Source organism: Aricia agestis, chromosome 3 (assembly GCF_905147365.1).
Source record: "Aricia agestis chromosome 3, ilAriAges1.1, whole genome shotgun sequence".
Taxonomy (NCBI): Eukaryota; Metazoa; Arthropoda; class Insecta; order Lepidoptera; family Lycaenidae; genus Aricia; species Aricia agestis.
The window spans coordinates 8,381,737-8,496,094 of NC_056408.1; the positions used below are offsets into that span (position 1 = coordinate 8,381,737).

Sequence of the window (114,358 nt, forward strand, 5' to 3'; positions counted from 1 at the left end):
TTCTTCAGCTTTATAATATAAGTACATAGATATGATTTTCCCAACTATTAGCCTGCTATTTATAACGAATGGTAAGTCGTGCGACAAAAAGTGTTAAGATATTTTTTGTAGAGAATTCTATGATCTACACTCCTTGTCCTACCTATTTTTATGATAAAATGTACCGTTTGAAAAATAAACGGGAAAAACCTCATTTTCTTACATTTGACCTTGAATAAAAAAATTTGCACAAGGCGGATCGCCGGGGACTTTTTAGGTTTTATTTATAATGGTGTATTTAATGTCTCTACCAATTTTCAGTTCTATGCGAATTATTCCGAGGTCAAATGTTTAATTTTCCTGGTAGAAACGATAATAGTTATTTAGCGATACAATTGCAAGTGGCAAAAACCGTTATATTACGATAAACACACATGCCTGAAGAAAAATACTTAGCTCGACGAGTATTTTTAACGATCCTATTATAATCAGCTTTAGAAAAGTTTCTTTTTTTAAGCTAGTTATTAGTTATATCCAATTAAAAGGATTGCAAATCCAATCGAATAATATCGTTAATCATAATATTATTCTAGCCCAAAGTTCATATTTTTTGCTTTAATTAAGCTTTTACGATTAAGGTATGATAGCTACTGGCTATTAGGTATTTAATCAGCCAAATCTATACTAATATTATAAAGCAGAAGAGTTTGTTTGTTTGAACGCCCTAATCTCAGGAACTACTGGTCCGATTTGAAAAGTTGTTTTAGTGTTAGATAGCCCATTTATCTATGAAGGCTATATTTTACTACGCTAAGTCTAATAGGAGCGAAGAAATAGGGGAAAATGTGGAAAAAACGGGGGAAATTATTTGAAAGAGCTTATCTCACGAACTACTGGAGCAATTTTTATGTTATTTGGCTTATCTGTACCACGTGAAGGATCATATGCTATTTTTTGTGGACTAATTTGTTTGTGAAATGTATAATTCACGCGGGTGAAGCCGCGTGGAACGTCTAGTAAATTTATAATCTTGTACAATTTCCTGTTGCCTCCTTGCTGATTTGTAGTAAAAAGCTGCCGTATATCATGTTTGCAGAGATGAAACGGTCATATTAACTATGTATGAACCTAAAAGTATTTTTTTTGGATTCGAGCAAAGCCTACTGGCGAACTCTACAACATTATATTTATAATTAAACTTTGTTTTAATAATTAGCTTGATAGAAAATGTATGGAGTTAATGTTAAGTCTAGACAAGGGCAATAAAATAACAAATAAACGCAATAGAATGATAAATGTTCCATTATTGTAAAGGATTGATGCGACATAAATTGGTTCAGTATAGTCATTTATCATTGAGACGTTTTGTGGTCGTGATGGGTAGAGGGTGGGTCTGGACCAGAAATATTGGTTTGGTTTTACGTAACACAAGTCACAACAATGTTCTGTAGAAGCTAAAAAAAATACACTTTAGCCTGTATAATAAGTTGATAAGACGTCTGTCCGTTTTTTTACGATTTAACGCATAAGCCGCCAAAGCATTTTGACAAAATTTAGTACCTATGAAGATATTTTAATCTTTCCTGAGAGAGAGGGAGAAAGAGAAGAGTGTCCCGAGCACGAGTGCACATGATAGTTTAATCTCGAAAAAATGTACATTTGTTAATGGTGAAAACCTGTCATTGGCTTCTTGTTTTACGTAAACCTACTACGTATTCAAGTAAATTATAAGCTGTTGGTTTTCCAATTTATATATATATAAAAATGGATTTCCAATTGTGTTAGTAACGCTAAAACTCGAAAACGGCTGAACGGATTGAGCTAATTTTAGTCTCAATATATTCGTAGAAGTCCAGGAAGGCTTTAAAGTGACACGAAGTTCACCGGGACAGCTAGTTTTAAATAAATAAATAAATTGATTTTGGCGCAACGAAGTTCCGTAGTAACTATGGCAACATCTACTTTGTTTTTAAATTAAGATTCTAACAAGTAACATTCAGACACGTTAAAACGAAAGATTTTTAGAAAATGATGTTAAGCTCTACCTCATTAAAAAGATCTCTATCATTTGAATTAAACATAATAAAGTTAAAGACAAAAACATAATATAATGATAACAAATAAACAAACTTGCATGCTTCTTCTAGTTAAAAATGTTCTGTACATAATATGAGGTTCTCTCATCATAGTATTTTTTTATGAAAATGTTTTTTCTTCATTTCCTTACATTTTTCTTTATTTAAAAAGCAATCACTGTAACTGCGAGCATATTAAGCCTATTGTTTAAAAGTAAGATTATATAATACTAGTGTAATCTAAGTGAGGGTAATAAAAGTATAATGTATAGTATAATAATATTATGATGTTGTTATAATATACTACGCCTATTATTATGGAGTATTCAGTTACTTCTAATGTCAATGCACTAGAAATAGTGCTTAAAATAAATATCTGATTACTATCAAAATATAGATACAGTTTACTTACCTCTAAAATGTTTGCGTACTTTACTAATAAAATATTTACATAGAAAATCATTATCACTAACGGCGGTTCCCAATATTTGATCTATCTCTGGTTTGGCCCTACTAGAGATAGGAATAACTCACATTAGACATTAGAGACATATATTTTATGTCAATTGTGAGCTATTCCTATCTCTAGTAGGGCAAAACCAGAGATAGATCAAATATTGGGAACGGCCGTTAACAAGGTCTGCCGAACCGGTGGTAGGCAACTTGTAGTTCAACATTCTGAAAATATTTGATTCAAATTTATTCAGAAATAAAACAATTTTTATTTTATGCTTGTCCTTGTCTGTCATATCGGAAAAGTCACGTGACAGACAAAGACAGCGCAAATTAAATATATTGAAGTATGCATATATAAATAACTTAAATATAATAATAATATTAATACTTATATAATAAATTAAAAACAATTGAGCAATAATATTTTATTTTTGCTAGTCAGCTTTTTTTTGTTTTTACAACAAATAATTGGTAGTAGTATGTCATAATATTATGGTGCAGGTGTGCCGTGTGATAAAAACAGCTTTTAATTCCTGCCTTATACTTCAAGCAACAACAATGAAACTTTTTCGTTATTGCTAGGAAGTTTGAATAGGAACTGAGTATAAAATAGAACTGGTGTATTATTGGACATAATTATATTATTAGACTAACAATTTTATTAAGTAACGTTATATAGTGAAAAGCGTATTTTGTAATTTTCCTATAATGTTAGTTAATAAATTCATTTTCTCGAATTTTAATTTATCAAAGTCCAAACCAATAGCTGATTCGTCCGATTTAATATATTTATGACAAAAGTGACGTATTACAATTTGATTAGGTACATGTGAAGTTTTGTCGTTTTAACCGACTCCCAAAAAGGAAGGAAGGAGGTAGTATGTTCGGATGTAGATATTTTTTTGCTAATGAGTTCACTTCGACGACTAATTCGTTCATTTAACATTAATTGTTACACAAAATGAAGTGGTATGCATGATGCATCATGACATGTGTGTAGACTGTAGTCGCTCATCGTTCACCTGCGTGGTTTTCATGGCCGCAAGTGTAGCTCGAAATAAACAGTCGGGCGTCTTGGCCGGCCGCGGCGGTTCGCAAATTGTTCTATTACGAGAATTGTGTAACCTTGTGTGTTTGTTTATCAGTGAAAAGTGAAAGTGCGATTGGTTTTACACTTGTGGATTATTAAAATTCGTAAGTTCTAAGTACTCTTTTTTACGCGTTAATTAGAACGATTGTGCGTTAAAAACTGTTAAAAAATTCGATAGTAACTTTTTTAAGAATAAAAAAATGTGTAGCGTAATAATTACAATACCATTGTAGGTGTCGCGTCGTAATTCTTATACTCGTAGTTAGGTATGCTACAAATTTTCAAATAATTTAATTATTTTAAAATCAATAAAACCTCAGATTTAAGCTGCTCTGCATTTTGATATTAATTGTGCGTTAATTACCTACACTAATAATTCATGTACTCTTAAACAATAGCTCACTAACTCAAAATACATTAATTCTTTTACTCCTTTTTAACTGACTTAAAAAAGGAGGTTATCAAATGACCCGTATACATATACATAATATTTTCAGAACTGCCCCTTTTCGCATATTTTTGAAATAGGTTTTTGTTATGTGTATAATATTTTAATTGAGACTCTATTCTGCAACACCAGTTTTGTCAATCAACACAAATGTAAGCAAAAAAGTTTCAGGCTGCTCAGTGACCAAATAATTTTAATTGCATTTACAATTTACATTAGGCACGTTTACAATTTTGCAATGAGAATGCGTATTTTACTTTATCTTATATCTTTAAACGAGCAATTCTTGTATATATATATATATATATATATATAATTGGTATCTCGGAATCGGCTCCAACGATTTTCATGAAATTTAGTATATAGGGGGTTTCGGGGGCAATAAATCGATCTAGCTAGGAATCATTTCTAGAAAATGTCATTTTCATCGGATACCGAGCAAAGCTCGGTCAAACAGCTAGTGATTTATTAAGCTCTATGCGCAATATTGCGTTTTTAAGTGCATATTATTATATTTTTTACTCTACAATACATAATATCTAATCTTGCATTGTCATAAAAGTGGGCGTGAGTGACTCAAACTGATTCAATTATTATAAAATGCATTTATGTATATCAGTGCTTTGCAGTTCTATAATATGCTTGTATTTATTAAAGGTTATTATAATTTGTTCATAATAATGAACCAATTAATGCTCTGATACGTATTATGACCGTGTTTTTAAATTTTAGCGAGTAGGTAGTTATTTAAAACAAAATTGGTTTAATGCATAATGAAACTGAAACAAAAAAAAGTAATAACTATATTTAACTTAGCTTATTAAGTGTATATTGTATATTATGTGAATACCTAAGGAATTTAAAATGATAATAAATAAACATTTTCTTCTATATTTTATGAGTTGGTTATAGTATAGGTACTAGCTGCTTGAAATTTGTTTATAGGTACACTGAAATCAGGTAGGTAGCCCCCATATGAAATCTCCAGACCGTAGCGAATTTTATTACTACTTAATTTATTTTATTTGTATTTACATATATTTTAAGAAAATAATGTATTTTTAAATGTCGTTTTATAAAATTGCATAAACTTTCCAATTATAGGAATCCTTTGTTCGCCCCACGTACATAATATAAAAAAAACATATCAAGCGTAGCTCTCAAAAAGCCTTCTTTTTCAAAAGTCTGATCAACAGTTGCATGGTTACTGATTAGAATTTGTAGGAATTTTAGGTATAATTAAACATTTAATAAATAATTAACAATAAGAATGCGCGACCTACATACAACTCATCCACACGAGACATGAGCGTTAAACTTTATCAATTTGCACAAAACAAGTTCGAATTAATTAGGAATTTAATTCATGTTACATTTCATGGAAAATTGAGTTTTGTACGTTAGCCAATTGAATATAAATTCGCTTGCGTACATACTGTGCGGCTGAAACAGAAGAGTCTTTCAGTGTTTTGTGGTTTACTGCACTTCTATAATATTATTATACTTAGTTGCTAAAATTAAAAACGTATTTTATAGCTTTAAAAAACCTAGAGTTTTTCTAAGCAAATGTATCAACAGAGAAATTGTCATATTATTATTATCTCCTAGGGTTTATATAACCCGACCAAATTGCGTAGGTCCACCAGTATATGAATCAATTTTTTTAATTGTACATATGAGTAAAACTACGGTCTTTTAGGAAAAATATGTAACATATTTTTTCAATTAGTTATCCTGTGCATTAAAAGGTCTTAATTGGGTAACATCCAGATATATTATATCCAATAGGAAGGCGTTTCTAATAACATAATATATGTACGTTTATTACTTGAAGAAGGTTGTTAAGAAAATGAGGATAGTAATTTCACTTTAAAATCTAAAATTTTATTATCCAATTAGAGGATAAATTTATAGCTGATTTTATTTACATCCATCATAAACGCAAGTGCATAGTTTAAAGTTTTCAATTGATTGCGCCATTAAACAGTAGAAAGTTGGAAACGAATGAATTCGCTACTTTGATGATGCCTACTGCAGATCCGATATGACAGAAGCCTTCCCCAAACCTTATTAGACAATTAAGCGGCCTTTCTTGTGTAAATTCACCGACTTCATGTGTCATTCTCTCAGGTGGACTTTTCAGGTGTAAGAAAACGCAATACTTACCTAATATTATGCTCCGGTCATCTTTTTTTTAAAATGAAATAAGGGGGCAAACGAGCAAACGGGTCACCTGATGGAAAGCAACGTCCGTCGCCCATGGACACTCACAGCATCAGAAGAGCTGCAGGGAATAGGGTAATAGGGGAGAGTAGGGATGGGAAGGGAAGGGAAAGAAATAGGGGAGGGGAGGAGGGGGGGGGGAGGGAATAGGGTAGGGGATTGGGCCTCCGGTAAACTCACTCACTCGGCGAAACACAGCGCAAGCGCTGTTTCACGCCGGTTTTCTGTGAGAAAGTGGTATTTCTCCGGTCGAGCCGGCCCATTCGTGCCGAAGCATGGCTCTCCCACGTATGAATTCGTTGTTTCTGACAGATCTATCTTAAAATAGCTTAAATCGCAGCTTTGTCTACCAAAAATAAAGCTGTTTAAATTATTATCTATTGTTAAATAAGTATCTGTAATAAAAACCAAGTAATTTTCATTTTCAGTTCTAAAATCTTTGCCTCTCCGCTTCAATACAAGTGCTAGACCACTGCTGAATGTAGGTTATTCTTTGTAATATTTTCTCTTTCTTTCATAATACCTCAGGGATAGGTAAAAGTGCCTCTTCACCGTTTCAATTCGTTCCTTAGAGACCTGCCTAGTACAGCGGTTCTCAAACTTTTTTGTGCCGGAGCCCTTTTAAGAAGCGACATTTTTGACGGTCCCAAAAATCGCCATGCTTCTGATGACATTTCTAAAAACAATTCATGTATCGCCCGCGGAGTCCCGAAAGTAGAGTAGTTTGTAGAGCCCCCTGTTTTTTAACATTGGGAGTTGATTTACGCATACCCGGCAAATTGGGGATATCGGCCGGGGTATGTGGGACTCCTGTCTACCCACTAAAACCCCATGGTGCTCCCCTCATCGCTATAGGCAGAGTTGAAGGTACGATAGAACCTACCGCAACTCTGCCAGAGTTTGTAGAGCCCCAGGGCCCCCACTTTGAGAAATGCTGGTCTAGAAATACAATGACTTGCGCATCATATCGGTGTAATATATTCTAACCGCTCGTTTTTAAGTATAATGTATTCTTATGTGACGTGATTAATTACAATACAATATAAAGGGCTCCTTTTTGGGCTTGTAGTCAACCTTCGATGTCTATATAGTGTGTTATTTATTAGTGTTTGTACAATCATAATTATAATAACCATATAGTAGGTATGATTATAAGTAAGCATTTATATTTAACCTACGAAATTTGGGCCTAAACCACCACAAATAGCGGCGGTGTTGGGGCCAAAATTTTTTATCTGTACATACCTAAGTAATAAGTAAATGAAAATGTTTTAAGTAGTTTTAGATATAGTATATAGTATATAGTAGCCCTCAACAGCTACTAGAGGTCATTTTTAGTTTTCTGTTGCAACTGCAAGGGCCAAGTAACCCTTATATTTTCGCTTTGTCCATCAGTCCACCCTCGATAACTTTATTAATTATTATGCATGTAAATTGTTGTCAAAACTGTGCAAAGCTATCAATTTGGGTCGAGCCTCATCATAAGCCTAGTCTTAACAGAGTTTTTGTAAGTAATTTATATATTATTTAGCATGGCGACGCGTTTTCTTACTTTTTTGACATGGATGGAGTCCACGGATGGGATCTCCCCACTAAAACCACTTATGCTCCCCGTGCCCAGAACTTTGCCCCGCTTAGACAAAGTTCTGGGCACGATCAACCCACCGCAAAACCTAAAACTAAGTCTAGGTTAGTTTAGCTTCGCCACTAGCATTAGATCGTATCATGTCTAATGCAACATATAATGCATTACATTGCATTGGTCAAGGGAAAGAGTGAAATCATAGAGATTGCGGAAAACGAACGCTCGCTATAATGACTGCACGTTTCCGCGTCAGAAAGGAAGTGTGCACTCTTCCGTTAGGCTCAATGGTGTGACGTCATCGTATCGATCTCTACGTCACTGCGCCGTGTCACTATAATGACACTGCGCAATACTCCCGTTTTATAATATTAAAATAATATAATATTATAATACAATTAATAATTTAATTATCAGCTACTTACTTTCGATGGTTTCGATGTATGCAATAAAAAGGCAGCACTCCTGAACCTATGGAGACATTTTAGTGATTGCCCAGTGTGGGGAGTTTGCGCATGCGCGGAAAATATGGCGAGGAAACGACCTCACTGCAGGGTAATGGAGGCACGGACTTCGAGATGTTTGACGCTGTTTTATAATAAAAATGTAATGCACCAAAAAAACATGTTAATAAGATAAGGTTAAAAGTCCAAATTAATCAGATGTAATGATCACGAGCGAACAAAAGACACAAGTTCTTAAAAAGTGTAAATAAAATTTTCCCTGCTAAATTATTTTAAAATGAAAAAAAAAACTTATTGATCACTATTACAGCCACTTAAATATTTAATTTCATCCTATATGGGATCACTCTGTAAAGGAGTTTCAGACCTCACAGGAATGTTAATGTTTCCTCATCGTACCTACTTTATTATAATGAAGGCGAAAGTTTGTGTGTTTGTTACATTTTCACTTGATTGAATTTGGCATGATAGTAATTTAAGCTATGTAGACCATATTGCTTTTTAACCCAAAAAAGGTTCAATGTTTTAGATACTGTTTTAATAAGGTTTTGCCTGCAGCATACGCGCGGTAAAAGCTTGTGATAATTTTACATAATATTAATATCATCCATAGTTCCAATTTTGTTTATTTCAAAGTGGAACTCCTTCACTGATTTTAGGCCAAATTTCAGTTTTCCTTGATTAAATGGAAAACAGGTCAAGCTGCCTCCGAGTACGGTCCTGTGCGGTCGCCGTGTTCGGTTTCCATCGGGCATCCTCGGTAGTTTTCGCTCCGCGCTTTCCAACCCCAGTAGCGATGCCTCCACAACCCTAAAAATCTTTAAAATGTTTCTCCGCGAAAATTTCACTTAAAAATGTGAATAAATGTATATAAATAACTCCCTGTGTTTATCTGTTGTTAAATTGTGTCTGTTAAGTGTATGTGTACGGTCTCAGTGTTTTGTTTCGTTCGAAATCTTCACTACGGCGTAACAAGGTACGGAGGCTGTTTTTACGAAATCAAAGGCATACGTAGTATATTATTTAACCTTAACAATGTTATACGCAAAAAACAGTGTAACAAGGTTATGAAATAGATGTAATTTGGATATACTTTTTTTTGTTCAGCTAGATAGATAATATTATAGTATGTATTTCTACAGATGTATATTTCCTATTTCAGATACTACGCCATGAAAGACATTGACGACAATGACTGAAAACGAAGTCAATAGGATGCTGGGTAAGTTCTCTCTTTTTCATTCCTCTATACCCAACTTGTTTAGTCAGTATAAATTCTAATTCGTCAAATTCATTTTTAAATTTTAAAAATAAAGCAATCTTAACCCTTAAAAGCTACTACGGTGTTTTTACACCCGGATCACGAAATCTTTTGGCTATAGTTTTTGTATGCGCAAGTCCGTAAAGATTCCGTGTATTCTTCCAACATGTAACTAGCGCAGGAAAAACAGTAATTAGCACACGCAGATTTGGCTTTACGAAGGTAGACCAGGTGTTTTTACATCCGTTGTAGTCATAGTGGGGTATTAAATTTGTGGTCAGTAAAGTGTTTATATTGATGAATGATTTTAACGTAAGTGTTTTATGATTGCTTTAAATTATAATTTATGACTTTACTTATTAAAGCCCGTCACAGACTTAGCTATCCATACTAATATTATAAATGCGAAAGTGTGTCTGTCTGACAGACAGACAGACATACAGACGGACAGTCTGTCTGTCTGTCTGTTACCTCTTCACGCCCAAACCGCTGAACCGATTTTGCTGAAATTTGGCATGGAGATACATTGAGTCCCGAGAAAGGACATAGGATACTTTTTGTCCCGGAAAAATGTACGGTTCCCGCGCGATAAACGAATTTTGGCGCAACGGAGTTGCGGGCGTCATCTAGTAATATATATTTAATTTTTATAGTATGGTGGCATATTAATATATTATATTTTCTATACTAATTTTCGCGTGACCGCACACCCAGCTTTAATATATATTTCTGGTAGCTACTGTAATAATATATATCATAGTAAGGTATATTAATATACAGGTTGTAACAAAAATAAGTGATAATACTTTAGGGTGTGTACGTGTTCCTTGTAGAGAGTTCACTGTGAAAGTGGAAGCGCTGAAAGACCAATTTTTTTTTTCACTTTTGTATGAGGAAACTCGTGACGCTGGGGCCCTTGCCCATACAAAAGTGAAAAAAAAAAATTCGTCTTTCAGCGCTGCTGCTTTCACAGTGAACTCTCTACACAAGGAACACGTACACACCCTAAAGTATTATCACTTATTTTTGTTACACACTGTATATTGAAGCTAAGTTTGTGACGGGCTTTAATCTTCAACTATTTTACTGCTATAGTCAGCGTATTAGGGTAAAATGAAATACGCTAGTTCTTACAAGAGCCCATTTTGAAGTCACGCGATGAATTAGCCCATGTAACTTATAGTCCATACTCCATAGGTGCTCTATCAACGTTATGAATTCGTAATCAGCTGTACAATTACAATTAAGAAGTAAAATTTTAATTCATTCAATAGAATAGACGATTTTTTGTTTTTTATTTTTTATTTTGATACAACAAAAATCTAACAAACGTCAATTTGACCGCAATAACTAACAGGGAATATTACGCGAAGGTAAGCGCAGAGGGCGCTACTAGCACATAGAGTAAATAATTCGACCAAAATCCGACGATATTGACAGAAACGTTGTCAAACGTCGAACACAACTTTTTGTTTGCTGTGAAAACATTGCATTAATATATCTTCTATTCTATTAAAACAGCCGGGCTTAAATGGTCGCTTTGAAGAATCATGATATGAATGATAACATGATTAATTTTTCTGTAATCGCAAAATGCAACTCTGCTTGCAATTCATGTCTAGTAATTGGTACTGATTTGACATTTGTCAGTTTGACAGTTTTGACAATTCATTTGCTGAATTGATTGAGAGGAATTGCTAAATGTGACCATTTTAGCCCCACTGGTCTCTGTATGAACATTTATGTCGATGTACAGAGTTATGAAGAAAATGTCGTAAAGAAAAAACTATGCAAAAGTAAATGAAGGATAAATACACATCCGACATTGTTGTTGGATAGGTTTTCATATTTGTTTTGAATATTTACATATTATTTCTATCGGTATCATGTTGTGTACAAACGAGTGCTTTGTTTTCTTCGTTAAGTATTGCAGAAATATTATGTACTGTAATATTTCTAATGGCTCTTGTGCAACTATCGTTCTTACATACAAAATGCAGATGTATGAATAAAGGCCATTGGCAAAGGAAACTCATTCGCAATGAAAAACCTATAAAATATTGTATATATATGTCGCAGGGAAAAGAAGATATCAGGGATATCCCGAAATCCCTAGGGATATCACGAAATCGCGGTAGATACCGAATATTCTTGTTTCTTACGTCTTCTTACTAAACAAATCTAGTGATATGTCATTTCACTAAACTAAATCTAGTGAAATGTCAGAAAAGCCGATACCGCCGAATAAAAATCGAGCTACGCATTTCTCTCGCTCGCTCGATGTAGTTATACATCTAAATAACTATGTAAAAAGAGAGGTTTGTCTACATAATAAATAATACTATTATGTACATGTCGAGTATGAAGAAATATCTCGTCTTAAGATTAACTAGCTGTTTGACCAAGCTTTGCTCGGTATTCGATATAAGATATAATTTTAATACCTTTCAGATCAAGTGTTTAGAAATCCATTAGTAAATTGCTTTTCAAAGGTAATGAACTCCAAAGTCACTTACAAGGCAGAGTCACATTGACCTTTTGAAAATAATTATCTTTCATCATTTTAATGGAATATGGAACTTTATACAAGGTGTAAAAAAAACTAAGTGATAAAACTTTAGGGTGCGTATTAGTCCCTTAAATAGAGCTCACTGTGAAAGTAGCAGCTCTGAAAGAGTTACCTTCTTTTATCTTTGTATGGAAAAATTCATGACGCGCGGGCGCTTGCCCATACAACTCACAAAAAAAATTTGCTCTTTCAGCGCTGCTACTTTCACAGTGAACTCTCTAAGAGGAACACGTACACACACTAAAGTATTATTACTTAGTTTTGTTACACCCTGTATATGGATTTTTCAATTTGTTTGCCACCAATGTCATAGAAAACCAGTAACAATATAGAAGATCTGTACTTCACAGCATTGTGGAGTGGTTTTCAGCGGAGTTGCAGGGGTCTTAATTGAAGAGTACCTAAATGAGCGTGATTTTCACAAGTAAGTAGATGCTCGGTAGGGTAAAATTTATGACGTTAATGGGAGCCCCCTTAAATATTATTTTTATTTTGTTTTCAGTATTTGTCATTATAGCGGCAACAGATATATACACAATATGTGAAAATTTTAAGAATTTTAGCTTTAGCGGTTCTTGAGTTACAGCCTGGAGTATAGCGGAATAGGGTCCGTTTTTATCCTTTCGGTACGGAACCCTAAAAAAGGATATGGGCTAAAAGCCCTTAAAGAGCTCTTTACAATTATTATAGAAAAAAACAAACAAAATTTGTTTGGTTAACTAAATTCTTTTAAACTGAATATTATACCTACAAGTTTTTATGGTTGCAACAAATCATAAAACGCAGAATTTCTCCTGATTCAGAGATGGCAACATATAAATAAAATTGGAGTGTCTGTTTGTAATATTAAAATAACCGTTTTTTACTACATGCATAAATGAATATTTAGACGGTACTTATACCAAAATAACAATTTTTAGAATTTTTGTCTGTCTGTATGTCTGTCTGTTTGTTCCGGCTAATCTCCGAAATGGCTGGACCGATTTGACGGTACTTTTATTGGCAGATAGCTGATGTAATAAGGAGTAACTTAGGCTACTTTTGAACCGACTTTCAAACAGGAGGAGGACATATTTTTACTTTTTTATTTTTTACCTATGCATTTTACATTTTGTTGACGCGGACGAAGTCGCGGGTAACAGCTAGTGTACAATATAACTCACGGCTCGACCGGAGAAATACCACGTTCTCACAGAAAACCGGCGTGAAACAGCGCTTGCGCTGTGTTTCGCCGAGTGAGTGAGTTTACCGGAGGCCCAATCCCCTACCATATTCCCTTTCCTACCCTCCCCTATTCCCTTCCCTTCCCATCCCTACCCTCCCCTATTACCCTATTCCCTCTTCAAAGGCCGGCAACGCACCTGCAGCTCTTCTGATGCTGCGAGTGTCCATGGGCGACGGAAGTTGCTTTCCATCAGGTGACCCGTTTGCTCGTTTGCCCCCTTATTTCATATAAAAAAAAAAAAAAAACTTTCTAAATATAGCATTCAATTTTCAAATAATGCGATGTAAAATTTATAATCAAAAATTGTCCGCATGTAACTACAAACTCTCATTCGATTATGGAAAATACTCACTATAAAACTTTACTTACCTAAGTGAAGAATAACACTGACGACGAGCAGTGGTCGAGTTTTGCTCATGTTCTTTATAATAGACTAGCTGTTACCCGCGACTTCGTCCGCGTCAACAAAATGTGATAAGGTGATGGACCATAATATCTTATGCAACAACAAAAGAATTTTGAAAATCGGTCCACAAACGGCGGAGTAAAATACAAAGGTAAAACATAAATCTCCTGAAGCTGGAATGTCGTTGCGTCACAGGTGCGGGTGTTATGCCGTGCCGTATCGTAAATAGCAGCTACCGGACTCTTATTTAAGTATTCTAAATGATGTTTTATTATTTTATTGTACGAGTATCTTATATCTTTAAACGAGCAACTCTTGTATATATCTATATATATATTTAGAATCTCGGAATCGGCTCCAACGATTTTCATGAAATTTAGTATATAGGGGGTTTCGGGGGCGATAAATCGATCTAGCTAGGAATCATTTCTAGAAAATGTCATTTTCATCAGATACCGAGCAAAGCTCGGTCAAACAGCTAGTTATTATATTATGTATAGTATTAATAAATATTATTATTATAATTTATGTTGAATCTGTCGTGCGTCAGGCGTAATATGTATAGGAACCACGGAAGATCAGGTACCGCGGTGCAGTGTTCTGCGCCGTGGTAATACACCTGAGTGGGTATCCTTTTCGGCATTATACAATGCACTGCCTAATGATGCCATATTTTTTTTTGTAGTTTGTTGTTTGTTTTATTTTTTCTTTTGGTTTATTGTTTGCTTTTTTTTTTTTGCTTTAGTGTGTGCAGTGTAGTAGTATTGTATTTATGTTTGAATAAAATTATTATTATTATTATTTTAAAAAAGTAAAAAATTTCCTCCTCTTTTTTGGAAGTCGGTTAAAAAGTTGCCTAAGTTACTCCTTATTACATCAGCTATCTGCCAATAAGAGGCCCGTCAAAATTGGTCCAGCCAATTCGGAGATTATCCGGAACAAACAAACAGACATACAGACAGACAAAAATTCTAAAAATTGTTATTTTGGTGTCTGTACCGTCTAAATATTCATATGCATGTAGTAAAAAACGGTTATTTCAATATTACAAACAGACACTCCAATTTTATTTATATGTAAGATTACTAGCCGACTCGGCAAAAGTTGTTTTGCCATATAAATTATTTCTAGTATCAATATAAAAGTAGATAAAAACCTATTCTCAGGCCTAACGAATGTACAATGTACATACAAAATTTCATTAAAATCGCTTGAGCCGTTTTAGAGGAGTTCGCGCACAAACACTGTGACACGGGAACTTTATATTTATTAGATAAATATTACATTATCTGTTATCAAGTACCACATTATCATCCAAGAATAGTTCAGAGTTGAGCATGAAAAGGTCTAGGTCGCAGCTCATTATAGGTAAGATTTTGGCGAACTTTAAAGGTCAGCCATTATTCTTGCAAGGCATTAGGCAACTCTCAAACCTTCCCTTCTTTATCCACTTTCTAATAAAATGTCGTGCTTGGTGCGTAGAGCAAAAAAGCAGAAAATGAGTTTCCCTTATGATGAAGTCATTATAAGTTCGGTTAATTTTGAAATTGACTGTTTTTGTTAATCGAACACTAATAAAGGGGACGTCTAGCACTGCAGTGTTGGGTGTATTGCACTTAACCCATTTTATACCAAGAATTTTGTCGTGCTGCGTCGCTTCTCCCAGCTGCAGGCGCGGTCGTAGCCTGAAATTTTTGTCGTTCACCACACTAATATATTTTTTTTATCTGCGCCCTCGGACGGTTCTGGGTTGACAGCTGCTGTCTAAGGTCGGACGCAGTGGTGGTTAGGGGATAGCTAGAAATTTCCTTTTATTATTTGGCAAGTTTTTGAGATTTTTCAATTTGACCTTAGATTTGGGGGGGGGGGGGGGGCATGTCCCCTTCGGACCGCGCCAGCCCAGCTGCAGCGTACTGCGTAGTGCAGTTTCACCTAAAACTTATAATGTTTCTTATTACTCAAGCATATTGATAAATATTACCTACTTGGAATTCTAGACGCATCGCAAAGTCACATAGGTACATTTTCAAAGCAACAAATGTCATATTATGTCATCGTATCAACGCAAACAAATATTAATCAGCTATCTTAACCTAATAAAGTCACGTATTTGCGCTATAAACTATTCCCATACGTTGGACAATGGACTGCAGCTCATGGCTACAGTGACTGTCATAAACGTAGCCATAACGAAGATTGTAGGACCGACCCCAGTATGACATCCAACCAAATGTGCGCCTTGGTGTGCATTTCGTGGAACCATTTTTTGATTTAGTTACTTTTCGATGGTTGTAACTTGTAAAGTTCAGTTTTAAGGGAGAAGCCAAAGAATTTCTGCCAGCACAAATTCTGCGACTCACAACACACAAATTACGCTCGTTTGGCTTCACCCTAAAGGCTCATCAAAATGCATCGCATCGCGACACTGCAATGTGCACTCATCCTAATGCAGTCAACCTAATTAAAAAAGGTAGTCTAGGAACTACCTTAGTGTAAGTCATTCATAGTATGTCACGGCGAAGGACAATACGTTATGCAACTTCTTGGATTACACCGTGACGACAAGTTAAAATGGCTTATCGTAATATATTTTTAGACGTAGAAGACATAGTAGAGACGAGTGAACTAGACTTATCTCGCACGATAACCCTTTGATATAATATTAAAATAAGTGCAGTTGACTATTTTCTTGTGATAGTGGCGGTTATGTAAAATATTTTAAAAGTGTGCGATATATTATTTGAAAAGATAGTAGTTTAAGATAAAGATGAAAAGGAGACCTTGATCATGATTGTTATCATTCTGTGTTTGTTCGTGAAAATCATTGACTTAGCGAAGAGTTTGTCAGTGGATTTGAATCTGAAGAAGAAATATAATCGTAGGAATAAAGGTATGTTATAAATTATAATATATGAGATTTAAAAACAATATACAAACCCAAACTTCAGTGCGTCTAAAACCGCGTATTTTTCCGGAATAAAACTATCAAATTACCTATGTCCTTTCTCGTGATTTGTAGTATTTTAGATATATTTTGCACCAAATGTAAAGATAATAAACAGACATGCAGACACTCACACACACAAGTTAAGGTTAAAGTTATGGTTATAGTTAAGGCTAAATTTGACTTTAACCTTAACTTTGACCGGAGAAATTCACAGATGACAGCTGGTCCAACAAGGTTATAAATGAACGTGGGCGGGGGCGCTGCTGGTAAAGGAGAACTGTCAAAAATTGCGTTTTTGTATGATGACAGCGTTAGTTCCTTTTTTCGCCACGTGCATTTAAAACCTTGTCGAGCTCTATAGTTATGATTAAATATGGCGTCTTGATGGCGTCCATTTTTTAACTTTAACCAAAGATCTGACATTTTGCACTGTAGTTAAAGTTACAGTTATAGTTAAGAGCTCACCTGACTCTAAAAATCAAACATCGTCCTTATCTCTTCACACTCACGCCCGTCTTTCATATGCCAGGTGAAAAAGGACGGCGCGGAATCATCGCCGAGTTAGTTTTACTTGAATAAAAGACGAACTATAATGATTATGAAAAAAGTGTTTTGAGCAAATTTAGGTTTTATCAATACCTTTTTAGATATTAAAAATATTAAAGAAAAGACAGCAAATTTCGAAGATCCAAGCAAAAATGTGTCTAAAACAAGGTTTTTTGTAAAAAAGAAACTATCGAGCATTTTTTGAGTAATCGTGTTTTCGTCTTGAGCATTTAATCTTTATGAACTGAAGTTACTTGTGTCAAAAAATCAGTTTTCTAGACCTTAGAGATTTTGAGATCTAGGTTAAAGTATATAGTCAAGTTAGGGTCATATGGGCTCTTAAAGTTAGTTGGTGCAACACCAACATAAGTGTTCTAAATTTTTAGTTACTAAAATAATTATAAATAAGTATGTATTTCAATAAATTTTGTAGACACGTTTAAAATAGATAAAGGCGAAACTTACTCCATCTCAGATATTTTCCATCATCTAGATTCAGATCATGGAAAATATTCTTATTTGTTTACAAACATACCTGCGTAATATCATGTAATCGTTATGCGTAATCACCACCTGTTTTAAACATTCAACGTTTAAACGTTTTACTTGCAACATCTTAAATATCTAAGGTTGGGTTGCACCAGAGGCGTGGTTAAAGTTAAAGTTATGGTCAAAGTTATGGTTATAGTAAAGGCTAATTTAACTTTGGCCACAGAATTTGACAGAAGACGTTGCTGGTCCGACAAGGCTTTATAAGAACGTGGGCGGGGGCGCTGCTGGTGGAGAACTGTCAAAAATTGCGTTAGTTCCTTTTTTCGGCACGTGCATTTAAAGCTTTGTCGAGCTCTATGGTTATGGTTAAATATTATGGCGTCTTGATGGCGTCCATTTTTAACTTTAACCAAAGATTCGACATTTTGCATTGCAGTTAAAGTTATAGTTGAAGTTAGTAGGTGCAACCCACCCTAAGATAATGGAAAGTGGAAAAGTGGGGTCCAAAATCGTTAAAAATGATAAGTTTTTTTATTTCTAGATAAATACCAAAATTATTCTTAATTTCTTAAAAAGTATATAAAGAAACTTGTTAAACACAATAAAATAGTAATTTTGATTAATAATATGATGATGATTGATAATACATAATACTGACAACTGAAGTAGGTAGGTACCTGCTTGTGAGGGACCCACAGTATAGCAATATTAGTCATATTGCTATACTGTGGAGGGACCTATCAGGCAGATCACGCGGTCAAGCGTTCAAGCGGTCAATTTTGCGTTCTTTGTGTTCAAGTATTACGTTAAATAGACATAGGGGGCGTTCTGACCGCGTCAGAATTCCTCCTGACTGACCACTCGAATGCAGAATGCGAACGCAGAACGTTTGAACGCGACCGCTCTCTGAGTCTGTCTGATACTTGAATAATGTTAATTAATAATTATCATTATTGATATTATTCACATTAGAGACATCTACCGGTAAACTTAAGCTATTTTATGTATTGATTGCCATGAGTTTAACAATAGATGGCGCTTGATATAATTTAAAATGCAAACCCAGTCAAAACTCAGAATCTCAAAAAAGGTTGATGACCGCTTACCTGTTACACACTAATTATTACGAATTACGATTTGTTACAATACACAATTCAAAATATAGTGATTGTTAAGTTGAAAACTTTTTAAGTACTGTTGTTCTAAATTCTTAAATGCATTAATTTACATTGTGTTGGTAATATTCCACCTAATACCTATTTTACCAAGAGGGCCTTACATATCATTCATTCTTAGGTTATTTCTCATAAAAAATTCTTGCGTCTAAAACTTTCTGCAATAACTTTTTTATTATACCTTTAGCAGTTAGCTGGCTTTAAAATTCAAATTCAGTTTTACTCCGTCGCGTCATCGTTAAAAGTTATATGATGTATTGAATGGGGGAAAATGTAGAGATTCATACATGAGTGTTCGTCATACAAATACATTTGAGATTAACGTAATCTACTTAACTCTAACATTGACGTATTTTTTTGTCTGCATACTTACAAGTTAGTACTAGAATATGACATATCATTTACTACTAGTGTTTATAGGTCTACCAGAATCTGATGGCAAAAAGTGAGAAATTATATTGACTATAGAGCAATACCGGGGTGATTGGAATATAACATTTTGATCCTTTTTAGGGTTGCCAAATGGGAAAAACGGAATCCTTATAGATTCGTCATGTCTGTCTGTCTGTCTGTCCGTCCGTATGTCACAGCCACTTTTCTCCGAAACTATAAGAGCGATACTATTGAAACTTAGTAAGTAGATGTAGTCTGTTAACCGCATTAAGATTTTAATACAAAAATGGAAAAAATATCAAAAATTTTAGGGGTCCCCATAGGTACAACTGAAACAAAAAAAAAATTTTCATCTAACCTATGCCTGTGGGTATTTATGGATAGGTTTTCGAAAATCATATTGAGGTTCCTGATATCATTTTTTTCTAACCTGAATAGTTTGCGAGAGAGACTCTTCCAAAGTGGTAAATATAATATATAATAATATATAAATATAATATAATATAATATCTATGGACGCTTCACACCACGTCAGTCTGGCCCCGTGCTAAGTACCTGAAGGACTTGTGTTACAGGTACCAGACAACGGAAATATATTTAATACTTTTATACTATACGTATATTTAAGATTTTTATTATATGATACACATATTTAATACACATCCGTGACTCAGGAACTTTGAAAACTTTTTGTTCCGTCGGCGGGATTCGAACCCGCGACCCCCGGCTTGAGCTACCAACGCGCTCACCACTGAGCCACAGAGGTCGTCGAAATGTGCCCCCCCCTCTAACTTCTAAAGTAGGGGCATGATAAGTCTAAAAAAATATATGATGTACATTACTATAAAAACTACCAACGAAAATTGGTTTGAACGAGATCTAGCAAGTAGTTTTTTTTATACGTCATAAATGGTAAACCTTAAATTAACTTTCATTAAATCAACTGAAATATAAAAATAAATCAAAAAGTAAAAACCTTTTAATTTCATAAAAATAAACCTTATTGCTGCTGCGGAACTCTTCATGGGCGAGTCGAACTCGCACTTGGCCGGTTTTTTTCCTTATAGCGCCTTATTATGTGTGTGAAACATGCAAAGATAAAAATTTATCCAATGATCAAAGATACTTTTTGAAAATCTGCCACCAAAATTTGCCATCAGATTCTGGTAGACCTATACTATTTCACTTGTTTTCCTTTTTTTAATTTATGTATTAACCACTCAAACGAAATCTTCATTAACTATATTTTTTGCCCTATTAATAGTTTTATTTGAAGTTAAATTTGGAATGTTTAATTCAAGTAAAGTACATATTTAGATTTAAAGATTGTTTAACACTTCTAATCTTTAATTTCCTTCTCATTGTCGTTGCTTGCTATATTTTGGTCCTGCATATTTGTATGCAAATACTGACCAAAATATAGCAAGAAATCTGAAAAGAATAATTATTCGAAACGGTGTCTACTTCAGGTCATTCACATGGCCTTGTAATATTTATTATACCTTACTTGCTAAATGTACCGTTAAGATCTCAATACATAACTGCACATTCAAAAACAAGTTGGCGAAAATGTACCTACTGAGTGCTTTGATACACTCGTACACAGAAATAGACTAATGGCCTTGTTACCAGAGTTAAAAGATGAAAAAAAATAAAATATTGCGTCCAAAAAAACTCATAATATAATACTTACCACGTCAATATGTTTTAAATAATACTTGAGTAATAGGAAAGACTCTAAGCACAAAATGGAACAAAACAAACCTATGAATGAGTAAAATCTATGTAGCAATGCTAATCCACTATTATAAATCGAATTTACATTATAATATGTAGGCTTATATTAGATTAAACTTATTTGATTTCAAATTTTGCCGCAACAACTTACCTTAGATGGTGGTCGAGTGGTGTGAAGTTGGCGCGCAAGCGTACGTCAGTAAGGCGCACTGCGCTTGCGCGTATGACGTTTACACGGCGGTGGTGTAGTCAAGATCCGATTAACAACGTCAGTTTTATTTTATTATACTATCATCGTAAAAATTATCAAAATAATTGTTATAACTGTGTATTCGTCAGCTGCAACCAAAACCTCAGTTTCAGTTTCACACGTTTCTCTTTTGACTTTTCAATATTTAATTCTTTTTCCTTTATTTAGAAATCTGTTATTAGCGATCATTATAAACATTCGACTGTGTGCATTATTTTTTGTGACGGTTTCTAATGTTTTTTATGTTTGTTGTGCAAGTATCAATGTGTTTAATGCGTCGATCGCACTACATTTTATCCAGACCTATTATTTTCGCGCCTATTGGTCGTTCCCGTTGTTCCCTGCCGTGCCTTACTTCATCTCGCTCCGTCCCGCTCTAGCGCGACGTTCATTCAAGCGGGGGCCGAACCCGAATATTATGTGATTAGACGAGGGATTCTCGGGATAGGGGATACGGCTACTCGGTCGTAACTCGTAAGCGAATGCAGCTGTCAAAACGCTCGACGAATACACAGTTTTACCTTCGTAACTATTAACATTTTATTAATTGAGAACGTCTATTTCAGTATCTTTGCTTGTGTTTGTTGAGTGCAAAACAATGTGAAAAGTGGTTGTTAAATTAATTTTCTTAGTAACTTGTATCCTTTCCGACTCAAAATCAATAAAGACGCAAAATGTAAGGTATCCCACCTTTGCTGTGAAGTGGAATGTGATGAGGGAAGATAGTGCGTCCAGTTCGAACAATTAAAGGATACATTGGGAAAAGAAAATGCGGATCAAGACGTATTCAGATTATCGCCCGAATGGTAAATATTGCAAGTGTTTTATTGACTAACACTGTATTTATTGTATTCATTTCGTAAAACTTTACTAACTGTTAGAACATAGTTATTATTGCCTTGATAATAATAATTAATTAAAACACTTTTTAACAAGCGTATTGGACTTGTAAGCAACAATGTCAAATGAATCATTTAATTTATGGAAAATTCAGTCGAAACTCGAAACAATTAATTTCGACACATCGACAATAATTAGTACCGTACTATTAAGTATATTATTCTGTGACATCGACTAGGTGGCCTTGCATCTTTGTTTTACAGAATCAAAGTGATAATATTTTATTTATAATTACTTAGTGACTTCTTATTACTTCTTTAGCGCAATCATTATCCAGCTGAATTCCCTAAAATGTTTGTTTGTTCATCTAATTGTCGCATAAGGAAAATAAGCGTCTCTTGGATTTGCATAGTTAATGAATCTGAAAGTAAAATGAGTGTACCTTTCCTTGGGCAGTCGACCTTCTCACGAATTAAAAAAATAGACAATTTCAACAAAGCTTATTTAGGCAATGATATTACATTATTATTTAGGACAATGTGATTTCAATCACTGCTTGGTCTTTTAATTTCCCAGTAGAATACACGTAATAGTTAGTAGATTATGATCGATGATTACGACACTTTCTCCTTGATTACAATGTTCGTGGTTTGAATATTCATGCAATGTTTTTATTACAAGGTTAGATATCTGTATAGTTTTTCCTATTGGCTTGCCCGCAGATCTATAAGCCATCCCAGCTAGGAAGCCTTATCTTCTTGCATTTCTTCAGACAAAGTTCGTTTGGCCTTTTTGCCTAGATATAAATTAAAATTCAAAAGACGCATACCTACTACAGTTTTTTGCGATTACACAAGATTCGTTCTTCAATAGTCTACAATAGGTGCACAATGAGATATATCATACCATTCATTGTGTTGTGTCAGTGTATGTAGATCTATTGCTAAATCACAAAGTTCAAGGTTTCAAGGCATAAATAGTTTAATAAATGTTAGGATACTTTTATGATAGATACACTTATAAGTTATTATAGAAATAACAGCTGATGAAACCCATAGTCACAACAATTCAATACAGGATGCGTACCATATTTCGTGATAGATAGATTTCTATGTTCTTTTAGAATCAGATACTTATTTAAATATACATACTTGGATAATTGGATACATATTGGATGGATACATACATATGCAATTATCCATGCCAAGTTGGATCATTTGAGTGGTTTGACAGACGCAATTCATAAAGGTACAATTCAACCAGCTGGCCGCCGAACTTCGTTACGAAGAGGGCACTAAATGATGATGATGATGATAGACATAAGCTTTATCCACACTGTGCCTTTATCTGTTCGTCAAGGGCATGCGTTATGGCGCAGTCAACAGCGAACGTGAGGCATGCCCGCTACGCATGCCCTCTGACTGTATCCAAAACTTTCGCTTTGTTAATAAAAATGACAGTTGGCGTTGCGTTCGTTGACGCATTCAATTATTGAATGCGCCAAAATGAAAGTTGAATGAAAGAAGATGACGAAAATTGAAGACGAAAGCGCATAGTGTGGACATAGCTATTCACATGTACACACTTTCGCATTCACGATATTGCTTTAGAATTATTTGATATGGTTTCAATCAAAGTCCTAAAATACGTGTGACATCCGCCCACTTGAGTCGTAGTTTCATCAGCTCCAACGATTCAGTACAGTGTTTTAAATTGCGATGACTTGTCGGTTCGCTTATTGAGTCTAATTGAGGCTGGCGAGGTCGCGGTTTTATCATCCTCATGCAATACAACACTGGCCGAGAATATACTGAAAGATACAGCAGATTCATCCAAAATATAGCTACTCTATGGTACGGGAGCCCTAAAACATTTTTTTATTACTATCATGCTAATTTTTTGTAAGTAGCTTTATTTTGATAAGACGAACAACATTTTTATTTGCGAAAAATCTCGATAGTAGCTAACTGAGATAGAAAGGATTTCATACTTTGAAATGATGTTGCTAAAATATGGACTGTTTTGTTTGTAGGACAATGTAACTCTTAAATTATATGACTATTAATCTATCAATACACAAAAAGTCAGCTCGTTAGGGTTCCGTTATAGGGTTCTGTAATCAACAAAACTTGGTTGACTACTGAACCCTATAACGGAACCCTAACGAGCAGTTTTTTTGTATATTGATAGGTTAATAGTTATATAATTTAAGAGTAACATTGTCCTACAAATAGAATAATCCTTATTTTAGGACCATCAAGTCAAAGTATGAAATCCTTTCTATCTCTGTTAGCTACCACTTTCAAGATTTTTCGCAGATAAAAATGTTGTTCGACTTATCAAAATGAAGCTACTGACAAAAAATTAGCTTGATAGTAATAAAAAAAATTGTTATAGTATCCTCCTAAAAAATTGTCATAGTAATCCTGTACTATCATCTGTAGTAAATTATCTAGGAAACGTTACGCACTTCTTGCGTGAAGAAGTAGCAAACACACACGCAAAATGTCGCCTGTATAATACACCAGAATCTAGATGCTAAAACTCGTTAATCGTGTGTGATCCGTACATTTTTCCGGGATAAAAAGTATCCTATGTCCTTTCCCGGGACACAAAGCATCTCTATACCAAACAGCAAAATCAGTTCAGCGGTTTGGGCGTGAAGAGGTAACAGACAGATAGACACACTTTCGCATTTATAATATTAGTATTAGGGAGTGTTTCACCACTTTCTGATAAGTGCCGGATAGGCTATCCACAGCACAGCCGAGCGAGCGCAGCGAGCGTGCTGCGGCAGCAGCCGGCGACCGTCGTCAAATCAAAGGGGGGCTTGGGGGGCGCAGCCCCCCGCCAAAACAAAAAAAAAACACAATCCAGAAAGTCCAAAAGTAGGTTAGGTTAGAACTGTGACTGTGCTGCGGCAGCAGCCGGCGACCGTCACAAAACACGCCTCAGAATTTTGAATAATCTTTCAATAAAATACAAAAAGTTTTCCTATTCTCCCATATTACATATTAAGCTAATGATCGCCCTAGTTAATTTGTCATTAAACCAGTTGGCTAAGCGTCGTCTAGCTGTAGTGTTGAACGTTGTAGTCAACATGTCGGCTAAACGACGTATAGCCGTGTGATTGAATGGCGTTGTTCAGTTTGATTGTACGGCTATTTAGACCAGTCGGCTGCGACATATACAGGGTGTAACAAAAATAAGTGATAATACTTTAGGGTGTGTACGTGTTCCTTGTAGAGAGCTCACTGTGAAAGTAGCAGCGCTAAAAGACGAATTTTTTTTTTCACTTTTGTATGCGGAAACTCGTGACGCTCGGGCCCTTGCCCATACAAAAGTGAAAAAAAAAATTCGTCTTTCAGCGCTGCTACTTTCACAGTGTACTCTCTACAATGAATACGTACACACCCTAAAGTATTATCAATTATTTTTGTTACACACTGTATATTATATTCTACAATCTTCTCTATTAGGAAGGAAGTCAGTATGAGAAACTATCTTGGGCTAGTGATTTTAGTAGACGAACCAGAGCCTCCCAGTACCAAATCACGACTCCACGCCACAGGACTGCAGCATTCCGTGGATCGTTTAAGTATGCTGCCTCCCGCTGCTGGAACAACCTTCCACCTCCTTTTAGGACGCTGAAATCAAAAAATTCGTTCAGTCGTCACTATAAGATGTACCTGCTTAAGACTCAAAAAGAAGTTATACATACCTGAGGTTTATGCACCACGTTCTGCAAGTAAGGTTATCCAGCGGCGGGACGATCTTCCCTGTTCCTTGTGCGTGATATGTGATTATGTTTGTCCAGTACCCACCTATTACTATCTCAACTCTTTCATTTTTATTTTTGTATTGTAAATAATTAATACATAAGACTGATTAGCATCTAAACAATAATTGTAAGCCACGTCACAAACGCTAAAACAATCCATGTGTTTTTATTTTATTTTATTTTTTTTTTTTATTATATCCATAGATTATAGAGTATAGACCCCTGCAGCTGTCAAACATTTTTCTTTTTTTTTGTTTAAAGGTACATAGGCAACAACCTTTACTATAAATTATAATATTACACCTATTCGTTTTAGAGATATATAGTATTAGTTTTTTTTTTTTTTTTTTTTCTCTTTTTTTTTGCATATTGTTATATTATTGGTATACTTAGTCATAAGTGTTGTTTACCCTGTCTATTATGTGGTGGAGTCACTCTTTGGCCCTTGCAGAATACCAGTGCAGCGGGCTTGCTTGCTGCGTATAGCTGAGCTGGGGCCAATTTTGACATCACATAATATATACAAATGTAGCTTAGGGCTTTTCTCTTTATTATTATTTTTTCTTCTGTTTTGTGTATGTTGTGTGTTGACAAAATAAATGTATTCTTATTCTTATTCTTATTCTTATTCCCAATTGAGCGTAGCAAACTACATTGAAAACAATAACTTTTTCGGTAATTTCTATTTCTTTATGATCTTTTTTTGGGTATTTGGTGGATATTGCATTATATTTTTGGACAAGAATTAGTAAAATCGTGTAGTCTTTCGTAAAAAGTTATTATTTTAAGTTACTCAATACATTTAATTGATCGTGTTGCATACGGCTTCACGCAAATAGTGTTACAATAATTATATTTTCCTGTTCTTGATTGTAGCCTCGGTTTTGTCCATTATGTGAACCACAAAGCAGGTCCATTACGCTGGTTTGTGGTTCAATTCAGTTTTTTTTGGGTATTTTTCTATCAGAAACATTTTGGAAAAACTGCCCATGAGTGAGTTTTTTGTGATTTGTGTGTCGTTAAAAGAAGTTAATGGATAAATGGGTAGAACAACCACGTTTTGTGGAACTAGAATGTTTTAATAATAATAAATAATTTAAGACTAACAATACTAGTTTTCTCATTAGACTAATGGTTACATTGTAAGTGGAAAATTATGTAAATGCAAATTGTTTCAATTGGTTTGTGACAAGCTGCCCAGACTGTATGATTCACCACAGCCATACAACGGAGTTTATATTCCAAATTATAAACTTCCTGGGCTTGACCTAAATCTGCACAGTACTCCTGCAACTTACAACGGACTCCTAGTTTTTTAACCGACTTCCAAAAAAGAGGACGTTTCTCAATTCGACTTCAAATTCCATATTCAATCTTTAGATTTTTAACCCTCTTGTCCTTAGGTTTTTGAGGTTAGAAATGAGGTGTAGAAATTGCCTTAACGCAAAACAACAGTCTGCTTGGTACAATAATTACTGCACGTTCATAATAACAGTAAAACAGGTACATAATAATTTGTAATACGTACTATTATTATGTTATTATACTATTTACTTAAGTATTCAGCTATTAACTGCTAAATTTGAAACAAAACAAGAACACCTATAATAAATAGAAATAATATTATTATAATGTAACATACTCTGTGGCCTGTTTCCTACAAAATGAATGGACATTCTACATCTGAACATTGATAGTACGTTCGGTCAGTTGTTCTGTTCTATTGTTGCAAACTAGGTAGCCGGTTCGAACTTATGGAGTTTCATTGTTGAACAATACAATAGTGTAAAACAATTGTAACAAAAGTTTGCAGATTGTGTCACATATGAATTATGAGGTCAGAGTTCATACGTACTAGACATAATTATTAAATATTAATAGTGAAAATTACAATATTTAAGACCTACAAGGCGATTTTGGTACGTGGTCGAAATCAGAACTTTAAATGCTGCATGTTGTGTTAAAATTTCTTCAATTTATTGAATTTTCACATGAGCAGCAGTTTTATGTATAGGTACGTCTATTTTGCATGTGGCGGAAATAAAAAGCCATTTTGAGTGAAATCTACTTAGGGGGCGTCCACAAATTACGTGAGGTGTTTAAGGGGGGGAGGGGGTCGAGTCTAATCTTACGTTGGGGAGAGGGTGGGTCTCGGCAAATCTCACGTAATTTTTTTCTCATTGTTACAAAAAAAATATACTGTTTTGGTCCATTTCATTCAGATTGTACGTATGCTTGAGATTTAATCGTAGGATTTAACCTTGGAAAGAAAACAATTTCATTCATACTTCGACGTTACATCTACTGACTGCCAAACAATCCAACGCGTTTACGTAAGAAACCCACATTTTGAAAAATTTCACGTGAGATTGGGGGGGTTGGCGGAGGGGGTTGAATAAAATCTCACAAAATCTCACCAGGGGGGAGGGGTCAGAAAATTTCAAAAAAACACCTCAAGTGATTTGTGGACGCCCCCCTTAGCATTCATCAGACCATGAGCAATGCCACCACCGAGTCTGGTCTGTAACTAAATAATTTACGTTCACTTTACAGTTCTGAAACACAAGTAACTATAAAATGCTAAGTTACGGCATAATAATTCAATTTTGAAAATTTACTCAGTGGGCATTTTCAAAAAAACGTGTACCCTTGCAAAAATATGTCTATATTTTTTAAGGTCATTTATTTACCTTTATTTGAATGTCATATACAAGGAAAAATATTGAACTAATGGAATAAGTAAAAAAGAACGCTGAAAACGTTATATTATTCTGATATTATTGAAACAAAATCGAATTTTCGACGAAACAGATTCCGTTGTGCGACTAAATGTAAAATATAATTTAATACAAAAAAATACAGCAATAAATGGATTTCTTCGTTAATTTAATCTAATGAAATGCATATTTAATTGTTTATTAAAAAAAAATTTGATAATTTCAAGGATCAACAAGAGTAGCAATTATTTTTAATCCATAGTGTGACTATGTGACCTATCCACTAGGTTATTTTTCATTTTTTTACATGAGTAAGTAATATTTAATATATATAAAGAAGTTTTTATAACACAAAAACCTTTTCTTTAAACATTTTTATTGTTGCACTACTTATAAAAGTAAAAAATTCTTTGATTTCATAGATTTAACTTCATTAATTAGAGGGACGAACATCTCATAATCATAAAGATGTGTTCACATGTCTACGAATTCCTAAGTTATTAATGACATCGGATTATATGCACGATCAAAGTGCCGAAATATCCATGCAAATATGCACGAAAAATGGTCGAAATATGCACAAAATATGCACAATCAAAAGTCACTTAATATTAAAATTTATTATTTTTTTGAAGACTTTTCCGGTAGTGACATTAATAAAAGCGCCAATTTTTATAATTTCATAAAATCCAGGATTTTTAATTTCTTGAAATAAAGACTTTTTATTTATTTGTTATACGCCAATAATAATTTTCTACCAACATTTTCCGATTGCAATCTTAATGCCCATGGAAGTTAAACTACCGAAATATGCACTATCGCCTAAAAAGTGACATTATATGCATTTGCATATGCAAGTATGCAAATGCATATAATCTGATGTCTAGTTATTATAAATCTGCAAATATCAACGACACAAAATGATTTTCAATTTTACTGATAGAAAAGTAGTGGAAATAAAATCAAAATTATTAAAAAAAAAAAAAACTTTTAGGTACTAAATGGTATATTTGTTATTGTTAAGTAAAGTCGACGCCTTTATAATTTAGCTGTAGCGATATCGATTTTTCTCAGCAATGACTAAAGCTAAAAAATTAAAGTTCATTGTCAGTATTTAATCAATCAATCAAAAGTAACTTAATATTAAAATTTATTATTATTTTTAAGACTTTTCCGGTAGTGACATTAATAAAAGCGCCAATTTTTATAATTTCATAAAATCAAAATTTTTAATTTCTTGAAATAAAGCCTTTTTAGTTTTTATTTATTTATTATACGCCAATAATAATTGTCTACCAACATTTTCCGATTGCCATCTTAATGCCCATAGAAGTTAAACTACCGAAATATGCAAAATTGCCAAAATATGCACTATCGCCTAAAAAGTGACATTATAATATGCATTTGCATATGCAAGTATGCAATGCATATAATCCGATGTCTAGATGCAAAGAAAACTAGCAATCTAAAACATATCCAAAACGGTTTTTTACTTTAACGCGGCGTCACCTTAACACATAAGTAATAAAAAATATATTTGTACGTTAATCGTACCAGTTTAAAAATCACCAATTTTCTTAATAAAATCTGTGAATAAAAAAATAATTTATTTAAAATGTGAACTAAGCCTTATGCTTTCCGCCTGTTGTGACTTGTCCGTTCCATTATATGTGACCATACGAAAAGTCACAAGTCGGAAGTCACGTAATATTACTTTCTTTTACTTTTAAAGTATTTGTAAATAACCGATAATAGTTATCACAATTTCATTTTTTTTACTAAATACTAAGCTAATTTTGCAACGTGTCAACAGTAAAAACAGTTGGAGAAAGTATAATAATGCTTACAAAATATGGTCACTTATCTGAACAAATAAACCGTTCCTGAAGAACCATCCAACCTGCGTCCGCGTCTTGTAGCAGATTTTTAACTACTAAATTCAAATTGAAGTTTCTCGATGTACAATGAAATATAGTGCTATCATTTAGTGCCGAAAATATTTTTGTAGTATGTTTATAAAACTAAAAAAAACGGTCACTAAACCGAACATTCCGGCCGGGTTGTTTTTTCATGATTATAATTTTAATTAATTTGTAGTTAAATTATGTTAGATTTTTCAATAACAAGAAATAACAATTGATACATTAAGTAAATTTAGGAATCTAACATATGTTTTTTAAGTAACTTACTTTAAGAAAAAAAATAGTTATTAAAGATTTTGTTACAACTTCTGGGAAGGGGACAGGTGAATTTAATAGGTTTCGGTACTTAAAAACCCTTATAAATCTCATACTAAATAAAATTTTATACAAACGTGAATGTATTTTAATAAAAGAAAACTTGTTTTTGCTCCTACATTAAAATTACAAAATGTTAGTATGTAATTTTTTACAAATAATCTGTAGCGAAGTCAAGGGACAAGGTAAAAACCAGGGGTACACATTTTTTTGAAAATGCCCCAGTACGATACTGTAGGCCTACAACGAAACTGGCCTTGTAGCATGAAACTGTTTTGAGACTCAAATAATTGGACGAAAATGCTGCGTCCTACTCTAACAAACGTGAAATGACGTTGTTAGAGCAGGACGCAGCATTCTCGTCCGATTGTTTGAGTCTCAAAACAGTTTCGTAGTAGGCCTACAGTTTTGAGACTCAAACAATCGGACGAGAATGCCGCGTCCTGCTCTAACAACGTCATTTCACGTTTGTTAGAGTAGGAGGCGGCATTCTCGTCCGATTATTTGAGTATTAAAACAGTTTCATGGTACAAGCCCAGACTATTGACTACACGTGATTAAAATTGTACGTATGTCGTAATTTGAATACGAAATGTATTTTTTTATTACCTCTATGCAAAAACTATATACCTAACTGACCGCATGACTATAATATAGAGGTAGTATCTCTTACTCTATAATTATTATTGTTAAACTATTATATTATATTTAAATGTTCTAACTTCTAACTAGACAACTGACAAGAGTAATTATTATTATGCTCTCAATTTTCTATTTTCCAGGAAATGTACTAACTAGTTTGTAGAGAGCGCTGCTTGCGCCAGCTACACAATCCGACCAAAATCCGACATGTACCGTAGCATACGTCATATCAGAATGTTGACACCGACTAGGGAATGCAATCCCGCCAGATAATTTTTAATCCCGGTATTTGCGGGACTGAACCATCACAATCCCGCGGGATCCCGCAGAGTGGACTTAAACTTTCAAAATAAATGGTTATAATGACTTTACTTGATAGACCCCGTTTTATTCTTAGAATTCAAATGAAACTAACTTTGACGGACACTTTTTTTACAAGGGTTTTAAATACTTCAGATGTAAAAAAAAGTAATCATTCTTTTGAAAAGGCTACGTAATAATAATAATAGTTAAAATAAACTAAAAAAAAACACGCCTATTTATTTTCATGTTTTATTTTAAAAAAATCGAAATATAGAGAAAATTGTGCTAAAAGATTCCATGACATACATACAGCCCAAGCTTATAAAAGTTACACGTATTAATTTTGTCGCCTCCCAAACGACTCCTGATATTCGACACAAAGTAGCCAGCAGCTGAAAAAGTTCGCTTAGCTTCCAAGCTGGTTGGTACAATTATTATCATTTAAAGTGAAATATAGGTGAATTGACTGTAAATTGTTTAGTGTGCTGCCTGTAGCCAGTTCTCGCATCCCCTCGCGCAGAGTTACACGTATGAATCACGCTTCTTTGTAATCCCGCAAGTCCTTCAAGGATTAGTCCCGCAAAATACATGCGGGATCCCGGTATTTCGGGATCCCGGTATCCCGGTATTGCATTCCCTAACACCGACCAATTTCCGACATGTAGCACACCGCACACGTCATAATATCAGAATATTGACAGAAACGTAGAACAAACTTTTTAGTTACTGTCTATGCTGGTGGTTCCTCTTCCTTGAAAACATTGCGGTATATATCCTATTCATTAGTGTTTGTTATTACCCAAAATTTATGTCACGGTAAACTTTTATTAACTCTGAGTCATACTGCCTACAGTCGTGACTCGTGTCCCTCACACCCCGTAGGGATTACGCTATCTCCAATCCACCCTTACGATGTTGATTTTGGGTTCAAGTGACAATCTTAAAGAATCCTCGTAGGGCACGAATCGCTTTTTTTAAAAACGTAACAGATGAAACTATTCGTGTACAGTCAAGTCCATTTTTTTCATTTTGTGACTTTTTTGTAGATTTTTAGATTAGAAAAGTGAGCTCTGCCGAGTAGGTACTGTCGTGTGGACATTTCATAAACTAATATTTTATATAACAATAACATTTTATTGGTACCAAGAATCAAAACCTTTAATTTCATTCTGGGTACCGATAAACCTCTTTATCTTTACGTAAAAACATTAGAACGTGAAATATCAAAATGCAAATGGGTATATCGGCGCATATTAACAGCCCTATTGTCTTGAACTTATGTAAGAAGCAAGTGTAGGAAGTCTTTTGACATTTACACTTTCACAAAGTATTTTTACACATACAATATGAGTGTGGAGTTTCTTGTCTAGTTTCCTGTTTGTGGCAGACATGTCCTCGCCTAGATATGTATCTAAATGTTTATTAATTATTAGATTTAGTCGTAGTCATGAGTTGTTTTGTAAGCTTTTCAACTCCCCTTTTTAAGCTTACGTTAAAGTTTAAGTTAGTATTAGCACTTTAAGCTCTAAACGTGTCAAAAATGAATGTTTTTGATCCATTTAGATTTTAGAGCTTAAAAGTATATTTTTTTGATTTAACTTTTGATTAATTAAGTATATTATTTTTATATCTATTACGGGTGCTAATCAATATAAAAGACATTCGTGTAAAGTTTTCTCTATATTTTTTTTTTATGAAATAAGGGGGCAAACGAGCAAACGGGTCACCCGATGGAAAGCAACTTCCGTCGCCCATGGACACCCGCAGCATCAGAAGAGCTGCATGTGCGTTGCCGGCCTTTTAAGAGTGAATAGGGTAATAGGGGAGGATAGGGAAGGGAAGGGAATAGGGGAGGGTAGGAAAGGGAATAGGGTAGGGGATTGGGCCTCCGGTAAACTCACTCACTCGGCGAAACACAGCGCAAGCGCTGTTTCACGCCGGTTTTCTGTGAGAACGTGGTATTTATCCGGTCGAGCCGGCCCATTTGTGCCGAAGCATGGCTCTCCCACGTATAGATGCAAACATGGCAATTACATAAGCAATAGGTAATAGTTACATAACCTTACGTGGTTACTAACGTATTATGTGTATTAACAAAAGCAAGAGGCAAGGGTCAATATAAGGCTAACATGAAATGCTACTGGTACCATATATGGCCGGTACCAAACTCGCCTCGACAAGGTGTTTTAGGGACCAGCTGAAATGTATTCCTTGCATCTGTCTTCCAATTATTTTTATTTTTTACGCTAAGTATCGATATACGTAATTAAATTGTATTGGTTAAGGTGTAAAATTGTTTGTTTGTAGACAGAATGGAAAAAAATATTAATCTAATTAATATCTACATCAGACTAGATTAAGTTTTGTTGATGTTTTAAGCAGACCTAAATTATTAATTTAAAGTATAAATTAACTATCATTAGTTTTACTACAGGTTTTCATTTTAGCCAATATGGACACTTGGACAGGGCCTATTGTGATTTGTGACAAAAAGTCTTATGCTGCTAGGGTTGCCAGGCGTCCGGATAAAGCAGGACACAGTCAGGCTTTTTGATTGCTTGTACGGCCAAAATTAAGAGGAGTCTTTTGTAGAGCTTTGAATCGATAATTTTATATGAAAATCTACTATTTTTAGAAGGTTTTACACCTAATAAAATGTAAAATTGTATTTAAAATTGTTTTTAATAAAACAGAAAATTACGAACGTATTCCTACATTAAGAGTTCAGATTCTAAGTACTCGATAGCAGGACTTTTTTGTACAAATGTCCGGCCAAGCTGGCTCCTTTGTCCGGCTTTTTGGCTAAGTGACCTGGCAACCCTATGTGCTGCCATGCTACTAGACAAAATATAAATCCTAACTTGCGTCTAGAATGCCCTTGATGATTGATCAGCGTCATTTCTATTTGCTTAAGACGGCTCTGCAGTGATGACAATCATGGTGATCCATCATGGCCCGAATAAAACATTACGCTATTTTAAGTGTCTAAAAATAAGCCAATTAAACTGCGCAGAGCTATTTCTTGTAAACATTGTCTTAATTGGCCATATTGTCCGGTAAAATGCGGTTAATTGTGACAAACAATATTTTCTCACGGATTACTCTGTATTTTTAAAATGAAAGTATTTCTCAGGTAGGGCCCTACCCTGTTTGAGATTTTGAGTGTGATATATAGCGGTGATATAGCGGGACTGACATTAAATTCATGATGAGATTTTAATCCCCTTAATGTCAAGTGTTCATTACACATGCGTGTTGCTACAGTTTTTTGTTCATATTGTGATGAGTGATGACTAACCGCGTTACCATACAGTGGCGAGTATTTTTAGAATGTGTACTTCGTTACTATAATATTATGTTGGCACAAAGGGCTTGTATACAATTTAAAAGAACAAGAGATAATATATTTTAAGCCGTTTCGATTTTCAGACAGTTGTGTAAATAATTTTTTCAAAAGATAAGCCGTAAAGTATGAACAATTTAACTAGCATTGTGTATACTGTATAGTGGTTGGCATAATAATACTATTTATGAAAACGACAAGCTTTTGGCACTATTCCTTGTAAAACCACAGTAAAGCCTTTGAATTATTTGGCTATCGTGCGTGATCTCCCCGCGTTTTCCCTTCTATGAATCATCGTGTTTATTCTCGGAAAAACTAGTGTGCGAGCGAGATGGAGCCACAAGGGAGGGTCACCCTCACACCATCAATCTAGAAAGTTTATTACACAGTTTTCTTCTACTATATAGATGAGTGTTTTCAAAGCAATTGACCGTGGTCAGAACCGATTAAGGTGCTGTGAGTGTTTGGTTTTGGGTTTTCAAGAGGCACTGTATAATATATTATTCTATCTTTGATATACATAAATACGTGAGCAAAATACTTTGGACCCCTTTTGACGAAAAATGCGGAAACGTAGGTGCATGAAATTTCGCACAATTACAGTTTGTATGGAGCAGTGCATCAAGCCAATATTGTTTTAAAATTATGCTTTTATCATACCTTATTTTAATAAATAAAACATTAAACACACTACAATGCGCACACTACGATATTTTGAATGAAAAGCCAATACACACGAAATAAACTCTTTTATGGATTGAGTCTGTTGTTAAATAAAAAAAAAATGGATTGTTGTCACATTTTATTTAATCTGAAATAGACAAATAGTCAATACTTTAAACGCGGAGCCAAATTAAGAAGAGGAAAGTCAATATTTTGGATTATAATAGAATATTAATAGCATTGATTATTTTTCCGACCCAAATATCGACCAATAGAATTGCACCATTCGACGTCACGTGGTACAACCTACATGGTATTATACTGATAATTTTTTGAAAATTTTCTCTGGTAGTTGCTATATATAAAAAACAAATTCTAATTCTATTGGCCGACATTTGGGACGGAAAAATAATCCCCCGAATACCACACGAGCTTCAAAATTATCTGGCATTTCCCGAATATATAAATACCCGATAATTTTGAAGCTCTTGTGGTATTATAAGTGAAACTTATTATAATTAAAAAGGTCGAATTTCGACCATTGGGCGATGGGATGACTGGTGCCAGCCTGGATGAAAGTTGACCCTTGGTTTATTGTCATTTCTCTCGTTGTATTCGTGCTATAATATAATAAATAAGAAAGTGTGTCCGTCTGTCACTTGAACCGATTTAGATAAAATTAGGTGTCGAGATACTTTGAGAGACGGAAAAGGACAAGAGTTGCGGACGACATCTAGTTATGAATAACGATTCCATGAATACGCTTCAGTAGGCCAGTGTTTTATCCACGTCAAACCTGTCAAGATTGTCGCTAGGAAGTTGTGGACGTCGAGGAAATTCGTTTTATTTGTACCTATGAGTTTCTGCACATTGTATTTGAACAATACTGTCGTTGTAATACTTTTCTAACACAGATACGAGTTAGATTGTGTCCGACTTGATTATGCTTATGCATACCACTTGATCATTTTCGACGTATAACACCTTTTATCTTTCTTGTTCTCTTGATCTGTAGAGATATCAAAGTAGTGTCACATGCTATCTCTGTTCCACATATGCAGGATTAACATAATCAACAAAATAATAACATTCTTAAAACTAAAATAAAATATTTTCAAGTCATTTCGTAGACATTTCATAAGTGTATGGAGCAAGCCTTTTGCAGCAATATGCTACTGCAAAGTTCATTGTTTTATGTTTATTCAAGGTATCGTACATACCAAAACTGAGCTACTGATGTGTTTGCTCTTTCATTACTTTGAGCTTACATTTTTTCACACAATACACTTTCATTTTTTGTACGTGACTAAAGGTATACTGATCGTTACTGTACAACACTTCGTTGTTGTGTTTCTTTTTTCGATCACAGTTACAAGTTTTCACAATCAAATGTATTTGAAAAAAAGGCAATTTTTGGAGTGATTTTCCGAGAATCGAAATGAGTTGGGGTGAAAAGCTGCCCCTCAGTCTGCGTCGATACTGTCTCCATATTATGCCAAAGGAATATACACCTTATTTGAGTAATATAAAGGTTGATATTGGAAAGCACAAAAAATACTTTTAATGACCCCACCTAAATCCAATAACGTCTGTTAATTTATTCTACTGCGTAAGATTGGTGTAGCGAAATGTTTTTCACGAGTGGAAAAGCTAAGTTAGCAAAAATTCTGTAAATGTTAAAAAAGTACTTAATATAAGAATATCTAAAATATCCTTCTGAACTTCTGTAGAAATATAGTTCCTCAAAAAGCATCTAAACTAAAATGTGTGTAAAATGTAATTAGAGTCTGTTCCGTGGATCTTATCTTCTAGAAATAAAGTTTACATTTTCAAATTTTCAAATAGTATCGAAACTCGTAAGAACTAAAATAAAATTAAGGACTCCCGGAGTGAAGGAGTAAGTTTCGGATTGAACTTTCATTGGCTTGATGCCAACTTTTCCTTGCGATTTTACTACCGTCCGGTTCGATACTGTTACCAGAGCTGTGACTTCGCAGACGACAGGAATTAGGATGGCAATAACCTATTAACGTCACTGCGACTGCGACAATCCGTTCAAAATGTATATAATGTCCGTACAGAAATAACTCTTTTAGAAACGACATTAGAATCATTCATAGGAAACTTCGAGGTAAAACAACTATGAACCGACGGAAAATTATTGTCTTTGAAAAATGACAGTAAATATACTGTCATTTTTTACTCCGAATGGTATTTATGATATACCTTAGACCATAGGTAATACCTTATACAAGCATTATAGGTTTATGCCTAAGACTGTTTTTAACCTTTCAGATACAGACATACTGATAGACACTTTCACATTTTAAATATTAGTATAGATATGTGGATAAGAAACACTTTTTCATACAATAGGAATCCTGAGGGAGCCATATTATCATCTTATATCTTTAAACGAGCAATTCTTGTATATATATATATATATATATATATATGTCGCAGCCGACTGGTTTAAATAGCCGTTCCATCAAACAGCTAGCCCTTTGACTGAACAACGCCATTCGATCACACGTCTAGCTTTTATATTGAATATTTTAGTCGCTCAAAACGTTCAACACTACAGCTGATTCAAAAGCCGCCGTCTAATTGAAGTAGTTCAGCGCGCACCGCTGCGGCGCTAGGTGCGTTTTATTTACAATATGGCGTCAACTAGCAGGTGTTTGTTGGTGTTTGTGGTTGTTTTTCGGAAAGAAAGTAGTTAATAAAAGTTACAAGTGTTATTAAAGAGACAAAAATTGTGGAGGCACATACGAGTGAATAATAATTTCAACAAATATTCGAGGAGAAATTACGAGATTATAAAAAGGATGGACGCAGCCTCCCCCTAAAGGGGGGTTCGGGGGGCATAGCCCCCCGTCAAAACAAAAACAAACACAATCCAGAAAGTCCAAAAGTTGGTTAGGTTAGGTTAGAACTTAGACCACAACACAGAGGGAGTCGAGCGAGTGCAGCGAGCGTGCTGCGGCAGCAGCCGGCGACCGCTGTCAAATAAAAACCGGCCAAGTGCGAGTTGGACTCGCCCATAAAGGGTTCCACAGCAGCAATAAGGTTTATTTTTATGAAATTAAGAGGTTTTTGATTTATTTTCATATTTCAGTTGATTTAATGAAAGTTAAATTAAGGTTCACCATTTATGACGTATAAAAAAAACTACTGGCTAGATCTCGTTCGAACCAATTTTCGTTGGTAGTTTTTGTAGTAATGTACTTGTTGACTAAAACGTTCAACACTACAGCTACTGCTTACACGGCCAGTCTGAGATCATCTAAGTCGCAGAGACAAGAGTTGAAAAAAAAATGATTAAGTCAATATTTTTTACAAAATATAGGTAGTAGTCCTAATGTCGTTGAATAAGGTCGAATTTCGACCATTGGGCGATCTCTAGTATTTTTTAAATCTTGATGCTTGTTTTCTCATGACTGCTGATGCTACTCCTATTAATAATCTAAGTAGTTTCCCAAGCAGCAAAACAGTCGAATAAGGATTTTTTTACTCAGCCTTTAATCGTATAAGAGGCGGGTAACCGTTCATAAAACACCTATTTATCGTATAATAGCGGTTATCTCGACTATTTGGCAATATTTGCTAATGTGTGCTTTAAGGACGTCGAATAAACGTTTACAGCACTATGTTTTAGCCCTTTTACTCCACCTTTTAGCAGATGCTGAATTAATATGGCTAAAATACTCATTATTCGATCGTTTGATCTCTAACAGTCGTATAATAGCTGTAGAATAGATGATTCGCTGAATTGGGTGCTTTTATACAGCCGTTACTCAGCTATCTTTTATGTTTCTATAAAAGCTCTATAAACGCAATCGAATTGCTTATGGCAACATTGCTGCTGTTACTGCACGCTTACAGACTAACTCTTATAGTAGAATTAAAAACGTTCGTATAGGAGCTGTAGTGTAATTAAGAGCTGTTATACGATATTTACGAAGCGAACCCTAAATCCTGTTATCATGGCGACACCTTGTGCTATAAATGTGGTGACCAGCACTCTTACTCGACTTTTAATGGAATAAGTTAGCTGTAACTGCAACTAGATTATCAATGTGGACAATGGCAGTAAAAAAATATATTTTAAGTAAATTTAATTATATTAATTAGTCTTCAAATTTAAGAAAATAGGCAGCGCATGAATGTTTATGTAAAAATGCCTTTGGGTTTATCAATAAAGCTTGTTGCGCATGATGTTTTGGAGTAGCTACACGAACAGTAAAAATAATCACATATTGATTTCTCAAAAACTTGATAATATAAATAAGGATTGAGATGTAGTTTAATAACTATAATTTTTTTACATTAAATTTATGTAGCACACAAGCTCGCACTCTTTACAGCACTAATTTGTCGAGTAAAAGCATTCTATTCGCTGTTATAGAACTAAAAAGGAGAATAAAAGCAATTCGTCTGCTATTATAGCACACTTTATCTGTATAATAGCAAATCAATTGCGTTTATTGAACTAAATATCCTATATACGCATTTTGGTTACTCTTAAAACTCTTTTAGTGTTTTCTACCACTTTTACTCAAATTTTTTTACATTAAATTTATGTAGCACACAAGCTCGCACTCTTTACAGCACTAATTTGTCGAGTAAAAGCATTCTATTCGCTGTTATAGAACTAAAAAGGAGAATAAAAGCAATTCGTCTGCTATTATAGCACACTTTATCTGTATAATAGCAAATCAATTGCGTTTATTGAACTAAATATCCTATATACGCATTTTGATTACTCTTAAAACTCTTTTAGTGTTTTCTACCACTTTTACTCAAATCTTACAGCATCTTTTTGTTGCTTACTCAGCGCTTATTCCACTTTAATAGGACTTTAGTCTGAATAATTTGCGCCTTTTTCGCGTCGAGTAAACGTTTACAGCACTTTTACTCGACTGTTTTAAGAACTTTTATAGAACTTAAAGCGAAAACAAGAACGTGCTCTCGACCATTATAGCACGTCCATTTGCTGCTTGGGTTGGACCTCATATTCGATATAAGTAAAAAAAAACTCTTTACATGGGCAACTGTTTCCACTCTAGGGCTTGACAGTGGCGATAGAGTATCATTAAGATAATGTAACAAGTAGTGTTTTAGTCACAATGGGGGTTTTACGATTTGAGTCAAATCTCGACCTAGTTTCCAGCGAGGAATGGCGCAACGTAGCGCAAGGTTTTTAATAACTTTTCTATTGTCTAACTCTAAGCTAAGCTGACAAGTCTCAAGTGCCAGAATATCAAAGCTACTTATGCTAATAAGAAATTGCAGATAAGGTGTAATATGAGCTTCATAAATGTAAAATAGATTTTATGTTTTGTTAAAACTAGAAAGGAGTTACGGTTTGGCAAATTTTGATCTGCCAAAACTGATGTATCAGTTTTGGCTACAAGTACTTTGTACAAGTATACTTGTATCAGTTCAGAAACATTTCAGAAATAATCGGTCAAGTGCGAGTTGGACTCGCGCACGAAGGGTTCCGTAATAGAGCGAAAGTAGGGAAAAAATTGTATTTTTTGTATGGGATTAATTATTTATATTCATACGTGGGAGAGCCATGCTTCGGCACGAATGGGCCGGCTCGACCGGAGAAATACCACGTTCTCACAGAAAACGGCGTTTCTCACAGAAAACTCACTCACTTGGCGTGAAACAGCGCTTGCGCTTTTCATTTACTGCCATAACCGTGCATTGAACTAAGTTAATATTTTAACACATTGTGTAAAATTCTATCATTGAGAGATCGACCTAGCGGATATTTAAAATGTTCTATATTTATCGAGTTATTGAGAAAAAACTAATTTGGCGATGAATCCGCGTCGTTCTTTTTCACCTGGCATATGAAAGACGGGCGTGAGTGTGAAGAGAGAAGAACGATGTTTGATTTTTGGAGTTAGTCGCCCTCTTAAATATTTAGGTAATAATAAAAAAAAATGTTATGAAATAAGGGGGGAAAACGAGCAAACGGGTCACCTGATGGAAAGCAACTTCCGTCGCCCATGGACACTCGCAGCATCAGAAGAGCTGCAGGTGCGTTGCCGGCCTTTTAAGTGGGAATAGAGTAATAGGGGAGGGTAGGGATGGGATGGGAAGGGAATAGGGTAGGGGATTGGGCCTCCGGTAAACTAACTCACTCGGCGAAACACAGCGCAAGCGCTGTTTCACGCCGGTTTTCTGTGAGAACGTGGTATTTCTCCGGTCGAGCCGGCCCATTCGTGCCGAAGCATGGCTCTCCCACGTATAAAAGTCCCACGTTTTAAGTAGCACACTGTATAAGTAAGTGCAATAAGTTTTTGGGGGGTCGCATAACATAAATATTCGATTTTTTGGCCTTTTTTGCATTATGACGATACCGAAACCTAGTGTATGCGAGTCCGACTCGCACTTGGTTGATTATTTATTTGTGCATAGTGTGTATATGTATGTAACTAAAAATACTGAGGAATTTGTCGGTATATCGAGTGACGTGAAACAGATAGCGCTAAGCTCCGGATTAGCGCGAAGACGATCTCACTATGGCTTCCGAGATAAATTGCTAAACAAAATTTAATGTTTAATTCAGACGTCTGAAAGTCAAAACATTGAAGGGCAAACTATACTATCGTTGAAAGTAATCTTATTACTAACACCTTAGTCTTTCGTTTGGAAATACTGAGAATAGATTTTTTGGAGATTGGATTTTTTGGAGTACCTATGAACTCTTAAAGTGCCAATAATTGGGTACTTTCTCTGCCTGTGGAATCATGTAAGGTATTTTTTAAAAGGTATTTAAAAGACATTGGTAATGGATTTTACTAAAAAAGTTTTAACTAGAGAGCAGAGGTATAATATTAATAAAAGTGATACCAAATTAATTATATAACCATTAAGGAATTTCATACCTACCTAAAAACCTCAACCCACGCGAAAATCTTTAGTCATCACACGATCAAAAATAGAGGTATACCTACATAGGAACAGACATAATATTATTTTAACTCATGTAGTTAAATCAGAATATTATAAAGTTAGGCCAAAACCAAACAGTAATACCTTAACTTTTTTTAAATTGTAATTAAATATTATCATAGCTTCAATCGCAGTCAATGAAACAGTAAAAAATATTCAAATACGAAACGCTTCAATAGCTACAAGGCTAAGCGTAATTTTGACGAAGGTAACTAAAAAAGTTTAATTCAACGAAATACAATTTTATGCAAATTGTAGCTGCAATAGAAACCAACACAAAAATATGAGGCAATCAAAACAATAAAGCTAACTTTCAAAAAACAAAAATAATCGACCAAGTGCGAGTTGAATTCGCGCACGAAGGGTTCCGTACCGTTACAGATCAAAAATAGGCCAAATATTGTGATTTTTGTATAGGAGCCCCCCTTAACATTTTATTTTAATATACTGCCATTACTGATAGCAACTATACTGAGCAAAAAAGACCGTTTGTTGTATGGGAGCCCCTTAAATATTAATTGTATTTGTTGTTATAGCGGCAACCGAAATACACAATCTGTGAAAAATTCAGAAGTCTAGCTATAGCGGTTCTTGAGTTACAGCCTGGAAACAGACAGACGGACGGACGGACAGACGGACAGACATCCAAGTCTTAGTAATAGGATCCCGTTTATACCCTTTGGGTACGGAACCCTAAAAACGATGAAACAAAACTAACGCAATAGATCACACTAAACTTGACATGCAGCTTAGTTCCACATTTAGCACTTTTTCATTTTCTTCTGTTCTTAAAGTAACACCTTCAACAATCGATTATCACGGGCAATCAGAGGCGAAAATGCCCATCAACACTTTCGTCATCGCTTTTAGGTACTGGCCTTTTAGCCTAATCTTTATAGAATCGCCGATCAAAATGTATGGAATTGACATAAACGTTCGCCAATATGCCGTTGACGTTCGAAATTCCATACATTGATCAGTGATTCTATAAAGAAGCGATAAAGAGAAGGTCTTAGCTACAGGCTCTGGTCCCTCATTCGCTGTTGAGAATAATAACGAAACTCTAAACCGTACTTTACACGCGTGCAAATCTATTAGGTGCAAAGTTTACACCTGGCGATCTTGCCAAACGCTCTTGCCAAGGTAGAGCGGTGGGCGCCAGTCGCCAACATTGACTCTGACTCTAAATTTAGATTGTGTTTTGCTCCTCTAGCATTTTTACTAGCGAAATTAGCATGTTATTCAATTTCAAAGTCTTTATGTTTCCGGCGAGGCTAATTAAAGTGATATATTTGCGAAATTGACGCCATTATGCAAAGATGCGTTTTCAAAATTACTGGAATAGGAACGTTATCGTTAATTAATATTTTATACGGTGAAATCGAATGATGTAAGTGACAAAAAGGAGTCTAAAAATTAGAATTTACCTGTTTAAATATAAGAAAAATACTAACACTCCTAGTATGAGAAATAAAAAGTCTTAATTATTCTATTAATTGTGGTCACAAGTGAAAGATTTTTACATCTATTTCATTATTTAATCAGTAACATTTGGATACTTTTATCATCGTATTTTCCGACATATTTTTATCAAGGACAAAGGCTGGACTATCAATGAAATGTATAGTTATATTGAAAATTATAAAGCGAGGTTGATAGTAAAACCGAGATATTCATTGACCTATAAAACATGGGGTAACCTAGTTACGTTGTGCAAACAACAAGACATTGTTTGGAGTAATATAATTAGTTCACTGATGAAAATGCTTTGCTGTAAGAACTCGAGTATCATATTATTCAAAGTTATTAATTATTATTAAATTTTGTTTGTATACATGTTTGTATCTATTTGGTATCGCGATTTAGATTACTCTACCACTCTGGAGTCTGGTGTTTTAATCACAGCATGAAAACATATTAAAGATACCTAAGACTATATTATTTTAATGCTTTTCATATTAATTGTTAGATTAGTTAGATTTAAGGAATATATTTTAAAAACATAATATACAAATCTTCTTTTATTAAATATACAATTCAAAATGTCACTTTAAAACGAAGAAAATTATACTTCTCAATGACGCATTTAAAAAATAATATAAATATCAAGTAGGTAAATACTATTTAACGCTAATTTCATTAGTATAATTGCAAAATCCTTAATTCAATAATGATAGTTTTAAATATACTCCCACGGCCTTATTTGCAATGTTAATTGTTAAGGTTACTTGGGGGCATTTTTATGGCAGAAATTGCTGGTGCTTAGAGTTCATCATCATCATTCAAAAACTTTTTAAACATAATTAAATCGACATAGGAATTACCTTTACTTTAATTGAAACTCCAATGCAAAATATCTTGGAACAACCTATACTTACTTTAGCTAGAGGCCAACATAAAAAAAAAATAGTAATCTGATTTATTACTACAAATGTTATAGTTATTGTATAAGGCATAGCTTTATTCGTATGTTTACTTAACATATCACTTTCGATATAATTGATGATAATTTTAAGATAATTCACATGTTCTTACAGCAAATAAAGCGCACCAACGTATGAAAGAGACGCTCAGACCTAGTCTAATACGGGTACATGATTCACGTATGAGATCAGAAAACTTATTAATAATACTTCTAATATGGTAGACAGCTGGCAGTACTGAAATAACGCTCAAATATAGTCAAAGCTCAAATATAAAGTCAGTTCAAATTAAGTTCAGTAATTAACGAATGCACTATTATAATATTATATTCTGTGACGAATGTAAACGGAGCCCGGAGGGTTATATGCGAGCAATATAAACTTTGAACAAATATGTAACTTAAAGTTAATGGAAAACAAAACTAGAGGGAAAATATTATAATAGTAAGTTTAGGCATTTACAATAAAAATTTAGAAAAGAAAAAAAGCTTTCACAAAATCTCTATGGTAGAAGCATAGGTAGGTATGGTAAAAGCAAAAATACTAGTTTTACATGTAATAGAGAGAAATATATTACATTACAGAATGGAAAAAAAGAAACTTCCATAATCATGGATGTTTATAATATAAGTTCTAAGAACAGTATGGAACGTTTCATCAACAGAGCAATTTATCGTTCAGACAGAAGGGCATTGTTTGGAATTTGGATATCCTTGAATCACTTGAAGTGATTATCGATAGTGAAGGGTTTTCGGCCAAATTCGGTATATCTTAATTAAGTTCTCAAAAATTCACAATCGTTTAATTAAGCAATTAAAATAAACTCGAATTCGAATTCGTGTGACAACTACACGTCCTACAAGCCCACATCACAGTTGAAAAGTCGATAAACATAAAAAAAAAAAACTACGATACAGTTTATTCATTTTTATAAACTTTTTAAAATGTGGAATATTACGCTACGACTACAAGTTAACACATCCAAGGCTCAATAATTCATAATCAATAAAATTCTACTTAAATAATACTTCTACTTAAATACACAAAAGAAAAACAGTTTTTTTTTATGAAATAGGGGGGGGCAAACGAGAAAACGGGTCACCTGATGGAAAGCAACTTCCGTCGCCCATGGACACTCTCAGCATCAGAAGAGCTGCATGTGCGTTGCCGGCCTTTTAAGAGGGAATAGGGTAATAGGGGAGGGTAGGGAAGGGAAGGGAATAGGGGAGGGTAGGAAAGGGAATAGGGTAGGGGATTGGGCCTCCGGTAAACTCACTCACTCGGCGAAACACAGCACAAGCGCTGTTTCACGCCGGTTTTCTGTGAGAATGTGGTATTTATCCGGTCGAGCCGGCCCATTCGTGCCGAAGCATGGCTCTCCCACGTATAAATTGCTATGAATTGCTATTTATTAATATTCAATTAACTAATGAGAATTATAAAATAGTATTTAATTTATCATAATGTTTATCTGCTTAGATAAAATGCATTGTTATCAATATTATGCAAAAGCGATATGAGAAATCATAGAGTTATCAATCCATTGCCATGTGTGTTCAACAATCTGGTGTACTGGTACTTATCATACCATATAAGGCGGTCCTTTTAAGGAATGTGAACTGTACCAAAGTATTTTATTAGGCCAAGAACATACTCGTTACAAGTATGATTGTGACACATGCTTTTATAATGAAGCCTTAACTACGTTCCTATGATGCCACGTCATATTTGAGGTCAACAAACTTAAATCAGTAGTCCTCATTAGAATATAGAGCTATAAGTTATTTCCTTGTAATTATAAAAGTATACAGTAACATATTATGTTTCAATAATTAAATTGTTAACGAATCTATAATTTTCACTAATATAATACTCCTACGCGATACAGATAGAACTATGTTTAAGTTTTCATCACGAAATTATATGTATTGCTATCAAAGGAATTATTAGGAGAGAAGGCAGTGGGCGGCTTCTTAAGCAAAAAACATGGTCAGTGGGCATTATGAATAATGGAAGCCTTTATTATAGAGATTGGTCATTTGTGGCTATTCTTAAAGGCCAGAAGTACGGCTATGTAATTTTGCTTTTTTTAAGAATATGTCTAATATTTCACGACTGTTATTTTTATCTACACAGTTGTTTTTGGTAATTAATGAAAGTGGTTCTTCTTTAAAGAATTTTTAAAAGAAAATAATATTATACTCATTATATTCCTGATCGCTTTATACGGGTGCGTTTGCTTTCACGCAGTTCAAATGATATAATTTATATTCTAATGCAATAGAGCATGTCATGATATCATTAAAGTGTATCGTCCAACCGGTATATCTACTTTTCTTCGTTATTGAATATAACATTGAACATATATCTGCAGTTTCTGAAGTATTAGAAATAAAAAGAGATTTTGTAAGTACAAAAATTATGAAAAGTCCAAAATCTACCGAAACGAAAATCTTTGTTGTGTAATCCCAACTTCGCAATGCTGATATTACACAATGAGGTAAAAGCCAACGACCCTTGACAAAATTAATACGTGCACATGTGGGCATACGGGCTAAACAAAGCCGGATTGGTCACAAACGCGACCAACTCTATCCTAGATATAAATACATTACAATACTCAAAATAAATTTTAATAAAATTTTAGATGAAATCAACCAAAGGATGTGTTAAACGGAGGTATCAATGAAACTCATTAACTCTGTGATTAAGTTGTCTTCTAAGTTGTTCCCCGTATCAATTTTCCTTCTCCATTATCGAAAGCTCGATGGAGTGCATTACAAACACCGTCGTTTAAGAAGCTCATAATTAAATAATGCTGCAGCAATTAGTAATTACGCGGTCAAACAGTGTTGTAGTATGTGAAATTAAAATTCTTTGTGGCATTTGTAATGTAGAGAGAGCTGTTCTAGGTAGGTGGCAAGTGACAGCTCCCATCAGTCTTATATGGCGATGCAGGTTAAAGCCAAGATGTATGACAAGGAATGGAACTTTCTAACGTTATTGATCTTGTAATAGTTTTAAACTGAGAAACTCGCCGTGTCGCAAACGCGCCTGAGAAACATCCGTTTTTGTTGGCTAAGATATTAAATGGAACACAACTTTATTATGAAATATTTATAAGCTAGTTAACTGTAAAGTAACTTTCATCACCAATATCATAAGCCACTTACATCTTTGCTGTGAAAGAGAAAACTAGCAATGTGACTATTTACTTATCAGTTAGCTACAAATGATGTGTATTGAATAATCCACTAACGGCCGTTCCCAATATTTGATCTATCTATGGTTTTGCCCTACTAGAGATAGGAATAGCTCACAATTGACATAAAATATATGTCTCTAATGTCTAATGTGAGCCATTCCTATCTCTAGTAGGGCAAAACCAGAGATAGATCAAATATTGGGAATGGCTGTTAGTGTGTTTGATAAAACATAATAAAGTGCATTACATTCCGATATAATAATAATCATTATGTCATGAAATTATAAAAGCGTGACTTAATAAAGTGGGCTTATGTAAGAAACAGGAAAAAGATTCGTGGAAAGCACTTTTGAAGTCTGGAACTCTGAAGAGGTCTCCGCGATTTCAACGAGCGGTGCTTAGAAGTTGTTAATTATACATGGTGTAAAAAGTGTGTCGCAAAGAAACGAGTTGCTTGCGAAATGCCGAGGAATTGACGTGACTAACTGTATTTTAAATCTTGTCCCGAATATATAAAGGAAATATTGCGATACTCCTTTAATCGTACATGGCGCCAGAGCCCAGAAGCTATGTTGTTAAAATAGATTTGCATACTCACAGTGTTGAGTGATTGCTGCATTTAACAAAAATTTATTATTACAAAGGTGTGTACTTAATAGCTTGCAGCAGCAATTGATATTGCAATAGGCTCTAGTGAACTCAAAAATCAAAATATTTGCAAAAATAATGTAAACTGTAAAGTATAAATTGTTAAGCAAACCTAGGTCAGATTTTATGATTTCTGAAGTGGAATCTTTATGATATTCAGTTTCACGAAATATAGCTTTCGCTGAAACAATGGTTGACAATAGCTTTGGAAAGCGATTACTGCTTACATTACTGTGACACTGGCGAAAGTTACTTTTTGCCAGCCGGAATCCGCGACTGTCCCCTTTGTTAAAGTAAACGCTCTCCTTTATTGCTAGCATAACGTGTCGTACGTACAAATGTGACTTTTCAACGGTACTAGAGATCGCCCAATGGTTGAAATTCGACCTTAAATTTATTATAAGTTTCAATGCTATTAATATTCTATTACCAAAGTATTGACTTTCTTCTTCTTCTTTTAGGCTCCCTGCTTAAAGTATGTATTGACTATTTCAGATTTATTAAAAAAACAACAACCCATTTTTAATGTAACAACATACTTCAACAAACAATACAAAACATAATATTACCTAGGTAATCTGCACGATAACGTATTTCGCGTTCTGACGGTAACATATAGATAATTTGGGTATAATAAGTTTCAGTTTACTTGCCCAAATCACAACTTTCTTTCTCGTCACGACATTTCTTAAAATACACACAGATTCTACTTCTACCGAGTTCTGACATATCAAAATTAATTATAGCCCTTGTGTCATGTCTTTTGTAATTTTCCTATTGTTGTAATTTTAATTTAGGCTAAATATTTTGTTATGCAACTATTGTTAATGTGATCAAAGATTCGGCCGTGGGAGACGTATGAAAATAGAACAATATTAGTATCTGTTAAGCATTAATATAAAGAGGACACGTTCGAATTAAATCTACCAAAATACATAATATTAATTTACCTTATCAAATTCAGTGTGTCATGTAATAAACATACATTTTTGTTAAAGGATTAAAATATTGCGTCGAACCCGTACTAAAAATAAAATCACCCTGATTGTTTTGAATAAGAAAATGGAATTAAAACGAAACCAAATTTTGTTTGCATACAAAAGTAATCAGTAAGTTCAACGTTTGACAGTCATTACTTGCTTCAATAGAGCCCATTCAAACCAAATGCCCGCATCCTGGGTGGGTCTTTTAATTACCAAAGCTCTAAAATTTGATATTACTAACGAACAAGAGACTCTTTGAACAATCAAGGATCTCTTGACATAGTTGTATGTAATTTAGCAACTTTTTATTACAGTATAACGCCTACAGATGCAAACTTTCTCTGTGGTTCTAACTTCTAAGCATAGTCATTGTCGTTTCTTTACTCTGTGCTTGAAGCGTTGTTATTAAATTATAAAAATGTTGCAGATAATTTTGCTATCTTCACACAAATTTTTCAATTTCTAATATTACACATAGCGCACATTCAACACTTATCTTTGATTGTGTAGAATGTAGATGATAAAAATATAGCGTCATAAAACGTTATTATGACTTACTTGTAAGAGCATCTTTCATGGTTTACGCTTCGCTGAATCATATCTTTGTTCATGTAGATTTTATCTAATTTCACCTCTATTACAATGGATAAGACTTTAAATTTAATTTAACAAGAACAGAACAGTGAGCAACGAGATCATAGTGTCCTTCAGTATCGTTCGCGCTAAGGACACGCTTTGTAAAATTGCATTGTCGGATGAATTAAAAGTGAATTAATAATTGTAAAGCATTGAGATTCCAAAGTTTTTTGATATAAATCTTTCCTATTTTGTTGCTTCCATAATCCATAATGTGATCATCTGGTTGGCATTGTGTTTCTTGTGATATTTTTTGTTGTGGTTCACGTTCTAGATTTAAAAGGTGAGTTGCCTTGTTATTTTCATAAACATTATGAATAATACTTATAAGTATTGTAATAACGATAACAGCTTCATTCATAATTATTATTTTGTTAAAGCATCGAATATTACTTAATAATAAGTACCTAGTAGCTGCGTTCATTTATTATTTATTTATTTATTTTAGGTCGCTTTTCAATAGCCAAAAGTCATTAGCGACTACAATAATGATTACATTTATATATACTATCATACATATTATGTATTTAAATACTTAACAAAATTAATGGTCTGTATGTATCCTTTGTTACTTTAAATAAAATCCTTTATGTTATAGCTGCGTTTCTGTTCAAGCTTAAAAAAGTGTTTCATCAAAAGTCATCGGAAGGTATTAATTAATATTTTCTACGTAAGAGCTTTTAAGTTTTTTACGATATACTAGTTATGTAAGGCATGTAGTTATGTAATAATTGGAAATCCAGAATATAATGATAACTTGAAAGTTATGATATTAATAGTCAGTTTTTATTATATAGGCAATTCATCGTTTATCAAATTGTTAGGTTTATAAATTATTATCAATCAATTTTATGATGTCTATAATATTACATAACTTTAGTCGTTTTATTTATTAATTGGAAAGTGAATCAATGGATTGATTAATTTATTGACGAATTCCTCAATGGTAAAAAACATGACTTTTCATTCAGTCATAACTTTTCACTGACATTTTTGGGTAACGGGTATTTTTGATTGCGGTCTGGTTATGATGATACAGTATTTAGTAGACAATTTTACTATATATTAGGTCTCGTTAGTGGTGGAAATTTGGACCAGACAGGACCATACAATATTTAAAAACATACTCCTTTACATCTCCAAATAATTAGATACATCTTTCATTATGACAATTTTAGAACTAAAGTGCAGTTGTGCCAAAATTTCTTACCATTAACTTTTTTGAAGACTCAAGTGTATTTCTGTAAAAAAATTTGCATACTTCCAATAATGTTCATATCATGAATGAATTTCTAGACAATTCGTGCATTTAAACGTGACGAATTTGCCAAATTGCAATTATTTTTACACCTGCGTGATAGAAATGTCTTCCTGAAATCAAAATCCAATTAACTTTTAGATTTGTAATAGTTTCAAAGACTTTCTTTTTTAACACCTGGATTACTGTCGTTGTTTATATAACGTGCAGCTATTAGGCATATGATTAGATAAGCTACAACTGTAGATTCATAATAACTTTTGCTTCTGTATACTATTTAAGATTTTTCTAACTGGTTGTATCATGTCTGGTCCTTTACAAAAATGTTTGTGTTCAAAATAAAGTGTAAGGCGTATTCTGCGAAATTCACATTTATTCGAATTTCAGGAGATACATTTCATATGTAACATGTTACTTTGATGAGTTCTTCCCATTAAACCGTCAAAACTGGTCTTGTATTTTGGCATAGGCTTTCCTACGTAACTAGCTGTGATTAGCGTAAGAAATGTCGGATCTGTTCAAAATCCTATAATACTTACTATGCGACCATGGTCCACGCCCCCATCTTATTACATTTTAGACCTCATGGTTTCTTAATCAGTCTGAGTCAGAAAATCTGATGGCATCTTTTTGTTATGATTTAATCAAAACAGGCAAATTGCATGTCATTAGGAGTTGTATACTTTATTTTTATTATTATTACTACTAAATGCTATCGTGTACTCAAGAAGCTGAATCAGAGCGCTCGTTAGGTTATCAAGGTTGTAGTTCCAAATTCCATGTGTCCAATTTTAGAACCCTTAGTATTTATGGCTATAGTCGATGTTGAAATGTTTATGTGCCGATTGTTACAATAGCGCTGATCTGATACGCCCCAGACTAAGTTTTTGTTGATCATAATCCTATTCTAGGAAAGAACAAAATTAAATTATTGATTTCATTTTATCTTTAATATTACTTTTTTTACTATTTTACACATGGAAGCTTCAAATAATTATAATTATCTTGTTGTTCATCTTCCTTTGTTCTTGTTTGTTAGAGCTTAAGTCTATAATATTATGGTTGATATCCAAAAAGTAATGATCCGTGACTGTGTTGTCCCTTTCTACGTCAGCACGGCAAAGTATTGATCGCGTTTAATATGCGTTCATGTTTGCCCTTTGCCGGTTCATCCATATGGAACGCGTCTCGTCCACGGATTCCATTGTCCATGCACGACTCGAACGCCGCCGATCTATTTATATCCCAATCTAGTCTGAACCTTTTTAAACGTCTACGACGCTATCTATAGTACTATAGTGCTCTTATCAGGGGCATGATCGCTCTATAGGTACTGCTATATAGCATATAGCAGTACCTATAGCATTTTTATCAGTGGCCTGAAGTGCACCTCTATTGTATGCGTCGTAGTCCTTGTCTGATAAGAAGTAATTAATGTGATCAATAGGCAGCCACATAGGTACATGATTTTATTAAAGATGATTTCCAGAGAACAGTGTTTTTTTTTCGGGCAAGATAGCTGTACGATATCATCTTTAGTTTTGTATTTTTTACCTTCGGTGTAAAATGATATATCAAGGATATCGTTAGTTACATTATAGTTTTTAGACCAGTTTTTGCACGTATGATTGACAAGGTCGGGATTTTGGTATCAGGTATTGAATATCATGTAGACTCTATTATAATAAATAAAATACCTACTAATTTAAACCTAAAAAAAAATCGGCCAAGTGCGAGTCGGGCACGTAGGGTTCCGTACCGTTGTATAGCAAAAATAGGCCAAAAAAGTGTTTTTTGTATGGGAGCCCCCCCCCCTTAATTTTTATTTTCATCTTAATATATAATTAAATATTAAAGAACGCAATATAATAAAGGACTTTGTAAAAAATTCAAGTGCCTACCTGTTGTCATTATTGATATAGAGCAAAAAAGGCCAAAAAATCACGTTTATTGTGTGGGAAATTAATTTTATTTTGGTTTTAGTAAATTTGTTGTCATAGCGGCAACAGAAATACACAATCTGGGAAAATTTCAGAAGTCTAGCTATAGCGGTTCTCGAGATACAGCCTGGAGATAGACAGACGACCGACAGACATCGAAGTCTTAGTAATAGGGTCCCGTTTTTACCCTTTGGGTACGGAACCCTGAAGTACTATTAGTACCGCCTCGTAATTTATAAAAAGCAAAAGAGAATCTTTTGTGTGAAGCTATAAAAAGTCATGGATCTCATTACAAATGTGCGATGAACGCAACCAGATTTATTTCATCCGTCGACATGTGTCGGGACAGAAATAAATGTAATTCCTTATTCATTGGGCGTTATTGTTCACACAGTATTAGGCGCCAAAATGTCGAAGTACGGTTAGATTAACGGGGTGTTTGTACTGATAATCGCCAAAGTGTTTTATGAAGATTTTCAAATAGGTAAAAAAGCCCGATAAATTCTCTTAAAATTGTTACATTGAAAAGTAGTGCCATGTGATAAAATCAAGTCATTCAATTAGAATTTTAGACGAATAGCACTTAAAGTGCTTGCAAATAATTTTAATACATTTGTTGTTCATTCTTTATTAACTACATACTCTCTAAAATATCGTAAAGTTTCGTAATATATGATAGTTGATTTGAGTAGATTATCTATTAATAAATCGAATCGTAACGAAGTCTTATAGAGTAAGTAATATTTTTAAGAGCAACTTTTTCGACAAAATAAGTGATAAAAGGAAATGAAAGGCGTGTAATTGTCAGAAAGTGCGTGACAAGTTTTGTCCCAGTGTCCTAAATTGGTAATGGCGTGTGTATGCTTCAGGTATCACGGTACCGTTTCTAGCAGTTGCTGGTCAATGACTCCAGCTTTTCCATCTTTTACAACCATTAGACAATTTACTTTATTTCCAACCATTACAATAATGTTTAATGGTTACCATGCCCGTTCTCTAAAATTGCACCCGTTATTGTTTTAATTGCTGGCAATTGGTAATTAAAATTGAGGTTACGGTTTTGTTTTGTTTAAACTAGTTTAAGTAAATTACTACCGTTTGGCAACAAGCGTTGCTGACTTGGAAAATAACATTGTCACAGCCGCTTAAGTTAAGTATTTTTAAATGTCTCTGAATCCGTGACCTTTGCTTTGGGAAGGAAAAATGTTTGAGGGATCTATGCGTTTATGCAGCGATATTTAATTAAGTAATGCCACGAAAATTACGTTATTTATTAAGGCTCATAACTTTTGATTAAGACTGTTTAAATTGAAGGGAGAGCGAGGGCAGTTCACTGGCGCCAGTAGAGTCAAGGATAACAATCAATATGAATGCTGCGCTTTAAAGTAAAAAATATTACGATCCAAGAGCCAGTGACAGCCATGCTTTCGTTATTTAATTAAAAAAAAAAACAGAAAGTTTACCTGTATAATAATATGACCCCTATTATAGAGGTGAGAACGAGTTGCAACTATGGAGCTTCGGTCGCGGTTATGTTAGAAGGAATCCAGTTCTAAAGGTCTATCTGACCTTCACTAATTTTTTTTACACCCTTAAACTCCTTGAAGGAATTCGACTTTGAGGTAATCTGGAAGTTTGAAGAAAAAATATCCGGTAGTGTAAGACAGAATTCTTAAAACTACCCCTAAGAAAATAAGATAAAAAATTGTCGAAAGTCTGGCTGTCGCTGGCTCTTGGATTATTATATTGATAACTTTTTTTTTTATAATAGAAACCCGATAATGTTGGTTGACGGCAAACGATACGGAGGGCTCAGCTTACATTGCAGCTTGTAACAAAGTTCATGTTATATCATTTAGATTTTAGATAATCTATAATTTTTTGTTCTATTTTGTGGGTTTCAATTTTTTTTTTTGGTTCATATATTTGCAGTACACTTGATATCATGAAACATAGTATGCTCTTACCTATTTTCATTCATCTCAAAAATTGTAGATACTATTAGTATCTTTTTTTTTAGAACAATCTAGTTACTTACCATTACTTATTTACCATGAAATAGTATGCTCTTTTAAAAAATAGATTCTAGATTATTTGTTATATTTTGGTCTTCGTTTTATTGATAAAACGTTAAAGTTGAGTGCAATAAGAGTACGTAGATTATAACATAAAAATGGCTATAAAAGACAGGAACGATAAAGTCCTAAGCCTAGTCTAAGTAGATTCGACACAGAACGATATCTCTTTAACACCCTAGAAACTCCACCCAGCTTGAGTGACCCCTCTCCACCAAGGTCAATGTCACAACATCTAAAGGCAAAGGGTGGAGCAGCATAAAATCTAAGGAAATCGTAAAATGTCGGATCTACTGGCCGCCACACCGACTGGGACCTCACCGTTCAAAACATTAATCTTATTATTATGTAATTTATAAAACAATAAATATATATTTATTTATTATATGTATGTATTATAGTCTATTCTATTAATCGGGCCCTTACCCATACAAAAGAAAAAAAAATTTTGGTCTTTCAGCGCTGCTACTTTCACAGTCAACTCTCTACAAGGAACACGTACACACCCTAAAGTATTATCTATATATACATATATATATATATATATATATATATATATATATATATATATATATACATATATATATATATATATATATATATATATATATATATATATATATATATATATATATATATATATATATATATATATATATATATATATATATATATATATATATATATATATATATATATATATATATATATATATATATAAACAAGAGTACGTAGTGACTAGTAATTATGTATGGGGCGCACGCGCACGCACAAAGCAACCAATGCGATAGCGGTCTTTGTGCGCTAGTCCATGCAATTGATACACTGACTTGATTTATCGGAATTCCATTTTTATCTAACAAAGTATAATATTGCTACAGACATACTTAAGTATTTTAAAATTATAGCAAAAAAAAAGTAGAGACACCGCAACTCCGTTGCGCTAAAATATACACACCCTAAAGTATTATCACTAAGTTTTGTTACACCCTGTAGAAAGATATCTCTGCTAAGTGCTAACACATACAATATATTACAAGCAACAGTTAACATGAGTCTCGTTCTTATTTCAAACCCTTTCTTATCTTTATTATACGTGAAAGTGTCAAATAGTCCCACTATTAGTAACAACGGGCCTCGTAATTGAAGCTAGAAGCGACCATTATAGTTTCACTTAGCTATCGCCACGTGGTCGTACCATTTGTTTAGCTTATCTCCAGCAATAGCTGTCAATTTGTGCTACACAAGAACTATCTGCCACAATTTAGCATCAAGCAAGAACGGTCTAATGACCGTTCTTGCTTGATGCTAAAAATGTAAACAAAGTACCTTGCTTTCTTACAATTACTATGTGACTAATGTCACATAGTAATTGTAAGAAAGCAAGGTACTTTGTGCCAATGATAATACAATTAATATATCAAAAAGTCGGTAAAAAAACTATTAAAGCCATTAGGAACGATGAAATAGAAGCTAATATTCTGAATATTTTTATTAATCTAATATGAAGTTATACACCTGCTCTAGATTGTAAGGTAGATAATAAAATAAATTACAAAAGAAAACATTAAATAACTTTTAAGTGCTTCAAATTAATAAAGTTTGGTCTTAATTTCTTGAATGTCACCATAGCAGCTGTAACAACAAATATTTCAAATTTAAATTTGTGTTAAATTAACAGACCTATTTTACATAAATTTCAATGTGCACTCTTTTGGCGTCATTCCAATGGAATGTGAATTGAACCTGATTTGATGTTCATTAAATAACAAGTGCCTAAAAAGACGAAGGGCCATAAAGTTACTGCAAGGGCTAATGATATCACCATATATTTAGCACCATAGTATATTTTCTGTTTCCTGGACTAGCAACAGAGAGGAAATTTCGAGAGTATGTAACGGCTTTAAATAATTTGTCTTCTGTTAGTAATAAAAACTTTTAGCTCAAATGCATTGGATGTTTCACTAAGTAGTATTTAATAGATAGAAAGCAATTCAAAACACTTAAAAATATGCTGACATCTTTACTGATACTAATGGACATTAAGAACTGATAATTGCAGAATAACCTCGTAACTTTGATATAATGAGGTTATAAGTTTCTGTTACAATAAAACTAGTAAAGTTATTGTTACATTGAGGCTTAATTTCATTTGAATTGGAGCAACAGAAATCGTTCCGTGAAAAAATGTTTTGTCGCAGATGAAGACGAAAATCAATACGAGGAAGTAAAAGATTTAGTACAATGACGTCACAGCATCTTGTTGTAATATTGAATGATCATCTGTTACGTCCGATATGGCAGCGCGTAGGACAGCTTTAATACCTTCTCAGTTCGTTTCTAGAACGTCCGACCTACATAAAATTGATGTGACGAATGTTTTCGTGGAACTATAGAAACGCTGTGACGTAATAACTAACTTATAAATCACATACATAAGGAAATGCATTGCCTCACAGTTTCAATAGAACAAGATAATTTTGATTGTCACATAACAGTTTTATTATGTGTTTAGCAACGCGTAGTAGGTTTTATAAGCCGTAAAAATTGCCCTATCATAGAAAAATGTTTGACAAAAATTTAGGTTTTAAGGTCGACTTTTGCTTTGTTGTGGAAAGTACTAAAACACGCACAAAGATGACGACACTTAAAAATAAGCATATTCTTGAAATATTATTTTGATTTTTTTGTATGCATTAATTTAGTAAACAGTTTAAATAAAGTAACGCCAATGTCAGAAAAGTAAGCAGGTGCTTTTCTGATATTGGCCTCTAGAAGCAGCTGCAGGCTTTATTTTTAGATTTTTATAAGATGTTTTTAATATTTTTGATACCAGATTTAATCTCACTCTCCCAGAAGCCTCCGGTCTCGTACGTTTTACCTCTGGAGAAGATGACGGTAACTTTGTCTGTCACTTGCATATTTGATGCTATTGAACAATTTGCTGTATGTAACAATTCAATTCACCAACTTATTATAATATTTAACAAATTTGATTTCTGACTAAGGTATGTGGTATAAAACGAAGGAGTCAAAGTAAAAAGTGATTTTGATTTTTGACTCCTTCTTTGTATTCTACAGTGTTAAATATTATATACTACTTATTTCGCTTGTTTGTTTCTATTCCCAGTAAATATCTTATTACATTGTCGTGTCTGGCGCCTATCTATTTCATTGTAGTCTGTTACTTCAACACCCACTTGTGACACTTGCGACAGCTTGTTGGTAAACAATTACTATTGTTTGGATTTTGGCAGCCCTTTTTATAATGCGTTAATTGAATGTTTGATTGACTTACGGCCGTTCCCAATATTTGATCTATCTCTGGTTTTGCCTTACTAGAGATAGGAATAACTCACATTAGACATTAGAGACATATATTTTATGTCAATTATGAGCTATTCCTATCTCTAGTAGGGCAAAACCAGAGATAGATCAAATATTGGGAACGGCCGTTACCAGTTACCACTTACCACACAAGGTGACATTACTAAGTTGTTTTATGGTGATTAAGAAAATATGTGAAATATTATGTACCATAATATTCCGAAGTAATTATTCTCTAGGACTATTTCATTCACAATTAGTAATTATTCATTTGTCTATAATACAGCTAATCTAGATCTAGTGACTACGCTAAAAAAGACAATTAGATAATATTATGTTCTTTATGGTTCTTTTATAATTTAGACAATAGCTATATACAATATACTTTGCTATTAGTACTTATGATTCATAATCTAATACAACCAATAAAAGCAAGCCCATGAAGAATTTAAATGCGTCCAAAGTACAAGTAAAATTAGAAGATTGGTCACATAAGCCCTTGAGATGCCAGACTATTTATATTGCCGTTTCTTCCATTTTGAGCCACGGTGAAATTATCCGGCGCCTTCTGTCTTTTCTCTTGTTGTCGTTTGCGTTTTCCATTATGACTCATTTACTACTAAAATAACGGCAGTAAGTGCTCTGCGTTTTGTCTGTAAACATCTACTGAAGTTTTATAGGGGAAATCTGGCTCGTCGTCATATCGTCGTATTCGATATCTATACTAATATTTATAATAATTTATATTATAAAGCTGTTTGTTTGTTTGAACGCGCTAATCTCACGAACTACTGATCCGATTTGAAAAATTCTTTCAGTGTTAAATAGGTTGTATAACATCACGCTGTGACTTATAGGAGCGAAGAAATAGAGGAAGATGTCGAAAAAGGCGGAGAAATTTGTTCACCTTTGAGAGCTTACTTGCGTGCGCTGCAAAAACGGCCCAAAATACCCAAAAATATGTATTGAAGAATTATTCTTCTTTAAATGATCTAAAATTTGTCCGTTCTCCATCCGTGACAGTACATGTCTATCTTTTAAGATTAATTTACAATAATCGCTTTTATATGGTCTAAGAATAAAATTTGGTCGAAACGAATTCATTAATGAAATAGACGCGGACGAAGTCGTGGCTATAATTTATAAAGCTGAGGGAGTTGTTCGTCAAAATAAATATGATTCCCATAACAACTATTACACGCTAACGAAGTCACGGGCACAGCATATTATATTATATTATCCAGGATAGTAGCAGTGTCATCATTCATCCAATAACAAACTAAGATTATACATTTTTTCACTTTGTATTTTTACATGCTCCCCTTACTCTCGAATTAAGACGGTAGATGGGTATTATCCTACTTCTTTAATATACCAGATGACAGGCTAATCTATTTTATAGTCCTCATATGTCGGAATATGGAAAATATTAAAGGCTGACTTAATACCTTCCGACTTAAACAGGCCGTAACCATAAATCCTTTTACTACATTTGATGGGAATTCCTATGAGGATTTAATGTGATGAGACACCACGAATGAGAAGAATGGAATTTGTTCCTTAAGCTCCTTATTGTTATTCATAAAGATTTCTCTTAGTATCATCAAATAACATAATCCTCAAAGCAGAGAATAGAAAGTTTTTACATTCAAAAGTTTTTGTGGGAAGTTGTAGTATCAAAGTCAAGATTTTCAAAGTTTATTTATATTCTGCCCTTGATTTTATGAAACACATGTTGCACCGTGAACCCCAACCCTAAGTTAGTTGCCGCTTATTTGGATTCTTGATTTAAGGCAACGAAAGCAGAAACTGTCTATGTTAGGGTTAAAAATAATACTAGAATGTTTGTGCAGTTAAGAGATGCGATTCGTACATACTGACAAAAAATTCAGAACAAAGTTACGTAAAAACACTTATAATAAAATTCCTTGCCAAAATGCAGATGAAAATATCTACAATATTGCAAAAGCGATTTCGCCGACGACGCAAAATGTCGTTCTGGGCCATTTGACCAGGCTTAATATAATTAAACCGTTATCCCGGGTCAAGCTCGATAAAAGTAGAAAGGCAATATAAAACGTTGAATAAATGCCAAATGGAATATTTGCCCGTGAAAAGTTGACCTTCGTCAAGGCTTTAGTGTCGGTGATCAGGTAGGCCATTATAGCTGCAATTATGTGCGACCGGAAAAAAATAAATGAACGGCATTTCCTCTTCATGACTTATTTTGTACCTGATGGTATAGTGTTCTTATTACAAACTACGTTGAACACGTTACAGCTATATCTACCTAAGATGCATAAGGTATTTTAAGAGATTTCCCTATAAGAAAGAAAGAACTTTAATTAGCAGATTTAATCACATTTACTGTATGATTGCTGCCATGAATATATGTATACCAAAATGTTTGTTTTAGACATTCTTTGGAACCTGATACGGTCTGATACGGACAGGAACCACATTACTGTCGTACAAAACCGCGACTGCATTGTGAGGATAATTTACGATTCGCTACTGTGGTGAAATATTTTCGACATAACTGTCATCGTTCATCGCCGAGCGCTCATCAATCTTATTTGATTCAATTATCCTTGTTTCAATACCACTTTTAGATCTTTCGGTACGTGCTAAAATTCTGTTTCACCATGTGATTACATTTATAGCTATAGGGCTTAATTTCTATTCAAAAGGACAGTGTCAATGAGCATTTCAAAAGCTAAAGAATACTCGGGACCGTGACCCCAAGCTCGATAGCCAGATGTCGAACCAATGGCGAGGGATGTCCAAATAGTTTTGACATCGCGTTCATTAATAACAATTTAAAAACAGCATCTGTTACTGGTGCATTAATTTAACATACATTTTAGGTGGCATCGTTAAATCTTATCTACCATTAGAAAATTCGGAGTAATGGATTCCATTATCCATCGTTTGAGGCAAACGAGAACGACATCCACCAAAATATCTTGACACGAATCTTCAACAAGAGAATCGTTCAACCCGGTTAAGCTTTTTATTGTTTTTTTTTCGGCGATTCGGTTATGGAATATTTTAATCTCGGTTTATTGCTTTTTAATACCATCAAACGACTCCTCTCCTATATGTTACGTAATATTAAACTTAACATACTTACTTTTTCTGAAAAGTATCGGCGTTGAATTTAAAATTTTTATACCACTTTATTGTCTCCCACTATGTAAGTATACCATAAAACAGCTTTATCCTTAATCATCGCCTCCGCCTTTGCTTATGTCAATATTTATCTTGCTTTAAATTATGATAGCTTTGCTGCGTTCACGGTTTCATTAGGCTTCTGTATTTATCGTTGCTTTGTTTATTTGTTACTGGGGAATTTTTCACCTATAATATTTCAAATAGTACTAACGCAATTACCACGAACCTCGCAAAAATGCAGTCATCGTAACTTTATAACATGGTTGCCGTATTCAAGGAAAATGCAGAATGTCCTTAAAAGACAGTTGAATCCAGTCTCCAGACTTGCATTCCTCGTTTAATCGCATAAATTGAAGAAATGGACTAACGCGGCGTGTCCGCCCACTACAGGCGTCTGCCGGCTCGAGGCGACGCGCGACGGAATGCTTTCGAACCGCGTTTCGCAGTATCGCATAATACATTTACAGCCTTATTAATAAATACAGACTAGAGCAAGAATAACTTTACTCCTAGGCTTAAGGAAAGAGTAATAAAATTCAGTATTAATAAACATGGAGTAAGGAAGGAGTAAACTAATCCGAATCTACTCTCGGAATAAAAGTTAGTCCTTCACACTACCTAGTTTAAGGAGAGTACTAACAAAACCAAAGAACAAAACAGTAAACACCTTAGCACCACATGCACGGCATGCACCACAGCAAAACCCGCACATATTTTGAATTTTGAAATAATAACAGGCAAAGTATGTTGACTGTCAGTGTCATAAATGTCATTTCTGACGTTAGTTTATTCCCTCAGTGACACTATTTACTTTTAAATTGGAAAAGTTGCCATAATGCACTCCTTAATCCCGATGTAAGGAATGTATTGTTACTCCAAGCTTACTCCACGTTTATAAATAAAAATTTATTACCAGAGCTAAGTCGGCCTTACTCCTGGATTATCAACTCCGAGTGTAAGGACGGATTATGCTGAGTGTAGGCCATTTTTATTAATAAGACCGTTAGGGTTAGCGCTCACTTGAGTTAAGACAGTCTTATGAGTTACGACAAAATATTAACTCTGTTTCTAAACAAAATATTTGTTCGTGTATGTTCATTTCCATAAATGATTTATAATTTTATAGGGTTGTAGGTGGTTGTAGTGTGTCTTGATAAGACTGTCGTGCCTCAAGTTATCGAGAGCCCTAATATATTTTATTATGCGTACCGCGCCTATATTACGATTATAATATAAAACGATTACACTCGTCTTGATCCTACATAACTGGATAGACTATAATGACAACGGCTTCCTCAATTTATCGGTCATCTACTCGAATGCACGCAAAAAGTCTGAGATTAAATCTAGTTGAGTAGCTATTGCAAGTTTATTATTAAGGCACTAAACTCTGACTTGATTGAACGGAGGTAAAGACAGGATATATTATTTTGGAAAATATATTTTCCAGCAGACAGCAACAAGGATTACTTAGTTGGACTTAGCCTTATCTTAATCTTCGCTTATTATCAAGACAGTTAAGTAAAGAGTTTGTATTTTTTTTGATCAATGATGGGGATGTTACACTAAGTTAAACATTAACAGGCAGAAGCTGCAGCGTTTCAGATTTTTTGTAACAGGGTTAATTCAGACCGCAACGCGACGCGTAGATGCATATTTTCTAGTATGTATTTGCCAGTTTTGCAAGACATCTCACCCAATTGAAGTCTGTCAAATCCATACAAATTTAGAAATGCATCTACGCGTCGCGTTGCGGTTTGAATTGACCCTTATGCATTAGTTCCTTTTGTTAATAGGGCACTTTATTCAAAAACTTTTAACTTTAAATGATGTTGGTGAGACTCAGATGTTATACTCCACGTACAAGAAAGTCCTTTGAATGCATAATTAATAAGTTTTCTTATGTTATGTAATAATATTATGCACATATCAATAAAACTTGTACTCGAGGTGTGGGATTATTAGGTGGGCGCGCCCGGTTTTCTACTGTATCATACTTCATTACTTAGGTACATAGCGCAACGCTGTTAAAAAAAACAAAACATTTATATGAAATATACTAATACATTATACGTTCCAGGCATTAGAAGACTACAATGATAAAGAGACTCTTCATTGTGATGGTGAAAACTTACAACGGAATTATGCTTACCCGATCTAATGCTACTAAGAATAACGGAAGTCCTTATAAGCGATTTGCGGCGTGTTCAGCTTCCAAAGCAATTTATTCCGACAGGTCTTCCAATTTTGGTCGCATAATACACAAGAAGCTAAAACAATTGCTAAACCGCTCTAAGTTGTTCCCCGATGTATCATTGAATGAGTCAGGCTTGCGTCACTTGGTTTCCAAACTGGCCTCGTGGTGTCTGTTCACCTCACATTATACGACGATTATTGACCCTAAATATCATAAGTTCTAAGCAAATATTGAACAACACTAAGCTAAAGAAGGGTCAGACGAGCTGTGAATTAGGGCAAAAGTGAATACAACCGCGCAACAATACAGATTATAAAGTAATTTGAAAAACGAATCTTCAACAGATGTGCAACTGTAAGAGTTTTGGAACGAATTTATTTCCTTGAGCGAATCTCAACTCAAATCCGGTTTGGCTTACCACACTGACCATATTTTTTGGCACAAATTTCCATAGGTAAAAACCGTTATATGTATATTCACTTAACTCGTCGAATGACAGTAGAACTCCTTGACCTAGAGTGTCTAATTCTTGAGCGTTGGTGACTCATAAGTCATAACAAGTCTGTTGATTTTCTAAGCTCATCATCTCTAACATTTAATGTAACCTATTGTAGACGCAGATAATTAATGGAAAATTATTACTGTTTCAATTTCAATTTCAAGGTTAGCTTTCTGTGAATAATTATATTTTGTTCCTAAGAAAGACCTGCAAAGTTGTGCTTATTTTGAATTACGTAGGATTTTAGTTAATTAGTAAGTAATAGTTAAGGAAGCCTAGTAGTTCTATTTACAACGGTTATCCATAAATGTATATTTTACAAGTCTCCTTAACCCTGGACTAATGTCAGCATTCCATACAAGGAGCGACGCCACCCACCCACAGCCTTCTGCGTATGGGATGACTCCTACATAGTACACAATAATATTATGTACTATCCGACCGATCCGAACAACAATCTAGTTCGTTACCTCCATATTTCACAGAGATTTAGGCTTAACAGAGCGGTAAATGTTTGTTTGTAAAATAAAAAGGACCCAATGTTTTTTATTAAAAAACACAGAATGTCATGTAAAATACGATAGAATAAATGGTATGAAAATAAGAAGGCAAAAAATTTATATAGCGTAAAATAATTTTGATATAACTTTACACTTTACAGAACTGAAGGTTGTTAGAACTGAACCGCATACAAAAAAATTAACTTATTCTTGTGCAAACAACCAATAAGGTTAAGATACTGCAAAGTTCATACCAATAAATAATGCTAATTTATTAGTTGAAACATTTTATGGCGCTATAACGAAATTTTATTGTTGAGTGACGTCACAATATAGTAATTAGCTGGCCATAACAATAGGTACTGGTCATGCCGGCGTAGGATGCGAATTCAGTTTTTTGGCTAATAACCTTCACAGTAGTGCCAACAACAACAATTACATTGTTTGATGTTGCAATTGAATCGGATTCGAACTAGACATTGTGGACAAATGTACAAAATATACAGAATGTAAAAAAACAAAGTGATAATACAACAGAGTTTGGATGTGTTCTCACAGTGAAAGTAGGAGCTAAAATGTAACTTTTGTTTTATAAGTTGTATCAGCAAATTTATGACATTCGGACGATTCTCATATACCTTGAAGTCAAAAGAAATCCTTCCTTCCTCTTCCTCCTTCGGCACTGCTACTTTCACAGTGGACTCTATGCATATGCAAGGGACAGTGGACACATACACACCCTAAAGTACTATACTTTTGTTTTGGTATTATACATACATCATTTGAATGTAGGTCTATTCAGACAGGTCGAGCATTGTGGAAACACAGACAGTACGTAATCTGATATTTGCTAAGCTTCGAATTTCCACACAGAATGAGATGAAAAAACTGAATTTGACTGGCGGAAATTCCAGCCTTTGTGAGTTCACCCGGAAAACTGATCTTTGTATTCCCTTACTATGCCATACGAATGTGAAATGTGTACTCCATGTCCTATTTTTTACTCCCTTTTGTTTTTATACCGAAGAAAAATCCTTTAATTTTACGACCTACATTTTAGAGGTTCCATTTTTTATTTCCATGGACATGCTTCTAGCGCGTACTTTAAGGACTTGCGCTGATGATGCACTACAATAATTGCAGTGGCTTATTCGTTGTCATATTTGAATTATTTTAATTTTTTTTCTACTGTGTACAGCTAAAATAGTTAAGCTTTAAAAATTATGCAGTGCAAATTAAGGCACCAATTAAGTTTTGTCTTTTGGTTTTGCCTACATAAGTGCACTAGAAAGTACCATTGAGGAAATTGATTCCTAGGCAGTTGACAGACCAACGTAATTTACTCGGATCATGTTAATTTAATGTACTTACTTAATAATAATTTAGATTTATCGTCTGGGTTTGACGTAACGCGACCAAACTACTACGTATGCGGTAGGTCCCCCATCTGCCTAGGAATCAACTTCTCTGATAGTACCTATCTCTTTCTTTCGTATTGTCATCACTAACAGTCTGACTTGCATATTCCAGGGCCACCGCCACGGCTGGGCCTGAAGGCGGCGAGCCCCGGCGTGGACGAGGACTGTAACAGCAACACCAGCCTCGCCGGCTCGCAGCACTCCACGCACGATGAACTCGACTCCCACTGCGACAACTCCGGGTACCTTTGGCTGCTTGACTATAAGTGAGTATTATTTTAATGTACCATCACGGAAATTGATTCCTAAGCAGATGACAGACCAACGCGCAACGTTACTTGGTCGGTCATGTCAATTTAATGTTAATTGTGATCACGTAGGTCCATCTGCCTAGGAATCAACTTCTCTGATAGTGGGCTAAAGTGAAAACTTTATCCTTATTGTCTCATTTAGTTTTTTTCTGTTCGTACCAAGAAGTATCTACGGTATCATTAATATGGATGTGTTGTATGCATAATCCAAATGTCCATAATCCAAACCCGAAAGCTTTTTCTACTGTCTACTGCACAGAAATAAATTATTCTGTGGTCTACTGTCTACTGTTGCCAAAAAGCCTTGGTTTAAATTTACCATTTGAAGTGTCTTTTTATTTTCTTGTTATTATCATAATTTATCAAAGGCACTCTTTTCTTTTAAAATTTTATATACTTACTTAATTTTATTTTTAAAAAGTCTTTTATGACTTGCTTAAAGTTTTTCTTCTAAATTATCTTGGTTTAGTTTTTTTGCAGTCGTAAACTGTAACGCACGAGTTGCTTGTAAGCCTTGTAGCTTGTGCTCCGAATTAGGGAACCCAGAAAGCGTGACGTATGTTTGTGTAATAGTTTAAAACCATGTTAATCTCTTCTTCTGAGCATTGACCTTTCATATCATAGATTCTTTTAATCTCACACTATATTGGAGTTACCATAAAGTTTTTGATAATAAGTAACTACAAATTTTATAATATTTTCATTTTCTTGATAATAATTAATATCCATCATCTCCACTATCTTCAATTATAGGACAAGTAAATGAGATTAGATTAGCAGCAGCATTTCCAACTAGAACAAGTTATAGAGATAAGAAGTCCCCCATCATTAATCTAAAGATAGTGGTTTGTTGATTAGAATACCAGCAATTCGCTGATACAAAGTATTATAATATAGAAGGTCGTGCTCTAAGTTTTGTTAGAAGCTGACTTTAAATTAAAAATGTACTTAGGTCTTACGTACACATAAATTACTGTATACTGATAAGAGATATCAACAAAGGCTTTTCCTGTTAATATTAATACTTCCTCTGCTTATTTAATGCCTTGCAATTTCATGGCAGAATGATATGAGTGAGAAATGAGTATCAACAAGAATGTATATTGTTATAAGCTGCTGCTGCTCCTCTCAGCGCTGAGCGCGTACAAAAATGTTACGTCACATTAACATGGTGGTCGTAAAGCTTATCATTTGACCATATTACAAATTAAGGTCAAAGATTTTTAGGAATTATCCATTACTCAAAAGCCGAGTTTTGTGACATAGCATAACGGTTAGTCCAGATTCCAGATAGGCGATTTCTAATGCATAAGTATTTAGAAAAAGAAATTATTTTATCACAATTTTATTACTCATCAAACACTTTTTCTGTTTCCAGTCCAATGTTTCGAGACGGCTCCTGTCACCACATCTCAGTGCTGTCCTCGGTGTCGGCTTCGTACAAAGGGCTGAGCGACCTAACATCCCGCTTTGAGTTCGCCTCAAGATACAAGGACCTCGCCAGGGACCTCGATGCGAACCTCGCTGAAGCCGACATGGAGAGCTTTAAGACCGAAGACATCCACGCTCTCCTCATGACCGCCGATTTGCCTCACGATACCATCATTGATGATATAGCCCACGATGTAAGTTGAGCAAGTTATCAGAATCGATTGACCAATTTGAATTAGGTAGAAACTTTAGGTAACATCCGAGATCTATCATTATTAAATACTTACGTAATTTTGTAATCCTTGTCTATGACGATTATTTTAAACTAAAGTGTTTGTCAAGTTTTAGATTGTAATCTAAATAATAATAATAATGAAGATGAACATCAGAAAACTGGTGAAAATCCGCAAAAATGGGTTTAACTAAATAATCGCATGAAAATGATCTTGGTAATTGAGAAAACAATAAATAAGAACATAATATTATAATTTTTTACAAGTCATATTGCGGATGCGACAATGTGAAGCGATATCAAATAAGGTAAAAATACACCTGACCTCGGATATTTATTACCCAAATATTTGTGCGAAGTGAAACATAAGACTTTTCAATACAGGTCATGCTTGTTTGCCCAAAGCATTAAACAGAATTTCGAAAACAATGAGGACCTTCACTTACTCATGCTTTTGTTGATAGAACGTTAAGTTTTTATTACTATTTATAACATTTTAACATAAGTTGAATAAGTATTTGCACGATAAAAGAATATTGTAACGGCTAGTATTCATTCGATAGGTCTGTACTCTGTAGTCACATGGGCGTACCCATGATTTCAGCCCGGGTACGCCCATGTCTGTAGAAGAATATTAGGTAGTAATTACTTGCTAGATATAAGTAACAGGTTAGTTTTAACAGTTTGCGGGGCGCACAACGCAGTATTAACTGCTATGACCAAAGTATTACAACTACTGAAGACGGTAACACTATTTATTGCGCTTTTAACTATTAATTTCTTATTAGCATACTAGTATGATTCACCTGTAAAGTTTATCAAATGATGAAAGCGACGCAGGACGTAGGTGTAGTTGCTATAAATTGTATTGTTACGTGCTAAATAATAATATATGTGTGCTCTCACTTTCACCTACATATCGCAATTGATTTTTGCGCAACGCTAATGCATTTTGAAATACTTCGTGCATTTCTAATTAAACTATTTAGTTTGAATTGCTGGTTATTATTGTAATTTGTAGCTTTTAAATTGATATAATGAAATATTAACCAATATTGTTACTTTTTATTTGGTACTTAATTTTTCAAATGATATTTTTGAATAAATGTTGTGGATGTATCTTAAGATACCTAAAATTTTTAAATCTGCGTTTCTAAATCTAGATTTATTAAAGAGAATTAGTCTAAAATCTAAGTTAATTCCTACAACGCCATCTATTGTTAGCTACAAGAACTGAACCGAACAAAGAACTATACAATGTACCAGTGCTCTGTGCTAGTCTTACATTCTGTCTTGTCCTTACATTGTTTTATCAATGACCACGACGCTTATCAGAAAATGTGTTAAACACGAAAAGAGCTTTAAATGCGAAATCTTCTAATGACTACAGCAATGACTAGGTACTAAACCCATTACCGTGGCAGGAAGTACAGTAGCAATTAACAGCTGAGACTCACAGATAGCACTCTAATTACTTGTGGTATGTACTGCTAACGAGTTACATAATTATTATACACCGTTATGTCACTACTCAGGGAACCATAGGTCATAGAATTTTATAAAAACTACCTAATTAGCTAAATTTTACGCGAGAGTCTAGAAATATATTGTTGAATCGAATAACTTGTAGCATTCCTCGACAGTAACTAGCCCACTGAAAACGCTAAAAACAAACATAGTAGGAGAACCGACAAACCTGGAGGAGCTGACTTCTATAAATAAAATGTACTTAGAAGTAGACGGTAGAGACTACTTATAAGAAAATGTAGACACAGGAGTTATTAATAATAAACATTTGTTTCAGTTTCTGTGCAGCAAGGTAAAAAGAGAGGGAACTAGGAAAAACAGTTTTCTTATCAGTAACCTTAGGACTTTGGTATTATTTAGAGAATTCAAGACTTTTTAAGCGACTTTTAAATATTGAACAGTATTTTGTGTAATCGTTATAATAAATTATTATTTGAAAAGACTTTCAAAGCCGAATACTCTTTATAGGACGCTACAGCTATACGCTCAACATGAGAAATTACTGAGAAGTTTTAGGGACAAAGTGACTTTCCTTTGCCCATCTGCCACTTTATCTACTCTTCCGTAGAAAAAATCTCTTTCTTTCGTGGCAATGCTATTCTTCGCTGAAACGGTACGCCAGTAATTTACATAAACTGTACAGCAAGCAATGCTTAACCAACTAATTATGGACAAACATAAATTCAATAAAATAAGGTTAATGAGCCTGTTAAACACATGGCTTAATATGAAGAAGCAGGTTTACCCGTTTCATAAGGGGGACAAATTATAATCTCGACCTCTGACTTTTTTCCACGTTTATGCTAATTCATCGAGGATATGAGATAAGTGGCCTTAAAAGGAAAGGATCCTCGAGGTGTAAAAATTGTCAGGCCGGTAGTAAATCAACTGAACGTTTTTTATTATTGCCATAACCTTAATCCTTGATGCTACTTTTAATTGTGTGTTAAATGTTGTCTGCAAAATTTTATGGTTGTGGAAACTTGTACCTAGCACACCAGATATGTCAGAATGTCATGCTGAAAATCTCACGGAAACCATACTGTTTACCACTATAATAACTAGTTGTGTACTTTCGACATTAGGGTAGCACATTCAAAGTTCTTTGTTTGGACTTTGGAGTGTACTTAGTACCTATAATTATTCACCAATTATTTAAACCATTCTTATAACTTCACAGATCAATTTTTCAAAGTATTTATAATATTAATTATTAATTAACCGACTTCCAAAAAGGAGGAGGCTATATGTTCGTCTGTTTATATGTTTTTTTTGTTACTATACTAATTTTCCTAAGATTTATAACACACCACATGTATATTGCCACAGCTATCTATCTTGTAGACATTTGCTAGTCATTAAGCACTAATTACTAATTGCAATTGATATGCAAATGTAGGCTTACCTTGTCGTCATGATATCTATCATGGTCAGATAACACAGAAACATACATAATTTATATTTACCATGCAGGACTATCACGCTTTTGGTTTAAACAATGTTTTCTTGAATAATAATTTTAATTGACGACAATTGAAAAATAAGATTGAACTTTTAAATTTTAAATTTTGAATTAGCCACAATACAGTAGTGCCTCGATAGTCCGAACACCCAAAATATATACCCCTTTCGGATGCACGCAGCGTTCGGATTATAGTATGTAGACATTTTTGCCAATAAAACAACGCTGAATACAACAATAGTAGTAACAAGAATAGTGAATGAAAGAGATGCCTCATGTTGCCTTAATCTTGTTGTTGAGTGTGAAATTGTAAGCGTTACGTGTTTTCCTTTCTTGGATGTTGAAGCTATGATAAAACGCACAAATACAATACAAAAAAATATTATGTACCTATAAAAAAAAGGCGGAATAGCGCGCGAGGTGGTCAAAAACAATATATGTACTGTAGTACCACATAATATATATTAGTAGTACAAAGTAGTACTTAAGTCTAACTCGGCACTAGAATGCGGCAGCGAGGCTGCGGGAGTGATTTGTGCGGGGGAAGGGTGGTCGTTTGGAATTCGGATCTTAGGGGTATTTGGATTAGCTGGGGCTCGGACTATCAAGGCCCTACTGTATTATATTTTGTTATTGTTTTTAGTAAAAGCAGATGCTGATACTGAACATCATTAATTTTATTATTTTTTAAAGAACAATGAAAGATTGGCAAAATCCTAATTAACGCTTTTTGCATTCTTTTTGATTCCTAACATACCCTTTTTATTATTTGAATAAATATCGTGAAAAGTTTCCTGTTATTTCTAAGATTTATATTTAAAGCCTTTAAAAGTTATTAGATCAGAAGGCTAAATTTTACATTTATGAAGCAAATTTTATTTTTCTGACCAGCCTTTAAGTCACCAAGATTATAATTATAATAGACAGTGGGTGCCAGTAGCTTACATCAATGTATTACAATAACACTATTGTTTAACGTAGCAACTTTATTATTCATTGGAATATCAATCCCGACTCAGGTCTGCTTCTGATTATTAGGAACCACTAGTGTTAGTCATCGTTTAGGAATGAAGTTTTAATTAATAAAGCGATTTAAAAATTTGTTGGCCTACGAGGTAAAGGTACTTAAATTTAAGTCCTCCTTAATATTACTTAAATTTTGATGTCACGTTGAGAGCCCCTTAAATATATTTTATACAAAGCTAGGTAGTTAAAGTGCTTCTTGGTATTCTTAAATAATAAAATTTTAACACTTTGCAATCATTATTTCTGCTTTAGTTATAAATATATGAATGTCAAACCCAACCATGTCTTATCGTATTTTATTATTAGGACCAATATCTTTACGGCGTTCAAAACATGCATATTGTTCATTCAACTTAGGAAATATTTAGATAAAAATCTTCATCCTCTAAATCTTTTATTTTTGCATTATGGTTTTTTCCTATTGTAAATTACACTAATCTAACCGATTCTATTCTATTGTGTTATTCTTGTGCTCTCATCCTTTTTGATAATAGCTTTGAAAATTGCGGATCAGGGGTGTAATAATTTTAAGTTTATCCGTCTATTCTTAACTTGGGCTAAAGCTATTACTCACTTTTTATTCTTTATGATATCATTTACTTACTTTATTTATTGCAGAATATTGATTGGTTAACTTTGAATAATACCTGTTACATTTATTTACGTATTTTATTTAATGTATAACTTGATATGTTTATTTTTCAGTTTTTAACTCATTGGCTATGGTTTCATAATGTGGTGTATTGCAGAGTAACCCCCAAGGCGAGATGTTTGCGAGCATCTCGAGTTCTCTGGTGGAAAGGTTTCAGTTGGACAGTTCTATGAGCGCCGCCAGTAGTTTTCAGGTTCGCGCTTTGCTGTTCGATGTGTCAACACCATCACGCCTTGTTTTCCTCACTAACACTCATGTAATATCAACAATTTCTAAGGTTTTTTACTGTAGTTTATCTGTTCAAAAGCGTTGTTGATTGGTTAGTGTTTTTGCGTTCTCCAATCAATAGTAGTAGTAAATAGATAATTACGTCAAAAACTTTAGAAACCGGACAATCATAAGGCGTCAATTTCACACACGCTTTCATAGAGGGCGCTTTCATTTTTCATCGATGCATTCGATCATCCGCCAACACCAACATCTTACATTTTTACTACATTATTTTTTTTAGATATTTATTCGTGTGTTCAAATTGTTTGACATACATGCAATAAATCCTCTATTATAGATATAGATATATAGATATAACGCTTTTATCATTCGATGTATAACCTCATTTTATAAGTGTCGTCCCAGGTGTGCGAGAGTCACAACTCACAGTAGACTCATCCATACAAATAGATGGAAAGTCCAAAGTACTTGGCTCGAATTCACAACAAGACTTCCTATATGGCTCCCCAGTAGTACGTTGGTCCCACGGGATGTGCCAGTAGTAAAGATAAAATAAGACCGATGTGTGTGTGTGCGTGTGTACTAGCGCCAATCATTTCAATTATGCTCCCTATTCCTTAGCCCGTATCGGTCGCCCTCGCTTGTGGATGTGTGCGCTATTTATGTTCATCGTCAGACATGCGGCGACCATGTGTGCGTTGCCAATGAAATCAAACCAATTGACACTTCTTCTCAAACTGTCTTACTATTAAATTTACAGCACATGTTTCTCTGAATTTATTTTTCAATTTTAAACAGGTTTCAGAAACAATTACCTCAATAACCTTGACATTCATTACCACTATGAAACAATTAGGTTGCAGTTTGAAAATATCAAACATAATATTTTTGACAAATGTATTAAGTATAATAAATTCTGGTTTTAATAACTGGTTAGTCGACAATAGTTTCAAGTAGTCATTAAATTGCAAGCAAATTGCATTAAAACAAAGTTTAAAATTATTTAAGATCAAGTTATTGTCGAATTAATGAGATCGTCGACTAAATTGGCCTAAAATATTATCTATATATTAATACGAGAGCCAAAAACTTTGTATCCCTTTTTACGAAAAATGGGTAAACGTAGGTGCATGAAATTTTGCACAGTTATAGTTTATATGGTGAAGAAGTGCATTGAACTAATATTATTTTGAAATTATGCTTTTATCATACATTTTTTAACAAATAAAACATTACACACACTACAACACACACACATGAGAAATGACAGATTTTTGAGTCACAAGCCTATACATACGAATCCCTTTTTACGAAAAATGGGTAAACGTAGGTGCATGAAATTTTGCACAGTTATAGTTTATATGGTGAAGGAGTACATTGAACTAATATTATTTTGAAATTATGCTTTTATCATACATTTTTTAACAATTAATAAAACATTACACACACTACAACACACACACATGAGAAATGACAGATTTTTGAGTCACAAGCCTATACATACGAATTACACTCTTTTATTTATGGTTGAAGTCTGTTGACAACAAGGTGACAAATTGAAAATGGATTATAGTTTTTTTTTATTGAATCTAAGATACTATTAGACAATGCTTACACGGTGTGAGATCAGCTGAGTCCCAGAGACAAGAGTTGAAAAAAATATGATAAAGTCAATATTTTTTTACAAAATATAGGTAGTAGTCCTAATGTCATTGAAACTAAGGTCGAATTTCGAACATTGGGCGATCTCTAGTATAAATTATTAAATATTCAAGTGTTCACAAAATTAAGTACATGCGGTAAATGATAGCGGTATTTACAAGAGTATACAACATAATATGATTTTGAACTTCAAAACATCTCGGCCGTGAAATAACTATTTCACGCTAGTTTACTATAAGTACATAATATCTTTCTCAAAGATCTTGACGTAGACAACTATCATTGAAATTGAGCCAGCTCTGCAGTATTTTTTGTATAGTGATTAGTGCCTAAATATGTTCGCAGTACATGCAATTATTTTGTGTTCTTTGCACATATTTTAACTTTTATTCCTTTATTTTTTTTTAACACCGCATCAAGCTACAAACTATAAAGTTAAGGGCCAAATACTAAGCAGCTGAACCATAGAATACATAATTTTATTAAAATTTTACTTCTATCAATAATTGTGCAAATAAAAACATTTAAATTTTGCAGTACCTAAGAATGTTTCAAATAGAAGCTAATACAATTACTTACCACTAACAACGAAATTTATGAAACTTTGATACAGTTTGAGAAACATTGGCGGTGGCTAATTTTATAAAGAATATACCCACCGCTGCAGTAGCAATCGGGGCTTTCAGGAGGACTGTGCTCCGGTATCTTGCGATGAAGTCGTTTACTAATTGTTGTAAAAATAAGGTCATTTCGGGCACATTGCGTCTCATCGATCGTGTTTGTGTTAGATAGTTGACCGAACAGTGGACAAATAATAAAAGTGACTTTCGTGAAGTGTTAGAACTGTCGAGTTATTTTAAAATGGGTGTGACTGAATATGATTGGGATACGTCCACCGGATATTATTCTGTAAGTTGAAGGCGCTAAGTGTCATTATTATTTGGGATATCTTTATGAGTAGCTGGTTGCTTCCTCTCCTAACTAATTAGCCACTAAAACTTTTCCAACCATAACTTTTGTTGAGTTGTTATTTAGTTCTTTATTGGAATCATGAATATCTTGATATTGTATTATATTCTTATATACTTACTTATAAGTCTTAAGTATAATATTCAAACCACCATTAACCATAACCATTATTAATAATTAATCTTCCTTGACATTATTTTGCTGCCTTAATTATTATTTATTTAGCTATTTATTTGTCTATATTTTGTTTGTTTACGAGAAAAGTTGATCTAATTTATATGACGTAATCAACTTATTAGTTAAGGACGATTAGGTTAACTGAACATTTTACAATTTAACTTTGCATTATTCCGGTACAACTTAAAAGAATTATTAGCAAAATAATTTATAATACCTATTCTTTAACAACTGGTTTAGTCTAGATAATATTATGTTCATTGTTCCTACAGTCTAACATTGAACGAGCAAAAAATTAGTCACATTAACTACAACGAGTGCATTAACTTGTCCTTGGATTTAGTCATTAACAATTTATAAAGTCACGTGAAAAGACAGGGCGAATCGCTAGTGTTAAAATGCAGTACTTATTATCTATTTTATTGCTTGTTTAAATTGTTGTGACCTCATTGTAGCAGGAAAGGGAATTAAATTGATAACGCATGGTACAGACATTACTCATACCAATTTGTACGTCCACATGTACAGTCGGCGTCTGATGTTCCTAGCACAATATGTACTGTCACAAACAAGAAACATCTAATACTTTAAGATACTTGTATAAAGTACTGCATAATGTTCTCACTAGCCATATAAAAAGTTTATCGCAAACCGGAACAATTATTTCTTGCGTTAAAATATATTTTAAAGTAATCGTTTTAACATGTTGAATGAAATTTTGCATACTAAAACTTCGTTTACATACGTACGTATGTTCAGGTTTTTTATATTCTCACAAGCTGAAATATTTCAGCACATCATCATAATATTGTGTTTTGCATGGGCGAACAACTGCATTCTCCGAATCGAGAACAGATTCTGTTAAGACTTTAGAGATTAAGCAGAAAACCATACTCGTATCGTCGTTTCTGTGTACGAGTTCCATATCAGACTATATTATAACGACATAATATTATTATTATTAAATTCATTTAGAAACGCACAAAGCACTAAAGTAGTTTCCCTCGCATTAGCTTATGCGTCTAATATCAATATGAGCAACTTAGATGAATGTTCTTTAAATAAACTTACTTACTAAAAGAAATTTAATTAATGAGCTCTTGTTAATATTCGTCTACTTATGCCCAATACTTTGTATCTAAATGTGCCAATATTGTGTAACAAAGCTTATAGGAACACATTTCATACATCTTATTCTGGAGCACCATTCCTAAAATATCTCTGCCGGTACCAAATGTTTATGCGCTCACCAACGCGTTTACGTTTCGAAATCTTCCGGCAACCATTACAAATGCACATTACTCTCGTTAGAAGCCAAACATGAAACAAGAACAGAATGTACGCTCACAAAAATATTCAACAACACAGCTTGCTTTCGATGTTGAATCCAATTCATTGATGTGGGAAATACTTTTGCAGCCCGATTTGAACTTGATTATTTAAATAATACTTTTTTTTAACATCAAAGGATAATGAATACTAAATTATTGCAGGCAGCTACGACTTCAAATCGGGCAATTTACGTTTGCAATAGAACTTAACTCATAAATGCATATTTTCTTTAACAGGGTGAAGAATCAGTTGGCTCCATCAATACTATGTCAATATGCAAATCGGAGCTTCTATTCTCTCCGGTGAAGGAAGCTGTACATGGGGTCCACTTCAGTGTGGACAGCCTCGACTGCGAGCTGCCCACTGAACAGGACCTCATCCTCACGTGTCAAGCAAACAAGGATAACTATACCATCGCATTCGAGGGCAGCGTCACCATCTACTCTGAGGACAATGAGTGCATCGAGCCTGCCGTCATTCAAAAACATGGTGAGTCTTAGTGATACCTTTATTGCAAAGTTACTTGCCATAATAAACGCTTATATATGTATAAAATAAAATATCAATTCGATTTAATTTTTCAAAGTTTCTCATTATATCTACTGAATATAAGCTTGCAATGGAATTTGGTGACGTGATGTGTCCGACATGTTGACTTGCTTATGATTCATTAAGATGTATGCTTAGATACTGATAAGCAGTCTAATTCTGCTAATCGTTTTCAGACAATCTGGTTAAGGAAAATATAAATATAGGTCTAGATAGTGATGAAAGAACGCGCAGGAATTTAGAATTATTAGAAAGATGTAAGAAACTTACTCATAAATTAACAACGTCTATGGCTAGAAGCGAACTAGGATTAACAACATGGAGTAAACTCAAGAAACAAACGAGTCAGTCTCCACTCCAAAGGTAAGATTTTATATTTTGTGAATGCGTAAAATAGTTTAAATGATAAATTAAGTTTTAAAAGATCCTTTAATTCGATGTGCTACATTTAAATTGACTTACATAAAATTATTTTGTAGGCATCCGTCTGGCAATAACAATGGAGACTCAAATGATTCGGCTGACGTAATTAACGAAATGAACAACTCGGTTATTAAGAGTCAAAGCTTACCAAATTTGTACAGGCGAAAACTAATGAGTAGTTCAATAAATTCTGCTGCTTTGAGTAACTCTACGGTATGTATCGCAAACGTAGTAATTGTATTAATTGGCTCTGAAAAACTCGTTATTTATGTTTATCGCCTTTTTTAGGTCGATTCCTTCACAGTTAATCAAAGACTAACAGGCACATCAGCGTGTATGAAGGTTTACGATGTATCTCAAAATCGTTCGTCACATGGAAGTCAGCTATCTGAACCAATGAGCACATCTTCTACTGAAAATCAAACGTCATCCGACAAAAGCCAAACCAAACAATCATTTAATTTAGTGAAGCTCTTCATGAAACAAAAAAGTAACAGTAACGAAGGTATTGTTAGCATGGATCAACTAGATAGATCGGATTGTTGGCCTTCGAGTTCTGGTGGTGAAAGTGGTGAATCAATGGGTGAACAAAAACTTGGAGATTCTAGAACACTATGTTCTGACAGACCGCAAATAGATTTACCTCGAGATGGGCAAGATGAGTCCCTTGTATACGACGAAATAAGATCTGTTAATCCGTTCAATAGGGTATATGATGAAGTTTTAGTAGAAGAGGATGAAGTTGAGGGTAGCAAGACTAGTGATAATGAATCTCAAGTTTACGCTGTAGTTAATAAATCTCACGCTAGACGAACAAACATTTCAAACAGCCCTTCAAAATTACGAGCAAATAGAAAGTCGTGTTCCTCGACATCTGCTACTAGTATTTCCAGCTGTTCTGAATCTGACGGTACTCAGATATATCGATTCAATAGAGTACTGCAAAAAGAAAATTGTGATACAAAATCTACTTCTACCCATCTGGAAGCAGATACAATCGATAAAAGTATGCAAACATCAATTCAAGCTTCAACAGCAAGCCGTGATCGAGAAATGATAAAACTTATGGAATCTTCATTTTTGGATAAATTGAAAGAAGGTGACTGTGAAAAGCCAGTGTTTGTTCTCTATCCTAACTATACCTTACCTGATATAAGCTTTTTGAACGGAAGACCAAATATTTATTTGAACCCCATTAAAGTAAACCTTAAACCAAAAAGTAATGAAAACAAAAGAAGTCGTATGCAAGTAAGAGGTAAACGACCATTCTCCTGCAATGACGTAGAAATGTTAAAGAAAAAAGGTGTCGGTCATATCAAAGATTGGGATTCACTGAACTTTTTATTACCACCTGAGTGCAAACAAATGCTATCAGAAATGCCAGAAATTCGGCAACATATTAAAGAGAAGGAGTGTCGATGCAGCGAAAAATATCCTTTATCTAAGCAGAAAAATAGGCCAATGAGTTGTGATTGCCAGCATTTAGCAAACAATACAACGGTTTCCTCTAGTTCAAGTACAGCTACTCAACCGTCATCTGGTTATCGTGGATCTTCTACTATGTTGACCGATTCATCAGCACAAAACAGCCCTGCGCCTACAGGAAACTTTAACCCATTATTCGTTTATCGCTATGATAGCGCTACCAGTTCGGAGGCCAGTTGTACAAACAATGAAGCTCAAAGAATCAATCCAACAATACCAAAACGTTCTCTATCATTAGCAGAACAAAATCGACTCGCCAAACAAGGCGAGTTTGCGCCACCAAGGCCACCTTTACCAAAGAGTATTTTACGCAAATCTGTAGATAAAAATAAGAAAGCCAACGCACACAATAAGCGTTACAGTATGTTTGAAATGGATGAATTTTTAAATGATGCAGTTGTATGTAATGCTACTGTCGGTGAACAAAAAACTAAAAGAAGGTCGTTACAAGAACCTTACTATCTTCAAAATCAACCAAATTGTGACTATCGGAAAAATAACGATTTAGCTGCTAAAAGGCTTTCGCAGCAGTTTTTGGATGCCGCAGAGAAAGACGCAGACTACAATGAATACTTCCAAGATGAAGGCGTTGGTACAGAAAGCAGTTTGGATTCAGGGAAGTCCAACGAAATTCAATATCGTCGGCCGCATACACCCCCATTACCGAAACCAAGAACCAAAAAATTGGAATATATTGAATTCCCACCTCCGGATGCGCTAATTAGTAGTGCCGACTTGCAACAACTGGAAGAATTTCTTAAATTGAGTGGTTTCAATTGCCAAAATATGGATGAATGGGACCAAAATCAAGTACAAAAGGTAAGAAATCAGGTAACCAAGTTTCTTCAGATGAAACGTTCTCAAGAAGAGAATCAGAGGTCTACAGATTCTAGTGGCAGTAGTTGTAATAGTAAAAAATCTGTGAGCTTCGCACAAAAACCTGATCCCAAAGGCGAGACACAGCATGCTTCTGTAAAAGCTGTTGAAGAGCTCAAGGTTCAAAGTCTTACGACTCCACCAAATTCGCCTAACTTATCTGCAATGGTAGCACAAAGGCACTATCAGGTAACATTTTGTATTTTACCTACTTTACATGCATTACAACGCCGTTTAGTTTCTGTAAGTACCTTTGGTTTTTTGTTTCTTATTTAATTTTTTCCTTGTTTATTTTAAGTTGATAGTAATGTGTATGTCATTTGTTATTTTCCAAAGTTAATTTTTTTCACGCTTTGTATATTTTTTCTTGTGTAGTGTGTAAAGGCTTTTCTGGCTATGTTATTAAAATCATTTTATGACATACACATTACTGTAATAGCTATTTCTATTATAGGGGAAAAATTTGGCCGAAATACCAATATGCGAGGAGGGCGAAGTTACACCAGATGATTTTACTAGTCCAACGCAACAAGACGGAAGACTCAAATATGATATTGATATTTCACAGAAAAGAGGTAAATTGAAATTCCTTGATCTCGAATAGAACACAATTAATTTCCTCTGAATACTTTCCAACAATTGCATATAAAAGTATATACTTAACTTAAGTAATTGCAAAAATTTTTATAAACATAGTTTTTAATTACTTGATACTACTTACTTTAAAATGCTAATGACATTATTTAAATTTTGTTTTAGCATTAGTATCTAACGTGACCGATGCTGTAGAGATGTTGATTCAACATTTCGCGCCGGCTACGGACCAAGCTGAATTAGCTTTCTTAGGTGACTCCAAACAATCTCCCGCCTGTGCTAAGATTGCACTCAACGCACTTTGTCCAGCATTGTACGCAATATTTAGAGACGGTCTCAAAGAAAACATTGAAACTTCATTTGGAGCTGTTAATAACTCAGTTTGGCAAATGGTAGAAGCAACTGCCAGACAAGGTACGAACTCTTTTACTGTCTATTGCAAAATAAATGTTGCATAATAACTTTCAGTGTAAATATAATAATTAATAATAGTACTTACTTAAAAGTGAAATACATTTCATTATTTTCGTAGGTCCAATAACCAAGTCACTCAACGAATTGGTATTGAGAATTAACAGCGAGGACGCGGTAACTGAAGGGCTAGTCAAATTCAACGCATTCATACTTGGCCTGCTGAAGTAAGAATTTTAAATAAATAAAAACAAATTAAGAAAATGATTTCATAAAACCAATTTTACTAACCAATGTGTCTTTAGTTCGCAGTCCGTCGACGCATGGGTTTCATACGTCCGCACAAGGGAATCAATACTTGCAAAACACTACGACCAAGATTCTTTGATATTGGCTGGTTGCGTCGGCGACCCGCGATGCAGAGCCTTGTTGGATACGCTGTTGGCTAGCCTCGAACCTCTTAAATTATTGCCTTTTAACTTGGACCTCATGTTTGAGATGCGCGAACTACATCGAAGTTTCAAGAAAATCGAGAGCGACATGCGAGCTGCTAGTCGGGTAAGCATCATACTGTTATCACTGTTGTGCTATTCGATATTGAGTATTATGTACAAGACACTTATAAGCCCTGCCGCCTCAATAGTAAGCTGACAGCGCTTTATTTGCATTTTATCGTTTGCATGTGCTTCCAATTCACAAATCACAGCGATCTCAAAACTCGCCATATCGTGCACATTTTACATAAAATGCAAATAATGCTTATCGACGATATACTGCGACAGTCGTTTGAGGACATCCATATAACATGAGATTGGTTTGATGCATGATGCTAAAACATCTTTAATAATTTAACAGCCCACAACGATTAACTCTCCACCACTAACACTAAATCAAAGAAACCTACTAAAACTGGTCCGGTCCGTGCAATCGAGCGTCTCGGTCGAGGACTGCCAAACCAGCGTGATAATGAGACACAAAGAGCCGAAAAAAGAGCCATCGACGCCGGACCTGCTCAATGACACGGCACAAGTTAAGACCGTAGTTGATAAGAATAGGCCGAGATCGTGTGTGAACCCCGCTCCGGTTGGATACGACATCTGTCCGAATAACAGTCGAATCGAGCTAGACACGAGAAGGTGGTCGGGGGTACACCTCGGCTCCAAGCTAATGCAGGCTTTCGACAGGCTAGTGCTCGATGACAGTGACGATTACACTGATAGCTTAGAGAATAACAAGCCCTCAGCTAAAACGACCGGCAATGACCCGAAGGTAATTTGCTGGGATACATGTGTTTCGTTTGGTAGTTTATTTTTATGTTCCCACATCGTTTACGTCTCAGCTTCACGAATCAACGCTTCTTGGTTCATCTTTGGTTGCATTTTGTTTTTGAAATGTTTTGTTTGCGTTCCCATAACTTGTGCCTATGTTATTGAACAAAAAGTTTTTCCATTCCAAGAAATCTTAAACGAGAATCCATAAAAATAGGTTTTTCAAACCTGGAATCATAAATTGGTTAATCTTTAAGACATTTGTGATGGAAAAATTGCTTTGTGTTTCGCTGCGCAATATTTTAGTTTTCATAAAGCATGTAAGTTGTCAACAGGAAACTTGTTCAGTGATCACGCACAGGGTTTACCATATTTGCTGTGGTTTACCTACTAGTCGCTTCATGCTTCCATTGTTTGCTACGTGCAAAATGTACGTCTATGTCAAATGTTAATAAATAAGACACTATTAGATAGGATATTTATATTTTATTACAGCATGGTCATATTTTTTGAACTGAATAAAATGTATTCTAATCTCAACAACATCACTATTTTTGTAATTATCTCACTTTGATTGTTAGTGTAAAAGTTAATAAGATAATATGTAGACAACAATTTTACAAATTACACAAATTGACTATTTGATCCAAATTCTGCGATCAAAGGTTTCATCAACCTCTAGAAATATGAACTAAAGACTTTTACGAGATCATTGCACAATGTAGCTCAATAGAGGACAATAAAACATTAGTAGATGACTATGCAAAACATTCCAGCTGGAATGTAGCGGTGAGGAGCCATGGCGGCCGGGATCAGCCAACAGTTGCGCGAGTGCTAACACGGGCAGCAACAACTCTGGCGGCAAATTCCGGCGACTACAGCTCAAGTGGGAGATGTTGAGCACCGCGGAGAGTCCAGTCACACCAACCGGTAAGTGTTCTATCTCCCTCTAACAAAAAGCACTAACAAAAAAATACAAATAATCAAGCAATTGTCTATTGAACTAATTCTGATACGTACGTACTACGTCTAAATATGTCCACCTCTCTGCAGTTTTCAACTGTTTCGACGCGGATAATAATGTGATTACGATAGTTATCCATGACAAATCAATTTTCTTTAATATTGCATTTATTAGCAGTAACCAATAAAATTGGTAGCTTACAGCGATTAGTCTAGAAGTCAATAATCTGAAATACCACTTAACTTATTTCTTGCAGCTTTGTTTCAAATTGTTTGAGCATTAATAGCTGTCTGTAAATACAATGATGACTCTGTAACACGCTAGGCTGGTGTCATAAATGTATTTATAATATTCGGAGATAAGACTCACGAAAACAAGGTTAAATAAATCTTGAACGAACTCCAAAGAAGTTCACGGCTGCATTATCTCCCATCAAAGTCAAACATGTGATAAAAATATGAATACTTTCCGATTCTAAATGCAACGTTTAAAATGTAAAACTGTGTGCTTGTTTGAATAAAATGAATGCTCCTGCTCCTGGTGCCTTGTTTGAATAAAATGAATGCTGCAGTGTTCTACTGTCTACATTACACAATTAATATTATATATGTATATTATGATTAATTGATTAGTGATCGAAGATAATATTATGTCACATTTTCTTTTTCAAAATATCTATTTTCTATTTATATACTCAAAGGTATTTATATACGCACAGCCCAAACCCCTGGACGGATCGGGCTGAAATTTGGCATGTAGTTAGATGTTATAACGTAGGCATCCGCTAAGAAAGGATTTTGATAAATTCCAACCCCAAGGGGTTCAAATAGGGGATGAAAGTTTGTATATAATAATACTTCTTAACGCGAGCCAAGCCCCGGGCAAAAGCTCGTTCTTTATAATGTTTGAACTTGATATCTGTTGACAACTTTATAGTTTCGGTGTCCACCCAGTTTTTGTGGTATTATAAAAATCGCCTTCACCTTGGACGTCTTCCAAATATATTCTAGAATCCCCAGTTTTAACACGACGGGTGAATAATGTACAAGCTCATGTACCCGGTCTCTAAAACAATGGAGGCGTTGACCAATTTAGACACGTGCTAGAACACGACTTCCTGAAAGTACTGTTATGCGGTTATTACGAATTCCGATATTATCTACCCGTCCGTTTTCTTTATCGTTTCTATCGTTATTATCATCATCAACCTCAATTTTGTAATTATGTGGTTTTTTACTTATTTCGCTATTTTAGTTTTGTTTTTGTGATAAAGATCATGTTCCAATTTAGAACTAATAGACATATTTGTATAACAAGTATGATTACTTAAGACTCATCGGTCATCGCTCTTTTTATACACCCTGTAAAGCAGTGATTCTTAACCGGTGGTCCGCGGACCACTGGTGGTCCCTGGAGGCATTCCAAGTGGTCCGCGAAGCCATCCTAATAATATGTGAGAATTCAGAAGTTATTAAAGAATATAAGTATGCACTATGCAGTCACAAATCACATTAAATTAAAAGTTGTAACTTTTAGATTTTTGCCACATTAAAAAAATGATTTCTAATCATAAAGTTGTGCTTGTTTTCTTTATTAAACAACCCTTACTTTGGGTAAATCAGCTGGGTTGTCCCCGGCTAGACAAACATTTGGCAAAATGGTCCCTCATGGCTAAAAGGTTAAGAACCACCGCTGTAAAGTATTATAATACTGTTGTTCTGAGCGTATATTTACATTCATTAGGTAATGATTTTAAAGGAGCACTTTCTTGCTTTTGAGTACTACACAGTAAAATCTTATTTTTTTTTCTTTTTATCTCCTCTTTCTTATAAACAGTATTATATTTGTTGAGCTTGGCAATAAAAGTATTTGTTACCTCGATCCCGGTCTCCTGGGAGTTTGCCAACTGTTGAATGTTCAACTGTTAAAAAACATTCATTCAGACAACTAGCTTACTAGACGCTTTAGTAAGAAAACCCACGACTGATTCATCTGAAAAGTTAAATCTTATTAAGCTTTAAAATACTACTTGTTTTCCGCAGAATAGGGCGCAATTTACTTTCTGATTTAAGACTTCTGTTGAGAGTTAGTATTGATCTATTTTAGTATTTCTGAGTTATACTGGTTACTGCACTGAATCATAAAACAATGTTTATAGAAAAGATTCGCATTTAAAAACTGCTTTTTAGATCTCTTGTCTGTAAATTTTTGACTATTATAATATTGCCTCAATAACTATATCAACAACTATTTTATGATTAGGTTAAGTTGAGGCACAGAACTTCATATAAAATGCTGGAATTTGTATAAAACTTTGTGTCTCTTATTTTCATTATGCTATACCTACATAAAAAATTACATTCATTTATTTTCAAAAGTGCAATTTCTAGAACGAAGTTGCTTAAGTGCTATTCTAACCTAATGGTTATCTATTGTTTTCAGGTGAGACCTCACCAGCTGCGGCACGCGGGTCCAAGATCCCCCGCCCCGTATCGTCCCCGGTGCGACCACAAGCGCCCGCGATACAGTCGCCCGCTAAAAACACGCACCGGTAAGCAAGGCTCATATTGCAACGGCAACATGATGAGGCATTGCGATGCTTTTTTACCTACTTCCAAAAAGGAGGAGGAGAAGGAGGAAAGGAGGATATTCGGCTGTGGATATAATTTTTTAAGTGAGCCATTCAAATTTGGAACAGGCATCCCGACACCGCGGCTGCATCTTTATTTGTAGCAAATGTGTATTATTTGTGTTTAAACAAAATTCAATGTTAATGGCTCATAAAAAAATGCATCGTATTGCAACGATGCGTCACGTTGTAATTGTAAGGTGACGCTAAACTTAAAAAAGTATCCCTAGCGGCTAAAATAAAATATGGATCTGACCGACACTATTCATAAAACCACGACTATAAAATAGGGGTTGAATAGATCGATGTCACAATGCGGGCGAGGGTCGCCATATGGTTTGATTTGTAAAGAATTTAATTTATATTATGGCGGATAGATTATGATGTCTCTACTAATATTTCTAAAAGCTCATTAAGTAAATGAATGCTGGCCTTTTGAACGGGGACTTTGATATCGTTATATTGTTTACTATTTAGTGTTTATTCAACCTTCTATCTGCTTTTGAATGTTGGTGAATTTAGATTGTAGAGAAGTAAAATCTATTGTACCTTAAGACGAATTATTCCTAACTTTATAATCATTATTTTAATTTATTTAATTGGTCGTATTCAAATTACAATTTTATCATTCATTATAATCATGACATAATTATTATCTTCCCTATTTAATATTAACGTCAACATCATCATTGTAATCATCATCAACTCCTGTTTTAGTGGTATCCCAGTGCCGGTCCGCAAAGGCGTATCCCCGACATCGACGGCGCCGCGGGCCGCCCCATCTCGTAACACCACACCGAAGAAACCACCGCATCCAGCGCACAGGTATACTCTATGTTCACTTAGAATGGAATAAAATAGAATAAAATAGACTTCTTTGTGTCCAAGAATTCAAGATACTCGCACCAGTAGCTCTACCATGAGTTTAAAGCTATAAGTATTTTTCGATACTCGATACCGACTACCGTAAATTTTTAGTATAGCAAATTTTACAACGCCTCTAGCGGTCACTTGTGGAACTAAAATCGCCATACTAAATATTTACGTAGTCGGTATCGAGTATCGATAAATACTATAGCTATAAAGTAATGGTAGAGCTACTGAAGTCTGGTCACATTCTCGTATAGTATTCTTCTGATGTTTACTTTATTTGCCTCCAGTAACACTTCAAACACAATAATTATAATATATTTCAAATCTAACTACATAATATTATGAAAATTTTCTGTCATGTATTCGGTCAAGATAGTATCCGCTTAAGAATGTAAGCTTATCGTTTACTGTTCCTTCGCATTTTCAAAATTGTAAATAATGGTGGCGGGTTCCTTGTTAGCTTTTTTAATTTGCTTAATATTTGCATGGGTACCTACAGAAATATTCCAGAAAAACCTACAAGGAAAGTTGCTGAAAAGCGAGTGACGCAAACCAATGTTGCCGTCGCTAAAAACACTCAGGGTGTTAAGAAAACTGCGTATGTATATTTTCTCGAAGAATCTTCAAAATAACCAATCTAATGTTGTGCTGTCAACAACCCTAACAGCATGATTGCACGAATCAATGTTATCTTAGGTGGTTACTCTTAGGTGAAAAATATACAGAAATTAAAAAGTGTTTTCGAAAATCATCAAACTAACAGCAACCTACAATTTACATCCATCCAAATACATTATTAAATTCTAACCTATTTCCAATTATAATGCAAGTAACGATACCATAATATTAACTATACTAGAGATCAATGATGGTGTCTTTTCTGTTCAATTAGTTAGTTTCCCATTAATAAATATAATAACTACTTCGTTTTGAAAAAAAAGCACTAATTAACTCAACATATCAAAAATACTAAGAAAAGAGATTTTGAAAAGGATTCATGGTCACGTAGCTCAATTCTAAAGCTACTCTAAGGGCTATAACTCACCGGGAATCCAATGCAGCGTAGCCAGTGATGTTACTATGGCAACGTCCAAGCTACGTCTGGCGTCTCTACGTCGCCGCAAAGCGGTATTTTTCTTAAAGCTAAGTTTAAAAACAGCGCTTTACAGCGACGTAGAGCTGATAATATGGTAATGTCACTGGCTACATCGCATTGGCGTCCCGGTGAGTTATAGCCCTAAAGGCGTGCATTATTTGAGTCGATTTGGCAACTCAAACCTTTCTCTTTTCTTGGGCCTCTTATCATACGTATTAAGATGAGACTGACGACACAAATGTCAAATGACCAATGATTCATACTGATTGAATTCCTTCCTACTAAAAAGATACGAGGTCAAGCCTTTCGTCTTAACGTCATTGATTGTTGTGTAGATGTCATTTACTCTCTTAACACAAATCGAGTATAGGGTAATTAATACAATGTGTGTGGTAGGACGTCGCGCGTGGACGGCGTGAGCGGTGTGGGCGCGCCGCGCCCGTCGTCGCTGCCGTACGGTCGCGCCGCTCCGCCCCCCGCCGCGCCCCGCCGTGCCGCCTCCTCGTCCGCCGCGCGCGCCTCAGCACAGCACCACGCCAAACACAAGTAAGTACCAGCTATTCACGATTCGAAAACTTTACCGTATGGTCAATGTTAATGCGCGGCGAGCGTTTAGATGTCGCACGATAAAGTTTTTGAAACTGTACTTTCAGACCTTCTATCGCTTCTAGAAAAACAAAACTTTAAACAGTTATGGGTCTGAAAACAAAGGGGCTGTAAAGTTTTGAGGTTAAAGTTTCATTAGGAGTGATTATTTAATAATTATTCGAACACTTTTTGAAAAAATCGGTCAAGACAGCCAATTACGATCTTACAGAGAATCGCTCATACGTTTAAACATTACGTGTCTGCTTCTACTACTTCTTACAATAACACTATGTACTTTTAAAATGATATGGCTTTCAAACGATAAGATAACATTCAAAGACTTAGATTGCTTGTGATAATCTATTTTTTTTTTTATATTTTATTGAATTTTCAGGTATGTCAGAACACTATGGCATCGGCTACCTTCGGACTCCGGTCACCTAGCATTTAACGAGGGCGAGCGATTGCGGCTAATCCTGGAGGTAGACGATCAGCATCTTCTCTGCTGCAGGGGAGATCAGAAGGGCCTCGTTCCCCGCGACGCGGTGCTGCTCGAGGATTTCTGATATTGGCACGGATAGCACGACTGGCACCCGTACTGGAGGCCACTGCGTATATCCAGCGCGAGACACTAAGTGAGACTGAATGTGTAAATGTGTGCGTGTGCAACTGTACAAAGTCGGTAGAAACTGGTGTGGTGTGATAAGGAGCGGCCCAAAGACTGTCCACCCTGTGTTTGTAAAGTCCTGTCCCGTTGGAGTTCTCTGTGAATAATTTATTTTGATGTTACCCGGAACGATCGTATTCGTTGCGTAGTCTTTGATCAGGGATTCCTGTGATGTTTTAAGTTTTAATGACATTTCTTATACTTACTCTACGATAGCTTCGTTAAATTATTCGTATTTTAGGTCTCTACTTGACATTTTCTGTAAGTTAATTATTATTTTGATGACTGAGTATCGCGGCGACCCCTGTTCATCGATCACTAATCGTATCGCACATCGTATTGCGTAGTAAAATCTAGTCTTACGTTAAGGCACGACGTCTCGGATTGTATATAAATCGTTGTAAGTCCACAAGTTGGGGAAGTATTCAGGGCGGGTCGGTTCGCGGAGGCGACATCGCGATGAGTAATTCCCCAACCATATGTGATATAGAAAATGATATTTAAAGTTTACTCTAAGGACAAATTTCTTATATTAAGTGAACTCCTATATAAAAGACAGCATCGCCGCCGCGAAAGGCGCCAGACGTTTAGGTAAATTGGAATTCGGTGTCTATAACGATAAATGTATTATAATTGTACTTAATGGAATTTAGTGTGTGTCTGTATATAACGTTCGAGGTCTCAATATCTTCTGACCTAGGGCTAATAAATACCGGCTTTTTTGTTTTTCACAAACAGTACCGCAATAGTTGAGACACTTGAGACCACTACAGGCTTTTAACTCTTTGTGACGATTAACCGCATGCTTCCTCTCCTATACGCCGTCCTCACAGGCTGTGGTGCTCCGGTCTACTGGGAAGCTTCTGGGAAGCTTAACACTTTTTCGTCACTAACAGCACGGCCTGAACCAGCTATCCCATCCTTCAGGTTTCCTAGTCATTTCAAAGTGTTGGCGCCTAACTGTTCTGTAATATTAACTGCATGTGCCTCACCACTGCTCACTCCTTCAGCACCAGCACTCGGGGAAGCATCGACAACTTCGACTCGACCCAAAGTTTTCAACATCGATTCCACATTGATATTAAAAATTTTCTCATCGTCGAGTTGACATCGCACATTTTTTGTTGGTAAATTCATAACAGCCCTAGATATCGTATTCAATATCACTGTCTGTAATGTGCTATTTTATCGCTTTACGCTAGTTACGATATTGTGATATTAAACCATATCACCGCTTCGAGCCGGGAACGGATAGATGATATTTTTGGTACTCATATTGCTCAGGGGTATAGGGGTTAATGTAATCGTGTAATCGACGTACTAGTAATCGTTTATCGTTGTTAATTGATGTAAATATATTAACTAGAAAAAGTATTCAAAATTGTAAACATAACAAATGCACGATACAGTTCCTTTCGTAGTCCGTCGTGCGTATCGCATTCGTTAGAGGGCGCCTTTGCCGCGCGGTGCTGTCTCTTGCCAGCGTCTACGTGGTGTCAACATATAGGGAAATATATAATACAATAACTAGAATAATTTAGCTATGTTAAATATATATACATTGGAAACCACTCTTGCGTTAAACCATTTCATACTTATTGAAGGGACTCAATACCTTGAAGGTAGATCATTATTAATTATTATTTCATTGGTAGAATCAACTTTTTTTACTAAAAAGTCTTGTTTTCTGATTCGGTACCCAAACCTTTTTCTGTTTAGTTATTTAAATGTAGCTACTGATTTTGATTTAATTACTAAGATTTTTGCAATTGACTAATTTGAATATTAATCACAATATTAATTCTTCATCTCTACTATTTCAATGTATTGAGCCCCAATTTTTCGCTTTGTGACTGAATGATGTGATGTGGCCTTTTGTATGTAATTAATGATAGTTAGTGTGAGAGCTTGTCGCATTGTCCTCATATGTTAAATCGACGCTTCCATGTATACTCATGAGTCTATAGCGGTGTAGGTCGAATATGCCTTAATCTGATTGCGAAACGGAGGTTCGCTTCTACGCTTGAATCGCTTGGGAGTTGCATGTATTAATATTAGAGTTAGTCGTAAGTTTTTATCGACAGTTTGTATTGAAAGATATTGAAATGTTAATTTTTATAGTAATTCCTGCGCGCTCATGTTACGATGGTGGGTTGTCCTCGGGGGGAGTTTCGTGTGTTTATTTATAATTGGGATCAAATGAGTTGATTTTTTTTGTATCAAATTTTATTTTTTTTAAGAAAATAACGGTAAATAATAAAAATAGACGTCCGCGAGGCGGGCGTCAACGAACGACTGAGAAATGAATTCCGAATATTTATAAGTTAATTACGAAAGTTTCATTAGACATTCATCAATCATTGTATATGTATTGTTTATTATTATTGTGTTAAGTGCCATAATTTTATGAATTAACAATCGAGAAATATATGCATAACCATGTACACAATTAAACAATAAATTTAAATAGAATGTTGTTTCAATGAATTATTTTAAACGCCCAACTCCTATAAGTACTCCTATAAGTCATTCTGTACCGATATCTGAAAGCATCTGCTGTAAGTAAATATTAAAGCTAATTGGGAATTTTAATAATAAAATAATCAGTTGGTGAGACAATGATATATTTTGATAAAATAACAACACATGACACAACTACTAATAGTCAAAAGACATCAAAAGCTATCACTTTTACATTTAGTTTTGTATTACATATTTTCTGAAATTTAAGATTTAGTGGACTTGTTCTGTCATACATTGGGGTTATCTGATTTGGATGAAAAAATAGTTGTCAGCCAAGTTCGAACTGCTAATGAAATGTAAGAAGAGACTTGCAGAGCGTGTTTACTAAACATTTTGCCATTAGCACTACACTACACCAACTAAACCTATCTGCTGATGTGATAAGAACTCTACATGTTACAAATTACTGATATCATTAATGAGTAATGACACATTGTTTAAGTGTTCCTTATTAAATTACAAAATGGGCCCTGGGCACGTGAAGCTTCTCAAACATAATATCATAAGTAACTAAGTATAATTTTATAAAAGACAGTGAAAAATCAAGAGTGTTTTCATCATTTCCACTCACAAAGATAAAATGTGTTTTAAGCAGTTATTCCAATATTCTAAGCTGCTTTTGATCGTGAAATAATCAGAAAAACTTCAGAGATGATAATAAGTTGGCATTTCTGAGGAATTATTAATATTATAGGTTAACCGTTGATCACGATAATTTATAATATTTTCTGCTTCGTAGCTTTTGCAGGCTACTTCACAATATTTATGAATTGAACTGCTACGACTTTAGTTTTGGAAATGAGTTCAATTTTAAGCTATTGGCAAATTACTTTGGGTCTTTGGTTATTGAATAACTTTATCCAAACTTTTAACACATTTTTTCAGTGACTGAATATTTAGGGAGTCGCGACTGAACAATTCCTAAACCTAATACAAAACTGAAATTATTTAATAAGACAATAGATGAATAGACATTTCAGTTTTGTGTCGGTAGTACATGGAGGAAACCCGTTTTCTCTCGTTTTAGTGTGATCTGATAACCTTGTGATCTGATTCCTTTATAGTCATACTGATTACAAAACTATCTCACGTGCGTGTCTAATAAACTGTAAAAGCCGGTCTCTGTGTGAGTGAAGGTCTGCGGGAGCAGGCGGATCTTCTCGGCTCGCGCGCGGTGGCGGGCCTGACGGACATGCGGCGGTCCATGCGCGCTTCTGACCGCTTCTGTGGCGAAAGGGCCCGGGACGTGTGCACTTCGGACCACTTCTGTGGCGAAAGAGCGCGGGGCGTGCGCGCTTCCGTCCGCTTTTGTGGTGAAAGGGCGCGGGGCGTGCGCGGCGTATGCGAACGGAACGTACGGGCCGAGCGGCTTCTCGTCAGCGGCATGTCCGCTTCGCTCCACTCGTGCAACGACATGTAATCCTGTTCAAATATTAGATATTAGTAATTATTTCTATGACTCTACTACCGCACACAAAAACCCTAGCAATTAGCACATTGGTGTTAATTTATGTATAGCAGATAGCTAGACTTCACACTGGGTAATAATAATCATTAATGTTAGAAACGAGAAACGAATTTTAAAATATGATAAATTTAAAAAATATGAACTTTAGATACACATTCTAAGACGGTGTTGCTGTACTTATACAAGAGTAGGTAGGTATGTACTTGGTGAACTATTGTGCGTTTGTACGCCTAAAACTGTCAAAATCTACTAATCTAGGTACTCAACCTACACACAAAATAGACAAAAGTGTTACTTACCAAATCCTGGAAATAAAATCCACCAACAGTGCGTAGGTGCTATTGATTTTAAAACTAGGATGATAATATGTGGATACTAAGTCTAAAACACTGATAAAAATGAAACTAACATTAATTTAAAGGTTAATTTATAATAATTATATATCTTGGGTTTACAATAATACAACTTCAAATATTAAATCATCACCTATTTTTTCTACAAAATCTCGTAATACAGGTATGAACTGTTAGATAATACGAATAAGAATCTTTTTTGGAATAAATAAAATGTTATTATAATCTTAAAAACGATATCATCTAAAATAAGTAAAGAAATGCAGATATTCTTAAAATTATTAGGCAAAAAATTGGGTGATACTAAAGCGTTATAACTACAAAGTTACTTATTAGGTATAGGTACTCATACAAAATCTTTTACGCCCAAAAAGTTTTCAGTCAATTTTTCAAAATTGCTTAGCTCTTTGATATTCATTAACACACAATATAGAGTTGAAGCAAACGACGACTTAGGCAATATTACGTACCTAACATAATATTATATCATTTTAAAAACGCCCAACAAACAATAGTACAAAAGATAAAGTGGATACCACAATTATTATAGTAGTCTAATAGCGAGTGTTCGACAGACTTACAGTAAAGTAGCAAACTCCATATGAATGCCAGGTATTCTGTTTTATCTGCCGTTGATACGATGGGCATTCACTATGGTCTATGCCCAACGAGGGTTCCTGCGCGGCTCCACCAACGTAAAGTTCGCGCAAAAAAAGGCTTTCTCTATTTCTCCGTGGTCTGTTCTATATCTGTGCTATACATAATAAAAATTGGCCCAGTATTTTGTGAGATTAGCGAGATTAAACTGAAAAATGATTTCGCTTTATAATATGTATAAGTGTAGATAGTAGGAACAGGAATAAATGTTTGCCATTTAATTATTACACAAAAAAAAATCAAATATATCAAAACTGCACACAATATTAATGTCATGCTCAAAGAAACCCTCGTTCGGAATAGTGAATGCCTATATTGCATCAACGACAGAGAACAACCTGGCAATGATATGAAATTTGATAATTTACTGAACACTCGCTCTCAGTCAATAGTATTAAACTCTAGTAGGTAATCAAATAATCCCAGTAAAAGGTTAGCTGGACATGGTAGCTATTAAAAAAAAAGTATGACCACAAAATGTTATTAAAACCTCATCAATGAAACGTACTCTGAATGTGCATTTGGTACATCTAAATAGGTGAAACAACAAACAAATAACAACAAAGCTAACTACTTACATGTATATTTTGTTCAATATATTAACACGAACATTTAATACTACAGTTTATCCGCAGTAACAAAGAAAATACAGTGTGAAATGTATTCAAATCAAGGATCCTCAGCCTACTTGCAGAAAAATTTCAAAAATTTGATACTGGCAATCTTTCTGCAGCTATAAATGAGGTAAAGTTGCATGGGCGCCGGCAGAAATAATTTCCAAGGGGTGCAGATTTTAGAATTCTTTCTTTTCTTTTTACGAACAACAGTGACTGTCTATTTACGTCAACAGAATAACTATCTTTGTACGGCATGGTAATAGAGTTACAGACGGCTTTTTAACCGACTTCCAAAAAACCAGGAGGTTATATATTCGGCTGTGGATACATATATATATATATATATATATATATATATATATATATATATATATATATATATATATATATATATATATTGGGTTGGAATGAAGGAAAGGTCACTATGGAAATAGACTTAGAAAATATTTTCGTCAAAATTTTACCCTCTTATAACCACCCTTTTTGAATATACCAATCGATAGGGGGCGCCAAGGGGAGTAAGAAAGCTCAGATAAACTTTTCGCAAAAAATCAACCCCTGGCCAAAAAAATATATATATACTTATATACTTTTTTTTTTTTTTTTGTATGTTCGACCACTACTCCGCCTTTGGTGAACCGATTTTCAAAATTTTTGTTTTCTTATATTAGGTTTCACTCCAATTTGGTCCCATTTTCACAAAAGTGGTGATCTGATGATAGGATCCATGAGTAATCGAGGGAACTCCTCAAAATTTATATGGAAACATATGGTGATTTTAGTTTTATGAGAAGCATCCTAAGCATATGCTACCAAAACGCATCAAGGTATACTATGGTTCCGAAGATACTAAGAGAACTCCGGATTCCTTATGGTTTGGGGTTTTAGGAGTTGTTTTAAGAACTAAAAGCATATGCTACTATGCAAATTACATTCATCATCATCATCATCACTACCATGTCAGGGTCACCAATGTCACAACTCACATGGTTGTATATGGATACAATATACACACAACACCATAAAATATCATCAGTCATCACGTAACACGTTTATGTCCTTATTTATTTGGTATATTTCAAAGCGATTTTTATACAAAAAAATATATACTTAATGTTGTTTCAAAATACATAATATTTCAAGTACTACAAAATTGAACATAAGTAACAAATTCAACCTTTAGTCCAGAGCGTAAGGCACACATTTGGGTTGGGTTGGGTTAAGATTGAGTACAGAAATAGTTGAGGCTTAGCCGAATTTGGAAAAAGGCACTATTAGATAGGAAAAATTATTTTATACTTTTTAGTTTATATTAAAAGGATGTTATTATTGTTTTTACCTTGGAAGTCGGTTTTAATTTTTTGTTAAAAATAATAATTATTTCAATAACTCCTGTTGATCCCGAGATTCCCAAGGGGTGCAAGTGCACCACCTGGCACCCCCCTGCCGGCGTCCATGTATCGGTCTAAGGAAAATTGGAATGAGTTGTGTTAATTCTGACAAATAACACGTCCTCTTTAATATCGTAAATCTATTTATTTTACCCTTGTTCACTAACACGTATTCTGACGAAGTTAGATAATAATATTTTTCCACTAATAGAGTACGGTAAGAAAACGATCCAAATGAATATAAAAAATTATTTTAAATAGGTTGGTAACCTTAAATAATAATATAATATACGGACTTAGAATTAGTTTCTAAAAGCTAATTCTATAGTCTATCCTCTTCCTGAGATTTGAAGTTCACGAGCAAATTACAAAAAAATACAAAAATTATAATAAGTGAATATATGCTAAAGATAAATATTGGCACTGATGAATGATTATAAATGTCAGTAAAGAAGATAAATTTTGAAAAATGTTAAATTAAGTGCAGTTAGGTAAATAAAAAATATGTTTAGTATTGGACACATTCGTGGAGTAGTTATTAGTTATAATGGAAGTAAGACCACTTTTAACAAAAACATTGTAAAAATTGGACAGTTAGTAAGGTATATAAACATTAAAAAAGATGTGTGATCCATCTGTGCTTTAACACGACGCTTGGTTCAGATTCTCGTCAGATTTAGGCGCCTGCGTAGACTGCGGCACCGGGCTCTGAAAAATCACGAGTCAAGACGTTAGAAATAGAATAAATGATAGAAGTAATATGTTAACAACAAAAATAAATAGAATAACATATAAAAGAAATTGAATAACCGCGATAAAACAAAATAGGGTTAGCAAAAACAAACTCAAATCTCCGTTAGTGAAAAACCAAATCCACCCGACTACAATGAATGTACCTCACTTCAGTAAAATGAATACAAATACTCAGGCTGAAACAAAAATTATAAAAATTGTGACATAGCAAATTAGGAAAAAGAAAATTACGATGATAAACAAAACGATGAGAAACAAAACAAACGATGAAATAAATGAAGCCATCACCAAAAAGAAAGAAATGAACACTAGGGATCCCACACGCATGACGCAGCCCTCACCTCTTGTCGCGAGTGATCGTGACTACTGGGGAGAGGCGACTGTCCACTGACTTGCTTCAAATATTCTTTGTCGTCAAATATTTTCACTTCTCCTCCACCGGGTTTGTGTTTCACGTTATCCAGGGAACCGACTTTACTTTGGGCTTTGAATTCCAGTTTTTGGTTTTCAATCTGTTTGAAAAGTGAGTGTGCAAGATATATTATAAAGCAGCATAAAAATGTTGTTTAGAGTTATGCAATTTTAAAAGGACAATAAAATATAATTTATGAGACCATGATAACATTATGTCTTTTATTATATAACACGATGATTTAAAAAAGTTGGTTCATAAAAGCCATTATTTAGTTTGAAAATTGCAAAACTCTTGTAGTAAACTAAATAAAATAATATAATATTATGCTTGTGCAGTTTGCACATACAATATTCATAAATTGAGTATAATAGTTGTCGAGTGAATTTTTGCACAAACCACGTACACAATACATATAATGTGATATTGTGTGAACTAATGTGCTCATACCATGTAACATATATAAAATATTAAATTAAATATACACGAGTAGGCATTTATATCGCATAGTGACGATGTTCCGTAGGCAAATATTTTTTTATTTCTTGTGTAGTGTTAAGTTTATATTTCGTGCGTAATGAAACTTATCTCCGAAAAGTATAATAATAAGCAATATATATTTTGGCAATCTCAAAATAATTTGCGTAACAAATAAACGACACTGTATTAAGAATACATTTTTGGCAGGATCCAATAAAAAGTCAAGGTGAAACAATCCCATTTCTCAAAGCTATGTGAACTAAGAATGTCTGGCATTCATTCCAATAAACAGCTCTTCATTCGCAGGCATCTAAGGCATTTTAGCCTTGAAGACACTGTAAAAACTGACCTTCCTGCGTCGCCTACGTAATAAATAGAACTGAGACGGTCTATTTGATGCTCTCCATCTTGGTAGTGGCCACTTAATAAACTAAAAATTACGCAACCTTTAATCTATACCGTGTCTGAACCATATCAGACAAACTCAGTAGAGATATTTTCTGTTCCTTAACAAGTGCATACAATAAAGTGGTTACAATAAGGCTTGAAAGCAACAACAATGATACTTTTTGTTCTACTCACAGCTCTTGTTCCAGTGTTAGCAATGTTCTACGGAAAATCAAATTGGTTTATATACAATGTAGATTTTGAATTTGGTATCTATTTGTCTAACTAGTGACCTTACTCCTTAATTAACTACCTGAGTATTACAGTGTTTAGCATTGTGATGTCTGCTCCTATCTACTAATACTGAACATGATTATTGATTACTTTGAAGTAATTTACGTGTGTGCTCAGAGAAATGTAATTTAGTACTCACGGGACCTTTCTTCTCTTGTACTATCACATTTTTTTTATATTGATAACAATTATTTTCCGATAAACATTATTATATAAGCACCTTTACCTTTACGTCGCCACCTCCTGGTTTGTGAGTAATATTAACTGTAGAAGCCACCTTTGGTTTCGCTTTTTCTTTGAAATCTAGTTTCACTGTTTCGATCTTCTTATCTCCGCCACCTGGCTTGTATGAAGTGTTTTGTAAGGATCCAATCTTAGACTTTGCATTCCATTCCAATTTTGTTGTTGTGATCTGGAAATTATCGCAACTTTTTAAAACATGTGGACTACATTATACTGTTATAATTTTAAATTTTGGAAAATTTATCAAGACAAGGCTGAACATTGGTACCTTGTATTACATACGATGATGATGTTAAACGATACCTTTGTGTTGAAACAGTATATTGTAAACCTGTAACATCATGACTAAAATATTATTACCTTCTTGGTTCCACCGCTAGGTATGTAAGCTTCATTTTTGGCGGCAATTTTCGGTGTTACTTTGTTGAAATCGAGTTTCCTGTTTTCTATTTTGACTTTTCCACCGCCAGGTTTGTATGTTGTATTGTCTAGCGAGCCGATCTTTGATTTAACTGCCTTGATGTTTGGTGATGGTGCTCCACCTACTTGAATTTTATTCATTGGAACTTCTGAAAAAATACATTTTGTTACTTACTTAGTGTCTAATAATAAAAAAAAGATTCAATTCGCAATGAAAACTAAATTCCTTCGCTTATCAAATATAAATAATACATAAATAAGAAGGCCTCACTCTTTTTCTCATTTGGAAGAGGATTTTCTGGTGTTTTTGCCGTAGCACTTTTGCTTGACGATCGTGATAAACTTTGTTTTAGACTACTGCTTGATTTTTCTTTCTCTTTTGTTGGTAGTTTACTGGGTAATCTTTTAGTTGGTGAGCTTGGTGAGCCGTTTAAGTCCTGTAACACATGGTAGTTTTTTTTTTGTGATTAAGTAAATTCTTTATTTGTTTTCAATTAACACGTACTTACTTATTATTTTTTACTTACATTGCCCTGAGTAGACTCATCAACGCCGCTATCGTTGTCACCATCTGGAAAATATTTTTTTTATGAAATCGGGGTACATCAACAGGTTTTTCTTTTATTATTACAATAAACAATAATAATAATACTACAGTAATGTAATTGGTTCATCTCAAAAATGTTTCAACTAATAAATAATAATGCAAGTATTTAAGATTATATGCAAATATACCTTTAGGCCGTGGTTTTGGTGCAGAATTAATTTTCCGTGGTGTCGATTTTTTGGAATCATTAGGAGTTGTAGCTGTTTTTATATCAGTTGGAATATTCATATTAGATGGAGGTAATGGTGACGTCATTGTTGGTATTTTTTTCTCTGGCATTGGGGATTTCGGACTGGGCTTTGTTGGTGTTTCCACTCTTTTTATTTCGCTTGAATGTAATTCATCCTTTAAATTATTAGTTTTAGGTGTTTTTGGCCGTTGTGGTTCTGGTGTAGGAGTTTGGGGTTTGTTTGATATAACAGAGCTTTGCGAAACATTTTTTGGTTCAGGAGATTCATCACTTCGAGTTAATGATGGAGAACGGTCTGAAAGGTCGGTTTTATTTTGAGATTCCTCTTGTTTTACAGACAGTGAGTTGTTTTGAAGAACAACATCATCATCGTCGTCAACTTTCTTTTTTGATAAGTTTGATAGAGATCCCATAAAAGATTCTGTCATTTTAGAGCCAGACATTCGAGATTCTGGACGGTCTGTATTCTCTCGATTGGCTTCATTAGATACTTCTGATTTAATGCTCTCTTTTGAGCTACGAATGTTATCACTGCTATTTTTTACTTCTTGAATCAAATCTAGACCAGAACTGCGGCCACTCAAATCATCATATCTACCACTGAGAGAACTTATAGATTTGCGTCTATCATCTTCCATTTTAAAGGGGCTCGGCATACCAGGTGCGGCTGCAATACTGTAGCTCCTACCTTTGACCGGCCCGGACATTTCAGTGATATCATCCATTTTATTGTTCTTCTCATTATCATTTGACACGTTTTGGTTATCCAGGTTGACTGGCTTATACGGAGATGAAGTAACAGAATCAGAACTTTTTAGTGAGGTCTGAGAAGGTTGCTTCGTAATTTGTACGTTTGCTGGACTAGAGACTGGACGCTGATTTCCGTTAAATTGAAAATTGCCTTGAGGTTTTGCACCCTCAGGTGTGGTAGGGTTGCCCAGCTGCGGTGGCTGTCTCGGACCAAACTGAAGATTGTTTGGAACGGGCGCCCTTTGCGGCGCTCCAACGCCTGGGTTTATCGGCCTTGGACTCTGCGGGGTTTGATTGAGTGGAGTACCAGGACGATATAGTGGAGATTGAGGACGTAGTTGAGGCGAACCTGGAACGCCACCTGGTACAGGCGCTCGTTGGTTTGGGGGTCCTGGTGGTGCAGAACGCGGACCAAACGGTGGGTTGTTAACTGGACCGCCGGGTTGGAACTGCGGCCTCTGTTGTGGCGGTAGACCCGGTCTTTGCTGTTGTGGTTGTGATGATAGCGACGACCTAGAATCTGTTCTTATAAGCTGCGGGCGAACTTGCTGATTGTAAGCTGCAGGGTCACCGTTATTAAATCCACTGTTAGGCCGCGACTCCACGGGTGCCTTTTAAAGGAAATAAAATATTTACTACCGTAAAACATTTGTATTTCAACTACTAAAATTAATTCAATTTATAAAGTGTATTTGTAATTCATATAATATATAACCGTTTTTTTAATGCTAGCAAGAAATCGATATTGATTTAAGTTTCTTTATAAACTTTGTGTGATGTTCATATGAGACAGTAAATCGATCGACGAGCTTTACTGCTTTTACCATACGTTAAAGTTTAGGGCCTTTAGGGTATCGCGTGACTATGTTTCACGATGCCTGTCTGTTTTAATATCTAAACGTATAATGCTCGATATTTTATCACGATGTTCAATATAGGTTTAGTTCGTTTTATTGATGGCAAATCAAGTGAAATATGATTCCTAATGTCAGAAAATTTTATCAGTTTAAAGTGCATATATCATATTATTGAAACAATATTGTAATTTTTTAAGATAAATATTGAATATAAATTACTATTTAATAACATGGGATAACTCGTGGGAGAGCCATGCTTCGGCACGAATGGGCCGGCTCGACCGGAGAAATACCACGTTCTCACAGATAACCGGCGTGAAACAGCGCTTGCGCTGTGTTTCGCCGAGTGAGTGAGTTTACCGGAGGCCCAATCCCCTACCCTATTCCCTTCCCTACTATCCCCTATTCCCTTTCCTACCCTCCCCTATTACCCTATTCCCTCTTGAAAGGCCGGCAACGCACTTGTAGCTCTACTGATGCTGCGAGTGTCCATGGGCGACGGAAGTTGCTTTCCATCAGGTGACCCGTTTGCTCGTTTGCCCCCTTATTTCATAAATAAAAAATAAAAAAAACATTCTGAGTTATATTTTAAAATTTAATCATTGATAAATTTAAATAAACCTACATTCATCACAATATCCATATTGGTGCTAATGACTGCCGAAACCTGCGTTTGACGTCAGAGTAACCCACATTATAAAATTAGAAACTTTTAAAATGTGTCAAATTGTAAATAAAAAGTAAACACTGTGCCAATCATTTTATTGGTGCGACAAAATTATTAAATAGGTAATGGCATCACTCTACAAAAGGGACAAAAATAGAGAACGACTGCCCCGCCTAGTAAACAAGTGAATTAATTAGACAATTAAGCTATTGAAAGGTTGGTCCAAGATTAAATATGATTGCCAGTGGTTTGATTTGATGTATATTATAAAGTGTTTTGAACTGGAACTTAATTTAACGTTCGTGCTTTTTTCACGGATAAGAGGAATTACGAGAGACTTCTGTGTCAACGAGTCGTTGCCCCCCGATATAAATAATTTACGTCTGCCACAAATATCTTAGTATTAATTGCTCGGTGTGATACTGTGCGTAGTACTCTGTGCCTCTTGGCTTACCCTGTTTACGTTGTTACTTTGCATATTTTGCTCCATTTTACTGGAAAAGTTCCGATATCTTTATGTCATAATCGGCAGACGGCGTCGCCTAATCGCGATATCTCCTCGAAACTATAAAACAATAAAGAGTTTAGTCACGTGATCCACTACGGATTACTCCTTGTGCTCGGCGTACTACCAATCTACGTGTACGTTTGCAGTAAACACCTGATAGTGGCATGATTACGTGAACGTCGCTTAAGCACAAATTGATAAAACTCTTAAAGAATTAATTCGATTGTGATGTTTAAAAAACATTGACGCATGACGTGACGCATTTTAATTTTTACGTGACTTTTATCTCGTGTGATAGAAGTGAAGGGAAACCCGACGGAATAGTGTTGTGCAGACTCAACATATTGAAGTGCCTATATATGATATTCATATGATTGATGATACTTAAAAAACTAGACAGCTGAATGATTCACGAGAAGTCCAAGTATATGATTATTTTATGAGTGCATAAAATACTACACTGTGCTGACTAACAACGGAAACGATATTAATCTAGGCGTAGAATTGGATTATAAAATTGTTATCTTTATATCCGCATGTCGAGGAAAACCTACCAACTTGATCTACGTCGTCAAACCTGACTATGACTATGCCTGATGATTGTACCACATTACTTCATTAGACAATAAAAAATTGCAGGAAAAACGAACATGCAATCGTCACGTGTTTCGGAGGATGACTTTCAGGGAATTAAAATGTCTCGGGGCCTTCAACGTAACCTTCCATACATCAATTGACTGTTTGAACCAATAAATAAATGCATAACCAGTGTCCAGTACCAATGCATATGATATAAATAAGCCTAGGTTTTGTATATTGATCTATAACACTTTGAATAACTCTACTTTTTGTTTTAAAATTTAAAAATACTTGAAGCAGCTTTTAAAGCTACCCAAATGTAATAAAACATTGAAAAACAAACTAATCAAAAATGTTATTTCGACCATCCCCATTTAAAAATACCGAAGCTCTAATAAATTGGCGTCAAAGTCTCTACAAAATTATTTCTCTCGCGTTTATTGTTTTGTTATCGCGACTCCGTCTAGTTCCAATAATTCACCTTCAAGAAACTGGAGCTAAGTGCTGTAATTGTGCTAGCGTCAGTCCCTCCTGGCGTCAGATGGACTGACGTCATAGATCCCGCTTGCCAAATGCGAGTCAGATATAAAACAACGCGGCTGCAAATGTACGCGCATTTCTTGTCGCACCTCCGCTGAGCCAGTACGGTCAAATGTTTGTGAACAGTGTCGAAGTTATTAGTTCGAAGTTGAATAATATCAATTTGGATTATAATATCAATTTGGATCGAAGTAAGTGTTTGTGATTCGTATATTAATTTGTTTTAGGCGTGGCTTATTAATAACTTAGAAAAAAAATTGTAAAATTAATTTTGTTGTTAAATAAACTGAAATATTTATTAATAATATTTGAGTTTATAAAAATATAGTTTTATAAATGAGAAACTGAAATTAATAGTAGTAATCTCTAATTTCAATCACTTTTTCTTTTTCCACTCTTTAATTGTTTTTACTATTATACCTTATACTTAATAATTAAGAAATTAATGGAAGTAATTCCAATCATTATAATTATTATTTTGTTGAAAGAGATAATTTAAACTCTAAAGTTAAATAGTATTTCAATTATATTTATTTGCACGCCTTTAGTAACATTTATATATGTCTCTTTCAGGCAATATGCATCCAAAGGAAACGCACGTCTGTGGGAAAAACCAGCTGCCTCTCCTGAACATTACGCCTTCAAACACCAGTCAGAAGGGGTCAGAAGGTAGTTCCTCCGTCAACAACCCCTACCTACTGAAACCGAACCACGTCATCCCCGCAACACCACCACCACAGATAGAACGAAAATCTGACAACGTATTCCTTCAAAGAATCGGGTAGCTCGGTGATGCAGTTTGAAAATGGAATATTGTCATGGTACGTAAGCCATCTTGAAATTTGGAGTTGAGCCGTCCGAATTTTTTACGTTTGTGAATTGCAAATGTAGATTAGCTCTGGAAAAGCGAGTGGCTGTTGAAATGTGAATACCAAATACCACCAGTATTAATTAGATTTTAATGTTATGGTGTTGATAAGGTGTTAAGAGTTTAACGGTTAAAGCTTTTGTTGTATAATTGATTGTGAACGGCAGATAATTATACTAATTGAGTAATGAGTATGAGAGTTGTATAAGTGGTACCTATTAACATTGTCTTAAGGAATGTTATAAGTAAAGACTTGTGGTGATAATTAACTTTCTTTATTAAATATAACTATGAAATTTGGTAAGACAGATAATATAGTTTAACAACACTTCATTTTTGGATTTCCCAAAGAACATTAAGGAAATAAGACGATATTTAGTGAAAAGATAAATGTCATGTTATATCATTTAACTGAGTATATTTGTTGTTAACCAGAGAATGATAAAGTTTAGTGGCAGACTAAGATAAGATAATTTACATTTTTAAATATTTTGCCATAAACTTATTGCCTTATAAGTATTTTAAAATAGCATATAGGTACCTAGGATAGGAAGCCACGTTGGTTCTAAAATCCATTTTATACAAAGTATATTCATCATGTCATAATATTATTTATATTGTAAATTGTAATAATTAAGGGGAAGCCTGTATTGATATGCATAAAAGTTATATAAAAGTATCGCTACCGCCTAATTGTATAAATAGCTATAGGTCTACCAGAATCTGATGACAAAAAGTGAGTAATTAAATCAATGATATTCTATGTTACTAACGTAACTAGATTGGAAGTTTACGGTAGCAACGCGTGGCCACTTCGAAGATGCCTGCAGGCATATCTCACATACATAATGACATAACGAATATATGACTTGACATTGTCTTTTGAACAAAAAAGTGGTTACGCATTTCTGTAAATCTTTTGTAACACATTGCTACTCTAGTATTTTAGAAACTCATTGAATTAAATTGACTCTAGCAATACCGGGTTAATTGGAATAAAACATTTTGATCCTTTTTTTTCTTATAGCGGCTTATTATGTGTGTGAAACATGAAAATATAAAATTTAATCTAAGGATTAAGGATATTTTTTGAAAATCTGCCGTCAAAATTTGCCATCAGATCCTGATAGTCCTTTATACAGTATAATAAGTGACATGTCCCTGGCATTAGGTACAATAGAACATTCTTCATTTTCCTAGAAAAATAGAGACCTAGCTCCTTCATTTTGCTGCGAACATTTGATGTGACACTACGGATTCAGCCCTATATTATGAATCCCAACAAGTTCGCGTAGTCTAGATTTCTAACTTTAATATTTCATGTCAAGGTATTGTAGGGTATTATGAAATTATCAATGAATTATTATTGAGCTAGATATAATAATGTTTCAATGCATTTGTTGTTCTATTACAGTACTGTAATAAAAATTGTAAGGACTTGAATTTATTAATCATTACCACCCCTGGATTCTAATAATTACTGTTAAAATCCAAAAAGGAATTTTAAAAAATAGAGCGAAGGTTACAAAGGCGGAACCGCTGGAAAAAATGTAATGTAAACAAATAAAGTATATTATATACGTGACTGACGTAAATATACTTGAGGATTTGTCATATCTACGTAATAAATGGCCTGAGTATCCAGTGTCACAGTGACTCATGAGTCATGTCTCACGATACTGACTCACAAAGAATGGACTTTCTAACTTTGACTAATGTTCATGGCCTTCCTTTGTCTCTTTTATTCAAGAGCTCTTTAATTTTAGCAAGCGACACATTTCTGATATTTCAAAATGTTCGATGAAAAGACAATAATTCAGCATCACATGAAAATGAAAGAAGAAAACAAATCAACTTGGGCAAAGATAACTAGAGTTTTTTTTATTAAGTAAGCCCTGCTTCGTTATTTAGTACATGACGTATTATTTAATAAAACAATGAGATAACATCGTTTCCTTAATTATTAAATCAATATACGTGATAAGATATCAGTGTTGTTACGAGTATGAATTACGAGGGCTTAGCCAACACTTTTTCTTTATCGCTTCTTTATAGAACCACCGACTAAAATGTATAGAATTGACATAAGCGTTGATAATAATATGAAATCCACATTCGACTCATGCCATGTCAATTCTATATATTTTGAACGGCGATTCTAAATAAAACGATAAAGAAAACTATTGGCTAGGGGCTCAGGTACATGAAAATAGTTTAGTAGGCCATGCCAAACTAATTTTCCTAAAAAGTTTTACTTCTGACGAGCACTTTAATTGCATTATTGCATTATTGTAGGGCAAACTTACAGTGTGCCCGTTTTCATACTATTGTGTATTATGACTTTTTTATTATTATTATGATACAATATATTATTTTAAAATTAATGCTTTTTTTGTTAGTTTAATTGTGCATCCTTGGAGTATGACAAAATTTCTATTATAATTACAAATTCACGCGGACGAAGTTGCGGGCAACATCTAGTATTTAAATAATACTACATTTTACTACAATGTTATCTCTACTTTACAAATTTTCAGTTTCTCTATGTACTTTACTTAAATTCGTCTGTCTGTTTGTCTTGGCTTATTTCTGGCACCACTAGCACAGGCCAATTTTGACGAGAGAGATCGTTCATCACATTTTTTTGCAGTTCATAGTTAAAACAGAACAAGATATGTCGGGTACAGCTCGTTAATATATAAATTCTCGATATTACATACAAACAACACATGTTTGCAGTAATATTTTATGCAATCTGAGTAGGTGCACATGAATAAAACGTGTTTATAAATAATTGTCATTTCATAGCGTAATGAGCCCATCATGTAAATTTAGATTTCTGGATTAGTCAAGTCTATTTACTAACATTGCTCCTAAATAGATGTACGAAGAATCTTGTAAGAATTATAAGTAAGCGAATAGGCTATTGATAAAAGAAAAGAATACTCAACATTTTTTTTCCACAATTCCCTAAAAACTGAATAAAATGAAATTTGCCGAGTAAACAAAATTATACTATATTAATATTATATTCAAGATAATTTCGTATAAAGTATAAGGTTCAAAGTAGAAACAAATTCATACTTCTATTCTTAATATTATAAATGCGAAAGTGAATCTGTCTGTCTGTTACCCCTTCACGCCCAAACATTGTACCGATTTTGCTGAAACTTGGTATAGAGATACTTTGATTCCTGAGCAAGGATGTACAATACTTTTTATCCCGGGAAAATGTACGGTTCCCGCGCTATCTAGTCTCCAGTTACGGAATTAGTTCGTTGCTTACCAGTATAGACTGATTGGCGATATCTGTCTACGTAACACAATATGTAATTGTTATTTAATATTTGAAAAAAATATTATTAACTTTTATTATCATATGGATTATCTTATCACTCAAAGTGAGTAATTTAAATTAGTGATTGATAGGGATAAAGTTTGGCGGTTTCAGTCGTAACTTTTAATTGAAAGGGATGGTTTTGAGAGATCTTCAAGATTAATCTGAGTATCATCTAAAATGGAACGGCAATTCTATACCTAGTACCTAGTTACTAGACCGTACATTTAGTAACGCTTTTAGGGTTCCGTACCTACTTCAAGAAGAAGAAATAGAATCGTTATATTATGATATATCTGTCTGTGCGTTCGTCTGAATGAATTTGATTTTGAAATTCCCAAGAATCAACATTTTTAAGGCACTCATAGTTGACTTATAACTATGAAGAGCCCTTGCCCTTCACAACACAATGTTAGATGCTACAAGATCACAAAAAATGTGAAAGTTTTGTAAATAAACAAAAAACATAGTAGATTATTTGTTAGCTACTAATTAATATGGTAGATAACCCTCTCCCAGTTCGTATTTTTTTGTGTGTAACATAATATGTATTTATAACACGAATGTCAAGGAATCGAAAGTATAAGTCCAAAGGATTTTCCATAGATAACGGAAACAAAGGTTTATGATAAAGATTATACTACTTATTGATATGATTATTTCTTTTGATATTTTCCGAAGAAAATACTTTAGAAATATCTGCTTTACTTCTAGTGTCTCTATGTACTGAGTATGTAGTATGTACTTATTATGAATATCATAAGTAAAATACCAAATACCAGCCTAATTCATCGTACGTAATTTTTTTGTTCACTGAAATCGTTTACTTAATACGAGAGCTATTTTAACAACTTGTAGTTATTACAACCCTAATTTGAATGTTCAACTTGATATAATATAGAACTTGCAGTTTTAGCAACCCTAATTTTATTTTAATGATTGCTTGATAAGAACTTTCCAGACCGGTGTTAGTCATCCAACGGATTCGGAAAAAAGCGGCACATTCACGCATTCACGGACTGGAAATGCCGGTCGATATGTTAGGTAATAGCCACTTAATTGTTGTGAAATACAATATAGTCTATATACTGAAGGTAATCTACATATTCAGTGTGACACGAAAGAGTAGACGCTTAACTAAATTATCAAAACGTAATCACGGTCGAATGGTGATTTTTTCGCCACGTATTTCCACAGAAAACGTTTGTGCATTTTTAATATTATCGCCCTGATACAATTTTTATTTGATTTCATACGTTTTTTCTACTTTCTACGTGGTATACTTTTTTACAAGCTATAAATGGGTGCGTGATACCATGATATTCATTTTGAAATATTGGACATCGAACTATATCTAGGAAGCGTGTTTGTGCTCTTTGAACAATATTCCACTTACCAGAGATGTCGCAGAAACAACTGAAAATCCTGTACCTTGGAAACCGGGAGTATCGAGAGCCTCAACCTGCGTAGGGCGCCGGCGAGACCTGATATGCCGTAATACGTTACTGCCTACATCGGCCCGAATACCTACAGACCATCAAATGTTGCAGAAGCGGCGCACGTTTATTTTGTTTTGATCGCTTCAGTTGATTTATATTTTGCCTCATTTTCATACTCTCACACGACATAATTGGTATCGTGTAGACGTACATAATATATTATATTGATGTAATAAAAATAATAATAAATTCTACTTCTCAATTTGGTTCATTGTATCATCTGGGTAAATATCTAAAGCCAGCCAAAAATCTATTCATTGCCAAAAAAAACTATTACAAATAATATGTATCTATAATAGTTATTTGGCATTGAAATATTTGTCTTAATCGATTCATACTTCTGTTGTTAATAAAGTAATAATAATTCTCTAAGCAGTTGCCAAAGAAAGGCATCGTTTAAAAATTGTATAACAGATTTGTAACAGATTTTAAACGAAGTATTAAATGTAGATTCGTGTTACCTTTTATACAAGAGGAAGGGCAGAATTCTGCTGCATTCAGTTTCATACAAAAGTCCAGATGTTTGATTCACACGAGCGTAATTTTGTGAGTCGTGATTTGTATGAAAAAAATATAAAAAATCTGCCCGGCAGAAATTCTGCGGCTCGCGACTCATAAATTACGCTCGTTTGGCTTCGCCCTTATTAAAGAAATGGGCAGACTACTTATACTCATAATTTATACAACGACAAAACTATAGTGCAAAGATAAAATATAATTTAAGACCATTGCGTGACATAAAACGAATATGAGATAAAACTCATAATTATTTTATAACCCTTGAAAGTCGAATATTATTACACCAACATTATCAAACACGGCTGCAATATTACTCTGTAATATATTATCCATACACTCATTTCTTGTATTTGGATAAAAAAAGAAACCATAATAAATAGTCGTTTTATATATCTTATATATAAAATTCTCGTGTCACAATGTTAGGCCGCGTACTCCTCCGAAACGGCTTTACTGATTTTAACCAAATTTTATATGCATATTCAGTGGGTCTGAGAATCGGCTACTGGGTACTTTTTACATTGATAAGTGCATTTGTTGAATAAATAATAGTAAATTATTACAACTCGAGACTGACGGCGACCATTGTTTATGCGACGGGATAGCGATGGACGTTGCCATGGTGACATACTTATTTAGTCACTTCAATAAAATAATACGGGTGAAATACTTTATGTGGCAATGAAACGTTTGCCGGGACAGCTAGTTAAATATATTTTGTACCTAAGCAACAATTTAAGCAAGGATAAGTAGAATAATATTAAATATATTATGAATTGATGTCACAATATAGTGTCAGCCAATGCTGTATGTTGTTAGCAACTTACCAATCTATAATAAATAATAGAACGCAATATAGTGAATGATCACTTTAGATTACTCATCATAATAATCCTCTAAAAACTAGTCGACTAATCCAGTAGCGTTGGAAAATCCTCACTCATTAAGTTACTGCTTACAATGAGTTTTCAAGAGACCTTGTGCTGTGGGTTTTTCACTTTTTTGTTTAGAATGTGTGAAAATCATTATTTTTAATTATTAGTTGTTACGCCGTATAAAACGCCTAAAGTAGTTACTTTTGAACCGTCGTAGGTACGTCATTATACTTTTATAAAATTATATCTCGTCTTTATTTCAATTTAATCCACGAAGCAATGATTAAATGTGCCGCAAATTGCGTTAATAAAATGCTGGTTCAGAGCAATGTGTATGTTGAATACACATTGCTCTGAATCAGAAATATCTCTGATGAATAAGTAATTTATGTAGCGCTAAAGTTACAAAAGCTTATCACGTTCAGTGTCAAACCCATTGAGATCGGGTTAAAACGGGTTAATTGCTTAATTTAGTGGCGCGTGTCTAAACGTTTATAGCACTACGCGCGAAGAGTCCTGCGCGCTGAAAGCTTGCGCGCGCAAGCCACCCCGCTAGATCGAGCATCGACACCGAAGCGATCCATCGACAGTAAACAGCCGTCTCTCTTTTATTTGTTCAGTAGACAGGGACAGCATGATCGATATTAACTTAAATAAATAAAACAACTGTGACCACAATGTAACTGACCAATACAATGGGTTTACAATACAGTTTTTATGTAGAGTTCTTTGACGACAAATTAATGTATCTTTGATGACAAAATACAAAGATATTTGTATATCTTTTTACACCTTCGTCATTAAAGTCCTAAATAAAATTTTTCCAGTTCCAGCTGGGACAGATAACGAGACTTCCCTGGAACGTTCTACGTCTTTGGAACTGCGTCACTTATTAAAAAACATCAAAAGATTTATTATAACAATAATCACAAGATGCTTAGTCATCTTTTATTTAGATCCTTTATATTCTTGTAGAAGTTCATTAGCTTTGTACGTAGTACCTACGTAGGAATTACGTGCATTTACGGCTCTACATTAATTATATTTTTGAAATATTTCTTTTGTATTTCTCAATTGTATTATTTCCAAGCTAAATTATAACAAAATCGTATATAAAGCCTGTAGAAGAAAACTGTTTCATAAATGGTTAAAAGGGCTAGAGTAAAGTTCATTCGCTCGAGAGCTACGCCACAAACAGACAAAAGACTTCAAAAGACTCCAACTAATAACATCTCTTGCCGCGAAGCTCAGAACTCTTGTTACAGAAGATACTCATATGCCAAAGAGCTAATTTTTAAAGAATTCCGAATGATATTTATAAAAGAAGATATTATATTATGCATTATGTTATTGTACTCGTATTCACATTCCTTCAATGATGAGGAAATCGCGCTTCGGTTCGCTTCGAAGCGGGACGTAGCACTGCGTTTTTTTTTTTTTAAAGTTTAAAGTTTATCCACTATTTTAATATTTAAGGAGAAGATTCAGTGTTTATCAGTTAATTATATTATTCTGTACTGTTGCCATCGTAGAGATATTGTTTCTGATATCTGTGGTTGCCATGAAACGTGTATCTTCTTGCATAATAAAAAAAAGTAAAATTTTTAATTAGCAGCTTAAAATGCAATAAGACTTTAAACTAAGAATAAATAAAGCTAATTATCACAATATATTGAGATGAACCAATGACTTGCAACCAGCAGCCAAAAAATGTTAATTGACAATAACTACACTTAAATCGACTTGTTTGAAAGATTAATTTTTGGCGCTGACTGCAAGGATAATGTAACAGAAATACTTACTATTTACTAATACCTTATTAATACATTCAATTTTCTGCATACCTGAAACAAAAATTTAAGTAATTATTATATACCTAATACATTTTTTTCATTGTAACAAATGGCAAAGAGGTTAATGTTTTATTGTTTTATTAAATGTTTAATGTTTTATTGGTTACTAATGGGCATTGTCCAAAAAAAAAACATGTACTTTTTATCGTTAAAATAGGGTATTTTAATAATATAAAT

At 34.4% G+C, this 114,358-nt stretch overlaps 3 protein-coding genes and 1 long non-coding RNA gene across 16 annotated transcripts; 2 read left to right on the forward strand and 2 right to left on the reverse strand.

Moving 5' to 3' along the window:
* The first annotated feature begins 3,579 nt into the window (after window positions 1–3,579).
* LOC121740516 lies at window positions 3,580–93,006 on the forward strand. Of its 9 annotated transcripts, none has more exons than XM_042133237.1 (20): window positions 3,580–3,704; window positions 9,480–9,539; window positions 67,212–67,365; window positions 68,789–69,035; window positions 73,838–73,933; window positions 78,348–78,600; window positions 78,837–79,023; window positions 79,140–79,296; window positions 79,372–81,633; window positions 81,899–82,019; window positions 82,204–82,452; window positions 82,571–82,676; window positions 82,755–83,007; window positions 83,305–83,718; window positions 84,494–84,647; window positions 87,124–87,232; window positions 88,028–88,135; window positions 88,683–88,781; window positions 89,676–89,825; window positions 90,262–93,006. In XM_042133237.1, exons 2-20 carry the CDS (start codon window positions 9,509–9,511, stop codon window positions 90,431–90,433), a joined length of 5,322 nt encoding a protein of 1,773 aa, XP_041989171.1. In that variant the 5' UTR covers window positions 3,580–3,704; window positions 9,480–9,508; the 3' UTR covers window positions 90,434–93,006. The 9 variants fall into 9 exon arrangements, with proteins under 9 accessions (XP_041989171.1, XP_041989172.1, XP_041989170.1 ...); XM_042133238.1 differs by lacking the exon at window positions 3,580–3,704 and adding an exon at window positions 9,125–9,293; XM_042133236.1 differs by lacking the exons at window positions 3,580–3,704; window positions 9,480–9,539 and adding exons at window positions 21,258–21,336; window positions 21,885–22,124.
* Window positions 93,007–93,140: 134 nt separating this feature from the next.
* Window positions 93,141–94,881, reverse strand: LOC121740520. Its single transcript, XR_006037648.1, has 2 exons — window positions 94,825–94,881; window positions 93,141–94,479 (listed from the first exon to the last, which is right to left on the reverse strand). It is a non-coding gene; the product is annotated as an uncharacterized LOC121740520 (long non-coding RNA).
* A 2,787-nt stretch (window positions 94,882–97,668) lies between these two features.
* On the reverse strand, window positions 97,669–110,907 carry LOC121740517 (microtubule-associated protein tau). 5 transcript variants are annotated; one of them, XM_042133247.1, is made up of 10 exons: window positions 110,832–110,907; window positions 104,058–104,168; window positions 101,268–102,690; window positions 101,060–101,103; window positions 100,804–100,969; window positions 100,473–100,681; window positions 100,096–100,281; window positions 98,638–98,808; window positions 98,440–98,472; window positions 97,669–98,251 (listed from the first exon to the last, which is right to left on the reverse strand). In XM_042133247.1, exons 2-9 carry the CDS (start codon window positions 104,091–104,093, stop codon window positions 98,446–98,448), a joined length of 2,262 nt encoding a protein of 753 aa, XP_041989181.1. In that variant the 5' UTR covers window positions 104,094–104,168; window positions 110,832–110,907; the 3' UTR covers window positions 97,669–98,251; window positions 98,440–98,445. The 5 variants fall into 5 exon arrangements, with proteins under 5 accessions (XP_041989181.1, XP_041989180.1, XP_041989184.1 ...); XM_042133248.1 differs by having other exon boundaries at window positions 98,170–98,251; window positions 98,445–98,472; XM_042133246.1 differs by lacking the exons at window positions 98,440–98,472; window positions 110,832–110,907.
* On the forward strand, window positions 105,282–106,019 carry LOC121740518. The gene is made up of 2 exons (XM_042133251.1): window positions 105,282–105,421; window positions 105,804–106,019. The coding sequence occupies exons 1-2, from the start codon at window positions 105,343–105,345 to the stop codon at window positions 106,013–106,015; spliced, it is 291 nt and encodes a 96-aa protein (XP_041989185.1). The 5' UTR covers window positions 105,282–105,342; the 3' UTR covers window positions 106,016–106,019.
* Window positions 110,908–114,358: the final 3,451 nt, after the last annotated feature.

Coding starts and splice junctions, on each gene's coding strand:
- LOC121740516 (XM_042133236.1), top strand. CDS start 22,088: ATGCGGATCAAGACGTATTCAGATTATCGCCCGAATG. Junction 22,125..67,211: donor TTCAGATTATCGCCCGAATG/GTAAATATTGCA, acceptor TGCATATTCCAG/GGCCACCGCCACGGCTGGGC. Junction 79,024..79,139: donor AGTCAGTCTCCACTCCAAAG/GTAAGATTTTAT, acceptor ATTATTTTGTAG/GCATCCGTCTGGCAATAACA.
- LOC121740517 (XM_042133246.1), bottom strand. CDS start 104,093: ATGGAGCAAAATATGCAAAGTAACAACGTAAACAGG. Junction 98,809..100,095: donor CAGGAGGTGGCGACGTAAAG/GTAAAGGTGCTT, acceptor CTTTTCAAACAG/ATTGAAAACCAAAAACTGGA. Junction 98,252..98,637: donor ACGATCACTCGCGACAAGAG/GTGAGGGCTGCG, acceptor GTGATTTTTCAG/AGCCCGGTGCCGCAGTCTAC.
- LOC121740518 (XM_042133251.1), top strand. CDS start 105,343: ATGTTTGTGAACAGTGTCGAAGTTATTAGTTCGAAGTTGAATAATATC. Junction 105,422..105,803: donor TAATATCAATTTGGATCGAA/GTAAGTGTTTGT, acceptor TGTCTCTTTCAG/GCAATATGCATCCAAAGGAA.